The 143,702-nt window shown below is 46.4% G+C and overlaps 7 protein-coding genes across 23 annotated transcripts; 2 read left to right on the top strand and 5 right to left on the bottom strand.

Moving 5' to 3' along the window:
- Positions 1–1,163: 1,163 nt before the first annotated feature.
- LOC116957313 (lamprin 0.9-like) lies at positions 1,164–26,275 on the bottom strand. Of its 4 annotated transcripts, none has more exons than XM_032979391.2 (8): positions 26,168–26,275; positions 17,212–17,271; positions 12,613–12,696; positions 9,322–9,381; positions 7,520–7,594; positions 6,092–6,133; positions 5,550–5,603; positions 1,164–3,601 (listed from the first exon to the last, which is right to left on the bottom strand). In XM_032979391.2, exons 1-7 carry the CDS (start codon positions 26,226–26,228, stop codon positions 5,563–5,565), a joined length of 423 nt encoding a protein of 140 aa, XP_032835282.2. In that variant the 5' UTR covers positions 26,229–26,275; the 3' UTR covers positions 1,164–3,601; positions 5,550–5,562. The 4 variants fall into 4 exon arrangements, with proteins under 4 accessions (XP_032835282.2, XP_075911806.1, XP_075911807.1 ...); XM_076055691.1 differs by having other exon boundaries at positions 9,322–9,378; XM_076055692.1 differs by lacking the exon at positions 9,322–9,381.
- Positions 26,276–40,063: 13,788 nt separating this feature from the next.
- Positions 40,064–45,056, bottom strand: LOC116957349 (lamprin 0.9-like). 2 transcript variants are annotated; one of them, XM_076055699.1, is made up of 7 exons: positions 45,020–45,056; positions 44,683–44,826; positions 43,817–43,873; positions 43,646–43,720; positions 43,375–43,419; positions 42,709–42,751; positions 40,064–41,480 (listed from the first exon to the last, which is right to left on the bottom strand). In XM_076055699.1, the coding sequence occupies exons 1-5, from the start codon at positions 45,039–45,041 to the stop codon at positions 43,385–43,387; spliced, it is 333 nt and encodes a 110-aa protein (XP_075911814.1). In that variant the 5' UTR covers positions 45,042–45,056; the 3' UTR covers positions 40,064–41,480; positions 42,709–42,751; positions 43,375–43,384. The 2 variants fall into 2 exon arrangements, with proteins under 2 accessions (XP_075911814.1, XP_075911815.1); XM_076055700.1 differs by lacking the exon at positions 43,817–43,873.
- A 7,430-nt stretch (positions 45,057–52,486) lies between these two features.
- LOC142906926 (lamprin 0.9-like) lies at positions 52,487–59,730 on the top strand. 2 transcript variants are annotated; one of them, XM_076055696.1, is made up of 7 exons: positions 52,487–52,644; positions 54,141–54,200; positions 55,090–55,233; positions 55,918–55,974; positions 58,040–58,114; positions 58,689–58,733; positions 59,475–59,730. In XM_076055696.1, the coding sequence occupies exons 1-6, from the start codon at positions 52,584–52,586 to the stop codon at positions 58,721–58,723; spliced, it is 432 nt and encodes a 143-aa protein (XP_075911811.1). In that variant the 5' UTR covers positions 52,487–52,583; the 3' UTR covers positions 58,724–58,733; positions 59,475–59,730. The 2 variants fall into 2 exon arrangements, with proteins under 2 accessions (XP_075911811.1, XP_075911812.1); XM_076055697.1 differs by lacking the exon at positions 55,918–55,974.
- Positions 59,731–64,863: 5,133 nt separating this feature from the next.
- LOC116957351 (lamprin 0.9-like) lies at positions 64,864–72,388 on the top strand. 2 transcript variants are annotated; one of them, XM_032979452.2, is made up of 7 exons: positions 64,864–65,023; positions 66,520–66,579; positions 67,469–67,612; positions 68,299–68,355; positions 70,707–70,781; positions 71,351–71,395; positions 72,133–72,388. In XM_032979452.2, the coding sequence occupies exons 1-6, from the start codon at positions 64,963–64,965 to the stop codon at positions 71,383–71,385; spliced, it is 432 nt and encodes a 143-aa protein (XP_032835343.2). In that variant the 5' UTR covers positions 64,864–64,962; the 3' UTR covers positions 71,386–71,395; positions 72,133–72,388. The 2 variants fall into 2 exon arrangements, with proteins under 2 accessions (XP_032835343.2, XP_075911810.1); XM_076055695.1 differs by lacking the exon at positions 68,299–68,355.
- Positions 72,389–80,163: 7,775 nt separating this feature from the next.
- LOC103091777 (lamprin 0.9) lies at positions 80,164–88,304 on the bottom strand. 2 transcript variants are annotated; one of them, XM_032979457.2, is made up of 7 exons: positions 88,142–88,304; positions 86,250–86,309; positions 85,242–85,370; positions 84,502–84,558; positions 82,076–82,150; positions 81,804–81,848; positions 80,164–80,604 (listed from the first exon to the last, which is right to left on the bottom strand). In XM_032979457.2, exons 1-6 carry the CDS (start codon positions 88,200–88,202, stop codon positions 81,814–81,816), a joined length of 417 nt encoding a protein of 138 aa, XP_032835348.2. In that variant the 5' UTR covers positions 88,203–88,304; the 3' UTR covers positions 80,164–80,604; positions 81,804–81,813. The 2 variants fall into 2 exon arrangements, with proteins under 2 accessions (XP_032835348.2, XP_075911813.1); XM_076055698.1 differs by lacking the exon at positions 84,502–84,558.
- Positions 88,305–98,085: 9,781 nt separating this feature from the next.
- On the bottom strand, positions 98,086–108,212 carry L-1.8 (lamprin 1.8-10). The gene is made up of 7 exons (XM_032979459.2): positions 108,039–108,212; positions 105,630–105,689; positions 104,369–104,497; positions 101,482–101,556; positions 100,872–100,916; positions 100,170–100,211; positions 98,086–99,387 (listed from the first exon to the last, which is right to left on the bottom strand). Exons 1-5 carry the CDS (start codon positions 108,097–108,099, stop codon positions 100,882–100,884), a joined length of 360 nt encoding a protein of 119 aa, XP_032835350.1. The 5' UTR covers positions 108,100–108,212; the 3' UTR covers positions 98,086–99,387; positions 100,170–100,211; positions 100,872–100,881.
- Positions 108,213–118,274: 10,062 nt separating this feature from the next.
- On the bottom strand, positions 118,275–142,959 carry LOC116957290 (uncharacterized). Of its 10 annotated transcripts, none has more exons than XM_076055685.1 (11): positions 142,725–142,945; positions 139,522–139,581; positions 137,154–137,222; positions 136,498–136,554; positions 133,678–134,241; positions 131,711–131,752; positions 131,128–131,193; positions 130,224–130,279; positions 129,435–129,501; positions 120,803–120,844; positions 118,275–119,338 (listed from the first exon to the last, which is right to left on the bottom strand). In XM_076055685.1, the coding sequence occupies exons 1-11, from the start codon at positions 142,783–142,785 to the stop codon at positions 119,262–119,264; spliced, it is 1,161 nt and encodes a 386-aa protein (XP_075911800.1). In that variant the 5' UTR covers positions 142,786–142,945; the 3' UTR covers positions 118,275–119,261. The 10 variants fall into 10 exon arrangements, 7 of the variants coding, with proteins under 7 accessions (XP_075911800.1, XP_075911802.1, XP_075911801.1 ...); XR_012930562.1 differs by having other exon boundaries at positions 119,266–119,338; positions 129,400–129,501; positions 142,725–142,949; XR_012930563.1 differs by having other exon boundaries at positions 119,266–119,338; positions 129,400–129,472; positions 142,725–142,947.
- Positions 142,960–143,702: the final 743 nt, after the last annotated feature.

Raw genomic sequence — 143,702 nt, 5'->3', positions numbered from 1 at the left:
AAAGTGGGGGGCGTGGTTTGGGTTTTGACGGATCGCTTATTTATTGGAGACACTTTCAGCATACCTGCCAATCCCCTTGCCAGCGCCTACCTTATTACAGACCTTGTCACGCCTTATTGGTCAACCCGTGCCCTTGTAAATCTCAACGTTCATCCTACAAAGTCCCATCGCAAGGAAGAAAGACAAACAAATAGACACATTTCTGTTGCCCACACTGAAATAGCTGTACGCTTTATGGACCTAAAAACTCAATTTCTCCCGTTCAAGAAAATGGGGTAAACCGTGTGGTTTGACAGGCATGAGTGTGCAGTAGCGTACGGTATAGTGTAAAGTAGTGTATAGTGTAGTGTAGCGTATATCAGCGTAGTGTTTAGTAGCGTACAGTGCCGGCCTTCATAGGTGCTCGCTAACAGCACTTGCTCCCAGCAGTATGTCAAGGCTATCACGTGGGTAGGTAGTGCCGCTCTCTAACCACTACACTACCTGCTCACGTGCGCGCACGCACGCACACACACACACACACGCGCGCGCGCGAAGTCATAGATAGGCTCACAACATAGACAATGACAAACGTAATGGCGGTCAGTACAGATGTTTAATTTTAATCCAGAGTTGAGGAAAGTTTGTTGCACAGAGCACAACCCGACCCAGGGTCACGTTTGGATCTATCCAGGACCCAACAACCTTTGTCCATCAAACTCGCAACCGCCCGGTGCGTCCGTCGCCGTCCTCGTTCAACCAATCAGAGCCGCAGAGAGGCAATTGCGCAATCAGATGATTCTTTGCGGGGCACACAACCCACGGGAGTTCGTCATCGTCCGCCATTTTTTTTGTTCATGTTGTGGCAGCCATTTTATTGGGAGGGAGCCCCGCCCACCGCCCACCCCCCAACCCAAAGTCCCACCTGCCAAACAGGTCTTAATTGATTGTTCACGCTTACAGTGGCTTTCAGACAGCATACATTATAAAAATTTGGTCTCCCCTCTCCTCTTTTCAGAATATAGATGGACTAGTCCTAAATAAACTGCCAAATCGTTGCGCGTGGCGCTAACGTTTTTTTATAAATAAATAAATGTGCCGTTTAAAAATACATTTATGCAAACCAACACACCTGAAGACGACCGTTTGAGTTATGGTCGAAACGTCGTGAGAATTTTTAATTGTTTTATATATATTTTATTATTTTGTTGTTTCCCTTCAACGTGACTTTACCGAAAAAACTAAGAATAAGTAGGAGGGCTTTTCGATTTAAAGCTTTCGTGACTGCAATGATTCATCTTCTTTGGTTCTTTCGGATAAAGTCACGTGGAATGAGAATAAAATAATAAATTGATAAAATAAAATAACACAATAATATTCTCACGACGTTTCGGCCACAACACAAGCGGCCTTCATCAGGAGGCAGTCTCGTCCCTTCAGTCCCGTCCCTTCACCTGATGAAGGCCGCTTGTGTTGTGGCCGAAACGTCGTGAGAATATTATTGTGTTATTTTATCAATTTATTATTTTATTCTCATTCTACGTGGTGACTTTACCGAAAGAACCAAAGAAGTAAGGAGGGCTTTTGGAGGGCAGGGGGCTTGGTGTCAACGCACGGCAAAAGCCAACCGAAACGACAAAATCTCACGCCCGTCAAACCCTTGTCAGTGCCTGCCTCATTACAGACCAATTCTGACCTCGTTTTTAACCCTTGCCCTTATAAATCGCAACGTTCACCCTACAAATTCTAATCGCGAGGGACAAACACAAACAAAACAGAGACGAAGATAAAAAGAAATGTGCCCGGGTTGAAATGGCTGTACACGGTATATGAACCTGAAAACCTAAATTCACGTGCACAAGGCTACGGGTAAATCGTATGGTTTCACAGGAATCAGTTGATGCAACTGCCACCGTCGTGACTTCCGTGTACTGCTATCATCTGGATAAAAACTCTGTACTGACGGGAGAGCTAAATAACGATATACATACACTCGGTGCCGGGTCGGGGTGGGTAAGGGCACGCGTAAAACACACGCGGGGAGATGCCTTTGGGAGGGCTTCTCGCAGGCGAAGAGGAGGCCAAAATGGCTCCACTGCCCAGCTCTGAGGCTTCAAAGTGGCCTCCGTGTTAAAATAACACGCCAGTGATCACGTTAACGAAGGCAAAAAAAAGGGGTTAATGGACTCTCCGTAAAAATGTTGCGATGCCAGATGCGTTCGTATATATATATGCAAATATGTTCATCTATCCATAAACCAAACTCCTATCGGGGTGTTGCACCCATCCCAATCGGTTTCTTAAGTTTGTTCTTGGCGTCGAGTTTAGTTTAGTTGTCCTTCCCCCCCCCCCGATTAGCGTGCTTGGCTACGTACGGCACATAAGAAGTTCAACATACACACATACACGTACGCATGTTACAATCCCACCTGACTATTTGAATTGAGCCCGGCCGCCGCAGTTTTTGTTACTGACAGTCGATCCCTAAAGCGCCGTTACGATTTGCTGTTTCATTAACGCATCACACAGCGTTCATCACGGAGTCATATTTTTAGCAGACCGATCGCAGAAACCCCCCACCCCACCACCACCAACACCACCCGCGCTCCCACCAGCACCAGTTTTATGTTTCCTTTAAACCCAGGGTTCTTTTAAAATATCTTCATTATATATATTTGTTTCACTCATACTGATTTGTTAGTTTCCTTCTTCGTCTTCTCCTCCCCGGTCACGTGAATCCATCGTTGGTTTTTTTTTATTTTTCTTAAATGCTAAGAAGTTCGAAGACAAACTTTAAGGACCGCCGCCAGCAAGCTCGCTCGCTCGCTCACTCATTCGCACACTCGCGCAATCACTCACTCATTCACACGCACACTCACTCACACTCAAGGGTCTGATTCGCGTCTTTTGCAGGAAGTTGGCGTGGGATGATGGAGAGGAGGGGGGGGGGATTAGGAATTTCACGAATGGCTGAATGATACCATCTTGCCGACGATGAGAATTTCATAGTCAACACTTGGGTAGTTAGACTGGATGGATTTAGGCGGGTGAACTGAACTCACACTTTGCAATGCGCCAGATTGCAACGGCGAGTAACTTGAATTATATTTGGCGACACGTACACGCATACTCACGCACGCGCATGTCCACGTGCGCGCGTGGTGCATGATGCATCGCGACGCACCGTGGCGTCCAGAGTGCACCTAGCCTGGCGCAAGCTGCAATCTCATCGCCGTTAGATCGCGAACCGAAACATAAAAATTCAACGCTTCCGGCAGGAATGGGTCGACTCCCGAGGCTGAGCTGTGACTTTGCAAAGGCGACGGGGCTCGTGGATTTGAAAACGTTGATCTAATGAGGAGCGCTTGACGAGCTAGGGGGTAGGTGGGTGGGTGGGTGGGTGAGCGGGCGAGTGAGCGGGCGAGTGGGTCAGGAGCGGGGCTGCTCTGGGAGGCTGAGCGTGTGGTGAACCCACGCCCCCTTTCAGGGTGGCGGCGGTTGGCGGCGGCGGGTCTGCCATTCCGTGAGGTTCTTCGTCGAGCCCCCTCTTCGCCAGAGTCCTGAGTCACTTCCAGAGGTAGCACCTCCTGCCGAAGTGGCTGCAGACAGGATTGACGCAGGGCTGGGCACACATCGCAGAGCGTTAGCGGGTTGCACTCGACGGTGTCGGCGTCATTCGTTGTCGTCGTTAAGAATCAAACTCGTGGCCACGCGGAGATTGGACCTGAAATTTTCATGAAAACCAAACCGGCATAAACCGCCATCACGCAAACTCCAGTCGCCGTCGCAGCGCCGGCAGGCTTATTGGCTAGCCGTCAAACAAAGACGGCCACCGTATCCACGCGCTTTCATAGACTTTGCACAATACACTCTACGGTTCACTGTACGCCACGCTTTCGGCTAAACGTAGAACAAAGGTAGTCGCCGCATCACACACGCGCTTTCAAACGTGCTTCTGCGGCCGTTTGGGAAGCCCTTCCTTCCGAGTTTAGGAAGCCACTGGGAGTTATGCACCTTTAAATCTAAATTTAAAAAACCTCATCGTTTTAGCACTTATTTTTGTATTGGTCTCTGGGTGGGTGTATGGGTCTCTGGATAGGTGTATGGGTCTCTGGATAGGTGTATGGGTCGCTGGGTAAGTGTATGGGTCTCTGGGTAAGTGTATGGGTCTCTGAGAAGGTGTATGGGTCTCTGGGTAAGTGTATGGGTCTCTGGGAAGGTGTATGGGTCTCTGGGTAAGTGTATGGGTCTCTGGGAAGGTGTATGGGTCTCTGGGTAAGTGTATGGGTCTCTGGGTAGGTGTATGGGTCTCTGGGTAAGTGTATGGATCTCTGGATAGGTGTATGGGTCTCTGGATAGGTGTATGGGTCGCTGGGTAAGTGTATGGGTCTCTGGGTAAGTGTATGGGTCTCTGGGAAGGTGTATGGGTCTCTGGGTAAGTGTATGGGTCTCTGGGTAAGTGTATGGGTCTCTGGGTAAGTGTATGGGTATTTGGGAAGGTGTATGGGTCTCTGGGTAAGTGTATGGGTCTCTGGGAAGGTGTATGGGTCTCTGGGTAAGTGTATGGGTCTCTGGGAAGGTGTATGGGTCTCTGGGTAGGTGTATGGGTCTCTGGGTAAGTGTATGGGTCTCTGAGAAGGTGTATGGGTCTCTGGGTAAGTGTATGGGTCTCTGGGAAGGTGTATGGGTCTCTGGGTAAGTGTATGGGTCTCTGGGAAGGTGTATGGGTCTCTGGGTAAGTGTATGGGTCTTTGGGAAGGTGTATGGGTCTCTGGTAAGGTGTATGGGTCTCTGAGAAGGTGTTTGGGTTTCTGGGTAAGTGTATGGGTCTCTGGGAAGGTGTATGGGTCTCTGAGAAGGTGTTTGGGTGTCTGGGTAAGTGTATGGGTCTCTGAGAAGGTGTTTGGGTGTCTGGGTAAGTATATGGGTCTCTGGGAAGGTGTATGGGTTTCTGGGTAAGTATATGGGTCTCTGGGAAGGTGTATGGGTCTCTGGGTAAGTGTATGGGTCTCTGGGAAGGTGTATGGGTTTCTGGGTAAGTATATGGGTCTCTGGGAAGGTGTATGAGTCTCTGGGTAAGTGTATGGGTCTCTGGGTAAGTGTATGGGTCTCTGGGAAGGTGTATGGGTTTCTGGGTAAGTGTATGGGTTTCTGGGTAAGTGTATGGGTCTCTGGGTAAGTGTATGGGTCTCTGGGTAAGTGTATGGGTCTCTGGGAAGGCGTATGGGTTTCTGGGAAGGTGTATGGGTTTCTGGGTAAGTATATGGGTCTCTGGGAAGGTGTATGGGTCTCTGGGTAAGTGTATGGGTCTCTGGGAAGGTGTATGGGTTTCTGGGAAGGTGTATGGGTTTCTGGGTAAGTATATGGGTCTCTGGGAAGGTGTATGGTTCTCTGGGTAAGTGTATGGGTCTCTGGGAAGGTGTATGGGTCTCTGGGAAGGTGTATGGGTTTCTGGGAAGGTTTATGGGTCTCTGGATAAGTGTATGGGCCTCTGGGTAAGTGTTATGAGTCTCTAGGTTAGTGTATGGGTATCTGCGCGAGCCTATGGTGTCTCTGCAAGTGTCACTTACCGGCCACAACAACCTAGACAACGGGCGCGAATGGGGCACCTGCATACACGGCACCTGCACCCACCACCACCACAGGAAAAGGTGAAGATAACACAAAGATTCGCTCAATTGCGCGCGTAACAATTATTCACCACGACACACTGCCCTGAGACTGCCCGCTATTTTTGTATAGCCAGCCCCACCCACATCTGCCACTGGCCCCGCCTACCTCTGTCACTGGCCCCGCCTACCTCGGTCACTGGCCCCGCCTACCTCTGTCACTGGCCCCGCCCCACTTAGCCGCTAGACCCACCAACCGTGTGTAGAGACAGTGCGTGGACTAGCGGCCACGAGTGGTAATACAGTCAGTCAGCAAATATAGTCAGGAGTCGTTATGTCCTCAAAGTCGTAACTGTGAGATCGAGTCGATGCTGGGAAGAGATTGAGAATTAAAAAAAAAAAAACAGAAACCCTCTCCAGTCCGTGCCTCCAAAGTCATTCCACACGTAAGGAAGGAGTGGAACCTAACCCTGTGTGTGTGTGTGCACGCGCCCTATACTCACCGGGTAGGAAATTGGGGGTGGCCAGAGCAGCCACGGGGTGTGCTACACAGACAACAAGGGGAGACGGAACCCCATGACATCACAACTCAACGCAGACAAATATCCCCCCCGCCCCCGTATAGCCTCTTAACAGACTGTTGGGGCGAGCGCTGTTAGTAGCGGGTAATAGCAGCGCCTATGAAGGCAGGCACTGTGCCAGACGAGGTGGATGGCCAGCACCACGCCTGCCTGGCCGCCTGCCTGTTTCCCCAGAAGGTGATGTTTTACTACACATCTCACTGCACCAGGTCCTCACTTGAGGCTGAGTTGACCTATGGAAGGCCCAGTACTATTATTGGTCATGAGTGGGAATCGAATTCAGGTCACCGAACATAGCACCAACCGTAGCACTAACCGCAGCACTAACCTCTATGCCACCGCCACATATACACACACACACACACTCTCCACGGCAGGGCGTCTTAAACATAGACAATACTCGTAAGATTTGTCCTAATTTCTGGAAAGTTCCGACTGTAGCCAGATCGGAAATGTCCGAAGAGAAAAATGGATTGCAGGTAAGAGTAACGGGCTGACCTCGCCGAATGCCGGGTGGTTATGTTCCGAGGAAATGCCATGTTCGGCAAAAAACCTCGTTCGAACAAACATAGTGCGTTTTAACACGTAGCAGGCTTTCGCGACCAATATTATTCATAATAAAGGTTTTTGGGTTAGATCGCGTTTATTTACAAATGTGTCGTAACCCTCCACCACCCGACACGGCCAATCAGCAAAAAAAGTGTCATGTTGACAAAAGACAAATCATTCACTAGGGCTTTACCATTCTGGCGAATTGCCTGATGATGCTGGATGTATTTACCAGCGAAACGTCGTACTCAAACTGTAAATGTTGTGGATTCACTCTTCAACACACCGGTGGGCTAAAGTAGTGAATTATTTGTCTTTTGTCAACGTGATACTTTTTTTGCTGATTGGCCGTGTCGGGTGGTGGAGGGTTACGACACATTCATAAATAAACGCGATCTAACCCAAAAACCTCTATTATGAATAGTGCGTTTTCATAGCGCGTTTCGGATATGCAACGCGATGAATGTATTCGGGAACGCATCGATTCATAACTCGGATGCGAATTGGATGTAACGCGATCGAATCAATGGAACGACATCGTTGACTCGACCGTGTTTATTTACCTCACCTGAGGAAGGCAGCCTTGTGCTGTGGCCGAAACGTCGTGAGAATTTTATTGTCTTATTTTATTTCATTATATTATTCTCATTCTACGTGGTGACTTTAACCGAAAGAACCAAAGAAGATGAATCCTTGCAGTCACGAAAGCTTCAAATCGAAACACACTCCATAGCTCTGTGGACGCGGGAGCGCTTTTTTTATGCGGGCGGGCGTTTGCCGGGGGTAAAGAGAAGCCCTCACCCAGTTTGCTGTTGACCACGTGTGGAGCCACGACGCCGGCGCCGAGGCCCAGGGGGTAGCCGAGCCCGCCGAGGGCTACAAACAACACACAGCAGGGTGGAGGTTAAAGGTCAAAACAACTCACCTACGACCCACGCTCCCGCAAAACACAGTCACACACAGACACCCGCGCACGTGGGTTTACGATGGATAATCGATATGCCAAATGGCATTTGGTAATCAAAAGATTGCCCAGGGTCCTTTCGACCCTGTTGGGAGTGACCATCAGCTGAATACTGAAGGCTCCTCTGCCATCAGTATTCAGCAGGTCATCTAGGATCCCACCACGCTGTTGAAAGTGCCATCGGACTACTTCAGGCTCCTCTGCCTTCAGTAATCAACAGCTTGCCCAGGATTCCACTGCCATGTTGCAAACGCTATTGGCCAATTTGAGTTTCGTTTGTTTTCAGTGATCAACCTTCTACGCCCTTCACCCGCTCTCCTAACCTCTCCCCTCTTACCTCATTCTAGTCCCCCTCTATGTACTCCCGGCTCCATGAACCAAGGCTTGCCATCGAAGCCCACAAGTTAACCGTCACTCGGTGGGAAGTCGCCCATTTTGCGCTAATGCTCCTGCTGCCCGCAATCTCTGGAACTCCTTTAAAGTATTGATTTAAAGCTTTCGCGACTGCAGGGATTCATATTCTTGGTTCTTTCGGTAAAGTCACCACGTAGAAGGGAAACAATAAAATAATAAAAATTAAAATAATAATAACAATAAAAATGTTATTGTTTCCCTTCTACGTGACTTTACCGAAAGAACCAAGAATATGAATCCTTTCCTTTAGTTCAGTCATCCGTGCTGTTGACTTCCCTGTTCCCCATGAATTCAAGTCCAGGCCCAACACGTATAGTGCCACATAGCTTTGGCAGTTGTTGGTTGAACGCTGTGTTAACCAGTTCGCACCTGCTGGTTCTATCTTCGGGGGAATGCTATGGGTCTTCTTTCCCACACGTAAAAAAACAACAACTCGTGAATGGAATTGGCCAAGCACCCCCACCCACGGGAGCGCAGAGCTTGGGCAACCGTTGGCTGCAGGTTTGCAGCCGCCTTTCCGCTCGTCTTGTGACTTATACAAACTAGCAACAACATGACAGGTGCTCACAGCTAACAGTTGCAACGACGCGTTACAATTTGCTGCCGATCGAGCCGTGTTGTTACCGGTCAGGGTAATAGCGATAATGACAAGATCATTATCACTATTGTGGTCAACGCAAATCATCATCGACACCAGGTATCATTATTCGTGCGCGTGCCCCATTGCTGTTGCTGTAACCTTGGACAAAATACCGGTCACGTGCCATTGTAAAACAACAGCAGTGGTTGGGGAAAGTAATGATATCGATGATGATCGGAGATGGCCGTTAAGTACTTTGTTAAACGCCTCAGCTCCACCAACACTTCAGCCGTAACCAATTCAAACGGTGACTTGACATAATTGATGATGATTTAAAGCTTTCGTGACAGCAGTAATTCATATTCTTAGTTCTTTTGGTAAAGTCACGTTGCGTTACGGTCGAAACGTCGTGAGAATTTTTTTATTGTTTTATATATATTATTATTATTATTTTGTTGTTTCCCTTCAACGTGACTTTACCGAAAGAACTAAGAATATATAATTGATGATGTTGTTGTTGCTAGCGACTCGCGTTTGTCTTTGTCCTGTCGTCGTGGCGGTGGTGGTGGTGGTGGATTTAAATGTTGAATAAAAACATTTAGAAAGGGGAGCACATGCAAGCTCATGCACATGCAGCATACGCACCGTGGTGGTAGGGGGCCCCATAGTATCCGAGCCCGCCGTATGGGTGGACGAGTCCAGCTGCTAGGGAAAGACAGTTCATCTTCTTTGGTTCTTTCGGTAAAGTCACCACGTAGAATGATAATAAAATAATAAATTGATTTAAGATAAAATAACACAATAATATTCTCACGACGTTTCGGCCACAACACAAGCGGCCTTCATCAGGTGAAGGGGGCGAGACTGTCTGGTAGGACAGCGCTGGAGTGAAAGAGCCACGTTCAGATCACGGCCTTTAAGCTTAGAGTCGCGGCATCTCTTCAGAAAGGTGAGAGACTCGATTAGTTGAGCCTTCTTATCCCGAAGTCTGTTGAATTATCTTAAGGATGTGTGGAATCACTCCCCGTAGAGGCGGTTAAATTTCGATTTAAAGTTTTCGTGACTGCAATAATTCATCTTCTTTGGTTCTTTCGGTAAAGTCACGTAAAATGAGAATAAAATAATAAATTGATAAAATAAAATAACACAATAATATTCTCACGACGTTTCGGCCACAACACAAGCGGCCTTCATCAGGTGAACGTCGTGAGAATATTATTGTGTTATTTTATTTTATCAATTTATTATTTTATTCTCATTCTACATGGTGACTTTACCGAAAGAACCAAAGAAGATGAATCATTGCAGTCACGAAAGCTTTAAATCGAATGGAAAGACAGTTGTTCCGTGTTTAATGCGCGGGGAGAGAGAGGGGGGGGTGGAGGTTCGATGTGAGATTGCCGACGGATTTTTTTTAACACACAGCGTTGGTGGTTTACACGGTGGTGCTTTTTTCAGGAATATTTTTGCTGGTTTTATTTTTTCCCATGGATTTTCTGTTTGCACAGTCACACACACACACAGTAGTCACTTTAAGATGTTTTTTTTCTTTTGATTTAAAGCTTTCGTGACTGCAGTAATTCATATTCTTAGTTTTTTCGGTAAAGTCAAAAGAATAAAATATATATTTTATTATTTTGTTGTTTCCCTTCAACGTGACTTTACCGAAAAAACTAAGAATGTTTTTTCTTGTTTGTGTTTTTTTTTGGTGTGGTTGTACCTCGATTCAAGAGCCGAATGGCTCACAGGGCTCTAACCAAAATAAACTGAACTGAAACTGTTGCGGTGGCTAGGATAGGAAACGTTATAACTACCTCTCCTTGTATACAGAGGGGGTTTCGTGGGTTCAATTCCGTTGCTGACAATGCCTGCTGTTGTATATATTTGGAGTTTTTGTGCTTTTCCCGTGGTGATCACGTGGCACTCTTCACTGGGTCCTCCCGCCGTATTTTTTCCACCTCCACGTTTTAGAAATATGCGCTTAGAGTCGATTTGCCTGCTATAAATTTCAGCGTGATAAGCCGCTTCGTTGGCGTTATCATTTGCACATCGCCGCCAGGTTCCTCCTGAAAAAAATTGCTACATAGCTCAGTGGGCACCTTACCTGGCAAAAATAACAAAAATTTAATAATGACAAAGAGCTAATGGCTCCTATCAAACCGCTCTGCTTTGACTGGCACAGTCACAACGGTTATTCATGTTCCCATGAAATGTGGATTTTTGGCAAAAGGTAAAAAATATATATTATTCCCCTCGTGCTCAACTCCTCTTCTGGGCAGGGGAGGATCTACCTGAGCAGTGGGCGGAGCCGGAAGAGTAATGGGTGGGGCTTATCATCAGTGGGTGGTCGAGTGGGCGTGGCTACGTGAAGTGGGCAGGCGCTCACGTTCTTTAAGGGAGCAGCTTAACCTAACTGGCTCGGTGGTTTCGCACGTACGTGTGTGTGTGTGTACGTTGAACGTTTTTTTTGGCACCGTACGTAGTCAACCACGCTAATCAGAGGCGCGGGGGTGAGGTGGGGTGGGTGGGCAAGGACTTCGTCATAGAGCTGAGGAGCTCGCAGTAATCAGGTTCGAGAGGTCAAATCTTTGTAGAGTTGGGGGGGGGGGGTGGGGTCGGGCACGGTCGGTTAACTGAGCCCATCGTTCCTCTCCCTCCAGAACGGCTAACACAAGACCACCTAAAGAGCAGCGCCGGGTTATGCTAGAAGCAACAGTAGCAAATGCTACGGGCCCCGTACTTTCAAGGGCCCCCCGCGCTAAAACGCTTTCAAGCTATCAATTCCGGTTCGGTGATTCTGCCCTTGCTATATTTCCATAGTACTATACCGCCTTCAACTTTTACGAACGGCTGTGCGTTTAATGATTATAATGATAATAATAATGCAATTCATAGCGCGCGCAAATTAGCGGACGTAACGACCGCGACCCAGAGGCGTGGAGCCGAGCTCAGAGTCTCTCGAAAGCGCGGTTGTAGTGGTGCGTTCTTAAAGTGTCTCTTGAAGGAGACGATTGAGGCGATGCTGCCAATGTGCCAGAGGGATTGCGTTCCAGACTGTTGGGGCAGCCACCGAGAAGCGGCGCATAGGCGTGACCATCCCGGATTTTGGTAGCGATTTGTCATAATATCTGGCTGTACAGCAAATGAAAAAATACAATTACTTTACTATGCAAGTTAAACATTTGGGTTTTAATATTTACGTGGTTTTTTTTTTTACAAAAATTTAGGATCCCTTTACAACATACGCTAACAGGCCCCGCACTCGTTTAATCCGGCACAGCTAACGGTTGAAGATCAACAGTGGTTTGTGGTATGCATGGACTAGCCCATCCAGCCATAGGAACAGACGTGGAATTTCCAATGCTCATTTAATCACACTGGTTTTTTTTTTTGCGCGTGTGATTGGTTCAGTGTGCGGCCGAGTCGGGGAAAGCGCCGTTAGCGAGCGCTTGCGACGGCCGGCACGGCGCGTGAAGGGGGTGGGCGGACAGGAACGTGCCCCAACAGTCTGTTACAGGCCACACGGGGGATAGTTGAACCTGGTGGCGGTAGCCCGGGGGTCCCATAAGCCCCCCCCCCCCCCCGGGGCTCTCGAATCAACTGCGTTGCGACGTCATTTCATGCCTGTCGAAGGCGAACGACGCGGCGATCTGTTCCCCTTGACAATCTCTACACGATGCGCTAATCAAAAAAATTCAAAAGTTTTTGTATCCACTGGGCATTCGTCCTCGCTGCTGTGCTTTGGACGACACGGCGAACAGAGTGATCGCCGCGCCAGGCGGGTCGAGGCTTTTATGCGCGCGGTGGGACGGAGTCGCCAAAAGTAAATTTAAGAAAAAATCATCACGATTTTTGACTTCCGTTTATTCCGAGACCCCCCTGGGGTCCTGCCATTAAGGTTTATTTTTGCCTAGTGGACGGGGAAGGATCTCTCACCTGCACGGTGCTTGAAGGTCCCTGCAATTGCCACTCCGGGATACCCTAGACCACCATAGCCTAGACCACCGTAGCCCAGGCCTCCTGTGAGAGAGATAGAATAGAGAGTGTGCGGTGTCAGGTTCAATCCGCTGCTGGATGGGGTTCTCCCCACCCCCCCCACCCGCTACGTAGGCCTTGTTGCGGTGGCCTGGTTTAAGTGCTCGGCAAGTCCTCGCTTCAAGCGTGGTGTGCGCCGAACATAACGCCTCTTTTCAGCAGTCACTGACGAACTGCCTGACGCCTTCAAACAGGCGTCGATCCCGTATTTGAACAGCCTAACACCACCTGCATTATTGTCGGAAAAGAGTAAAGCCGATTCTTCATTCGTCATTTGGATACCGGAGAAAAGGGGTCCCGTAGACATGACAGGTGAGTATCGTCAGCCTTCCCACCCCCCCACCAATGGTACAGTTCACAGTACAGCAACAGTGTTAGCGGCTTTTGATCTAAAGCTTTCGTGACTGCAGGGATTCATATTCTTGGTTCTTTCGGTAAAGTCACCACCACGTAGAAGGGAAACAATGAACATAGATGGACTCGTCCATCTGAATAACTGCCAAATCGCTCTCCGTGGTGCTAACGTTAAAAAAAAACGCCACGTTTTTCAAATTTTCTTGCTGTGGTTTTCACACCTGACGATGATTGCTTGTGTCGCAGTCGAAACGCCGTGAGAATTTTATTGTTTTTTATATTTTTATTATTTCATTGTTTCCCTTCTACGTGAATTTACCGAAAGAACCAAGAATATACAGTGTTAGCGGCTGACAGCAACCGTACGTAGCCAACCGTAGCCCATCGGAGGTGCGGGGGGAAGGACAATAAACTAAATACGACGAACAGTTCTGAGAGATTAGTTTGTCAATCTAGATGATTATTTAAAAGTTGCGCAGCACCAGTGGCTTCCTAATATCGGAAGAACGTTCCAGACGGATGCTGAAGCGCATCTGAAAGCACCGCGCGGCGATGCAGCAACCGCTATCTTTCTGATTTAAAGCTTTCTTTGACTGCGTGGATTCGTCTTCTTGGTCCTTTCGGTAAAGTCACCACGTAGAAGGGAAATAATGAAACAATAAAAATAAAACGTAATAAGATAAAATTATCACGACGTTTCAGGAGCAGAAACAGAACTGTCGCGAAGGCGGTTCTCTTTCCCGACAGTTCTGCTTCTTCACCTGAAGACGGCTGCTTGTGTTGTGGCCGAAACAGTCGTGATAATTTTACTTCATTATGTTTTATTATTTTATTATTTCCCTTCTACGTGACTTTACCGAAAGAACCAAGAAGAAGAGCACTATCTTTCTTTGACGGTTAGCCAAAAGCCGCCGCTGCAAGAATGATCAGAGTTCGCGGAATGGTGGTGTTTTTTAGCTACTTGACGAGATCCGAAGCGAGGTATCGTGGTTCCCTTGGTGGCAAGCACTTTGTTGCGCAATGAGCACGACGTTACGAATGTATTTGTTCGTAAAAACCGGAAGCCAAGGCATCTCGGTGAGCACTGGACACTTGATTGGTCAGACCGATGTGAGTGAGATGTGCCGATGACTCACCCACTATAAGATGTCCACGGGTCATTGAAGAGACATGGGGAGGTAGGGAGACACATTGATGAGGAATGTGAGTGCGTGAGTGAGAATGCGAGCAAGGGGAACGTATGCGTGAGTATATGAGTGCGCGCGTGTGTGTGTGTGAGTTGTGGGGAGTGATAGTGTAGCGGTTAGCGCTACGCTGCGCTATGAACCCGGCGACCCGGGTTCGATTCCCGCTCACGGCCAACACCAGTGACGATTATCTGAACCGGTCCTGGGCCTCCCCTAGGTCGACTCAGCCTGAAATGAGTACCTGGCGCGGTGTGTAGTAAACATCGCCACTGGGGAAGACAAAGGCGGTCGGGCGTGGTGCTGACCACCCACCCCCCTCGTGTACCGTTCCAGCCTTCATAGGTGCTGCTCGCTAACAGCACTTGCCCCTACAGTCTGTTAAGGCTATACGGAGGGGGATCTTTGTGTGTTTGAGTTGTAGGGGTAGAGGGAAACACAGACATCGGGCAGTGGAGTAGGGAGGATAATTATTGAAGGGGCATCACATAGAACGTGCCATCACAGGAGCGGCAAAGAACAATGAATATCTCCCGTGCTGCGCTTATTAATGCATTGGACTTTCGATTATCCGCGTGCGGTTTATCCGATTTGCGGATTAACCGCTCACCTGAGGATTTGACGTAAATGAACAAATCGTGGATTGGTCCCATAAGCCCAAATTAATAACGTAAAAAAAGCTGTTTACAAATTGTTATTCTTGTAAATGTGGATTACAAGTGGCGTGCTTAAACCAAACAAATATGTTGCTCTGGTTAATCTGAAATCTACCCGATCGCCTTCCTCTGCAGTAAAGTAATTGCAAAATATATTCTTAGTTTTTTCGGTAAAGTCACGTTGAAGGGAAACAGCAACTCAAACCGTTTGAGTTATGGTCGAAACGTCGTGAGAAATTTTTTTATTGTTTTATATATATTTTATTATTTTGGTGTTTCCCTTCAACGTGGTGACTTTACCGAAAAAACTAAGAATATGAATTACTGCAGTCACGAAAGCTTTAAATCAAAATTTAATTGCAATATATTTACAGCAGTGAGGCGGAGTTTGATTGATGTTAATTGGCTGTGGCTCTGCTATCATCCAGTAAGTGGGCCGAGTCTTCTGCTGGGCGGGAGAAGCAAAGTTTGATTATCACTGAACACGCGGATCATTGATCGGTCGATCGTTAGTGTTCGTTCTGAAATCGAAAGAGTAGCAATCAAAATCGTCAGTTGTGCTTAATTTTGAGTGATTTGTCCGACCATTTCTTTCGTGAGTTTTAATTGATGCAACTGTGTGCGATGGCAGTGAAACGGAAGTGTGTTGATTTAACTTTAAATTAAAAAAAAAACTGGATATTATACGGAAATTACCACGCAATTTTTTTTTTAATCAACATTCAATTTTCTAAAAATGTTAATGTCATTTATACCGCTTTATATTCGTGGTTTTTGGCATAGAGATCCGCGAGAAATGGTCATTGATTTTGATTATCCGCAAATCTTTAATTATCCATGGCCACCCTCCTCGTCAATAGCGCGTGTACAATTGGCTCTCACGGGTACTATTTGGATCTTTGTTTTTTTAACAGATTTGGAAGCTGCCGCATTTGTACATAGGACAAAGGGTGGGAACTCACAGAATTAATGAACTAGTGGCATAGCATAGCGGGGGTGCCTTGCCCCCTGGTGGGCAAAGCTACGAGTTAGGGGCACCGCCTTGACGACCCACCACAACGAGATTTGTTTAAAGCAACGGTGTGTCAAAACAACAACCGACAAACTTATTTAATAATAATATAATAATGCAATGCATAATAGAGGTTTTTGAGTTAGATCGCGTATATAAATATTTAAATGTGCCGTTAAAACCCGCCATCCACCCGACACAGCCAACCGGTAATGGTTGTCACGTAAACAGAACGTGGCCAATTCGTCACTAGTACAGCACTAACCGGTGTGTTGGAGAGCCAAGCCACAACATTTGCAAACTGAGTACGACGTTCCGCCAGTAATTACAACCAGCTTCATCAGTCTTACTGTTTCGTTCCTTATATAGAGGCGTTGATGTGTGGGGCGGCGGGTGGGGGGGGGGTGGGAATCCCCCCACATTGTGCAGGAGCGCAGAAGGGTGGTCAACACATCTCGTACATGGCCCAGAGGGCCCACCGTTTTTACCCGGATACAACACGAGCCAATAATAACCGTTTTGAATGTAAACAATTGTGATTTTTGACTCGCTAAATGCAATTTAAGTGAGTGTGCGGTGGTGAGTGAGTTGAACGTGGTGGTGGTGGTGGTGAGTGAGTTGAACGTGGTGGTGGTGGAGGTGGTGGTGGTGGTGGAGGTGGTAGTGGTGAGTGAGTTGAACGTGGTGGTGGTGAGTGAGTTGAACGTGGTGGTGGTGGTGGTGGTGAGTGAGTTGAACGTGGTGGTGGTGGTGGTGAGTGAGTTGAACGTGGTGGTGGTGGTGAGTGAGTTGAACGTGGTGGTGGTGGTGGTGAGTGAGTTGAACGTGGTGGTGGTGGTGAGTGAGTTGAACGTGGTGGTGGTGGTGAGTGAGTTGAACGTGGTGGTGGTGGTGGTGAGTGAGTTGAACGTGGTGGTGGTGGTGAGTGAGTTGAACGTGGTGGTGGTGAGTGAGTGAGTTGAACGTGGTGGTGGTGGTGGTGGTGGTGAGTGAGTTGAACGTGGTGGTGGTGGTGGTGAGTGAGTTGAACGTGGTGGTGGTTGTGGTGGTGGTGGTGAGTGAGTTGAACGTGGTGGTGGTGGTGGTGAGTGAGTTGAACGTGGTGGTGGTGGTGGTGAGTGAGTTGAACGTGGTGGTGGTGGTGGTGGTGAGTGAGTTGAACGTGGTGGTGGTGGTGGTGGTGAGTGAGTTGAACGTGGTGGTGGTGGTGGTGAGTGAGTTGAACGTGGTGGTGGTGGTGGTGAGTGAGTTGAACGTGGTAGTGGTGGTGGTGAATGTAATGAACCTCACTCACCCAGAGGATGTCCCAGATATCCCGTATTGAAAGTGCTCACTTTCTGCTTACCAATGACAGCTGCAGTAAGGCAGAGTGACACAAACAGACACACGGAGGCAAAATCAATCAATCCCTTAATAGCCTGCGTAGCTTTTAAATTTCGATTTAAAGCTTTCGTGACTGCAAGGATTCATCTCCTTTGGTTCTTTCGGTAAAGTCACCACGTCGAATGAGAATATAATAATAATAATAAACATAAAACAATAAAATTCTCACGACGTTTCGGCCACAACACAAGTGGCCTTCTTCAGGTGAAAGGGACAGACCTGTTGGGACGACAGAGCTTCAATTAAAAAAAAAAGCCTACATAGCATTCTTGATTTGACGCTTTCGTCACTGCAGGAATCCATACTCTTTGGTTCTCTCGGTTAAAGTCACGTGGTAGGTATGAAATAAAACAAAACGAATCACGACTTTTTCGGGGCGAAACACAAGTGTCCATCAAATTCAAGGATAATCACGCCTGATGATGGACGCTTGCGTTGCGCCCGAAACGTCGGGATTTATTTTGTTTTATTTTATACCGATGTAGAGGCGTTAACTACGCGCTGTTGCGTAACCTGCGTTGCCACCAGGGCGGTGCAGCATTACCCCTGGGTACAACGGTTGGGGTCAGTCGAGGTGAAACGGATCGTGGCCAGGGTTTGGTACGAACCAATCAGACGGTTCCACGTGGGAATGTATGATTGGTTCTACCTGGCCACGAAGGGGTATAAGACGGGTGACCCAACGGACCTCGGGGTAGTTCTCTCCCTGCACGAAGACAGAAGACTGGGCCGAAGCCTAGCTAGGACCCTGGATCCAGCCTCCAAGCCCTTCTAAGGGCTAAGGCTCGGCATACCCAGTGGTCAGGACCCACCGGGGCCAGCGGTGGGTCAGATAGCCTCCCCTAGGTCCTAGCCGGAGGACTCTAGGATAGCGGTAGACGTGTGAGTCCCGCCAAGTCCGGAGGCTGTGTACCTCCTTAGGTATCAAGGAGGTTAGCGGTAGACGTGTGAGTCCCTCCAGGTCCGGAGGCTGTACCTCCCTAGGGTATCGGGTGAGGGAACCGAATATCCCTCTGTGTGGTGTGTTAAGCGTTGTATAAGGAAACAATACAATAAACAGAGTGTGCCTCCTAAAGAAGTCTGCTCGTCCTTACAACACTACACACTACATAGCATGTCAAGTCGAGTGCTGTTAGCAAGTAGCAGCGCCTATGAAGGCCGGCACAGCGCGCAGCCGCCTTTGTAAACCCACCGGCGATGTTTGTACACTGCACCATATGCGCATTTTGAAGGCCAGGTCAAAGAAAGGCCCAGGACTGGTTCAAATATTCGCCACCCGTTATTGGCCGTGAGCAGACATCGAACTCAGGCCACCAGGTTCATAGGGCAGTGCGCTACAAACACTTCACCATGCTGCTGCTCCAACATAGATTCCCCCGCATAGCCTTAAGAGACCGTTGGGGCAAGTGCTGCTAACGAGTAGCGCCTATGAAGGCCGGCACCGTGGCACACAAGGGAGTGGGTGGCAAGCGCCACGCCCGGCTGCCTTTGTCTCTCCCCATAACGGCGATGTTTGCTACACACCGCACCAGGTACTCATTTGAGGCTGAGTCGACCTAGGTGGAGGCCCGGGACCCGGTTCGGATAATCGTCACTGGTGTTGGCCATGAGCGGGAATCGAACCGCACAGATCGACGGACAAAGACTCACCCGGACACATATATATACTGAAACACACACACACACACGTGAAAATATTCCCTCTATGGTACTCTAAAGGTGTTGGGGCAAGTGCTTAAACACGCAAATAGACACTCACAGACTACACACAGACATCTAAAGACACGCGCGCACATGAAGTCAGACAGACTCGCACACTGGCTCACACAGACATGCATAGACACCACACAAAGACACAGACTCACACTCACAAAGATCCATTGACAGACAAAATCAAAGATCAAAGTCAAGGACAAAGACTCACACTCAGATTTGCACACACAAAGACAAAGTCAAGAACACTCACAGACACAACACTCAGTCACACACACACACATATATACACACAGACTCACACACAGACATACATAGATAGACACGCAAAGTGAAATACACTCAGAATCACACTGAGACTCACACACAGACTTGCATAGACACACAAAGACAGAGTCAAGGGCACCCACAGACTGACACTAAGACTCGCACACACAAAACAAAGACAATGATCCCCCAGTATAGCCTTCATAGACTGTTGGGGCAACTGCTGTTAGCGAGCATCTATGAAGGCCGGCACTTACAGACACACAGAGTTACAGAAACTGACAGACTCACACGCAGACATCCACTGAGACACAGAGTCACAGACACTCACAGAATCACACGTAGACATCCACAGAGTCACAGAAACTGACAGACTCACACGCAGACATCCACAGAGACACAGAGTCACAGACACTCACAGACTCACACGCAGACATCCACAGAGACACAGAGTCACAGACACTCACAGACTCACACGCAGACATCCATAGAGACACAGAGTCACAGACACTCACAGACTCACACGCAGACATCCATAGAGACACAAATTCACAGACACTCACAGACTCACACTCAGACATCCATAGAGACACAGAGTCACAGACACTCACAGACTCACACACAGACATCCACAGAGACACAGAGTCACAGACACTCACAGACTCACACGCAGACATCCGTATAGACACAAAGTTAGATACATTCACAGACTCACACGCAGACATCCATAGAGGACACAGAGTCACAGAAACTGACAGACTCACACGGAGACATCCACAGAGACACAGAGTCACAGACACTCACAGACTCACACGCAGACATCCATAGAGGACACAAAGTCACAGACACTCACAGACTCACACTCTGACATCCATAGACACACACAGTCACAGACACTCACAGACTCACACGCAGACATCCATAGAGACACAGAGTCACAGACACTCACAGACTCACACGCAGACATCCATAGAGACACAGAGTCACAGACACTCACAGACTCACACGCAGACATCCATAGAGACACAGAATCACAGACACTCACAGACTCACACGCAGACATCCATAGAGGACACAATGTCACAGACACTCACAGACTCACACGCAGACATCCATAGAGACACAAAGTCACAGACATTCACAGACTCACACGCAGACATCCACAGAGACACAGAGTCACAGACACTCACAGACTCACACGCAGACATCCATAGAGACACAGAGTCACAGACACTCACAGACTCACACGCAGACATCCATAGAGACACAGACACTCACAGACTCACACACAGACATCCACAGAGACACAGAGTCACAGACACTCACAGACTCACACGCAGACATCCACAGAGACGCAGAGTCACAGACACTCACAGACTCACACGCAGACATCCATAGAGACACAGAGTCACAGACACTCACAGACTCACACTCAGACATCCATAGAGACACAGAGTCACAGACACTCACAGACTCACACTCAGACATCCACAGAGACAGAGAGTCACAGACACTCACAGACTCACACGCAGACATCCGTAGAGAAAGAGTCACAGACACTCACAGACTCACAAGCAAACATCCACAGAGACACAGAGTCACAGACACAGACTCACACGCAGACATCCATAGAGACACAGAGTCACAGATGCTCACAGACTCACACGCAGAAATCCACAGAGACACAGAATCACAGACACTCACAGACTCACACGCAGACATCCACAGAGACACAGAGTCACAGACACTCACAGACTCACACGCAGAGATCCATAGAGACACAGACACTCAGAGACTCACACACAGACATCTACAGAGACACAGAGTCACAGACACTCACAGACTCACACGCAGACATCCACAGAGACACAGAGACACAGACACTCACAGACTCACACGCAGACATCCACAGAGACACAGAGTCACAGACACTCACAGACTCACACTCAGACATCCATCGAGACACAGAGTCACAGACACTCACAGACTCACACACAGACATCCACAGAGACACAGAGTCACAGACACTCACAGACTCACACGCAGACATCCACAGAGACACAGAGTCACAGACACTCACAGACTCACACACAGACATCCACAGAGACACAGAGTCACAGACACAGACTCACACGCAGACATCCATTGAGACACAGAGTCACAGATGCTCACAGACTCACACGCAGACATCCATAGAGACACAAATTCACAGACACTCACAGACTCACACACAGACATCCACAGAGACACAGAGTCACAGACACTCACAGACTCACACTCAGACATCCATAGAGACACAAAGTCACAGACACTCACAGACTCACAAGCAGACATCCATAGAGACACAGACACTCACAGACTCACACGCAGACATCCACAGAGACAGAGAGTCACAGACACTCACAGACTCACACGCAGACATCCATAGAGACACAGAGTCACAGACACTCACAGACTCACACGCAGACATCCATAGAGACACAGAGTCACAGACACTCACAGACTCACACGCAGACATCCATAGAGACACAGAATCACAGACACTCACAGACTCACAGGCAGACATCCATAGAGGACACAATGTCACAGACACTCACAGACTCACACGCAGACATCCATAGAGACACAAAGTCACAGACATTCACAGACTCACACGCAGACATCCACAGAGACACAGAGTCACAGACACTCACAGACTCACACGCAGACATCCATAGAGACACAGACACTCACAGACTCACACACAGACATCCACAGAGACACAGAGTCACAGACACTCACAGACTCACACGCAGACATCCACAGAGACGCAGAGTCACAGACACTCACAGACTCACACGCAGACATCCATAGAGACACAGAGTCACAGACACTCACAGACTCACACTCAGACATCCATAGAGACACAGAGTCACAGACACTCACAGACTCACACTCAGACATCCACAGAGACAGAGAGTCACAGACACTCACAGACTCACACGCAGACATCCGTAGAGAAACAGAGTCACAGACACTCACAGACTCACAAGCAAACATCCACAGAGACACAGAGTCACAGACACAGACTCACACGCAGACATCCATAGAGACACAGAGTCACAGATGCTCACAGACTCACACGCAGACATCCACAGAGACACAGAATCACAGACACTCACAGACTCACACGCAGACATCCACAGAGACACAGAGTCACAGACACTCACAGACTCACACGCAGAGATCCATAGAGACACAGACACTCAGAGACTCACACACAGACATCTACAGAGACACAGAGTCACAGACACTCACAGACTCACACGCAGACATCCACAGAGACACAGACACTCACAGACTCACACGCAGACATCCACAGAGACACAGAGTCACAGACACTCACAGACTCACACTCAGACATCCATCGAGACACAGAGTCACAGACACTCACAGACTCACACACAGACATCCACAGAGACACAGAGTCACAGACACTCACAGACTCACACGCAGACATCCACAGAGACACAGAGTCACAGACACTCACAGACTCACACACAGACATCCACAGAGACACAGAGTCACAGACACAGACTCACACGCAGACATCCATTGAGACACAGAGTCACAGATGCTCACAGACTCACACGCAGACATCCATAGAGACACAAATTCACAGACACTCACAGACTCACACACAGACATCCACAGAGACACAGAGTCACAGACACTCACAGACTCACATTCAGACATCCATAGAGACACAAAGTCACAGACACTCACAGACTCACACGCAGACATCCACAGAGACACAGAGACACAGACACTCACAGACTCACACGCAGACATCCACAGAGACACAGAGTCACAGACACTCACAGACTCACACTCAGACATCCATCGAGACACAGAGTCACAGACACTCACAGACTCACACACAGACATCCACAGAGACACAGAGTCACAGACACTCACAGACTCACACGCAGACATCCACAGAGACACAGAGTCACAGACACTCACAGACTCACACACAGACATCCACAGAGACACAGAGTCACAGACACAGACTCACACGCAGACATCCATTGAGACACAGAGTCACAGATGCTCACAGACTCACACGCAGACATCCATAGAGACACAAATTCACAGACACTCACAGACTCACACACAGACATCCACAGAGACACAGAGTCACAGACACTCACAGACTCACATTCAGACATCCATAGAGACACAAAGTCACAGACACTCACAGACTCACAAGCAGACATCCATAGAGACACAGACACTCACAGACTCACACGCAGACATCCACAGAGACAGAGAGTCACAGACACTCACAGACTCACACGCAGACATCCATAGAGGACACAGAGTCACAGACACTCACAGACTCACACTCTGACATCCATAGAGACACAGAGTCACAGACACTCACAGACTCACACACAGACATCCATAGAGACACAGACACTCACAGACTCACACACAGACATCCACAGAGACACAGAGTCACAGACACAGACTCACACGCAGACATCCATAGAGACACAGAGTCACAGATGCTCACAGACTCACACGCAGACATCCATAGAGACACAAATTCACAGACACTCACAGACTCACACGCAGACATCCATAGAGACACAGAATCACAGACACTCACAGACTCACACACAGACATCCACAGAGACACAGAGTCACAGACACTCACAGACTCACACTCAGACATCCATAGAGACACAAAGTCACAGACACTCACAGACTCACAAGCAGATATCCATAGAGACAGAGAGTCACAGACACTCACAGACTCACACTCAGACATCCATAGAGACACAGACACTCACAGACTCACACGCAGACATCCATAGAGACACAGAGTCACAGACACTCACAGACTCACACTCAGACATCCATAGAGACACAGAGTCACAGACACTAACAGACTCACACGCAGACATCCATAGAGACACAGAGTCACAGACACTCACAGACTCACACGCAGACATCCATAGAGACACAGAGTCACAGATGCTCACAGACTCACACTCAGACATCCATAGAGACAGAGAGTCACAGACTCTCACAGACTCACACACAGACATCCACAGAGACACAGAGTCACAGACACTCACAGACTCACACGCAGACATCCGTATAGACACAAAGTTACAGACACTCACAGACTCACACGCAGACATCCACAGAGACACAGAGTCACAGACACTCACAGACTCACACGCAGACATCCATAGACACACAAAGTCACAGAAACTCACAGACTCACACTCTGACATCCATAGACACACAAAGTCAAAGACACTCACAGACTCACACTGACATCCATAGACACACAAAGTCACAGACACTCACAGACTCACACTCTGACATGCACGGATATCAAATCTGTCGACCCCTTATCTGTGCCCTACCTTATTACAAAGCAGACCTTATTGGTCACCCCGTGCCCTTATAAATCTCAACGTTCATCCCACAAAGTCCCATCACAAGGGAGAAACACAAACAAATAACTACGTTTTCCCCGTATTTAAACGGCTGTACGCCTTCATGGACTTGAAAATGAAATGTCCCCAGTACAAGAATACGGGGATAACCGTATGGGTTGACACGGTATGAGACACACAAAAGTCACAGACACTCACAGGCTCACACACAGACATCCATAGACACACAAAAATAAAAAAAAATAAACTCCCAGACTTGCATTCAGACATGCACATAGACACACAAAGACACAGACTCGCCACACTCATTTGAACACGTAGGCCTTCGCGACCAATATCCATAATAGAGGTTTGTTTGGGTTAGATCGCGTAAATATATAAATGTGTCGTTAAAACCCGCCACCACCCGACACAGCCAACTTAGTAAGGGTCATCACGTAAACAGAACGTGGCCAATTCATCACTAGGACAACAACACCGGTGTGTGTTGGAGAGCCAAGCCCCAACATTTACAATCTGAGTGCTACGTTTTGCAAGTAATTACAGCTATATTCTTGGTTCTTTCGGTAAAGTCACCACGTAGAAGGGAAACAGTAAAATGATAAAAATATAAAACAATACAATTATCACGACGTTTCGACTGCAACACCAAGCAATCATCATCAGGTGTGAAAACCACTTGATGAAGCTAGTTGTAATTAAATTTAGATTTAAAGCTTTCGTGACTGCAGGGATTCATATTCTTGGTTCTTTCGGTAAAGTCACCACGTAGAAGGGAAACAATACAATAATGAATAAAAATATAAAACAATACAATTCTCACGACGTTTCACACCTGATGATGATTGCTTGGTGTTGCAGTCGAAACGAATCATCGTCACGTGGCTTTCACACCTGATGATGATTGCTTGTGTTGCAGTCGAAACGTCGCGAGAATCGTATTGTTTTATAATTTTCATTTATCATTGTATTGTTTCCCTTCTACGTGGTGGCTTTACCGAAAAAAAAAACAAGAATATGAATCCCTGCAGCCACGAAAGTTTTAGATAAAAAATTTTTTTATTACAACTAGCTTCATCATCATTCATAATAAAGGTTTTTGGGTTAGATCGCGTTTATTTATGAATGTGTCGTAACCCTCCACCACCCGACATGGCCAATCAGCAAAAAAAAAAGTGTCACGTTGACAAAAGACAAATAATTCACTACTTCAGCCCACCGGTGTGTTGAATAGTTAATCCACATTTACAGTTTGAGTACGACGTTTCGCTGGTAAATACATCCAGCATCATCAAGCAATTCGCCAGAATGGTAAAGCCCTCTTCACTTGCTCCCGGTTTTTATATAGAGCAGCAGGGTGACGTCATCACTTAACTCATATCAGGCGACAGCCAGATCGCCACACTCGCACAGCGATCCCGTCCAACTTACGGGTGGCGGTGGCGAGGTGAAGGAGGGCGAGAACGAGCAGAGCTTGCACGGCGGCGGCCATTTTTATTTTATGGGGTTTTTCTTCTTTTTTTTTAGCTTTCGCTGTCAACGACGAGAAAGATGGCGGCTTGAGATGTGGCTGATGAAGCTTCGCTTCGGAGTTGCGAGCCTGGGAGCTTTGAGCCCCGCTTTTAAAGGCAGCAACCGGGGGCTGGGGCCTGGCACTGACCCAGCCAGCGACAGGGCCCAGCCTCAATAGGTGCAGTGTCGCGGCCGGCAGCGGCCAAGAAGCAAAGCAAACGGCCCCGTCTATTTCCTGTCAAAATACGGGAGCTGTAACATTCTCTCTCTCTCTCTCTGTCCTCCTCCCACCGTGCTAACGTAAATAGCACAATTTTTTTTAATTAAACGTTGAACAAGGAGACGCTCAACTAAATAAGGGAACTGCTTGATTCATTCTGAAATTAAAATGTGAAAAAGCCAACATTTTGTGAACGGCTTCATGCTAAATAATAATAATATCATAGCAAACATCGAGGGTGACCTGAAGCACCCTTGCTACTGGCTGAACAAGAGGCATCCTCTTTGAGAGATGTTCCCAAGCAGAAACAGGACCTCCTTTCAGTTCCTGTTATGCCAAAGCCTGGGCAAAATGAAATATCAACGGGTGGCGTCTGAATGGGGCCCCATGTCTTTTTATTTCTTCCCCTCAACGCGTATAAGGAAGCGGGTGGCCTCGTTTGAAACACTGGGGGGTAAACATACAGCCAACAGAGAGGTGTTGAATCCTCTCTAAATGTTTTTGGGCTACGTTTTTTTTTTCATTGAGCGTCTGTACATTTCCACTCGACGCCGCTAAATGTCGCATTTGCCTCGATGTCAAGCGAAAACCGAACGCGTGTTTTGTTTAAATTTTGCCTAGTACTCAGCTAACGCGGCTCTTTTTTTCAGAAGCCACCTGGCCAGCACAAGTGGCAACTGAAAAAAAGTGGCGGCTTGCCATCACGTTGAGCAGCCAAATGCCCTCAAAGGCCGCGATGGTGCTTCCAGACGTGGATGGGAAAATCCCGGAGGACCCGGAGAAAAATCCACGCGACCACAGAGAGAACGTGCAAAACTCAAAGTACTCAGGAGTCAGGATTGCGATCGAAACCCATGACCTCCTGTACACCAGGCGAGGTAGCTAACACCTTTGCACCGTGGCGCCACTAAAAACTCCGAGCGAGCACTTCCGATGCCTTGATAGGCCGCCCAACTCACCAACTCCATCCGACCATCGTGAATTCCAATACTGCTCACAGTGAAGGTACCGCGTGTCTTCACTTTCATGCGCGTGTCGGTTAACAACAACAAAATGCCGGTGTTCAGTGACAACCACCAGCAGTGGTACTAAATGTTGTGCCGTGCATTTTTCTGAAATGTTATTTTTTTTTCCATTTGAATCGGTGTTTTTTTTTTATTTTGGCATTCACGGTTGTTGGTGTCTACATTTTTTTTTATCTTCTTTGGTTCTTTATTCTTAGTTTTTTCGGTAAAGTCACGTTGAAGAGAAACAACAAAATAATAAAATATATATAAATCAATAAAAAAATTCTCACGACGTTTATGGTCGAAACGTCGTGAGAATGTTTTATTGTTTTATATATATATTTTATTATTTTGTTGTTTCTCTTCAACGTGACTTTACCGAAAAAACTAAGAATATGAATTACTGCAGTCACGAAAGCTTTAAATCAAAATTCTTTGGTTCTTTCGGTAAAGTCACGCGGAATGTTTATCTTTCATTTTTTTTATCAATGTATTATTTTATTCTCATTCCACGTGGTGACTTTACCGAAAGAACCAAAGAAGATGAATCATTGCAGTCACGAAAGCTTTAAATCGAAATAGAATTTTTTTTTTAGTCGAATTCTTTCTCTTCAAATTTTATTACTTGTTTATCTTTTCGTTCGGGGGGGGGGGACCCCCTGTGGCCGGCTGGGCCCACGATGCGTGGCACAAGGCTGTCCCATAATCCAGCCCACCCACCCCCCATAGTTGCCCCCTGGGTGGAGGCGAAGGCTGAGAGGCGACGGATAAGGAGAAAGGACGGTGCTGTCAGCGGTGTAAGTGTGGGGTTGAGGTGACTCAAATCAGGCAGCGGTATTCATAAAGCAACGACTAATTTTGCAAAACGACCTTAAAGGGGGGAGAAATAAATCTGGGTGTTGCTGTTTTTTTAGTTTTGAGAGGTTTTTTGGGGTTTTTTATGGGTTTTTTCGGATTTTGGTGGGTTTTTTTGCCTTGTTATTTTGTTTTCGGAGGGTTTTGGGATTTTTTTCGGTTTTTAGTGGTGCTTGGGTTTTTAGGGGGATTTTTTTTGCTTTGGGATTTTTTTAAAAATAATTTTTAGTTTTTAGTGTTTTTTGGGTTGTTTTGGGTTTTTTCGGTTTTAAGTGGTTTTGGGGTTTTTTTCATTTTTCTTAGTTTTTTGGGGAGTTTTGGATTTTTGAATGCTTTTTAGTGGTTTGGGGGTTTTTGGAGGTTTTCGGAATATTTTTAGGTTTTGTTTTGTGTGTGTTTTTAGTAGGGTACTCATGTTTGGGGGGGGGGGGGGGGATTTAATGTTTTTCATGCTTTCTGGCGTTTTTTTTGTTTTTCGGGGGTTTTGGGATTTCCTTCAGTTTTTAGTGGTTTTCGGGTAATTTTAGGGTTTTTCAGTTTACAGTGTTTTTTTTAGTTTTTTTAGTGTTTTCGGGTTTTTTTGTGGTGTTTTGCGTTTAAACATTTTTTTTAGTTTTGGGGGGTTTTTGGAAAAAATTAGGTTTTTAGTGGGTTTTATTTATATATACGGGTATTTTAGTTTTTAGTGGTTTTTGAGTTGTTTGTGTGTTTTTTCGTGGGTTTTGGGATTTTTTTCGGTTCTTAGTGGTTTTGGGGATTTTCTGTTTAGGTTTTTGGGGTTTCTTTTATAGCTTTTAGTGTTTTTGGGCTATTTTGGGTTGTTTTCGGTTTTTAGTGTTTTTTTTTTAGTTTGATAGATTTTGGGGGTTTTGGGTTTTTTTTAGGTTTTTGGTTTTTTTTATTTTTTGGGGCAGGGGATGGACAACAAACTGCACTTTAAATCTAGATGATGATATAATTACCATAGGCTTCCTAATATCAGAAGAACATTCCAGACAGGCACAGAAGCAAAAAATGCCACTATTGCATTGCCTGTATTTGTTTGTATATATTATATATATTACACATTGTAGAAAATATATTGTCCTATTTGATGGATCTGAATCACTGTTTTGTGATTTTTGTTTTACTGCGTTTTTTTTTAAAAGAGTAAACTCACAAGCTGACTTGACCTTCTCTCACCCCCACTACACACACGCAGCCTGTTTTTCCTGGACACCGTTCATCATACATAAACACGTAAGTATATATATACACATACGTATATATGCTTATATTTATATGCACATACTACACTAAAAACTAATCTTTTTTTTAATTTCAGGTAAGACCCACTGAGCTATGTAGATTTTTCGGATGCGGCTTGGCTATCACAAATGATAGCTCAATGAAGTGGCTCATCGCATGGAAACTTATAGCAGCCAACTACACTAGACGCGTGTTTCTAAAGACTCATAGTGAAGCACACAGAGATCCATGGAAGTGATAAACCGGAGTGCCTGGAGGAAAAATCCATGCGACCACGAGGAGAGAGACATGCAAATACATATGATAGGCTAATGAAGTGGCTTATCACGTGGAAATTTATAGCAGCAGGCAGTGACTCTAAGCGCGTGGATGTTGAGTCTAAATGTGCAGTAAAAAGGATAAGGAGAAAGGACGGTGCTGTCAGCGGTGTAAGTGTGGGGTTGAGGTGACTCAAATCAGGCAGCGGTATTCATAAAGCAAGGAATAATTTTGCAAAACGACGTTAAAGGGGGGAGAAATAAATCTGGGTGTTGCTGTTTTTTTAGTTTTGAGAGGTTTTTGGGGTTTTTTATGGGGGGTTTTCGGATTTTAGTGGGTTTTTTTGCCTTTTTAATAAGTTATTTTGTTTTCGGAGGGTTTTTGGATTTTCCATCGGTTTTTAGTGGTGCTTGGGTTTTTAGGGGGATTTTTTTGTTTTGGGATTTTTTTTAATAATTTTTAGTTTTTAGTGTTTTTTGGGTTGTTTTGGTGGTTTTTTTCGGTTTTAAGTGGTTTTGGGGGGGGGGTTCATTTTTTTGTTTTTTGGGGAGTTTGGGATTTTTTATGCTTTTTAGTGGTTTGGGGGTTTTTGGAGGTTTTCAGAATTTTTTTAGGTTTTGTTTTGTGTCTTTTTAGTAGGGTACTCATGTTTTGGGGTGGGGGGGGATTTAATGGTTTTCAGGCTTTTTTGGCGTTTTTTAGTTTTTCGGGGGTTTTGGGATTTACTTCAGTTTTTAGTGGTTTTCGGGTAATTTTAGGGTTTTTCGGTTTTAAGTGTTTTTTTTAGTTTTTCGAGTGTTTTCGGGTTTTTTTGTGGTGTTTTGCGTTTAAACATTTTTTTTTAGTTTTGGGGGGTTTTTGGAAAAAATTAGGTTTTTAGTGGGTTTTATTTATATATATGGGTATTTTAGTTTTTAGTGGTTTTTGAGTTGTTTGTGTGTTTTTTCGGTTTTGTGTGTTTTTTCGTGGGTTTTGGGATTTTTTTAGGTTCTTAGTGGTTTTGGGGATTTTCTGTTTAGGTTTTTGGGGTTTCTTTTATAGCTTTTAGTGTTTTTTGGGCTATTTTGGGTTGTTTTCGTTTTTTTTTTTAGTTTGATAGATTTTGGGGGTTTTGGGTTTTTTTTAGGTTTTTGGTTTTTTTAATTTTTTGGGGCAGGGGATGGACAACAAACTGCACTTTAAATCTAGATGATGATATAATTACCATAGGCTTCCTAATATCGGAAGAACATTCCAGACAGGCACAGAAGCAAAAAATGCCACTATTGCATTGCCTGTATTTCTTTGTATATATTATATATATTACACATTGTAGAAAATATATTGTCCTATTTGATGGATCTGAATCACTGTTTTGTGATTTTTGTTTTACTGCGTTTTTTTTTTTAAGAGTAAACTCACAAGCTGACTTGACCTTCGCTCTCACCCCCACTACACACACGCAGCCTGTTTTTTCCTGGACACCGTTCATCATACATAAACGCGTAAGTATATATATACACATACGTATATATGCTTATATTTATATGCACATACTACACTAAAAACTAATCTTTTTTTTTATTTCAGGTAAGGCCCACTGAGCTATGTAGATTTTTCAGATGCGGCTTGGCTATCACAAATGATAGCTCAACGAAGTGGCTCATCGCATGGAAACTTATAGCAGCCAACTACACTAGACGCGTGTTTCTAAAGACTCATAGTGAAGCACACAGAGATCCATGGAAGTGATAAACCGGAGTGCCTGGAGGAAAAATCCATGCGACCACGAGGAGAGAGACATGCAAATACATATGATAGGCTAATGAAGTGGCCTATCACGTGGAAATTTATAGCAGCAGGCAATGACTCTAAGCGCGTGGATGTTGAGTCTAAATGTGCAATAAAAAAAAAAAACCGGAGGTCTCAGGAGGAAAATCCACGCGCCCACGGGGAGATCACGCAAACTCCAAATGTAAAGGCATCCGGGTTGGCATCGAAGTCACGACCTCCTGTATACCAGGCGAGGTAGTTAACATCTCCTGGCCACCGTGGTGTTCTGCAACGGTGGCCAAAAGACAGAAGCCCACAGGTCACAAAACGCTACCGCTGCTAAATCCCACCGGTCGCTCCCACTGATCTAGCACTGAATACACATTCACAAATGTATCTAAGACGTAGTTTGGAGGCCAATGGCTTCAGTGGGCAGGCTGACGTGAGCGGCAGGCGGCCAACATAAAGGGGCCGCCGGCGCCGCGGAAACAAAATAAAATGAGAAAGTAACAAATGAAAAAGAACAAAAACTTAATCTTAATTTGAAGCTTTCGCGACTGCAAGAATCCATACTCTTTGGTTCTTTCGGTAAAGTCATCACGTAGTAGGTAGAAAATCACGTAAATCACGGCGTTCGGAATCGCAACACCAAAAGCGATTGTCCTCAGGCGGAGAAAAATATAATCCAGCAGTGGAACTGCCGAACTGCAGTTTCACTGCTGGATTGCAGTTCCAACACAAGCAATCGCCTGAGGACGACCTGCTTGTGTTGCGATAGAAACGCGGTGATTTATTTTATCTTATACGTGACTTTACCGAAAGAACCAAAGAGTGACAATAACTTAATGGAAGGTGATGGAGGGGGCCCAGGAAGAGGGCAAACAAACAAAAAAAACAGAGACAGAGCGGGAGCGGGGAGACGCCGCCTTCACACGCGGCGCATATAAAGTACTCTAATATATTAGCGACTGCAAAGACATGCAGTCGCATTTTCCGAATCTATAGATATCGATATGCGCGTGACGGTGGTGAGATATTAACTACCTTGCCTGTTACAGAGGCGGTCGTGGTTAGTGTAGCGGTTAGCACGCTGCGCTACAAACTTGGCGACCCCAGTTCGATTCTCGCTCACGGCCAACACCGGGCGACGATTATCTGAACCGATCTTGGGCCTCTCCTAGGAAAAAGACTCAGCCTCAAATGAGTACCTGGTGCGATGTGTAAACATCGCCAATGGGGAGACAAAGGTAGCCGGGTGTGATATTGGCCACCCAATCCTTTGTGTGCCGTGACAGCCTTCAAAGCAGCACTTGCCCCAACATTCTGTTCACACTATAGGGGCAGTGGCGGAGCCAGTGGGGGGGTTGGGGTTGAACGTGCCCCCCCAATAATCTGATCGAAATCCCTAATTTCGATCGGATCATTAGGGTTTATTAGTAATAAATCAGCATTTTGTGACCCCCCCCCCACTGCCACTGTGTAGCATATTATTACGTGCCAGGAACTCTATGAGATGATAGGACAATAGTCTGAGTCCATAATTGCCAATAAGTAACGGCAAAGCGGTTATAAGTGACTCACAGAATTGTGCGCAGTTGCGTTTCCAGTACACGGCTTCCCTGAAGGCGGAATACCTTCAGCGAGCGCGATGCCGATCACACACGGTTCGAATTCGACCCTCGACCGATGGCTGCAGAAGTGCCCGGCGAGTCGTTCGCCAGAGCGTCCTCCAGCTCAGCGTCACCGTTTGCGATCTCCTGACCCTTCGTCTTCAATGGCGGCAGCTGATGAATCGGAAGCAGAAACGCTCGCCAACTCCCCGCCTCCAGCGCCATTGCGCTGGAGGCACAATGTCAACGAGATCCGTCGTTCGTACCTGATGCAGGGCCGGCTCGTTCCACGCCCCCGTTCGTCGGATGGCAGCATGTACCGCCGCCCGCAGCCATCGTGGTTTGAGACGTACGATTGGCTCGAATACTCGTTCCGCACCGAGTCAGTCTACTGCTTCCCGTGCTTCCCGCGATCGCTCGGACGCGTTAGTCTCGGACGGGTTCTCGGCCTGGAATAAGGTGGGCGGCCGCAATTGCTGCCTTCTCCAACATCAAGGCGGCGTGCAGTCGCTCCGCAACCAAGCGGTACAGAAGGCCAGAGACATGATGAATACGGAGATGCACATCGTCACGGGCAAGCACGGCCTGGAGAAGCAGACGGCCCAGGCGATCGCCGACAATCGGACTCGGTTGGAGTGATCAGTCGATGCGATTCGATTCCTGATGAAGCAGCGGCTGGCCTGCCAGGGCCACAATGAGTCCGCTCAACCGCGGAAACTTCCTCGAGCTGCTTCAGTTCCTGTGCAAACGCGACGTTCGAACTGGCCGGCGTCACGCTCGACAACGCCCCCGCAGAACGCCATCATGACTAGTCACCGACATCCAGAAGGACATCATCCACGCCCACGCCCAGATCCTCTGAAAGCCCCTCGATGATGAACAAGCCGACGCCTTCTACTGCATCGTGGGGGACGAGACTCGCGATGCGAGCAAGAAGGAGCAACTGGACGTCGTTAACCGCTTCGTCGAGATCAAGACCGGCGTGCTGCGCGAGCGTCTCTTCGACTGGAAGAACGTCACGGACACGTGCGCCCCCCACGCTCCGCAATTCCATTGTCGACATGCGGACCAATCGCGGTCGCCCGATCGCCAACTGCCGCGGGCCGGCCTACGATGGCGCGTCCAATACGAGCGGCGAGATCAACGACCCGCAAGCCCCCGATCAAGCAGCTGAACGATTTGGCCTATTGCTGGGGCACTGCTCGGCGCACAAGCTCCAACTCGCGCTGGTTGCTGCTTGAGAGGAATGGCGTCCCCAACATCAAGCCGGTTCTTCGCATCGGTCAATGACATCGTCAATGTGGCGACGAGCTCCTCCAAGCGCGACGACGACCTCATCAACACGCAGAGGGAGATCGTGTTGGAGATGATCAACGAGCGCGGCTGGTCGAGACGGGCCGTGGTCTGAACCAGGAGACGGCGTTGGTGCGTCCAGGCGACACGCGCTGGCCGTCGTTCTGGCGCACGCTGCGTCGCTTGATCGACGAAGATGCTGCTCATCACGCATGACCTGTCGCAGGCGCTGCATACGAAGGGCAAAGGACATCGTCGATGCACTGCGGTTGGTCGATGGCGTCCTCGAAGCGCTGGCAGAGATGCGCGTTACCGGCTACGATGGCCTGCTCCACAAGGTGCAGCGGTTCTGCGAGACCCGCAAGATCGAGGTGCCCGAATATGACCGCCAACTTCGTCCGACTTGGCCGGTCTCGTTGCAATGGGCACATGAAAACCAATGATCATGTTTTCCACGTCGACCTGTTCTACGCAGCGATCGACAAAATGCTGGCCGAGTTCACCTACAGATTCAGCGCCGAGTCGATAGAGATGCTCCGCCTAGCCACATGTATCTCCCCGCGCAAGCAGCTCGCCTCGTTCAATGCCGGCCCGCAAGTTCTACGTGATCGACTTTCCTGGCGTCGACCTAACGCTTCTCGATCAGCAGCTGGTCCACTTCGGCAGGGAGACAGAGAAGGACGAGCTATTGGACACGCTCCCTGAACTGTCGGTCATGCTGGCGAAGACCGGCTGGGCCACGGCCGGCTACCACCTTGTGTGCCGATTGCTGCGGCTGATACCGACGTTGTCGGTGGCGACAGCCACGGCCGAGCGCGTTTTCAGCGTCCTGAGAATCATCAAGACGCGTTTGCGCAACGCAATGGGCTCTGACTGCCTCAATGACGCCACGCTGCTGTATATCGAGAAGGACACTGCTGCGACTGTGACGAACGATCAAATCATGTCATACTACCGGGCCATGCGCTATCGCCGCACACACATCGAATAAAAAGCAAGGGACAAGTCCTTACTTACGAACATATCCTATCATTTTTCATTGCTGGAGGGGTTGTCTCCCCTACCTGAAAATCCTAGCTCCGTCTCTGTATAGAGAGGGGGGGTGGGGATCTTTTTTTGTATGTGGGTGTAAACGTGTGCGTGCGTGCGTGCTTTGCCTTCATAGGTGCTGCTCGCTAATAGCACTTTCCCCAACGGTGTGTCGAGGCTATACGGGTTATCATTGTCTTTGTGTGTGAAGTAGTAAAAAATGTGCACGTTTTGTTCACGTGACAAACCTTACTAATTGGTTCTGTCGTTTGGTGGTGGGTTAACAACACATTTACGCGATCTAACACCCCCCCCCCCACTCCCCCCACCAACACTAACTTTATTATTTAGCTTGAATGTTGAACCGAACATGGCAGGGGTTTTTTGCAGCCCATCGATTCCCAGTAGTTGCTGTCTTGCACTGCATCTTGCTGCCGTCACAGTGATTTTTTGAGAAGTAAATCCAGGGTAAAACTACGTCTTAGATACATTTGTGAATGTGTATTCAGGGCTAGATCAGTGGGAGCGACTGGGGAATTTCGCAGTGGCAGTGTTTTGTGACGTGTGGGCTTGTGTCTTTAGGCCACCGTTGCAGGACGCCACGGTGGCTAGGAGATGTTAACTACCTCGCCTGGTATACAGGAGGTCGTGACTTCGATACCAATCCTGATGCATTTACATTTGGAGTTTTTCGTGTGGATTTTCCTCTGAGACCTCCGGTTTTTAACACATTTAGACTCAACATCACGCGTTTAGAGTTATTGCCTGCTGCTATAAATTTCCAGATGATAAACCACTTCATTAGCCTATAATTTGCATGTCTCTCTCTCTTTCCCCGTGGTCACGTGGATTTTTCTCCAGGCCCTCAGATTTTTCCCCTTCTTCGGATCTCTGTGCCTCTCTCCATGAGTCTTTAGAAACATGCGTTTAGTGTATTTGGCTGCTATAACCTACGGGACTTTACCGAAAGAACCAAAGCGTATGGATTCCTGCAGTCACGAAAGCTTTAAATCAAGATTGGCTGCTTTAAGTGTACACGTGATTAGCCACTTCGTTGAGCTATCACTTGTGACGGCCAGACCGCTTCTGAAAAATAACTACATAGCTCAGAGGGGCCCTAACCTGCGAAACTAAAAATAAAAAAAATCATCGTTTTAGATAGCAAAGCGACCCAGAAGGGAACTTGATAATAAAGCGTTGCTGTCACATGATCCACTCATGTTCTCTCATCGAGACGCTGTCCAGTCATTTCTCGCTTAACAAGCGACTTTGTTTTCGAGAATTCGTAAAGAACGAAACATTTCATTTCAAGAATGTTGTACACCCTACTACCTGAATGGTTTATTTTGCCAGACGTCCCGTAGCGTAGTGAATTTGCAATAATCGAGCATTGCTAATACAATACTGTACTGAATTTCGATTTAAAGCTTTCGTGAACTGCAAGGATTCATCTTCTTTGGTTCTTTCGGTAAAGTCACCACGTGGAATGAGAATAAAATAATAAATTGATAAAATAAAATAGCACAATAAAATTCTCACGACGTTTCGGCCACACCACAAGCGGTCTGAGCTTGGCTGTGTTCGCTCCAGCGCTGTCCTACCAGACAGTCTCGTCCCTTCACCTGATGAAGGCCGCTTGTGTTGTGGCCGAAACGTCGTGAGAATTTCATCGTGTTATTTTATTTTATCAATTTATTATTTTATTCTCATTCCACGTGGTGACTTTACCGAAAGAGCCAAAGGAGATGAATACTGCACTGATTTGGTAAAGATAAGAAAATACATTTAAATACATGTAAAATGAATTAATGATCATTTTCACGTGGAAGATGACAGTGGGGTTTTTAAACAAATCATCCCCCAGCTTTGTTATGTTTTCATTGTGCGGTATAGATAGGATGGGTCTTGGCAGCAGCAGAGAACACAGTTGTCTTTCCCCCGCACCTCCTATTAGCATGGTGCTCAAGGTACTGTGCGAAGGAAGTTCAACATACATACAATGAGCAGTGTCTCATCCTCATCATCATCACAATACAATGGTCTGAATTGTGGGTTGCTGCGAACGTGGCAAAGAAAAACATCATCATCATCATCGAGGACTCGAACATGGAAGTAACGAGGATCCTCTCTCTCTCACGATGGCTGTGGACCCATGCAGAACTGCACTCAAACGCAAGCAAGTGAGACGTGCATCGTTCCGTGCGTGGAATATGTAGAAGAAAATCGCCAAACTGCGACCGTAGTGAAGCCCCAAACCATCAAACGGATCACCGATGAGTCTGCGGCATCCACGACACACACCCTGGCATTACCGCCGAAATCTCTACAGTGGCTACCTGCCGACTTGGAGTGGTTGAAGGACCTTAGCATTCAACTATGACATCATATAAACAAACTGTTGCTCTCCCCCCCTCCCCACCTCCTTGCCATATGAAAGAATCACGATCCATGGGAAGATCGTAGGTATCAACTGCACATTTCGTCATTTTGTTTCCAAACATTTCGTCATTTGTTTCCAAATGACGACATGTCTTGTGCCAATATGGTCAAGTCGTGCACGTCTATCTGTGGCACAAATCTCTAAGGTCATCGTGAAGCCATCCCCTCTTAGGCATTCCTCTCTTTCTGGTTGCTTAAATGTTTTCAAACACAGTCTTTATTTTCCTGTGTGTCCATCCTACATTTAGTGTCGAAATAGTGCCAGTTTCCTTTTCATTGCTATCTGCATCATCAGGTCGTCTTCGATGTTCAACCTTTGTTTTAATATGTTGGTCACTCTTTGGGTTCAGTTTAGATGCGGTATCCTACCGTAGCAATACATTTTTAATGCCAATATCAGAATCGGAATCTTTATTTAGACTGGAGGAATCCACAGGTGTCCAGTGGAGGCGGATCATCAAGTTACAGACAGCCAGCCTGAAACATCAGAGCTGGTCTCCCAGCATCTTGCCGAGATGTAAACTACCTCGTCTGGTACACAGGAAGTCTTGGGTTTGGTCCCGACTTTGACGGCCGTATATTTGGAGTTGCCTGGATTTTTTTCTCCAGGTCCTCTGGTATTTTGTCCCCCCTCCATATTTAGAAATATGGTTTTAGATTATTTGGCTGCCACTATAAATTCCCACATGATGAAAAACCACTTCATTGAACTATCACTTTTGGCCAGTCATCTTTGAAAATAAAAGAGCTATATAACTCAGTGGGCCTCACCTGGTAAAAAAAGAAAAGTTATTTTTTATAGAATGTTTGTGAAGCTAATGGTGCTGTGCGGCTATGCTGAAGCTTCTTCTTTGTTCTTTCGGTAAAGTCACGTAAAATGGAAATAAAATAATAAAAATAAAACATCATTAAAATAAAATATCTATTTTTTATTTTTATATATTATTTTTATTTTATACTGTTTTATTTTTATTATTTTATTATTTCCATTTTACGTGACTTTACCGAAAGAACCGAGGAGATGAATCCCTGCAGTCACGAAAGCTTTAAATCGACATTTATGCTGAAGCTGTGCGGGCTGTATCTGCAATGCAAGCCGTGACAACTTAACTGCACTTAAGAGTCTGGGTGGCTATGAGGCTGGCACGTTAATCTCTATTATACGTGAATTAACTGGAAGATAAACTGGTGAGAAATGTACGCTTCATGACCGTGTAAGAATAGGGTTTTTTTCCCATTTATTCTGGCAACAAAACTGCATAAACCACAATACCTGCGGTCAAAATGCAAACAAAAAAACATACTATGATAATATTTGATGCATTGTCCTTGAAACTGATTGGTCCACACCAAGGGACGGCTTTCTTTTGAGCCTTTTGGCGCCATCTGGTCGAGCACCAATTGGGTCGAGGCTCAAAAAGAAAGCCGTCCCTTGGTGTGGACCAATCAGTTTCAAGGACAATGCATCAAATATTATCATAGCATGTTTTTGTTGTTGTTTGCATTTTGACCGCAGGTATTGTGGTTAATGCAGACATGAATCCTTATAAGGCTTCAGTTTTGTTGCCAGAAAAAAAGGGGAAAACCCCTATTATTATTACATTTTGGTGCTGGCAAAGGAGGTCTAATGATGACCGTGTAAGATTTCTGTACTTTGGTCGCTTTGGTTGACTATTGGGTCACGTGACAGTTGGACGTGTGACAATGTACAGCAATGCACGCGTTCGCACAAAAAAAAGACAAAGATCCCCCATATAGCCTGTAACAGACTGTAGGGGCAAGTGCTGTTAGCGAGCACCTATGAAGGCCAGAACGGTACACGAGGGGGTGGGTGGCCAGCACCACGCCCGACCGCCTTTGTCTCCCTAGTGGCGATGTTTACACACCGCACCAGGTACTCATTTGAGGCTGAGTCGACCTAGGGGAGGCCCGGGACCGGTTCACATAATCGTCACTGGTGTTGGCCGTGAGCGGGAATCGAACCCGGGTCGCCAGGTTCATAGCGCAGCACGCTAACCGCTACACTATCGCTCCCCACGCGTTCGCACGTACACACACACACGCGGGGTCGTTTGTTTACGACACAATGGAATGCATAAGGGCGGCGAGTACAGATTTTTTTTATTTTAATCGGGAACACAGAAAAAAAGACGTTGCACAGAATATATCCACCCAAGTCGCGTCCGATCCATCCAGGACTTAACAACCTTTCACAAACTATCACACATACACCTGTCCTATCTCATCGGCCAAGTAATTCAATCGTGAAGCCACTCGTTACATAACAACATCCGTTATTGAGTTCCCCGGCCAATGAAATTGTAAGCGTGAGTGAACTCACTCCGGGAGCTGTTAGTGACACTTGGCGTTAGCAGACGCACAAAATTTCAACCAGACCACTATCAAACGTTTTTGGTGGCCAAAGTCGACCGGACCTTTGACCCGCAACAATCTCGAATTCTTGGGGTAGAATCTTTAATGTGTGCTCACTTTTAGACCCGATTAAAAGAAAACTCTGGAACTGACGAGAACTAAATAACGATAGGCATACACTCAGTGCGGGGAGAAGGGGGGCACACATGGAGATCGGGGGATTTGGGAAGCCGGGGCTTACAGCTGAGAGTAACTGCTGCGCTAAGGTGACCCCGTGTTAAACGGTGGTAACATCGTGAATTAGGCCTAAGGTTTTTCCACCGTGATGGTATCGACTTGCCGTAAAATGATGCCAGATATTGTTCGTGTATGAACATTTTTTTCTGTGAATCAAACGCCCGTCGGCATTGCACCCACCATTCCAATCCAGCTGAATTCTTGTTGGTTAATTACAAGTTCCATTATAATTATTTTTTTTTACAGATATATATATCTTTTCGTTAACGTTAACAGCTTTTATCAAAGTGTAATTTCAGCCGCCCGGTTGATTCACTCCCCCTGATTGAAGAATCAGAAGCAGTGTGCGTGCTCCCCTCAACACCAGATTTAGATTATTTTTTTAAAGATTAATGCCAGGGTTCGTTTTGAAATATATATATTAAATTTTTGGCTATTCGTGGTATATTTAGTTTTTTCCAGGTCGTGTTAATTCATCGTCGTTTGTGTTAATGCCGAGAAGATCAGAAAAACGTTACGGACAGACGCCGGCACACCCGCCTACTCATTAGCGTCGCACACTCACTCTGACACACGCTCGTATACTCACTCACGCGCTCAAGGGCTTGATTTTCACCAAGTTGGCATAGGATTAGGTGGAGTCAGGAACTTAACGAACGGCGAAAATAAACCATCACGCCGATGATAAGAATTTGTGTGAGAGTCAAGGACTTGGGTAGGATGGGTGGGTCAGTCGGTATGAATGGGCAGGTATGGGGAGGGGAGTAGGTGGTGAACCTATGCCCCTGTTTGTGGGTGGTGGTTGGCGGCGGTTGTCCATAACGTTCGTCAAGTCACTTCTTCACCGGAGCCTTGGGTCGCTTCCGCAGACACCACTTCTGGTTGAAGTGACTGCAGACGGGGATGCAGGGCTGGGCACGGACGAGCAAGCATCACGGATCGTTAAGTTGTACTCAGAAAACACAGTCAGCCTTTCTGGGCCAGCATTATCAATCATCCATTTGTGAGTTGAGCCCCACAAAAAAGATCGGACCAAACCTGTCCCTCTAAGAACGCTTTAAGGACCCTCCACCACTGGAGCTATACACTTTCAAATCATGTAGATTGACAACTAATTTCTCTAGAAGAGCTTTTGTGTTCAGTTGGTTGACCTTCCCCAGCACTTCCGTATGTTTCCAAAAAAGTTCAACATAAACATAGTACGTATCCCCTTTCCCTCAATTCCGCAACCCCGATCACTACCCCCCCTCACAATGTCTCACTGAAATCGACTCAGGTTTAGCCCGGAGTTTTTTGCTAATTCCTGCAGCCGGCAAAACACTAAATTGGCATTCTCTTAAACAAACAAACAAAAACGTCCATCCCCTGTGTTTGGTGGAATGGGTGGGGCCTAACGATAAAGGGGGTGGGGCCTGCAGAGGGGCGGGGCCCCCGGGGGGAGAAAAACAAAAAAGTAACTTCGCAATCAGAGGAGAAATGCGTCAACCACGCACCTCCCTGTTGATCTAAGAAAATGAAAGCATCGCGTCGGATGTTTTGCGGAAGGCAGCACGAATTTAACGCCTCAAGCACGGACCAACTCGTGCCTATAGAACAAATCAACGCAATGAGGCGGGATATCTTCTTTGGTTCTTTCGGTAAAGTCACCACCACGTAGAATGAGAATAAAATAATAAATTGATAAAATAAAGTAACACAATAATATTCTCACGACGTTTCGGCCACAACACAAGCGGCCTTCATCAGGTGAAGGGGGCGAGACTGTCTGGTAGGACAGCGCTGGAGTGAAAGAGCCACGTTCAGATCACGGCCTTTAAGCTTAGAGTCGCGGCATCTCTTCAGAAAGGTGAGAGACTCGATTAGTTGAGCCTTCTTATCCCGAAGTCTGTTGAATGATCTTAAGGATGTGTGGAATCCCTACCCCGTAGAGGCGGTTAAATTTCGATTTAAAGCTTTCGTGACTGCAATGATTCATCTTCTTTGGTTCTTTCGGTAAAGTCACTACGTAGAATGAGAATAAAATAATAAATTGATAAAATAAAATAACACAATAATATTCTCACGACGTTTCGGCCACAACACAAGCGGCCTTCATCAGGTGAAGGGGCGAGACTGTCTGGTAGGAGGCGGGATAGTTACCTGGGTGCGGCAGGCCAACGATCGCCTAGCAATTCTCCTGCCACTGTGCACGGACAGACAAACACGCACGCATGGCACATTTAGACAGCAACAACAACAACACCAGCAACAACAACAGCCCCTGTCGAATCACCACTCAAGTGATAGTGACGTCACAATGGGGCCTTTACCAGGCTGCGTGCACGTTGGCGGGGTCAGGTGATGTGTGGGAGGCACACTCGCTGCTGGCAGGTCATGGTCACAAACCGAGCTGCTATGCACTCGGCTGACTGAGATGACTTGCAGGTGTGCTCATCACTGTGTTAACTTTGCCACATTTTTTATCGATCCGATGGCTCTGCTCATTGTTGTGAGCGTTGGCCCTCTGTTGTTGTTGATGTTGTTGGGAGGGGAGACAATAACCTTCATGTGTTCTCTAATCCACTGTGTGTCACTCCACTGTGTCGAGACATGTGCACCTCCACCAATCCACCCAGGATCGGTAGAGTCTTGAGAAGGTTATACTCTATTCGGGATCTATTGGCAGTTATTTTGCCAAGTCTTAGGAACCTCCGCAGATGTTTGTGGGTTTCTCTAAGTGTATGGACGTCTGGGTACGTGTATGGGTCTCGATAAGTGTTATGGGTCTCTGCGTGAGCCTATGGTGTCTCTACGACCTTCACTCACCGGTGATGACCTAGATGGCACCAACAAAAGGCGCCAACGGGGCAGCTGCATACACATCACACATCGCAAGCAAAGATTAACGGATATTTACGTGCTTGTTACAGAATAATACTGAACACGGTGGACTTTGTTTCAAGGAAATGACGGCACCAACAGTCAGCCACCACAGTTATCAAAACACGCACTAAACACACACACACTCCGTAGCCGTGTAAATGAGGGAACATTAATGCACCGGGAATTTGCCGGTCGGGACAAAAGGAACCCTCACCGATTTTGCCCTTCACCACGTGGGGAGCCACAACACCGGCGCCAAGGCCCAGGGGGTAGCCGAGTCCGCCGAGGGCTGCAAACAACACACAGCAGGGATTTATAATTTGATTCAAACATTTAGGTAGGGGTGGCGGGCACATGCAAGCTCATGCACATGCAGCATACCCACCGCTGTGATAGGGGGCCGCATGGTATCCGAGCCCACCGTAAGGGTGAACGAGCCCAGCTGCCAGGGAAAGACAGTTCCTTGTACTGGTAGGAACGTAGTTGTAAACTGAGTGTACCAGCGTGCAATAGATTAATGTGTCCGTCCGTCCGTCCCCTTTCAATACTTTAACGAAATAAAATCTCGTGCTGTTGGGTGTAAAAAAAAATTCCAATGTTTCTACCAGCCCACCCTGCAGGGACCTGTTTTAATGCGCGGGGGGCAGTAGGTTCGACGTGGGATTGACGAGGGATAGATGTGAAACGGTAGTTGAGATGTTAACTACCTCGTCTGGTATACAAGGAGCGTGTGGGTTCGATCCCGACCCAGACGATGCCTGCTTGTGTATTTGGAGTTTGTGTGTTCTCTCCCGTGGTGGTCGCGTGGATTTTTACATGGTTTGTATTTCACCTCCACATTTAGAAACATGCGTTCAGAGTGTTTGCCTGATTTAATTGTCCACGTGGTAAGACACTTCGTTGGGCTATCATTTGTGGCCAGGTCGCTTCTGAAAAATAGCTGCATATCTTTGTGGGCCTACCAAACCGCTCTGCTTTGACTGGCACAGTCCAGACGGGTCGAATGGGCGTGGCTGTCTGAAGTGCTGAAGTTCGTTTAGGGAGCAGCTGAGCCTAACTGACCGGGTGGCTCCGCCATAGAGCTGAGCAGCTCGCAAGTACACATAGTAGGGAAGATCAACAGTGGCTTTGTCATGTGGATCAACTCGCCCCTTGCCATAGGAGTGTGGAATTTCCAATGCTAATTTGACCACGACTTTTTTGGTATGAGAGGTTGAGTGTGTGGCATAAGGGGGGGGGGGAATCTCTTACCTGCATGGTGCGTGTAGACTCCTCCAAGAGCCGCTCCGGGATAGCCTAGACCACCATAGCCTAGACCAGCAACGCCCAGACCAGCAACGCCCAGACCTCCATAGCCCAGGCCTCCATAGCCAAGGCCTCCATAGCCCAGGCCTCCTGTAATAGCGAAAGGGAATAGAATAGAAAATGTGGGTTCAGGCTCTGTCATGTGTTGCATATTGATATTCAAGAGCCGAATGGATCACAGGGCTATACCAAATAAATAAACTATGATGAACTATGAACTATGATAAATGTAGTACAGGATTATTCGTGAGACTGATGTGAGTGAGATGTGCCAACGACTTACCCACTATGAGTTGTCCATGCATGGGTTAACGAAGAGACATAGGGAGGTAGGGAGACATTGTTAAAACAAAAACACGTTCATATGCGCACACAAATGAGTGTTTATGTGCATCTAAGAATGTGTGAGTGATTGTGAGTGGGTGCATGAAAATGTGTGTGAGTGTTAGGATGTGAGCGAGTATGTATGCATGAGAAGTGTGCGTGTTGGTCTGTGGCAACATTTGAAGCATTAAGATTCTGCCGCCTACTGGATTATGCTGCCTTCTGGACTATGCTTTCATTTCTTTGAAGGGTTCCTCCTTTATATGGGTTGTGTTTGTGTTTTAAACATGTCGCCATTTATTTTAGAGTTACAGATTTGTCTTTTTTCTTTAATTGGAGGTGACTTATTTGGGCTTTCTGATCATGCCCCGTCGCCCACTTGTCTATGTAGACCATGCAACACGATACCTAAAATCGCCTTAGAGCAATATAATATACGATATGCCTCTGCCACTATGTTGAACATCTTTCGCACCCTACATAACCAACCGTGTTAATCGGAGGTTCGAGCCATCATAACAGCACTAATTGGGCACTCGATGGATTGACATTTTTACAATGCACTGGCAACAGCACTGTTTAGACCGTTTAGCGTTGTGATTCAGTGAGTGAGTGTAGTGGTTCTGAGTTGTGATGAACTTCACTCACCCACAGGGTGGCCCAGATATCCCGTAGACAAAGTGCTCACTGTCTGCTTGCCAATGACAGCTGTGGCAAGGCAGAGACACGCACGCAACACAAATAGACACAGAGACAAAAACAATCCCCTTCATAGCCTACATAGCATGTTGGGGCAAGTGATGTTAGATGGCATAGCGGCCAGCCGCCTTTGTCTCCCCACTGTTGATGTTTATACACTGACCCATACAATTATTTTTAATGCTGAGTCAAGGAAAGGCCCAGTACCAGTTCAAAAATTCGCCACCGTTATTAGATGTGGGCGGAAATCGAACTCAGGTAACCGTGTTCATAACACAGTGCGCTAAACACTACACCACACTGCTCCTACAAAGATTCTCCCTGTAGTCTTAACAAACTGTTGAGGCAAGTGTCGTTCTCGAGTAACAATTATTGAGGCAAGTAGTGACACACAAGCGGGTGGATGGCCAGCACCACAGATACAAAAAGATAAAGACAGCCATAGATGCGTGCACACGGACACACAAACAGATGCACAGACTTAATCTTTTTTTTTACCAGGTAAGGCCGACTGAGCTATGTAACTCTTTTTTAGAACCGCAGAACCGACCTGGTCACGAATGATAAGCTGAACAAAGTGGCTGATGTGGAAATGTATAGCAGCAGCCAAAGACTCTAAACACATGTTTCTGAATGCGGAGGGGGAAATTAGAGAAACTGAATAAAAATCATCGCCGCCACCACAGAGACTCGCACAGAGGCATACATTGACACACAAAGTCCGACGCAGACTCGCACTCACAGAGATCGTCAGATAGACAGACAAAGATGCACACGCAGAGATTCCATCCAGCTTACGCGTCGCAGTGGCGAGGTGAAGGAGGGCCAGGACGAGCAGAGCTTGGATAGCGGCGGCCATTTTTCTTTAAGGGTTTTCTACTTTCGCTGTCGACGACGAGGAGAGGAGGGCTTTGAGTTGAGGCTGATGAAGCTTCACTGCGGAGTGACGAGCCTGGGAGTTTGAGCCCCGGCTTTTAAAGGCAGCTACCAGGGACTGGCTTGGCTTTGACCCAGCCAAGACAAGGCATAGCCTCAATAGCTCCAGTGTCGCGCTGGCAAACGCCAAAATCAAAGCACCACGTCTATTTACTGTCAAAATACGGGAGGCATTGAAAATATTTCTCTAAATATTTTTGGGTTTTTTTTTTACTTGAATTTCAGTACATTTCCACTCGACACGGATAAATGTCGCATTTGCAACATTTTCATACAGTGCACCTCACTAATTAAAACATACACATGGACACACCAACGCATGTATACAGTACTGTCATTTATTTCCAATTGTGCACACGTAAAGTATATTCACACGACAAAGACTCTTCAGTCCTAATTTCTCTGAATCCACGACATTTACAACACCAGTCAGTGCTGAAATAGAAACCTAATATATGTTTCGTTTACGTGACAACCCCGTTTTCTTACTGTGTCGGCTGGTGGTGGGTTAACGATACATTTATATTCATGGGATCTAACCCCCCCCCAAAGCAAACTTTATTATTTAGCCTGAATGTTAAGCCGAACAAAGCTGGGGGTTTTGTTTCAGTCCATCGGTGCCCAGTAGTATTTGTCTTCGATTTAAAGCTTTCGTGACTGCAAGGATTCATCTTCTTTGGTTCTTTCGGTGAAGTCACCACCACCACGTAGAATGAGAATAAAATTAATACATTCATTCTACGTGACTTTAACGAAAGAACCAAAGAAGAGTGTTCGTCTTGTCCTGCATCTTGTTGCCGTTGCGTTCTCGGCGCGTAATTGACAGGCCTCGGGCGCGTGCTCCATCGCGTGACGCAAAAAACGGCGACTCGGGGATTGGCTCCTGAGCCACACGTGCACGTGTATAGGCCACGCCCAGGCAACACGCGCGTGTTCAGAGGCTTGGCCTCCCCGAAATGTCCGAAGTTAAATCATTGATATTTATTTTGATATCGCCAAATGAGAATTGTTCGATAAAAATCAACGCTGACCGTTGATTTAATTGAGCAATGATATTTATTGGATGTTCTTTTCGGCATTAATTGTCGGCTTTTACCCTTTCTGGCAATAATGTAAGGGAGGCATTCCGATATTCATAAAAAAACAAATGGACATATTTTGTAGGGCATAATGGATAATGAATAGATGCATAATTAAGGGTGTTGTTAAAGTCGCTTCTCATCATTTTAATGTGCAGCTGGTGAAATTTCAGCTAGCGGGGTCTCGACTGTGCAGGGTGAAAATAATTTGAACATTAAATCTTGACTTAAAGCTTTCGTGACTGCAGGAATTCAAATTCTTGGGTACTTTGGGTAAAGTCACCTATCTAAAAGACCCAAGAATATAATTTGAACACTGTATTATACTTTCACAAAGCACTCCTTTGGCTCGATTCGGTCTGCGGGAGGATTGAGCAGCCTGATGTTGCGTGGCGTTTGGGCTGATGTCGTGTCTCTTGGCAACTTTTACAGGGTACGAGATGTGAACTTTCGGTGTTGATTTTCGTGTAATTGGCCAGGCCGCGTTTTTTGGCCCCCAAAGTGTATCAAAACAAAATGGCGCCCGAGGTCCCACCCAATGGCCGCCTTTATTGAATTACCTTCACGAGCTTGAATCACTTCGCTGTTTTTGGTCCATGGGAGGTGAATTAAGGAGTATACAGTAATCGGAAGGTTATTAATACGTTTATTGAGTTATGTTCACGAGCTTGAATGACTTCACTGTTTTTGGTCCATGGGAGGTGAATCAAGGAGTATACAGTAATCGGAAGGTTATTAATACGTTATGGAAGGTGAACAAAAAAAATAGAGGCAATTATTCGGGTAGTTTGTTCAATCGAATGTTTATTAACTTTTTCAGAGTTTATGGTTAAAACAATGGCTGACGTGCAGCCTCGGATTTGGCATTGAGAGTAATGCTTTGATTGGTAGAGAACATTTTAATTGTTGCTTCAGAGAGAAACAAATATTGTATGCATTTATTCTATTTACAGTATTATAAGCCCCAATAGATGCGTTAAATGAAATATTACAAGTAAATGTTACATGTACAGTGAAAGAAAAAAGTATTTGATACCCTGCTGATTTTGTACGTTTGCCCACTGACAAAGAAATGATCAGTCTACGATTTTAATGGTAGGTTTATTTGAACAGTAAGAGATAAAATAACAACAACAAAAAAATCCTGAAGAACACATGTCAAAAATGTTATAAATTGATTTGCATTTTAATGAGGGAAATAAGTATTTAACCCCCTCTCAAGCAGAAAGATTTCTGGCTCCCAGGTGTCTTTTATACAGGTAACGAGCTGAGATTAGGAGCGCACTCTTAAAGGGAGTGCTCCTAATCTCAGCTTGTTACCTGTATAAAAGGCACCTGTCCACAGAAGCAATCAATCAATCAGATTCCAAACTCTCCACCATGGCCAAGGCCAAAGAGCTCTCCAAGGATGTCAGGGACAAGATTGTAGACCTACACAAGGCTGGAATGGGCTACAATACCATTTCCAAACAGCTTGGTGAGAAGGTGACAACAGTTGGTGCGATTTTTCGCAAATGGAAGAAACACAAAAGAACTGTCAATCTCCCTCGGCCTGGGGGCTCCATGCAAGATCTCACCTCGTGGAGTTGCAATGATCATGAGAACGGTGAGGAATCAGCCCAGAACTACACGGGAGGATCATGTCAATGATCTCAAGGCAGCTGGGACCATAGTCACCAAGAAAACAATTGGTAACACACTACGCCGTGAAGGACTGAAATCCTGCAGCGCTCGCAAGGTCCCCCTGCTCAAGAAAGCACATATACATGCCCATCTGACGTTTGCCAATGAACATCTGAACGATTCAGAGGACAACTGGGTGAAAGTGTTGTGGTCAGATGAGACCAAAATGGAGCTCTTTGGCATCAACTCAACTCGCCGTGTTTGGAGGAGGAGGAATGCTGCCTATGACCCCAAGAACACCATCCCCACCGTCAAACATGGAGGTGGAAACATTATGCTTTGGGGGTGTTTTTTCTGCTAAGGGGACATGACAACTTCACCGCATCAAAGAGACGATGGACGGGGCCATGTACCGTCAAATCTTGGGTGAGAACCTCCTTACCTCAGCCAGGGCATTGAAAATGGGTCGTGGATGGGTATTCCAGCATTACAATGACCCAAAACACACGGCCAAGGCAACAAAGGAGTGGCTCAAGAAGAAGCACATTAAGGTCCTGGAGTGGCCTAGCCAGTCTCCAGACCTTAATCACATAGAAAATATTTGGAGGGAGCTGAAGGTTCGAGTTTGCAAACGTCAGCCTCAATACCTTAATGACTTGGAGAAGATCTGCAAAGAGGAGTGGGACAAAATCCCACCTGAGATGTGTGCAAACCTGGTGGCCAACTACAAGAAACGTCTGACCTCTGTGATTGCCAACAAGGGTTTTGCCACCAAGTACTAAGTCATGTTTTGCAGAGGGGTCAAATACTTATTTCCCTCATTAAAATGCAAATCAATTTGTAACATTTTTTGACATGCGTTTTCTGGATTTTTGTGTTGTTATTCTGTCTCTCCCTGTTCAAATAAACCTACCATTAAAATTATAGACTGATCATGTCTTCGTCAGTGGGCAAACGTACAAAATCAGCATGGGATCAAATACTTTTTTCCCTCACTGTATGTATGATACTATTGTGGCTTTAGAAATGTAAATCAAAGATAAATATACAGTATACATTTGTTAATGCGTATTCAGTGCTGGGTTAGTGGGAGCGACTCGGGGATTGAACAGTGGTAGTGTTTGTGGCGTGTGGGCTTATGTCTCTTGGCCAATGTTCCAGAACGCCACGGTGGCTATGAGATACAAGCTTGTTTGCCCGTCCAAAGACGGGCGTATTGCAGTAAATCTGAAATATTAAAGAGAAAAATTGTTCAGCTCATGATTATTTATGGGGGGGGGGGGGTGTGGGGGGGGGTGTCGTGTGGAGTGACGTTACGCGTGGGACACATTCTTTGTTCGTTATATTAGTAACTAGCTTAACTACCCGGCTTCACCCGAGACTTGGATTCTTGTCTTGGATTAATACACGGCCTACGCGGAAGGTGGGGGGGGTGGGGATGCCTGACATCAGCAGGCACACTGCGTAACGCTTCCGCATGCGGGTGACATCACAGATCTGACGTCACCTTTCACTGGCCGCTCATTATTTCGCACCCCTCCCCCCCCCCCAAAATATATATAAAAATCTATTTTTATACTTTTTGCATTGTGTACAGTCTGGAAACTACCCACATGCCAAATTTCAAGTTTGTTACATGTCGGGAAGTACGCTAAACATTTTGAACAGACACACATATTCACAAGTTTCCCTTTTATATATAGATTAACCACCTCGCCTGGTATACAGAAGGTCGTAGCTTCGATACCGAATTTGGAGTTGCGTGTTCTCCTCGTGGTCGTGTAGCTATTTCCTTGGGTCCTCCAATTTTTCTCCTCTGCATTTAGAATCAATGTAACGGGTTTAGAGTATTTGGCTACTGCTATTAATTGCCACATAAGCCGCTTCATTAGCCAATCCTTTGCTTCTACACGTCTCTCCCAGTGTTTGCGCGGATTTTTTTTCCTATCCTCTGGTTATTCCCTCCACATTTATAATTGACATGCGTTCAGAGCATTTGACTGCTATACATTTTCACGTGATAAGGCACTTCGTTGAGCTATTATTTGTGGCCAGGTTGAGCATAGATCTCACTTGGTCTTCATGGGTCTCTATGGATTTCTGTGGGCCTCTATGGATCTCTCGGTTCGTGTCCACGTCCCCTGCTGGTCTCATTCCATGTGGATGAGTTCCTAAAACAATAACACCTCGATGCACATCTCGCCCGTTTGCATCATTTCGCAAAGACTTCATCACTTTATGAATACCGCTCCCCGCTTTGCGTCACCTCAACCCCATGCTTGCGTCGTCGACAGCACCGCTCATCCTTTCTCATTATCCGTCGCCTCTCAGCCTTTGCCTCCAACACCGTAACCCGGTGAACCGCGTCGATGGACGTTGTTTCCATAATCGTCGCAAATCTCAGGAAAGCATCCCCCATGTACACTGGGGTATTGCTGTTTTATAATGTCTATAATTCACAATGGTCGGATGGAATTATGGCATTAAGCAGCCTACCAAGGCATCGGAATTCCTAGGTCGTGGATTTTAACTGCGCCACTGTTGACGAGATGTTAACAACCTCGCCTGGTACACAGGCGGTTATGGGTTCGATCCCGACCCTTACCCCTGTACAATTGGAGTTTGCATATTCTCCACCGTGGTCGTATGGATTTTTTTCTCCGGGTCTTCTGTTTTTTGTCCTCCACATTTAGCATCAACATCACGACATTTAGAGTAATTGGCTGCTTGGCATTTCCACACAATGACATCAGCCACTTCGTTGTGCTATCATTTGTGATGGCCAGGGTGCTTCTGAAAAAGATCCATGTTAGCAGTGGACCTTACCTGGTAAAAAACAATAGTTTAGTTTAATATCGAGGCAAATGCGACATTTAGCGGTGTCGAGTGGAAATGTACATAAACTCAAATTAAAATATATATTTAGAGAGGCTTCAATGTGTAGCGTATTTTGACAGTAAATAGACGCGGTGCTTTGCTTTTGGTGTTTGCCAGCGCTACACTGGAGCTATTGAGGCTAGGTCTTGTCTTGGCTGGGTCAAAGCCAAGCCAGCCCCTGGATGCTGCCTTTAAAAGCCGGGGCTCAAACTCCAGGCTCGTCACTCCGCAGTGAAGCTTCATCAGCCTCAACTCAAAGCCCTCCTCTCCTCGTCGTCGACAGCGAAAGTAGAAAACCCTTAAAGAAAAATGGCCGCCGCTATCCAAGCCCTGCTCGTCCTGGCCCTCCTTCACCTCGCCACTGCGACGCGTAAGCTGGATGGAATCTCTGCGTGTGCATCTTTGTCTGTCTATCTGAGGATCTCTGTGAGTGCGAGTCTGCGTCGGACTTTGTGTGTTAATGGATGTCTCTGTGACAGTCTGTTTGGTAGCGAGTAATTTTTTTGTCCAGTTTCGCTAATTTCCCCCTCCACATTCAGAAACATGTGTTTAGAGTATTTGGCTGCTGCTATACATTTCCACATCAGCCACTTTGTTCAGCTTATCATTTGTGACCAGGTCGCTTCTCAAAAAGAGATACATAGCTCAGTCGGCCTTACCTGGTAAAATAAAAAAAAAGATTAAGTCTGTGCATCTGTTTGTGTGTCCGTGTGCACGCATCTATGGCTGTCTTTATCTTTTTGTATCTGTGGTGTTGGCCATCCACCCGCTTGTGTGCCGCTACTTGCCTCAATAATTGTTACTCGTGAACGAGACTTGCCCCAACAGTTTGTTAAGGCTACAGGGAGAATCTTTGTAGGAGCAGTGTGGTGTAGTGTTTAGAGCACTGTGCTATGAACACGGTTACCTGAGTTCGATTCCCGCTCACAGCTGATAACGGTGGCGAATATTTGAACTGGTCCTGGGCTTTTCTTTGACTGATAATTAAAAATAAGTGCATGACCTTGATTTTAAGCTTTCGTGACTGCAGGAATTAATACTCTTTGGTTCTTTCGGTAAAGTCATGTAGATAGAACAATAGCTAATAGATCACGTGTTTCGAAAGCAACACAAGCCATCGTCTTCAGGTGAAACAATATAACAGCAGGAGGACTGCTGAGGCCGAATGAAATGTAGTGATGGAATTTGCAAGTAAATGTAAAGCTAGCAAACGTAAGGCTAGTAAACGTTGACTAATTAAATTTACAGAGGGAACAAGGTGATAGAGAGAAAAAAAAGATAGCAAACCTTGCAAACTTAGAAATGTAATGCAACTCAGAAAGTCGGCCACCACAACAGTTAACACTTTACCTGGTTGATCAACGTCCTTTCAAAGATTGCTATATTTTGCATCTATGTTCTCGGCTGAAGTTATGTCTGAGTTGTGTGGAAATCCTCCTTGTAGAGGTGGTTCAATCTTGATTTGAAGCTTTCGTGACTGCAGGAATTAATACAGCGCCCTCTTACCCTTGGGTTGTACCAACCAAAAACGTATATAACCTCCGGTTGCAGTAGCTCCCTTGCTACATTTCCTCCGGCCTCAGCAGTCCACCTGCTGTATTGTTTCACCTGAAGATGATGGCTTGAGTTGCTATCGAAATGTCGTGATCTATTAGCTACTTTTTCTATCTACGTGACTTTTCCAAAAGAACCAATAAGTAATAATTGTATGGGTCAGTGGATAAACATAATCAGTGTGGAGACAAAGGCGGCTGGCCGCTATGCCATCAAACATCACTTGCCCCAACATGCTTTGTAGGCTCTGAAGGGGATTGTTTTTGTCTCTGTGTCTATTTGTGTTGCGTGTGTGTCTCTGCCTTGCCACAGCTGTCATTGGCAAGCAGACAGTGAGCACTTTGTCTACGGGATATCTGGGCCACCCTGTGGGTGAGTGAAGTTCATCACAACTCAGCACCACTACACTCACTCACTGAATCACAACGCTAAATGGTCTAAACAGTGCTGTTGCCAGTGCATTGTAAAAATGTCAATCAATCGAGTGCCCAATTAGTGCTGTTATGATGGCTCGAACCTCCGATTAACACGGTTGGCTATGTAGGGTGCGAAAGATGTTCAACATAGTGACAGAGGCATATCGTATATTAAATTGCTCTAAGGCGATTTTAGGTATCGTATTGCATGGTATAAATAGACAAGTGGGCGACGGGGCATGATCAGAAAGCCCAAATAAGTGACCTCCAGTTAAAGAAAAAACACAAATCTGTAACTCTGAAAAAAATGGCATGTTAAAAACACAAACACAGCCCATATAAAGGAGGAACCCTTCAAATAAATGAAAGCATAGTCCAGAAGGCAGCATAGTCCAGCAGGCGGCAGAATCTAAATGCTTCAAATATGGTCACAGGCCAACACGCACACTTCTCACGCATACATACTCGCTCACATCCTAACACTCACACCCATTTTCATGCACCCACTCACACACGCTCACAATCACTCACACATTCTTAGATGCACATAAACACTCATTTGTGTGCGCATATGAACGTGTTTTTGTTTTAACGATGTCTTCCTACCTCCCTATGTCTCTTCCTTAACCCATGCATGGACAACTCATAGTGGGTAAGTCGTTGGCACATCTCACTCACATCAGTCTCACGAATAATCCTGTACTACATTTATCATAGTTCATAGTTCATCATAGTTCATTTATTTGGTATAGTCCTGTGAGCCATTCGGCTCTTGAATATCAATATGCAACACATGACAGAGCCTGAACCCACGTTCTCTATACTATTCCCTCTCGCTATTACAGGAGGCCTGGGCTATGGAGGCCTTGGCTATGGAGGCCTGGGCTATGGAGGTCTGGGCGTTGCTGGTCTGGGCGTTGCTGGTCTAGGCTATGGTGGTCTAGGCTATCCCGGAGCGGCTCTTGGAGGAGTCTACACGCACCATGCAGGTAAGAGATACCCCCGCTTATGACACACACTCAACCTCTTATACCAAAAAAGTCGTGGTCAAATTAGCATTGGAAATTCCACACTCCTATGGCAAGGGGCGAGTTGATTCACACGACAAGCCACTATTGATCTTCTCTACGAAGTTTATTTGTTTTAGCCATCAACCAAGATTTTAACTCTCAACTTGCTGATTGCGAGCTGCTCAGCTCTACGGGGGAGCCACCCGTTCAGTTAGGCTCAGCTGCTCCCTAAACGAACTTCAGCACTTCAGACAGCCACGCCCACTCGACCCGTCTGGACTGTGCCAGTCAAAGCGGAGCGGTTTGGTAGGCCCACTAAGATATGCAGCTAATTTTCAGAAGCGACCTGGTTACAAATGATAGTCCAACGAAGTGTCTTACAACGTGGACAATTAAATCAGGCAAACAATCTGAACGCACGTTTCTAAATGTGGTGGTGAAATAAAAACCCCATCAAAATCCACGCGACCAACCACGGGGGAGAACACACAAACTCCAAATATACAACAGGCGTCGTCTGGGTCGGGATCGAACCCTCGTCTTCCTGTATAGCAGGCGAGGTAGGTAACATCTCAGCCACCGTTCCACACCAATCCCTCTTCAACCTCACGTCGAATCTCCTCCCCCCAGCGCATTAAACAAGGAACTGTCTTTCCCTGGCAGCTGGGCTCGTTCACCCTTACGGTGGACTCGGATACCATGCGGCCCCCTATCACAGCGGTGGGTATGCTGCATGTGCATGAGCTTGCATGTGCCCCCCCCACGCCTACCTAAATGTTTGAATTAAATCTTAAAATCCCCTCCCCTACTAACACCGTCACCACGACACCCAAAGATGAACGTGAGTCACGAGCAAAATTGGTTTGCCATAATTGCAGTCAACATTTAATCGATTACGGTAGAAGGGGCGTGGAAGAATGTATGTATAGCAATAAGGGTAAATCATATTCTTAAGAATAGGGTTTCCCATTTTTTTCTGGCAACAAAACAGGTGTTTAGATATAAAAAAACACCAAACTGAAGCCTTTTGCAAGGATTGATGTCTGCATTAACCACATTTACGTGTGGCGAAAATACAACCAAAAAACATGTTTTCACAGTATATGCATTGTCTTTGAAACTGATTGGTCCACACCAGAGACAGCTTTCTTTAGAGCCGAGTCTCAAATAGTGTCAGACCAGAGGAAGCCAAATCCTATTCTTATTCTCATCACGGATGAAGGTGCAGCATTACAACTGCCACTGGTGGCAGAATGTGCCTCAACGAGAGGCGAGCTCTACAGGATATTTTATTTATCCGGTCTAATTTTCCATGCCGGCACGGAGGAGTTGACGGAGGTGGGAGTCACTCCACACGGTTCCCCCTCCAACGCACGCAATCTGCCGATCGGCAAAAAAAACTGTGCCGAGCCCATTTCATATTTTGCGGGTGAAGAGATGCGGAACCGCATTTCCCCAATGTCACATCTCAGAAGTTAAGAAGATGTTGAGCCTGGATTTGGCTTTGATTTGGGTGACAAGCCGCCATGCATGGACCGGATGTCAAGGAATGTTAAATTTGGTTCGGTTTAGTTATTGCCACGTGAATTCAGTGGCGACTGCTTTATTTTGTGCGGAGCATGTTAGCATCGAAACGCAAAGTCTCAAACGTTCGGGAATGTCGGGTTGATGGTGGTTGGATTGGGGGGGGGGGGATTTTAACAAAATAGTCTAATCTTTAACTATCATCATCGATGTAATTAATTTCCACAATCACTGCTGTTGTTTTATAATGGGACCTAACCGATATTTTGTCCGCAGTTATAGCAACAGCAGTGGGGTATGCGCACGAATGATGATACCTGGCGTCGATGATGATTTGTGTTGATCGCAATAGTGATAATGATCTTGTCATTATTACTATTACCCTGAACAGTAACAACACAGCTCGGCTCAATCAGTAGAGATCGTCTTTGCAGTGTTAGCTGTGAGCACCACTAATGTTGTTGCGAGTTTATACTCACGAGACGAGCAGAAAGGCACCTGCCAAAACCTGCAGTGATTGATGGTGAGAGGGGACAGGTAGGAGTGTGGATGGAGAGAATAGAGCATTGATTATTTAAAGAGTCTAATCTTTAACGATCATCATCGATATCTATAATTTCCACAACCACTGCTGTTGCTGTGTTTTTTTAATGGGACCTAACCGTTATTTTGTTTGAGGTTAAAGCAACAGCAGCCAAAGACAAGACGGTAGTCGGACCATTTTGTATTTTAACTGAATAAAAATTCCGACGTTTCGATCACAACACAAGCGATGACTATCGCTTGTGTTGTTGATCAAATCAAGAATATGAATTCCTGCAGTCACGAAAGTTAAAAAAATAACACACGCATGCGTGATGAACTTCCTTCACATCGTACATAGCCAACTGTGCTCATCGGAGGTGTGGAGGAGCGACAACTTAACACGAGAAGCAGCTCGCTAGAAATCAGTTTTCGATCTCGATGATGTTAAAAGTACCGCAGCTTCAGTGTCTTCCTGATATCGCAAGAGCGTTCCAGACGGCCGCAGAAGCGCATCTGAAAGGGCCGCGCGATGATGCGGTGACGTTCTTTGTTCGACGGACAGCCAAAAGCCGCTGCGAGTGTGTGTATCTATGTTGGAACATCTATCACACCGTACGTTAAAAAAACGTGCTCATATGGACGTGTATAGGGAGTGTAGCTGAGCGAGGTTTTAATTTTTAACCACCATTTTTAACCCCCCACCCTCCCTCTCCACCCTGCTGTTTGTTGTTTGCAGCCCTCGGCGGACTCGGCTACCCCCTGGGTATTGGCGCCGGTGTCGTGGCTCCCCACGTGGTGAAGGGCAAAGTCGGTGAGGGTTCCTTCGCTTTGTACGGCTATGGAGTGTGTGTGTGTGTGTGTTTAGTGAGTGTTTTGATAACTGTGGTGGCTGACTGTTGGAGCCCTCATTTCCTACTTGATTTGAAGCTTTCGTGACTGCAGGAATTACTCTTTGTTTTTTTTCTTTCGGTAAAGTCACGTGTAAATAGGAAATAATAAAGTGACATAATAGCGTGCGACGTTTCGGTTGCAACACAAGCAGCCGTCATCAGGTAAAGAAAAAGCTAAATTTACGAGAGAGGGGAAACACATAACCCCAGATGTATTTACAGACACCCAAGTAGGGGGGGAACTAACACAGATACAACAGGGGACACAACAGAGAGAGAAGCATACCAGACAAACAGGGTTTAAGCAAAATTTTGGAAACCATATAAAGCAACACAGACGGTCGGTCAAAACACAATCAACGCATGGTCCGGTTGATCACGCTATTTCAAAAGATTGCTAATCCTCTCAACAACGTCTGCCGCGGTCAATATTACGTTGCAACACGCGCCTGAGTCTCCGCTAACCTTTGCCTGTGACGTGCGCCGTGTCTGCAGCTGCCCCGTTGGCGCCTGTTGTTGCTGCCATCTAAATCGTCACCGGTGAGCGAAGCGCGCAGAGACACCAAAGACTCACGCAGAGGAGGCCCGTACACTAACACAGAGGCCCATTGCCCTACCCGAAAAACCCCATAATACCCAGAGACCCATAACTGTTCCCAGACATCCGTACACTTACAGAAACCCTCAAACTCATGCAGAGATCTTCAAACTATGACAAAAAATAATTTGAGAAAACCTCCCGTTCCAAGTAAAACCTCATCAAGCAGATTATTGAAGCTCCTGGGTGGATTTGTGGCACAGCGGTTGAAAGTTGTGGAGATGCACATTTTTAGACACAGTGGAGTGACACGTGGATTAGAGAACACATGAAGGTTATTGTCTCCCCCCCAACGGCAACAACAGAGGGCCAACGCTCACAACAATGAGCGGAACAACCAGATGGATGCTAAAATGTGGCAAGTTAACACAGTGATGAGGACACCTGCAAGTCATCTCAGTCAGCCAAGTGCATAGCAGCTCGGTTCGTATCCATGACCTGCCAGCATCAAGTGCCTCCCACACATCACCTGACGGCCTCAGCGTGGTCCTAACCTGGCAAAAGCACCATTGTGACGTCACTATCACTTAATGGATTCATAGAGACGCAGGTTTTGGTCCGATCTTCGTGTGGGCCTAACCCACAAATCGATCATTTATAACGCTGGCCGCGAAGGCCGACCAACGTTTTATTGAGTGCAACTTTTTAATTGATCTGTGATGTGTGTGTGCGTCCGTGCCCAGCCCTGCGTCCCCGTCTGCAGATGACTCAAGACTCCGGTGAAGAAGTGACTTGACGAACGTTATGGACAGCCGCCTCCAACCACCACCCGCAAAAAAAGGGGGCATAGGTTCACCACCTACTCCCCCTCCCATACCTGCCCATTCATACCCATTGACCCAACCCATCCGACCCAAGCTCTTGACTCTTACACAAATTCTCATCATCTGTGCGATGTCCTTCTTGTGTTCCGGATTCAAATTAAAAAAATTAACTGTACTCACTGCACTTGTGCTTGCTATTTGTGACGTAAACAAACGACCTCGCGCGTGTGTGTGTGCGTGTGTGTGTGCAAACGCGTGCGCCGCAGTGCATTGTCACACGTCCAACTGTCACGTGACCCAATAGTTAACCAAAGCGTCCAAAAGCAGGGAAATCGTACACGGTCACGAAGCGTACATTTCTCACCAGTTTACCTTCCATTCTATTTACGTATAACAGAGATTAACCTAAATTTTGACTTAAAGCTTTCGTGACTGCAGTAATTCATATTCTTAGCTATTTCGGTAAAGTCACGTTGAAGGGAAACAATAAAATAATAAAATAAAATATATAAAACAATAAAAAATCTCACGACGTTTCGACCATAACACAAACGGTCATCATCAGGTGTGAAAACCAACGGCAAGAAACTTTTTTTTGCCGTTGGTTTTCACACCTGATGATGACCTGATGATGACCGTTCGTGTTATGGTCGAAACGTCGTGAGAATTTTTTTTATTGTTTAATATATATTTTATTATTTTATTGTTTCCCTTCAACGTGACTTTTCCGAAAGAGCTAAGAATATGAACAAGAGATTAACCTGCCAGACACCTGGTTGCCGAGAGTATGAAGCGCACTTAAGCTGTCACGGCTCGCTTTTGCACGTACAGCCTGCACAGATTCAGCGTAGCCATACACAGCACGTTAACTTCACAATGATCCTATGAAGTGGAGAAAAAAAAAACAGAGAACCCGGACAAAAATCTACGTAACCATGGGGAGAAAATGCTCATTTCAATTATAACAGGAGTCAGGGTCAGGATCGAACCCACGGCCTCCTGTACATCAGGCAAGAGAGTTAACATCTCGCTACCGCAGGGAGATCTTGGGAGACCGGCTCTGAGGTTTGAGGCTGGCAGTCTGTAACTTGATGCTGGCAGTCGGTAAACATGCTTACTCGCCCCTAACTGGGCATCTGTGAAAAAGAGAGCTTCATAGCTGATCGCATTACTCCAATCTTAAAAAAAAAACATGATTCTATTGGCATTCGAAATATGTTGCTACAGAAGGATACTGCAGATAAAACCGGAGCCAAAGAGTGACCAACGCATAAGGAGAAGAAGATGACCTGATGATGCAGGCAGAGACGAGAAGGAAATTGGCACTATTTGGACACATTTGTAGGATGGACAATATAACAATTTGGAATAGATTTCGATTCAAAGATTTCGTGACTGCAGGGATTCATCTTCTTGGTTATTTCGGTAAAGTCACCATGTAGAAGGGAAATAATAAAATATAAAATAAAACAAATATTTTATTTCATTTTGTTTTTATATTTTTTATTATTTCCCTTCTACGTGAATTAACCGAAAGTACCAAGAAGATGAATTTGGAATCAATCGAATGTTTATTAACTTTTTCAGAGTTTATGGTTAAAACAATGGCTGACGTGCAGCCTCGGATTTGGCATTGAGAGTAATGCTTTGATTGGTAGAGAACATTTTAATTGTTGCTTCAGAGAGAAACAAATATTTAATGCATTTATTCTATTTACAGTATTATATGCCCCAATAGATGCGTTAAATGAGATATTACAAGTAAATGTTACATGTACAGTGAAAGAAAAAAGTATTTGATCCCCTGCTGATTTTGTACGTTTGCCCACTGACAAAGAAATGATCAGTCTACAATTTTAATGGTAGGTTTATTTGAACAGTGAGAGACAGAATAACAACAACAAAATCCAGAAAAACGCATGTCAAAAATGTTATAAATTGATTTGCATTTTAATGAGGGAAATAAGTATTTGACCCCCTCTCAATAAGAAAGATTTCTGGCTCCCAGGTGTCTTTTATACAGGTAACGAGCTGAGATTAGGAGCGCACTCTTAAAGGGAGTGCTCCTAATCTCAGCTTGTTACCTGTATAAAAGGCACCTGTCCACAGAAGCAATCAATCAATCAGATTCCAAACTCTCCACCATGGCCAAGACCAAAGAGCTCTCCAAAGATGTCAGGGACAAGATTGTAGGCCTACACAAGGCTGGAATGGGCTGCAAGACCATTTCCAAGCAGCTTGGTGAGAAGGTGACAACAGTTGGTGCGATTATTCGCAAATGGAAGGAACACAAAAGAACTGTAAATCTCCCTCGGCCTGGGGCTCCATGCAAGATCTCACCTCGTGGAGTTGCAATGATCATGAGAACGGTGAAGAATCAGCCCAGAACTACACGGGAGGATCTTGAGAATGATCTCAAGGCAGCTGGGACCATAGTCACCAAGAAAACAATTGGTAACACACTACGCCGTGAAGGACCGAAATCCTGCAGGAATGCTGCCTATTACCCCAAGAACACCATCCCCACCGTCAAACATCGAGGTGGAAACATTATGCTTTGGGGGTGTTTTTCTGCTAAGGGGACAGGACAACTTCACCGCATCAAAGGGACGATAGACGGGGCCATGTACCATCAAATCTTGGGTGAGAACCTCCTTCCCTCAGCCAGGGCATTTAAAATGGGTCCTGGATGGGTATTCCAGCATGACAATGACCCAAAACACACGGCCAAGGCAACAAAGGAGTGGCTCAAGAAGAAGCACATTAAGGTCCTGGAGTGGCCTAGCCAGTCTCCAGACCTTAATCCCATAGAAAATCTTTGGAGGGAGCTGAAGGTTCGAGTTTGCAAACGTCAGCCTCAATACCTTAATGACTTGGAGAAGATCTGCAAAGAGGAGTGGGACAAAATCCCACCTGAGATGTGTGCAAACCTGGTGGCCAACTACAAGAAACGTCTGACCTCTGTGATTGCCAACAAGGGTTTTGTCACTAAGTACTAAGTCATGTTTTGCAGAGGGGTCAAATACTTATTTCCCTCAATAAAATGCAAATCAATTTGTAACATTTTTGACATGCGTTTTCTGGATTTTTGTGTTGTTAATCTGTCTCTCCCTGTTCAAATAAACCTACCATTAAAATTATAGACTGATCATTTCTTCGTCAGTGGGCAAACGTACAAAATCAGCATGGGATCAAATACTTTTTTTCCCTCACTGTATGTATGATACTATTGTGGCTTTAGAAATGTAAATCAAAGATAAATATACAGTATACATTTGTTAATGCGTATTCAGTGCTGGGTTAGTGGGAGCGACTCGGGGATTGAACAGTGGTAGTGTTTGTGGCGTGTTGGCTTATGTCTCTTGGCCAATGTTCCAGAACGCCACGGTGGCTATGAGATACAAGCTTGTTTGCCCGTCCAAAGACGGGCGTATTGCAGTAAATCTGAAATATTAAAGAGAAAAATTGTTCAGCTCATGATTATTTATGGGGGGGGGGGTGTGGGGGGGGGGTTGGTGTCGTGTGGAGTGACGTTACGCGTGGGACACATTCTTTGTTCGTTATATTAGTAACTAGCTTAACTACCCGGCTTCGCCCGAGACTTGGATTCTTGTCTTGGATTAATACACGGCCTACGCGGAAGGTGGGTGGGTGGGGATGCCTGACATCAGCAGGCACACTGCGTAACGCTTCCGCATGCGGGTGACATCACAGATCTGACGTCACCTTTCACTGGCCGCTCATTATTTCGCACCCCTCCCCCCCCCAAAAAAAATATATAAAAATCAATGTTTATACTTTTTGCATTGTGTACAGTCTGGAAACTACCCACATGCCAAATTTAAAGTTTGTTACATGTCGGGAAGTACGCTAAACATTTTGAACAGACACACATATTCACGAGTTTCCCTTTTATATATATAGATTAACCACCTCGCCTGGTATACAGAAGGTCGTAGCTTCGATACCGAATTTGGAGTTGCGTGTTCTCCTCGTGGTCGTGTAGCTATTTCCTTGGGTCCTCCAATTTTTTTCCTCTGCATTTAGAATCAACGTAACGGGTTTAGAGTATTTGGCTGCTGCTATTAATTACCACATAAGCCGCTTCATTAGCCAATCCTTTGCTTCTACACGTCTCTCCCAGTGTTTGCGCGGATTTTTTTTCCTATCCTCTGGTTATTCCCTCCACATTTATAATTGACATGCGTTCAGAGCATTTGACTGCTATACATTTTCACGTGATAAGGCACTTCGTTGAGCTATTATTTGTGGCCAGGTTGAGCATAGATCTCACTTGGTCTTCATGGGTCTCTATGGATTTCTGTGGGCCTCTATGGATCTCTCGGTTCGTGTCCACGTCCCCTGCTGGTCTCATTCCATGTGGATGAGTTCCTAAAACAATAACACCTCGATGCACATCTCGCCCGTTTGCATCATTTCGCAAAGACTTCATCACTTTATGAATACCGCTCCCCGCTTTGCGTCACCTCAACCCCATGCTTGCGTCGTCGACAGCACCGCTCATCCTTTCTCATTATCCGTCGCCTCTCAGCCTTTGCCTCCAACACCGTAACCCGGTGAACCGCGTCGATGGACGTTGTTTCCATAATCGTCGCAAATCTCAGGAAAGCATCCCCCATGTACACTGGGGTATTGCTGTTTTATAATGTCTATAATTCACAATGGTCGGATGGAATTATGGCATTAAGCAGCCTACCAAGGCATCGGAATTCCTAGGTCGTGGATTTTAACTGCGCCACTGTTGACGAGATGTTAACAACCTCGCCTGGTACACAGGCGGTTATGGGTTCGATCCCGACCCTTACCCCTGTACAATTGGAGTTTGCATATTCTCCACCGTGGTCGTATGGATTTTTTTCTCCGGGTCTTCTGTTTTTTGTCCTCCACATTTAGCATCAACATCACGACATTTAGAGTAATTGGCTGCTTGGCATTTCCACACAATGACATCAGCCACTTCGTTGTGCTATCATTTGTGATGGCCAGGGTGCTTCTGAAAAAGATCCATGTTAGCAGTGGACCTTACCTGGTAAAAAACAATAGTTTAGTTTAATATCGAGGCAAATGCGACATTTAGCGGTGTCGAGTGGAAATGTACATAAACTCAAATTAAAATATATATTTAGAGAGGCTTCAATGTGTAGCGTATTTTGACAGTAAATAGACGCGGTGCTTTGCTTTTGGCGTTTGCCAGCGCTACACTGGAGCTATTGAGGCTAGGTCTTGTCTTGGCTGGGTCAAAGCCAAGCCAGCCCCTGGATGCTGCCTTTAAAAGCCGGGGCTCAAACTCCAGGCTCGTCACTCCGCAGTGAAGCTTCATCAGCCTCAACTCAAAGCCCTCCTCTCCTCGTCGTCGACAGCGAAAGTAGAAAACCCTTAAAGAAAAATGGCCGCCGCTATCCAAGCCCTGCTCGTCCTGGCCCTCCTTCACCTCGCCACTGCGACGCGTAAGCTGGATGGAATCTCTGCGTGTGCATCTTTGTCTGTCTATCTGACGATCTCTGTGAGTGCGAGTCTGCGTCGGACTTTGTGTGTTAATGGATGTCTCTGTGACAGTCTGTTTGGTAGCGAGTAATTTTTTTGTCCAGTTTCGCTAATTTCCCCCTCCACATTCAGAAACATGTGTTTAGAGTATTTGGCTGCTGCTATACATTTCCACATCAGCCACTTTGTTCAGCTTATCATTTGTGACCAGGTCACTTCTCAAAAAGAGATACATAGCTCAGTCGGCCTTACCTGGTAAAATAAAAAAAAAGATTAAGTCTGTGCATCTGTTTGTGTGTCCGTGTGCACGCATCTATGGCTGTCTTTATCTTTTTGTATCTGTGGTGTTGGCCATCCACCCGCTTGTGTGCCGCTACTTGCCTCAATAATTGTTACTCGTGAACGAGACTTGCCCCAACAGTTTGTTAAGGCTACAGGGAGAATCTTTGTAGGAGCAGTGTGGTGTAGTGTTTAGAGCACTGTGCTATGAACACGGTTACCTGAGTTCGATTCCCGCTCACAGCTGATAACGGTGGCGAATATTTGAACTGGTCCTGGGCTTTTCTTTGACTGAGAATTAAAAATAAGTGCATGACCTTGATTTTAAGCTTTCGTGACTGCAGGAATTAATACTCTTTGGTTCTTTCGGTAAAGTCATGTAGATAGAACAATAGCTAATAGATCACGTGTTTCGAAAGCAACACAAGCCATCGTCTTCAGGTGAAATAATATAACAGCAGGAGGACTGCTGAGGCCGAATGAAATGTAGTGATGGAATTTGCAAGTAAATGTAAAGCTAGCAAACGTAAGGCTAGTAAACGTTGACTAATTAAATTTACAGAGGGAACAAGGTGATAGAGAGAAAAAAAAGATAGCAAACCTTGCAAACTTAGAAATGTAATGCAACTCAGAAAGTCGGCCACCACAACAGTTAACACTTTACCTGGTTGATCAACGTCCTTTCAAAGATTGCTATATTTTGCATCTATGTTCTCGGCTGAAGTTATGTCTGAGTTGTGTGGAAATCCTCCTTGTAGAGGTGGTTCAATCTTGATTTGAAGCTTTCGTGACTGCAGGAATTAATACAGCGCCCTCTTACCCTTGGGTTGTACCAACCAAAAACGTATATAACCTCCGGTTGCAGTAGCTCCCTTGCTACATTTCCTCCGGCCTCAGCAGTCCACCTGCTGTATTGTTTCACCTGAAGATGATGGCTTGAGTTGCTATCGAAATGTCGTGATCTATTAGCTACTTTTTCTATCTACGTGACTTTTCCAAAAGAACCAATAAGTAATAATTGTATGGGTCAGTGGATAAACATAATCAGTGTGGAGACAAAGGCGGCTGGCCGCTATGCCATCAAACATCACTTGCCCCAACATGCTTTGTAGGCTCTGAAGGGGATTGTTTTTGTCTCTGTGTCTATTTGTGTTGCGTGCGTGTCTCTGCCTTGCCACAGCTGTCATTGGCAAGCAGACAGTGAGCACTTTGTCTACGGGATATCTGGGCCACCCTGTGGGTGAGTGAAGTTCATCACAACTCAGCACCACTACACTCACTCACTGAATCACAACGCTAAATGGTCTAAACAGTGCTGTTGCCAGTGCATTGTAAAAATGTCAATCAATCGAGTGCCCAATTAGTGCTGTTATGATGGCTCGAACCTCCGATTAACACGGTTGGCTATGTAGGGTGCGAAAGATGTTCAACATAGTGACAGAGGCATATCGTATATTAAATTGCTCTAAGGCGATTTTAGGTATCGTATTGCATGGTATAAATAGACAAGTGGGCGACGGGGCATGATCAGAAAGCCCAAATAAGTGACCTCCAGTTAAAGAAAAAACACAAATCTGTAACTCTGAAAAAAATGGCATGTTAAAAACACAAACACAGCCCATATAAAGGAGGAACCCTTCAAATAAATGAAAGCATAGTCCAGAAGGCAGCATAGTCCAGCAGGCGGCAGAATCTAAATGCTTCAAATATGGTCACAGGCCAACACGCACACTTCTCACGCATACATACTCGCTCACATCCTAACACTCACACCCATTTTCATGCACCCACTCACACACGCTCACAATCACTCACACATTCTTAGATGCACATAAACACTCATTTGTGTGCGCATATGAACGTGTTTTTGTTTTAACGATGTCTTCCTACCTCCCTATGTCTCTTCCTTAACCCATGCATGGACAACTCATAGTGGGTAAGTCGTTGGCACATCTCACTCACATCAGTCTCACGAATAATCCTGTACTACATTTATCATAGTTCATAGTTCATCATAGTTCATTTATTTGGTATAGTCCTGTGAGCCATTCGGCTCTTGAATATCAATATGCAACACATGACAGAGCCTGAACCCACGTTCTCTATACTATTCCCTCTCGCTATTACAGGAGGCCTGGGCTATGGAGGCCTTGGCTATGGAGGCCTGGGCTATGGAGGTCTGGGCGTTGCTGGTCTGGGCGTTGCTGGTCTAGGCTATGGTGGTCTAGGCTATCCCGGAGCGGCTCTTGGAGGAGTCTACACGCACCATGCAGGTAAGAGATACCCCCGCTTATGACACACACTCAACCTCTTATACCAAAAAAGTCGTGGTCAAATTAGCATTGGAAATTCCACACTCCTATGGCAAGGGGCGAGTTGATTCACACGACAAGCCACTATTGATCTTCTCTACGAAGTTTATTTGTTTTAGCCATCAACCAAGATTTTAACTCTCAACTTGCTGATTGCGAGCTGCTCACCTCTACGGCGGAGCCACCCGGTCAGTTAGGCTCAGCTGCTCCCTAAACGAACTTCAGCACTTCAGACAGCCACGCCCACTCGACCCGTCTGGACTGTGCCAGTCAAAGCGGAGCGGTTTGGTAGGCCCACTAAGATATGCAGCTAATTTTCAGAAGCGACCTGGTTACAAATGATAGTCCAACGAAGTGTCTTACAACGTGGACAATTAAATCAGGCAAACAATCTGAACGCACGGTTCTAAATGTGGTGGTGAAATAAAAAAAACCCCATCAAAATCCACGCGACCAACCACGGGGGAGAACACACAAACTCCAAATACACAACAGGCGTCGTCTGGGTCGGGATCGAACCCTCGTCTTCCTGTCTAGCAGGCGAGGTAGTTAACATCTCAGCCACCGTTCCACACCAATCCCTCTTAAACCCCACGTCGAATCTCCTCCCCCCGCGCATTAAACAAGGAACTGTCTTTCCCTGGCAGCTGGGCTCGTTCACCCTTACGGTGGACTTGGATACCATGCGGCCCCCTATCACAGCGGTGGGTATGCTGCATGTGCATGAGCTTGCATGTGCCCCCCCCCACGCCTACCTAAATGTTTGAATTAAATCTTAAAATTCCCCTCCCCTACTAACACCGTCACCACGACACCCAAAGATGAACGTGAGTCACGAGCAAAATTGGTTTGCCATAATTGCAGTCAACATTTAATCGATTACGGTAGAAGGGGCGTGGAAGAATGTATGTATAGCAATAAGGGTGAATCATATTCTTAAGAATAGGGTTTCCCATTTTTTTCTGGCAACAAAACAGGTGTTTAGATATAAAAAAACACCAAACTGAAGCCTTTTGCAAGGATTGATGTCTGCATTAACCACATTTACGTGTGGCGAAAATACAACCAAAAAACATGTTTTCACAGTATATGCATTGTCTTTGAAACTGATTGGTCCACACCAGAGACAGCTTTCTTTAGAGCCGAGTCTCAAACAGTGTCAGACCAGAGGAAGCCAAATCCTATTCTTATTCTCATCATGGATGAAGGTGCAGCATTACAACTGCCACTGGTGGCAGAATGTGCCTCAACGAGAGGCGAGCTCTACAGGATATTTTATTTATCCGGTCTAATTTTCCATGCCGGCACGGAGGAGTTGACGGAGGTGGGAGTCACTCCACACGGTTCCCCTCCAACGCACGCAATCTGCCGATCGGCAAAAAAAACTGTGCCGAGCCCATTTCATATTTTGCGGGTGAAGAGATGCGGAACCGCATTTCCCCAATGTCACATCTCAGAAGTTAAGAAGATGTTGAGTCGGGATAGCGCTTTGATTTGGGTGACAAGCCGCCATGCATGGACCGGATGTCCAGGGCTGTTAAATTTGGTTCTGTAAAGTTATTGCCACGTGAATTCAGTGGCGACTGCTTTATTTTGTGCGGAGCATGTTAGCATCGAAACGCAAAGTCTCAAACGTTCGGGAATGTCGGGTTGATGGTGGTTGGATGGGGGGGGGGGGGGATTTAAACAAAATAATCTAATCTTTAACTATCATCATCGATATAATTAATTTCCACAACCACTGCTGTTGTTTTATAATGGGACCTAACCGATATTTTGTCCGCAGTTATAGCAACAGCAGTGGGGTATGCGCACGAATGATGATACCTGGCGTCGATGATGATTTGTGTTGATCGCAATAGTGATAATGATCTTGTCATTATTACTATTACCCTGACCAGTAACAACACAGCTCGGCTCAATCAGTAGAGATCGTCTTTGCAGTGTTAGCTGTGAGCACCACTAATGTTGTTGCGAGTTTATACTCACGAGACGAGCAGAAAGGCACCTGCCAAAACCTGCAGTGATTGATGGTGAGAGGGGACAGGTAGGAGTGTGGATGGAGAGAATAGAGCATTGATTATTTAAAGAGTCTAATCTTTAACGATCATCATCGATATCTATAATTTCCACAACTACTGTTGTGTTTTTTTAATGGGACCTAACCGTTATTTTGTCTGAGGTTAAAGCAACAGCAGCCAACGACAAGACGGTAGTCGGACCATTTTGTATTTTACTGAATAAAAATTACGACGTTTCGATCACAACACAAGCGAAGACTATCGCTTGTGTTGTTGATCAAATCAAGAATATGAATTCCTGCAGTCACGAAAGTTAAAAAAATAACACACGCACGCGTGATGAACTTCCTTCACATCGTACTTAGCCAACTGTGCTCATCGGAGGTGTGGAGGAGCGACAACTTAACACGAGAAGCAGTTCGCTAGAAATCAGTTTTCGATCTCGATGATGTTAAAAGTACCGCAGCTTCAGTGTCTTCCTGATATCGCAAGAGCGTTCCAGACGGCCGCAGAAGCGCATCTGAAAGGGCCGCGCGATGATGCGGTGACGTTCTTTGTTCGATGGACTGCCAAAAGCCGCTGCAAGTGTATCTCTCTTCTTTGGTTCTTTCGGTAAAGTCACCACCACGTAGAATGAGAATAAAATAATACATTGATAAAATAAAATAACACAATAATATTCTCACGACGTTTCGGCCACAACACAAGCGGCCTTCATCAGGTGAAGGGACGAGACTATCTGGTAGGACAGCGCTGTCCGTGAGAATATTATTGGGTTATTTTATTTTATCAATTTATTATTTTATTCTCATTCTACGTGACTTTACCGAAAGAACCAAAGAAGATGAATCATTGCAGTCACGAAAGCTTTAAATCGAAGTGTATCTATGTTGGAACATCTATCACACCGTACGTTAAAAAAACCGTGCTCATATGGACGTGCGTAGAGAGTGTAGCTGGGCGAGGTTTTAATTTTTAACCACCATTTTTAACCCCCCACCCTCCCTCTCCACCCTGCTGTTTGTTGTTTGCAGCCCTCGGAGGACTCGGCTACCCCCTGGGCATTGGCGCCGGTGTCGTGGCTCCTCACGTGGTGAAGGGCAAAGTCGGTGAGGGTTCCTTCGCTTTGTACGGCTATGGAGTGTGTGTGTGTGTGTTTAGTGCGTGTTTCGATAACTGTGGTGGCTGACTGTTGGAGCCCTCATTTCCTACTTGATTTGAAGCTTTCGTGACTGCAAGAATTACTCTTTGTTTTTTTTTTCTTTCGGTAAAGTCACGTGTAAATAGGAAATAATAAAGTGACATAATAGCGTGCGACGTTTCGGTTGCAACACAAGCAGCCGTCATCAGGTAAAGAAAGAGCTAAATTTACGAGAGAGGGGAAACACATAACCTCAGATGTATATACAGACACCCAAGTAGGGAGAACTAACACAGATACAACAGGGTACAACAGAGAGAGAAGCATACCAGACAAACAGGGTTTAAGCAAAATTTTGGAAACCATATAAAGCAACACAGACGGTCGGTCAAAACACAATCAACGCATGGTCCGGTTGATCACGCTATTTCAAAGATTGCTAATCCTCTCAACAACGTCTGCCGTGGTCAATATCACGTTGCAACACGCGCCTGAGTCTCCGTTAACCTTTGCCTGTGACGTGCGCCCTGTCTGCAGCTGCCCCGTTGGCGCCTGTTGTTGCTGCCATCTAAATCGTCACCGGTGAGCGAAGCGCGCAGAGACACCAAAGACTCACGCAGAGACCCGTACACTAACACAGAGGCGCATTGCCCTACCCGAAAAACCCCATAATATCCAGAGACCCATAGCTGTTCCCAGACATCCGTACACTTACAGAAACCCGCAAACTCATGCAGAGATCTTCAAACTATGACAAAAAAATAACTTGAGAAAACCTCCCGTTCCAAGTAAAACCTCATCAAGCGGATTATTGAAGCTCCTGGATGGATTGGTGGCACAGCGGTTGAAAGTTGTGGAGATGCATATTTTTGACACAGTGCAGGGACACGTGGATTAGGGAACACATGAAGGTTATTGTCTCCCCCCCAACGACAGCAATAGATGGCCAAAGCTCACAACAAAGAGCGGAACAACCAGTTGGATGCTAAAATGTGGCAAGTTAACACAGTGATGAGGACACCTGCAAGTCATCTCAGTCAGCCAAGTGCATAGCAGCTCGGTTCGTATCCATGACCTGCCAGCATCAAGTGCCTCCCACACATCACCTGACGGCCTCAGCGTGGTCCTAACCTGGCAAAAGCACCATTGTGACGTCACTATCACTTAATGGTTTCATAGAGACGCAGGTTTTGGTCCGATCTTCGTGTGGGCCTAACCCACAAATCGATCATTTATAACGCTGGCCGCGAAGGCCGACCAACGTTTTTTTGAGTGCAACTTTTAATTGATCTGTGATGTGTGTGTGCGTCCGTGCACAGTCCTGCGTCCCCGTCTGCAGATGACTCAAGACTCCGGTGAAGAAGTGACTTGACGAACGTTATGGACAGCCGCCTCCAACCACCACCCGCAAAAAAAGGGGGCATAGGTTCACCACCTACTCCCCTTCCCATACCTGCCCATTCATACCCATTGACCCAACCCATCCGACCCAAGCCCTTGACTCTTACACAAATTCTCATCATCTGTGCGATGTCCTTCTTGTGTTCCGGATTCAAATAAAAAAAATTAACTGTACTCACTGCACTTGTGCTTGCTATTTGTGACGTAAACAAACGACCTCGCGCGTGTGTGTGTGCGTGTGTGCGTGTGTGCAAACGCGTGCGCCGCAGTGCATTGTCACACGTCCAACTGTCACGTGACCCAATAGTTAACCAAAGCGTCCAAAAGCAGGGAATTCGTACACGGTCACAAAGCGTACATTTCTCACCAGTTTACCTTCCATTCTATTTACGTATAACAGAGATTAACCTAAATTTTGACTTAAAGCTTTCGTGACTGCAGTAATTCATATTCTTAGCTATTTCGGTAAAGTCACGTTGAAGGGAAACAATAAAATAATAAAATAAAATATATAAAACAATAACAATTCTCACGACGTTTCGACCATAACACAAACGGTCATCATCAGGTGTGAAAACCAACGGCAAGAAACTTTTTTTTTGCCGTTGGTTTTCACACCTGATGATGACCTGATGATGACCGTTCGTGTTATGGTCGAAACGTCGTGAGAATTTTTTTATTGTTTTATATATATTTTATTATTTTATTGTTTCCCTTCAACGTGACTTTACCAAAAGAGCTAAGAATATGAATCCCTGCAGTCACGAAAGCTTTAAATCAATACTTTAAAGGAGTTCCAGAGATTGCGGGCAGCAGGAGCATTAGCGCAAAATGGGCGACTTCCCACCGAGTGACGGTTAACTTGTGGGCTTCGATTGCAAGCCTTGGTTCATGGAGCCGGGAGTACATAGAGGGGGACTAGAATGAGGTAAGAGGGGAGAGGATAGGAGAGCGGGTGAAGGGCGTAGAAGGTTGATCACTGAAAACAAACGAAACTCAAATTGGCCAATAGCGTTTGTAACATGGCAGTGGAATCCTGGGCAAGCTGTTGATTACTGAAGGCAGAGGAGCCTGAAGTAGTCCGATGGCACTTTCAACAGCGTGGTGGGATCCTAGATGACCTGCTGAATACTGATGGCAGAGGAGCCTTCAGTATTCAGCTGATGGTCACTCCCAACAGGGTTGAAAGGACCCTGGGCAATCTTTTGATTACCAAATGCCATTTGGTCGCCGAGAGTATGAAGCGCAGTTAAGCTGTCACGGGCTCGCTTTTGCACGTACAGCCTGCACAGATTCAGCGTAGCCATACACAGCACGTTAACTTCACAATAATCCTATGAAGTGGAAGAAAAAAGCAGAGGACCCGGAGAAAAATCTACGTAACCATGGGGAGAAAATGCTCATTTCAATTATAGCAGGAGTCAGGGTCAGGATCGAACCCACGGCCTCCTGTACATCGGGCAAGAGAGTTAACATCTCACTACCGCAGGGAGATCCTGGGAGACCGGCTCTGAGGTTTGAGGCTTGCAGTCTGTAACTTGAGGCTGGCAGTCGGTAAACATGCTTACTCGCCCCTAACTGGGCATCTGTGAAAAAGAGCTTCATAGCTGATCGCATTACTCCAATATAAAAAAAAAACATTATGATTCTATTGGCATTCGAAATATATTGCTACAGAAGGATACTGCAGATAAAACCGGAGCCAAAGAGTGACCAACGTATAAGGAGTAGAAGATGACCTGATGATGCAGGCAGAGACAAGAAGGAAATTGGCACTATTTGGACACATTTGTAGGATGGACAATATAACAATTTGGAATAGATTTCGATTTACAGCTTTCGTGACTGCAGGGATTCATCTTCTTGGTTCTTTCGGTAAAGTCACCACGTAGAAGGGAAATAGAAAATAATAAAAATAAAAAAATGAAAATTATTTTGTTCACTTTTTATTTTATTTTATTATTTCATTTCTACGTGAATTAACCGAAAGAACCAAGAAGATGAATTTGAAATAGTTTCAGTGTTTATGCTGAGTGTGATTTCTTGGGGAGTGTCGTAACACACCAAACGGGGATTGTCCTTTTGCCACACTTACAGCCAGAATCCCACAAGTATTGTCTGACTTGTGTGCTCTGTATGGAACTTAATGACTAAAGGGAAGCCCCGTTTGTACATGCAATGCAACCGGATGGCTCGATCCCTGGCAAAAAAAAAAATATCCAAGCTGCAGCATGTTCAAAACTCATTGGCACGTATCGTTGCCACGTGACTATATTATAAGGTCACATTCATTAGCTCAAAGTACCTGCCACAAATGAACCACAATACCTTGCTGAGCTTGTCAAGGAGCATAAACCGTCATGCAAATTCTGGTCATCCTCGCAGTGGCTTTAGGGCAGCCGTTGAACAAAGAAGGTTATTGCATTGCGTGCTTTCAGAAGCGTTTCCGCGGTCGTCTGGAACGCGCGTCTTTTCACGATATTAGGAATTCACTGGAGCTACTATGCACTTTTTCAATCTTCTCGATGGAAAACTAATTTCTTTAGAACTGCATTGTGTTTAGTTTTGCTGTCCTTAAATTAGGATGGTTGGCGACGTACGGTACGAAAGAAGTTCAGCAGAAACATTGCGGCCAGATCTTTATTATAATTTTTATTCAGACTGGAGGAATTCAATGAGATATGAAGCTGTTTTTCGCAGATGCCAAGGATGGGCGAGTCGGCAAGTGACAACAAACAATACAAAAACAATCGGAGTGCAAAACAGAGAAAATTGTAAGCAATTCGCTAAATACAAATGAATTTTTTTGTTAATTCATAATATAAGTCCGATTTATCAAGATTGGGCAAGGCAGGAAAAACAACAACAAACCAATCCCAGACCACACCAGGACAACACAGCAGGATAAGTCCCTCAATGAAATGGCACATTAGCATTGAACTGTCGATATACTACACAGGTAATGATCAAAGTTACGAATCACATTTGGGAATGTGGCTGTTGCATATTCAGCACGAATGTTCCTGCTTCAGATCTTCAGCTGCAGACTCAAATCAGGCATCAATAATAATAATAGGGGTTTTTCTACTTTTTTCTGCCAACACAACTGAAACCATTTTTTAGAAGGATTCATTTTAACACGTAGGGTTACGACACATTTTTAAATAACGCGATCTAACCCAAACACCTTTATTATGAAGAAGGATTCATGTCTGCATTTTTTTGTTTGCATTTTGACTGCAAGTATTGTGGTTAATGCAGTAATATGAATCCTCGTAAAAATAAAGGTTTCAGTTTTGTTGGCATAAAAAAGGGGAAAAACCCTAAAATGATATTTTAGTACTGGCAAAGGGGGTCCAATGATGCAGGCGTCAATAGTTGGTGCAATGAACGAGTAAGAATTATTTCAGTGTCAGAGAACTCCCTCCCCCCCCCCAGAAACTCACAGAGAGAGAGAGAGTGTGCACGGTCCTTCATTTCATCACAACGGCGAAGGTTAAGCTGACACCCGTGAATCACAGTCTCCAAGCGGTTATTCCACGCACAAGTGTTGGCATACCAGAGAAGGTGGCAAATCTTTAGTAAGACAGATTAATTTACACGGCCAAAACACGCGAATCAATTGTGAACCACAATTAATTTCAAATGGTTGAACCATTAAACCCTTCAGGTAATGCCACCTTATAGAGTTCCGACGAGTGACACCTGGCCTGGGCTCATATTATACGTGTGTATGCATGTTGAACTTAATCCTCATCGTACGTAGCCATCCGTGATAATCGGAGTTGCTGGGTACGGACAACAAGCTAAACACTAATAGGACTTCTACTCTTTGCTTCTTTAGGTACAATCACGTAGGTAAAAAAAGAATGATAATAATAAATGAATAAATAAATATATAAAAACCTAATCACGACGTTCTGGAGGCAACACAAGCTTCCTTCATCGGGTGTAAAAAAAAAAGGCACAGCAAAATAACAAAATAACCCTACAGTTATATTCTTAGTTTTTTCGGTAAAGAATATGAATTACTGCAGTCACGAAAGCTTTAAATCAAAACCCTACAGTTATTTTACTGTGCCTTTTGTCACGCCTGATGAAGGAAGCTTGTGTAGCCTCCAAAACGTCGTGATTTTTTATTATTTATTTATTTTTCACCTACGTGGCTTTACCCAAAGAACCAAAGAGTATGGATCAGTGCAGTCACGAAAACTCTAAATCTAGAACTAAAAGCACTTATAAATAAAAATAAAAAAACTGTTCAATCCAGATCATGTTAAAGTGCATAGCTCCATCTTCTTTGGTTCTTTCGGTAAATTCTACGTGGTGACTTTACCGGAAGAACCAAAGAAGATGAATCATTGCAGTCACGAAAGCTTTAAATCGAAGTGCATAGCTCCAGCGGCTGCCTAAACTCGGATGGAAGAGCCGTGCATGTGACCGCAGAAGCGCATCTGAAAGATCGATGCGAATCGCAAACAGCTGCAGGCCCCCATGCACACCCCCCACTGCTGCAGCAGGAGGCATTTGATTCATCTCCCCCCACAATGAGAACATTTTTGCTACAGTGGTCACTGCTGCCTTGGATTTGTTGAATGACCTAAGCATTCAACTATGCACATCATCTATGCAAACGGTTGCTGCTATCCCCCCTCCCATGACATACGAAAGATGAATCACGATCAATGGGCGCATAAGCCTAGTGTGGGTGTCCTCCTTTGCTTTTCGGCTCCTTCGATTTTTCATAATAAAGGTTTTTTTGGGTTAGATCGCGTTTATTTATAAATGTGTCGTGACCCTCCACCACCCGACATGGCCAATCAGCAAAAAAAAAAGTGTCACGTTGACAAAAGACAAATAGTTCACTGCTTCAGCCCACCGGTGTGTTGAAGAGTGAATCCACAACATTTACAGTTTGAGTAGTACGACGTTTCGCTGGTAAATACATCCAGCATCATCAAGCAATTCGCCAAAATTTTTCACGAGCACATATTTTTTTTTTACGTTTCTGTTGTTCTCCGTGACGAGGGACAAGTCGAGGGTCACACCACGTGGCTTGTCTCTGGTGTCAGTTATAGCTGTTGGGACCGTTATTAGGTTGCATGGCTGTGTGGAATCCCTCTTATGCTAAATTTACCGGCTTTTAAAGGGGCGACAAAGGAGAGGTTGGTGAGGGGAGGGGAGAGGGGGTACACGACGCGAGTAGAAGGATAAAGGACGGCAAGCACAGCACCAGCTTGAAGGCCTGATCCACTACCGGAGTGCGGAGGAGTCACGCCAAGTGGAGCAAGAGGTCCTGGGGTCCACTTGCCGGAGTGGAGAAAGCACACCCAGGGCTGCGATAGTCTGAAGCAGTGCTGCCCCAGAAGTTGTGAGTGCTGTGCCTGGGGCTGAGTGTGTTCTGTACTGAGAGGTGTTTTTTGCAGTCTCTACTCCTGAAGTGGTGGTGGTGGGGGTGGGCGGAGTGGGGGGGGGTCATGCCACACCTAGGTCCAGGAGGAGAGATTTATCAACTGTTGGAGTGCGGAGAGACCACTTCAAGAGCTGGGTGAGCGGTGTCGACTCTTCGGAGTGCGGGGACTCGCCAATTCCAAGAACAACAACGACATGGGTAGCCGTGAGGGCCTCGTCATCAACGTGTCATGCGTAGGGCAACATCAAGAATTTTTTAGTTTTGCATCCACCATCCTAAAAGGTAGCCACCTGCTCTACCTACCGCTGGAGTGTTGGATACACCACACCAAGTGAGACATAAGTGCTCTACTTACTACTGGAAGGCTGGCACGCCACACGGAGGGAGCCACCATTGCTCTACCTACTGCTAGACTTGAGACACTACAGCAAAGGAGGCACTAATGCTCTGAGTATTGCTAGCGGGCTGACGACTAAGAACCTCGACACGCAGGACCGTGGGTCCCTGTAAACGAGAGCGACGGTGGGTGCTTATTGGGGATTGAGTCATTCGCTTGCATTGCATGTGCCAACGGGGTTTCCCTGTCTTCATTAAGTTCCATACAGAGAACACAAGTCAGACAATTTAGATGTAAAGCTTTCGTGACTGCAGGTAATTCATATTGTTGGTTCTTTCGGTAAAGTCACGTATAAGGGAAACAATAAAATGATTTAAAAATATTTTTTATTTAAAGCTTTCGTGACTGCAGTAATTCATTATCTTAGTTCTTTCGGTAAAGTCACCACGTTGAAGGGAAACAACAAAATAATAAAATATATATAAAACAATTAAAAAATTCTCACGACGTTTCGACCATAACACAAACGGTCGTCTTCAGGTGTGTTGGTTTGTGTTATGGTCGAAACGTCGTGAGAATTTTTTTATTGTTTTATATATATTTTATTATTTTGTTGTTTCCCTTCAACGTGACTTTACCGAAAGAACTAAGATATATAAAAAATATTGTTTTATACTTTTATTATTTCGTTGTTTCCCTTCTACGTGACTTTACCGAAAGAACCAAGAATGAGTCAGACAACACTGATGGGAGTCTGTCTATAAGTCTCCATGAAGGTAGCACCGATAACAGTGTGTTACGTCACTCCCCAAGAAATCAAACTGCGCATAAACCCTGAAACTATTCCAAATTCATCTTCTTGGTTCTTTCGGTAAAGTCACGTAAAAGGGAAATAATAAAATAAGAAACAGAAAACATAATAAAATATATTTTTATTTTATTATAAATAAATATAATTATTTTTATTTTATAATGTTGTATTTTTATTATTTTATTATTTCCCTTCCACGTAGCGGTGACTTTACCGAAAGAACCAAGAAGATGAATCCCTGAAGTCACGAAAGCTTTGAATCAAAATCTATTCCAAATTGTTATATTGTCCATCCTACAAATGTGTCCAAATAGTGCCAATTTCCTTCTCGTCTCTGCCTGCATCATCAGGTCATCTTCTTCTCCTTATACGTTGGCCACTCTTTGGCTCCGGTTTATTTTAATATTGGAGTAATGCGATCAGCTATGAAGCTCTTTTTCACAGATGCCCAGTTAGGGGCGAGTAAGCATGTTTACTGACTGCCAGCCTCAAGTTACAGACTGCCAGCCTCAAACCTCAGAGCCGGTCTCCCAGGATCTCCCTGCGGTAGTGAAATGTTAACTCTCTTGCGTGATGTACAGGAGGCCGTGGGTGCGACCCTGACCCTGACTCCTGCTATAATTGAAATGAGCATTTTCTCCCCATGGTTACGTAGATTTTTGTCCGGGTTCTCTGGTTTTTTTCTTCCACTTCATAGGATCATTGTGAAGTTAACGTGCTGTGTATGGCTACGCTGAATCTGTGCAGGCTGTACGTGCAAAAGCGAGCCGTGACAGCTTAAGTGCGCTTCATACTCTCGGCAACCAGGTGTCCGGGAGGTTAATCTCTTGTTCATATTCTTAGCTCTTTCGGTAAAGTCACGTTGACGGGAAACAATAAAATAATAAAATATATATTAAACAATAAAAAAAATTCTCACGACGTTTCGACGATAACACAAACGGTCATCATCAGGTGTGAAAACCAACGGCAAAAAAAAAGTTTCTTGCCGTTGGTTTTCACACCTGATGATGACCGTTTGTGTTATGGTCGAAACGTCGTGAGAATTTTTATTGTTTCATATATATTTTATTATTGTTTTATTGTTACCCTTCAACGTGACTTTACCGAAATAGCTAAGAATATGAATTACCGCAGTCACGAAAGCTTTAAATCAAAATTTAGGTTAATCTCTGTTATACGTAAACAGAATGGAAGGTAAACTGGTGAGAAATGTACGCTTCGTGACCGTGCACGATTTCCCTGCTTTTGGACGCTTTGGTTAACTATTGGGTCACGTGACAGTCGGACGTGTGACAATGCACTGCGGCGCACGCGTTTGCACACACACACGCGCACGCGCGAGGTCGTTTGTTTACGTCACAAATAGCAAGCATAAGTGCAGTGAGTACAGTTAATTTTTTTATTTGAATCCGGAACACAAGAAGGACATTGCACAGATGATAGGGAAAAAAACGTTACGGACAGACGCCGGCACACCCGCCCATCCACTTGCGTCACGAAATTCACACAACTCACTCGCTCACTCAAGGGTCCGAATGGCGTTTTTGTTGCAGGAAATTGGCATGGGATTAGGGGGTTCAGGAACTGAACGAACGGCGAAAATAAACCATGACCGCCGATGATAAGAGTTTGTGTGAGAGTCAATGGACTTGGGTAGGATGGGTTGGGGTCAGTCGGTATGAATGGGCAGGTATGGGAAGGGGAGTAGGTGGTGAACCTATGCCCCCTTTTTTTTTGCGGGTGGTGGTTGGCGGCGGCTGTCCATAACGTTCGTCAAGTCACTTCTTCACCGGAGTCTTGAGTCGACTGGAGACGGGGACGCAGGGCTGGGCACGGACACGCACACACACATCACAGATCGATTAAAAAGTTGCACTCAAAAAAACGTTGGTCGGCCTTCGCGGCCGGCGTTGTAAATGATCGATTTGTGGGTTAGGCCCACACGAAGATCGGACCAAAACCTGTGCCTCTTAAGAATCCATTAAGTGATAGTGACGTCACAATGGTGATTTTGCCAGGTTAGGATCACGTTGAGGGCGTCAGGTGATGTGTGGGAGGCACTTGATGCTGGGAGATCATGGATGCAAACCGAGCTGCTATGCACTGGCTGACTGAGATGACTTGCAGGTGTCCTCATCACTGTGTTAATTTACCACGTTTTATTATCCAGCTGGCTGTTCCACTCATTGTTGTGAGCGTTGGCCCTCTATTGTTGCCGTTGGGGGGGGGAGACAATAGCCTTCATGTGTTCTCTAATCCACTGTGTCTAAAAATGTGCATCTCCACAACTTTCAACCGCTGTGCCACAAATCCACCCAGGAGCTTCAATACTCTGTTTGATGAGGTTTTTTTCTCGGCTCGGGAAGTTTTTGGCAATTATTTTTGTCGTAGTTTGAAGATCTCTGCATGAACATTATGAGACCTCCTTTTGCCAGAAACAAGATATAGGAATAGGTTTTACCCTTTTAACTGGTGGTTATTGCAAACATGATGCCTTGAATAAAGGTGTCAGTTTTTTGTGCCAGTTAAAAGGGTAAAACCTATTCCTATATCTTGTTTACTGGCAAAGGAGGTCTCATAATGTAAATGCTCACCCCGAGCCCTCAATACTCTGATAGTGCACTGTTTTTGAGGTGTACGCCTTTTGGCGTCTTCTGGTCCAACACCAGTGGAGACTAAAGGGGCTCTAAGAAAAGCCGTCTCGGGTGTGGACCAATCAAATTCAAGGACAGTGCCAATATTATTATCAGAGTTGTCTCTTTTGTTTGCATTTTGACTGCTTGTGTTGTGGTTATTGCAGACACGATGCCTTGAATAAAGGTGTCAGTTTTTGTGCCAGTTAAAAGGGTTAAAACCTATTCCTATTTCTGCATGAGTTTGTGGGTTTCTGTAAGTGTACGGATGTCTGGGAACAGTTATGGGTCTCTGGATATTATGGGGTTTTTCGGGTAGGGCAATGGGCCTCTGTGTTAGTGCACGGGTCTCCTCTGCGTGTGTCTTTGGTGTCTCTGCGCGCTTCGCTCACCGGTGACGATTTAGATGGCAGCAACAACAGGCGCCAACGGGGCAGCTGCAGACAGGGCGCACGAAGCAGGCAAAGGTTAGCGGAGACTCAGGCGCGAGTTGCAACGTGATATTGACCGCGGCAGACGTTGTTGAGAGGAAATGACGGCTCCAACAGAGACAACCAGCACAGTCCTTAATGCACGCACTAACCAACGCTCCGTAGCCGCGCAAACGAGGGAACATTTTTTTTTTGTGCCGGGAATTTGCCGGAGGGAAAAGAGAAAGCCTCACCGATTTTGCCCTTCACCACGTGGGGAGCCACGACACCAGCGCCAATGCCCAGGGGGTAGCCGAGTCCTCCGAGGGCTGCAAACAACAAACAGCAGGGTGGAGAGGGAGGGTGGGGGGTTAAAAATGGTGGTTAAAAATTAAAACCTCGCCCAGCTACACTCCCTACGCACGTCCATATGAGCACGGTTTTTTAACGTACGGTGTGATAGATGTTCCAACATAGATACACTTCGATTTAAAGCTTTCGTGACTGCAATGATTCATCTTCTTTGGTTCTTTCGGTAAAGTCACGTAGAATGAGAATAAAATAATAAATTGATAAAATAAAATAACGCAATAATATTCTCACGGACAGCGCTGTCCTACCAGACAGTCTCGTCCCTTCACCTGATGAAGGCCGCTTGTGTTGTGGCCGAAACGTCGTGAGAATATTATTGTGTTATTTTATTTTATCAATTTATTATTTTATTCTCATTCTACGTGGTGGTTACTTTACCGAAAGAAACAAAGAAGATAGATACACTCGCAGCGGCTTTTGGCTGTCCATCGAACAAAGAACGTCACCGCATCACCGCGCGGCCCTTTCAGATGCGCTTCTGTGGCCGTCTGGAACGCTTTTCCGATATCAGGAAGACACTGAAGCTGCGGTACTTGAACATCATCGAGATCGAAAACTGATTTCTAGCGAACTGCTTCTCGTGTTAAGTTGTCGCTCCTCCACACCTCCGATGAGCACAGTTGGCTAAGTACGATGTGAAGGAAGTTCATCAATACGTGCGTGTGTTATTCTTTTAACTTTCGTGACTGCAGGAATTCATATTCTTGATTTGATCAACAACACAAGCGATCGTCATCGCTTGTGTTGTGATCGAAACGTCGTAATTTTTATTCAGTTAAATACAAAATGGTCCGACTACCGTCTTGTCTTTGGCTGCTGTTGCTTTAACCTCAGACAAAATAACGGTTAGGTCCCATTAAAAAACACAGCAACAGCAGTAGTTGTGGAAATTATAGATATCGATGATGATCGTTAAAGATTAGACTCTTTAAATAATCAATGCTCTATTCTCTCCATCCACACTCCTACCTGTCCCCTCTCACCATCAATCACTGCAGGTTTTGCAGCTGCCTTTCTGCTCGTCTCGTGAGTATAAACTCGCAACAACATTAGTGGTGCTCACAGCTAACACTGCAAAGACGATTTCTACTGATTGAGCCGAGCTGTGTTGTTACTGGTCAGGGTAATAGTAATAATGACAAGATCATTATCACTTATTGCGATCAACACAAATCATCATCGACGCCAGGTATCATCATCCGTGCGCATACCCCACTGCTGTTGCTATAACTGCGGACAAAATATCGGTTAGGTCCCATTATAAAACAACAGCAGTGATTGTGGAAATTAATTATATCGATGATGATAGTTAAAGATTAGATTATTTTGTTTAAATCCCCCCCCCCCCCCCATCCATCCACCATCAACCCGACATTCCCGAAAGTTTGAGCCTTTGCGTTTCGAAGCTAAAATGCTCCGCGCAAAATAAAGCAGTCGCCACTGAATTCACGTGGCAATAACTTTACAGAACCAAATTTAACATTCCTTGACATCCGGTCCATGCTTGGCGGCTTGTCACCCAAATCAAAGCCAAATCCAGGCTCAACATCTTCTTAACTTCTGAGATGTGACATTGGGGAAATGCGGTTCCGCATCTCTTCACCCGGAAATATTTAATGGGCTCGGCACAGTTTTTTACCAATCGGCAGATTGCGTGCTTTGGAGGGGAACTGTGGGGAGTGACTCCCACCTCCGTCAACTCCTCCGTGCCGGCATGGAAAATTAGACCGGATAAATAAAATATCCTGTAGAGCTCGCCTCTCGTTGAGGCACATTCTGCCACCAGTGGCAGTTGTAATGCTGCACCATCATCCGTGATGAGAATAGGAATAGGATTTGGCGTCCTCTGGTCTGACACTGTTTGAGACTCGGCTCTAAAGAAAGCTGTCTCTGGTGTGGACCAATCAGTTTCAAAGACAATGCATATACTGTCAGAGCATGTTTTTTGTTGGTATTTTCACCACACGTAAATGTGGTTAATGCAGACATCAATCCTTGCAAAAGGCTTCAGTTTGGTGTTTTTTTATATCTAAACACCTGTTTTGTTGCCAGAAAAAAGGGGAAACCGTATTCTTAAGAATATGATTCACCCTTATTGCTATACGTACATTCTTCCACGCCCCTTCTACCGTAATCGATTAAATGTTGACTGCAATTATGGCAAACCAATTGTGCTCGTGACTCACGTTCATCTTTGGGTGTCGTGGTGACGGTGTTAGTAGGGGAGGGGGATTTTAAGATTTAATTCAAACATTTAGGTAGGCGTGGGGGGGGCACATGCAAGCTCATGCACATGCAGCATACCCACCATGGTGATAGGGGGCCGCATGGTATCCGAGTCCACCGTAAGGGTGAACGAGCCCAGCTGCCAGGGAAAGACAGTTCCTTGTTTAATGCGCGGGGGGAGGAGATTCGACGTGGGGTTGACGAGGGATTGGTGTGGAACGGTGGCTGAGATGTTAACTACCTCGTCTGCTATAATGGAAGTCGAGGGTTCGATCCCGACCCAGACGATGCCTGTTGTGTATTTGGAGTTTGTGTGTTCTCCCCCGTGGTTGGTCGCGTGGATTTTGATGGGGTTTTTATTTCACCACCACATTTAGAACCGTGCGTTCAGATTGTTTGCCTGATTTAATTGTCCACGTGGTAAGACACTTCGTTGGACTATCATTTGTAACCAGGTCGCTTCTGAAAATTAGCTGCATATCTTAGTGGGCCTACCAAACCGCTCTGCTTTGACTGGCACAGTCCAGACGGGTCGAGTGGGCGTGGCTGTCTGAAGTGCTGAAGTTCGTTAAGGGAGCAGCTGAGCCTAACTGACCGGGTGGCTCCGCCGTAGAGCTGAGCAGCTCGCAATCAGCAAGTTGAGAATTAAAATCTTGGTTGATGGCTAAAACAAATAAACTTCGTAGAGAAGATCAATAGTGGTTTGTCGTGTGGATCAACTCGCCCCTTGCCATAGCAGTGTGGAACTTCTAATGCTAATTTGACCACGACTTTTTTGGTATGAGAGTTTGAGTGTGTGTCATAAGGGGGAGTATCTCTTACCTGCATGGTGCGTGTAGACTCCTCCAAGAGCCGCTCCGGGATAGCCTAGACCACCATAGCCTAGACCAGCAACGCCCAGACCAGCAACGCCCAGACCTCCATAGCCCAGGCCTCCATAGCCAAGGCCTCCTGTAATAGCGAGAGGGAATAGTATAGAGAATGTGGGTTCAGGCTCTGTCATGTTTTGCATATTGATATTCAAGAGCCGAATGGCTCACAGGGCTGTACCAAATAATTGAACTATGATGAACTATGAACTATGATATATATAGAACAGGATTATTCGTGAGACTGATGTGAGTGAGATGTGCCAACGACTTACCCACTATGAGTTGTCCATGCATGGGTTAACGAAGAGACATAGGGAGGTAGGGAGACATTGTTAAAACAAAAACACGTTCATATGCGCACACAAATGAGTGTTTATGTGCATCTAAGAATGTGTGAGTGATTGTGAGTGGGTGTAAGAAAATGGGTGTGAGTGTTAGGATGTGAGCGAGTATGTATGCGTGAGAAGTGTGCGTGTTGGCCTGTGACCATATTTGAAGCATTTAGATTCTGCTGTCTGCTGGACTATGCTGCCTTCTGGACTATGCTTTCATTTCTTTGAAGGGTTCCTCCTTTATATGGGTTGTGTTTGTGTTTTTAACATGTCGCCATTTATTTTAGAGTTACAGATTTTTTTTTATTTAACTGGAGGTCACTTATTTGGGCTTTCTGATCATGCCCCGTCGCCCACTTGTCTATTTAGACCATGCAATACGATACCTAAAATCGTCTTAGAGCAATGTAATATACGATATGCCTCTGCCACTAAGTTGAACATCTTTCGCACCCTACATAACCAACCGTGTTAATCGGAGGTTCGAGCCATCATAACAGCACTAATTGGGCACTCGATTGATTGACATTTTTACAATGCACTGGCAACAGCACTGTTTAGACCGTTTAGCGTTGTGATTCAGTGAGTGAGTGTAGTGGTGCTGAGTTGTGATGAACTTCACTCACCCACAGGGTGGCCCAGATATCCCGTAGACAAAGTGCTCACTGTCTGCTTGCCAATGACAGCTGTGGCAAGGCAGAGACACGCACGCAACACAAATAGACACAGAGACAAAAACAATCAACTTCAGAGCCTACATAGCATGTTGGGGCAAGTGATGTTAGAAGGCATAGCGGCCAGCCGCCATTGTCTCCACACTGGTGATGTTTATACACTGACCCATACAATTATTACTCTTTGGTTCTTTCGGTAAAGTCACGTAGATAGAAAAAGTAGCTAATAGATCACGACATTTCGATAGCAACTCAAGCCATCATCTTCAGGTGAAACAATACAGCAGGCGGACTGCCGAGGCCGGAGGAAATGTAGCAAAGGAGCTACTGCAACCAGAGGTTATATACGTTTTTGGTTGGTACAACCCAAGGGTAAGAGGGCGCTGTATTAATTCCTGCGGTCACGAAAGCTTCAAATCAAGATTGAACCACCTCTACGGGGAGGATTTCCACATAACTCAGACATATCTTCAGCCGAGAAGATAGATGCAAAATATAGCAATCTTTGGAAGGACGTTGATCAACCAGGTAAAGTGTTAACTGTTGTGTTGGCCGACTCTCTGAGTTGCATTACATTTCTAAGTTTGTTAGGTTTGATATCTTTTTTCCTCTCTATCACCTTGTTCCCACTGTAAATTTAATCAGCCGACGTTTACTAGCCTTAAAATTTACTTGCAAATTCCATCCCTAGCCCCGCCTACTTACCCTTGGGTTGTACCCATCACAAACTTTTATAACCTCTGGTTGCAGTAGCTCTCTTGCTACATTTCCTCCTGCCTCAGCAGTCTGCCTGTTATATTGTTTCACCTGAAGACGATGGCTTGTGTTGCTATCGAAACGTCGTGATCTATTAGCTATTTTTCTATCTACGTGACTTTACCGAAAGAACCAAAGATAATTCATTCCTGCAGTCACGACAGCTTCAAATCAAGGTGATGCACTTGCATTTAATTCTGAGTCAAAGAAAAGCCCAGGACCAGTTCAATTATTCGCCACCGTTATTAGCTGTGAGCGGGAATCGAACTCAGGTATCCATGTTCATAGCACAGTGCGCTAAACACCACACCACACTGCTCCTACAAAAATTCTCCCTGTAGCCTTAACAAACTGTTGGAGCAAGTCTCGTTCACGAGTAACAATTATTGAGGCAAGTAGCGGCACACAAGCGGGTGGATGGCCAGCACCACAGATACAAAAAGATAAAGACAGCCATAGATGCGTGCACACGGACACACAAACAGATGCACAGACTTAATCTTTTTTTATTTTACCAGGTAAGGCCGACTGAGCTATGTAACTCTTTTTCAGAGGCGACCTGGTCACGAATGATAGCTGAACAAAGTGGCTGATGTGGAAATGTATAGCATCAGCCAAACACTCTAAACACGTCTTCTTTGGTTCTTTCGGTAAAGTCACGTAGAATGAGAATAAAATAATAAAATAAACAATGAAATTCTCACGACGTTTCGGCCACAACACAAGTAGCCGTCCTCAGGTGAAGAAACAGGACTGTCCAGAAGACACCTGAGGAGGCTACTTGTGTTGTGGCCGAAACGTCGTGAGAATTTCATTGTTTTATTTTATTATTTTATTCTCATTCTACGTGACTTTACCGAAAGAACCAAAAAAGATGAATCCTTGCGGTCACGAAAGCTTTAAATCGAAATTGAACTCTAAACACGTGTTTCTGAATGCGGAGGGGGAAATTAGAGAAACTGGATAAAAATCATCGCCGCCACCACAGAGGCATACATTGACACACAAAGTCAGACGCAGACTCGCACTCACAGAGATCCTCAGATAGACAGATAAAGATGCACACGCAGAGATTCCATCCAGCTTACGCGTCGCAGTGGCGAGGTGAAGGAGGGCCAGGACGAGCAGAGCTTGGATAGCGGCGGCCATTTTTCTTTAAGGGTTTTCTACTTTCGCTGTCGACGACGAGGAGAGGAGGGCTTTGAGTTGAGGCTGATGAAGCTTCACTGCGGAGTGACGAGCCTGGGAGTTTGAGCCCCGGCTTTTAAAGGCAGCTACCAGGGGCTGGCTTGGCTTTGACCCAGCCAAGACAAGGCCTAGCCTCAATAGCTCCAGTGTAGCGCTGGCAAACGCCAAAAGCAAAGCACCGCGTCTATTTACTGTCAAAATATGGGAGGTATTGAAAATATTTCTCTAAATATTTTTGGGGTTTTGGGTTTTTTTTTACTTGAGTTTCAGTACATTTCCACTCGACACAGCTAAATGTCGCATTTGCCTCGATATTGAACTAAACTCTTGTTTTTTACCAGGTAAGGTCCACTGCTAACATGGATCTTTTTCAGAAGCAACCTGGCCATCACTAATGATAGCACAACGAAGTGGCTGATGTCATTGTGTGGAAATGCAAAGCAGCCACATACTCTACATGCCTTGATGTTGATGCTAAATGTGGAGGACAAAAAACAGAAGACCCGGAGGAAAAATCCATACGACCACGGTGGAGAATATGCAAACCCATAACCGCCTGTGTACCAGGCGAGGTTGTTAACATCTCGCCAACAGTGGCGCAGTTAAAACCCCCGACCTAGGACTTCCGATGCCTTGGTAGGCTTCTTAATGCCATAATTCCATCCGACCATTGTGAATTATAGACATTATAAAACAGCAATACCCTAAATTTTGATTTAAAGCTTTCGTGACTGCAAGGATTCATCTTCTTTGGTTCTATCGGTAAAGTCATTTTTTTATTTTATTAATTTTATTCTCATTCTACGTGACTTTACCGAAAGAACCAAAGAAGATCAATACCCTTGTGTACGTGGGGGATGCTTTCCTGAGATTTGCGACGATTATGGAAACAACGTCCATCGACGCGGTTTACTGGGGTTGAGGTGACGCAAATCGTGGAGCGGTATTCATAAAGTGATGAAGTCTTTGCGAAATGATGCAAACGGGGGAGATGTGAATCGAGGTGTTATTGTTTTAGGAACTCATCCACATGGAATGAGACCAGCAGGGGCCGTGGACTAGAATATGTGTATGTATGTCGAACCTCTTCTGCGCCGTACGTAGCCAAACGTGCTAATTGGAGGTGCGAGGGAAGGACAATAAACTAAACACTAAAAGCGGTTATATTCTTGGTTCTTTCGGTAAAGTCACGTAGAAGGGAAACAATAAAATAATAAAAAATATAAAACAATAAAATACTGGAGGCAAGTGACAATTGCATTGTTTTATATTTTTATTATTTTATTGTTTCCCTTCTACGTGACTTTGCCGAAAGAACCAAGAATATGAATCCCTGCAGTCACGAAAGCTTTAAATTATAACTAAAAGCAGTTCTCAAGAAATGAGTTTGCAATCTAGATTTTAAAGCGCATAGCTCCCAGTAGTTTCCTAGTTTTGGAAAAGTGTTCCAGACGTCTGCCGAAACAAGCATGCCACTCTTGCCCGCTTGTATTTATTTTGGATGATTTTTTACCCTTATGGTTAATCAATTTCATTTCATTGAAGTTAATCTTTTTTTTTTGCACTGGTTTTAATGGGGGAGGTTTTTTTTTGCTTTAAACGATTCAACTCACAACCTGACTTGGCCTTCTCTCAACCCCACCACGCACAACCTGTTCTTCTTGGCCACCGTTCATCACACATAAACACACATTCTGTGTATATGTAAACATACTTTTATAAGCTTATATTTATTTTCACACATTAAAACTAAAAACAATGTTTTTTTTTCCAGGTAAGACTCACTGAGCGAGGTAGCACTTTTTCACACGTGACCTGCCCACAAATTATTGCCTAATGAAGTGGCTTAACACGTGTAAAATTATAGCAGCAGTCAAACACTCTAAACGCATGTTTCTTTATGGGGAGGGAAAATCTAGAGGACCCGGATAAAAATCCACACGACCACGGGGAGAACATGCAAACTCCAAATACACAGGCATCAGGGTCGAGATCGAACCCACGATTTCCTGTGTACTAGGCGAGGTAGTTAACAGCTTGACACATACATACACCGATTCAGATTAATTCTGTCATACACACGCACACAACGTGCATGCACATACATATATACATGCAAATGTATAATCGCATGAGCTTTGTATATTAATTAGACAAAGCTCCCCCGTATAGCCTGAACAGACTGTTGGGGCAAGTGCTGTTAACGAGCGCTTATGTCGGCCCGCACCATACACGAGGGAGTTTGTGCCAACACTCCCTACCGCCTTTGTCTCCCCAGTGGCAAGGTTATTTTACAGTGCGCCTCACTAATTAAAACATACACATGGACACACCAACGCATGTATATATTTATTGGACAGTACTGTCATTTCTTTCCAAATGTGCACACCTAAAGTATATTCACAGGACAAAGACTCTTCAGTCCTATTTTCTCTGAATCCACGACATTTACAACACCAGTCAGTGCTGAAATAGAAACCTAATATATATTTCGTTTACGTGACAACCCCGTTTGTTTACTGTGTCCGCTGGTGGTGGGTTAACGATACATTTATATTCATGGGATCTAACAGCCCCCCCCCCAAGCAAACTTTATTATTTAAACTGAATGTTAAGCCGAACAAAGCTGGGGGTTTTGTTTCAGTCCATCGGTGCCCATCAGTATTCGTCTTCGATTTAAAGCTTTCGTGACTGCAAGGATTCATCTTCTTTGGTTCTTTCGGTAAAGTCACCACCACCACGTAGAATGAGAATAAAATTAATAAATTCATTCTACGCGACTTTACCGAAAGAACCAGAGAAGAGTGTTCGTCTTGTCGTGCATCTTGTTGCCGTTGCGTTCTCGGCGCGTAATTGACAGGACTCGGGCGCGTGCTCCATCGCGTGACGCAATAAACGGCGACTCGGGGATTGGCTCCTGAGCCGCTAGTGCACGTGTATAGGCCACGCCCAGACCGGCACCTTGCAACGGATCCGTGCTCAAGAGGTTGTGGCTCCAACGACCCGTCCAAAGTTTTGCTGGACATCATTGGCGCTCGTTGATATCGTCAAATGAGAATAGCTCAATGAAAAGCGATGCTGACTGTCGATTTTTTTTGAGTTGTGACATCTGCCGGGTCGTCCTTGTGTGCCGGCATTAATCGGATTTCACCCTTTCTCCCTATGATGCGAGGGAGGCTTGCGAGGCCTAATGGATCATTAACGTGTGTACAGTTGACTTCGTCAAAGTCGATTCTGGGCATTTTTTAATGCGCAGCTGTGGCGATTCCGTGCTCAAAACGTTTGGCTCCACGTTCGGTGCAAAATCATTTCAGCATACTGGTCGTACACAAAGCACCTCTTTGCTCGATTCCAATCTACTGATTGAGCAGCGTGATGTTACGTGGCGTTTGGGCAGATGTCGTGTCTCTTGGGCAACTTTTACAGAGTACGAGATGTGAACTTTCGGTGTTGATTTTCGAGTAATTGGCCAGGCCGCGTTTTTTTGGCCCCCCCCACCAAAGTGTATCAAAACAAAATGGCGCCCGAGGTCCCACCCAATGGCCGCCTTTGTTGAATTACGTTCACGAGCTTGAATGACTTCGCTGTTTTTGGTCCATGGGAGGTGGATTAAGGCGTATACACAGGAATGGGAAGGTGATTATTACGTTGTGGATGGTGAACATAAAACAAAAATAGAGGCCATTAATCGGGTAGTTAAATTTCTTGTTACTTTTTCAGTTTGCATTGTCAAAAGCGCACAGAATGGCTATCCCTGCATCCTCGGACCTGCAATTTCAGATGAATGCGTTGATTGGTAGAGAATATTGATTTAAAGCTTTCGTGACTGCAGGGATTTATACTCTTGGTTCTTTCGGTAAAGTCACCACGTAGAAGGGAAACAATAAAATAATAAAAAAATAAAAAAATTCTCACGACGTTTCGACTGTAACACAAGCAATCATCATCAGGTGTGAAAACCAAATTTTCTTGCTGTGGTTTCCACACCTGATGATGATTGCTTGTGTTGCAGTCGAAACGTCGTGATAATTTGATTTTTTAAATTTTTATTATTTTATTGTTTCCCTTCTACGTGACTTTACCGAAAGAACCAAGAATATGGTGGAGAATACTTTAATTGTTGATTCCGATAGGGAAAAAAGGTATTTATTTTATGTATTTATTATCAGTACACTATTATTTGTCTCATTTATAGATGTATGAAATGATATATTAAAAGTAAATGTTTTATTTACGTATAATTCTAGTGTTTTTGAAGAGTAAATCGAGGCTAAACCAACATACAATGTCTGAGATATACGTGTTATCATACATTCAGTGCTGGATCAGTAGGAGCGACTGGGGGAATGAACAGTAGTATTATATTCTTGGTTATATTCTTAGCTCTTTCGGTAAAGTCACGTAGAAGGCAAAAATAAAAGAATAAAAAACGCCACTTTTAAAAAAAATTCTTTGCTGTGGTTTTCACACCTGATGATGATTGCTGCTTGGTGTTGCAGTCGAAACGTCGTGAGAATTGTATCATTTTATATTTTTATTATTTTATTGTTTCCCTATCTACGTGGTGGTGACTTTACCGACAGAACCAAGAATATGAATCCCTGCAGTCACGAAAGCTTCAAATCAAAATTTAACAGTGGTAGTGTTTGTGGCGTGTCGGCTTATATCTCTTGGCCACCGTTCCAGAACGCCACGTTGGCTATGATATGTTAACTACTTTGCCTGGTATACAGAAGGTCGTGGCTTCGATACCGACCGACCCTTATGCCTGCTGCATATTTGGAGTTGCAAGTTCTCCCCGTGGTCGTGCGGATTTTTCTCTGGTTCCTCCAGATGTTGAATCAACATAACGGGTTTTGAGTATTTAGCTGCTGCTCTAAATTTCCACATAAACCACTTCATTAGCCTATCATTTGTTTCTAAATGTCTCTCTCTCTACCTGTCCGGTATATCCCTCCACATTCATAATCGGTGTGTGTTTAAGAATATTTTGGCCGCTATAAATTTCCACGTCACAAGGGCACTTTGTTGAACGATTATATTGTGGCCAGGTCGCTTCTGAAAAATAACTACTTCTCCCAGTGGATGGCATTGCCTGGTAGAGATTAATAAGTAATATATTTTTTTACTTTTTTTTTAAAACACGCTTTTATGAAATGTACCGTACTAGTAATGGCAGAGCTCCACGACTCCAGGAAGTGGCCCCGAAGCTTGCCCATAACGTAAGGGAGACCGTGGTGATTTACAGCCAACGTCTGTTGAGCGTGGGACAATTAGACCCAAGCCGAAACATAACATATAAAAAATAATGTTTTAAAATATTTATTTGTATTTTTTATGATAGAATATAGCATTGTCATCAGTATGACATACGTATACCGAGTTTGCAGTCGATACCACATTGGTAAGTGGGTTAAAATTGAGTTCGAAGATTTGAGGATACAACAACGACTACAACAACAGAGTGAGTTAAAAGAAAGCGTGTAAAAATTGATTTTTTTTGTCTTGAGTCTCGATGAGCATGGGTCTCATATGGTCTTCATGGGTCTCTGGATCTCCGTGGGTCTCTGGGTCTCTGAGTTTGTAGAAACATGCATTTAAAGTATTTTGCCACAATATATATGTCCATGTGATGAGTCATTGCCTTGAGCTATCGTCTGTGATAGCCAGGGTTGCTCAGTCGGTCTTACTTGGTGATGTAAAAATTGTTTAATGTTTTAGATACAAATGTGACTCAGGAGAGCGCTTTTGTATAAAGTGTTGCATGACCCACTCATGTTCTTTCATTGTGAGGCTGTCCTGTTAGCTCGAGCAGCCGCGTGGCGCTGGCTGCACGAGTACCGGCGCACCTCGCGTGGCAAGCGTTTTTGTTTACGGTAATTCGTTAAAATGAGCAATTGGAATTTAGCCCCGATTTGTTTCGCAAAATGCGCAAAATATTCGCTTAGCGAGCGGTTTAACGATGGATCAAATGCCTCCCGTGGCGGTAGGGGGCGCACCGCGGCCCGCGGCTGTCTGTTTTTGGCATTGCCCGCTTTCAGATGCGCTTCTGCGGCCGCATGCAACGCTCTTCCGTCCAATATTAGGAAAGGCACTGGAGCTATGCACCTTTAAATAATCTAGATTGAAAACTAACGTCTTTAGAATTGCTTTTGGTGTTTGGTTTGTTGTCAGTGCCCCCGCACCTCGGATTAGCGCGGTTGGCTATGTACGATGAAAAAAAAGAAGTTCAACATGCGCAACGTGAGTAGCCTTCTTCAGGTGAAGGAACAGAACCGTCGGGACGACAGAGCTTCAATGAGCGCTGCTAAGATTCGTAGCGTCTTTTAAGCTGGGTGAGATAAGTGAGGCACCTTGACGCTACGAATCTTAGCAGCGTTCATTGAAGCTCTGTCGCCCCGACAGTTCTGTTCCTTCACCTGAAGAAGGCTACTTGTGTTGTGGCCGAAACGTCGTGATTTTTGTTGTTTTAGTTTTTACCTATGTGACTTTACCGAATAGAACCAAAAAGTATGGATCCTTGCAGTCACAAAAGCTTCAAATCTAGAAATGCACAACGTGCATATGAGCCCAGACCAAATATTTCACTCGTCGGAACAATATAAGGTCGAATTACTTTAATGGTTCAAATGTATGTGGCCAACAACTGCCTTAATGTGATAACCATTTGAATCTATTTTGGTTCGTAGTTGATTAACTTGTTTCGGACACAGCGAAAGCCTACGTGTTATACAGATTATCGGTCGCGAAAACCTACGTGTTAAACTAACCAAAGTTTTGCCACATTCCGTGGTACTGATGTCTACACTGGTGCATGGACTAACCGCTTGTCGGCAGTGATTCATGGGCGCAATTTATTCTTCGCCGTTGTGGTGAAATGAAGGACCGTGTACTCTCTCACTCGCTGTGAGTTTGTGGGGCGGGGGAGTTATCTGACACTTGAGATCATTCCTGCTCGATTGGTTCGTTGAGCCAACTGTTGACGCCGGACTGAGGCTGCAGCTGGACGATCCGAAGCAGGAAGATTAGTGCTGGATACAGCACAGCCACGTTTGCAAATGTGATTCGTTACTTTGATCATTACCCGTGTAGTATATCGATGGTTCGATGTGAACGTGCCATTTTATTGAGGGACTCCTGCTGCTGTGTTGTCTTGGTGTGGTCTGGGACTGGCTTGTTGATGCTTTTGCTGCCTTGCCCAATCTTGATAAATCAGACTTATCTTATGAATTAACAAAAACAAAACATTCGTATTTAGTGACTTGCATACAATTTTCTCTATTTTGCACTGCTATCGTGTTTTTGTATTATTTGTTGTCACTTGCTGACTCACCCACTCTGGACGTCTGTGAAAAGAGATTCACAGCTCATCGGATTCCTCCAGTGTAAATACAGATTTTGATAAGGATCTGGCCAGAATGTATGTATGTATGTATGTTGAACTTCTTTGGCACCATACGCAGCCAACCCTGCTGATTTCTAAGTGCTGATGAAGAACGACAAACTAGACACGAAGTTTCCAATCTCGAAGATTTAAAACTGCATAGCTCCAGTGGCTTCCTAATATCGGATGGAAGAGCGTTCCAGACGGCCGCGAAAGCGCTTGTGAATCCGCGCGATGCAGTGACCGTATTTGTTCGATGGCTAGCCAAAAGCAGCGGCGAGGATGACCGGAGTTCTCACGACGGTTTTAGGCTCCTTGACCAAATCGGCAAGATATTGCGGTGCATTTGTGGAAAGCACTTTGTGTATGCCCCCCGAGTGCGACCTTATAACATATTCCCCTTGGCAACTGGAAGGCAATGCAGCTAAGCGAGCACTGGACGGTCTTTGTCGGATCTTTAGGTACCCATCACGAAACGTGCCAAAGAGTTTTGTATGTGCGGCAGCTTGATACATTTTTTTTGGCCAGACTCCCGGTAGAGTAGCGAGTTGCAATAATAGAGCATTGTCGAAACTATGCTACAACGCCTTGTTTTTTTTTTTCAAAGGTTTTACTTAACTTGATACCTCTGTTTGTCGTGGTCAACTCTTGTAATCAAAATTCCGTCCACTTCCCGTTGTCCAATAAATTCCACATTTTGCACACGTACTCAGATCCGGTGACAATGCACGCCTGTATGAAAATCGGCATCAATTGATAAATTAAGTCGCTACTCTAAAGCAATTTACGTTTCGTATGGACGCCTTATTATTCGTATATATTTGTGTAGGTCAAAAAACGCCGCGGTCCCTAACCTGTGGAATCGGCTCGCACAAAAAGCAGGTGCCGCGTGCCTCAGGCGCCACTGACGCACTTGTCAAAGACCGTGAGTTAATCGAACCGTTGAAAAAAACCGATGTTTAAAAACAACTTTTTTAAAGAAGTTTATTTCTACCCCACGCCGGCATATCCTCCCCCACACCTCCCATGATGTACGAAATAATATCTTGACTTAAAACTTTCGTGACTGCAGGAATTCATATTCTTTGCGTTTTTCGGTAAAGTCACATAGGTTCAAATTAATTAAAATCAAATTAGGACGTTTCGATCGAAACACAAGCGGTCGTCATCAGGTTCAAATTGATAAAAATAAAATAGTCTCTTTTTATATTCTTGGTTCTTTCGGTAAAGTCACGTAGAAGGGAAACAATAAAATAATCAATAAAAATATAAAACGATAAAATTCTCACGACGTTTCGACTGCATCATCATCATCAGGTGTGGTTTTTACACCTGATGATGATTGCTTGTGTTGCAGTCGAAACGTCGTGATAATTTTTTTTATATTTTTATTTATTATTTTATTGTTTCCCTTCTACGTGACTTTACCGAAAGAACCAAGAATATGAATCCCTGTAGTCACGAAAGCTTTAAATCAAAATGTTGGCTCTTTTTGCTTATTTTATTTTTTATTAATTTTAACCTATCTACGTGACTTTACCGAAAGACCCAAAGAATATACGAAAGACGAATCGTGATCCATGGGCAGATAGCCCGTAGTGGGTGTCTTCCTCTCTTGCTGGTTCCTTCAATTTTGCCGAACATAATTTGAATTTTCCTTTTGCCCATCCTCATATGTGTCCCGATAGTGCCAGATTCCTTCTCATTACCGCCTGCATCATCAATTCGTCTTCCTTTATGCGCGACCTTTTTCTTACTTCGACATTGGTCACTCTTTGGCTCCAGTTTAGACGCAGTATCCTGTAGCAATGCATTTCAAATGCCAATAGAATCAGAATCTTTATTTGGACTGGAGGAATGCGATCAGCTATGAAGCTCTTTTTTCACTGAAGTCCAATAGGGGCGGATCAGCATGTTACTGACTGCCAACCTGAAGTTACAGACTGCCAGCACTGAAGCCTCAGTGCTGGTCTCCCAGCATCTCGCCACGATGGCGGGATGTTAACTACCTTGCCAGGTATGCAGGAGGATGTGGGTTCGATCCCGACTCTTAACGACTGTATATTTGAAGTTTGCATGTTCTCTTCCCGTGCTCGCGTGGATTTTTCTCCGGGTCCTCTGGTTTTTTTTTTTCCCCCCTTTCATAGAATCATTGTGAAGCTAATGTGCCGTGTAGCTACGCTGAATCTGCGCGAGCTGTATCTGTGTAGTGCAAACCGTGACAGTTTAACTGCACTTAAGAGTCTGGGTCACCAGGTGTCTGGCAGGTTAATCTCTCTTATACGTGAATGGACCAGAAGGCAAACGGTTTACTACCGTGTACGATTTCCATACTTTGGTTGCTTTGGTTAACTATTGGGTCACGTGAGAGTTGGATGTGTAACAACGTACTACACGCACGCGTTTGCATGCACACACACACACACGGTAGTTGATTTATGACGCAATGGAACGCGTAAGGGCAGTGAGTACAGATTTTTATTTTAATCCGGCACACAAGAAGGACGTTTCCCAGAACACACCCACCCAAGTCGCGTCGAGTCAATCCAGAACTTAACAACCTTTATCATACTATCCAACAGACGCCTGTGCCATCTCATCGGCCGAGTAATTCAATCGTTAAGCCGCTCGTAACTCAACATCCGTTATCCACGGTGCAACTGAATTTCCAGCCGATGAAATCGTAATCGCGAATGACAAAACCACGACAGCTGTTAATGACCCTTGGCGTTAGCAGACGCACACAATCCGTTGTCGAAAATTTTCGACCGACCACTATCAAACGTTTTGGAGCCAAAGTCAACCAGATCTTTGATCCACAATGATCTCGAATTCTTGGAGGATGATTTGGAGGTGTCCTCACTTCACGACCGGTTAAAACAAAACTCTGGAGCTGACAAGAGCTAAATAACGATAGGTGTATACTCGGTGTAGGGGGAAGGGGGCACACACAGATATGGGGGAGGGGGCGTTTGGAACCCAGATATCATTCGTGTATATATTCACCTGTGAACCAAACTCCCATCGGAGTAGCACCCATCATCCCAATCCAGCTGATTTATTTTTGGTTACTGTCCAGTCGAACAGTCGATTCCTAAGTCCCATTATGATTTAAATGTTCATATATTTTCCTTAACGTTAACAGCTTTCATCACAGACTAATTTCACCCGCCCGATTGATTTACTCCCCCAGATTGCAGAATCGGAATCCGTGTGCGTGCTTCCCTCGCCACCATACTTTTTTGTTTTTTTAACGATAAATGTCAGGGTTTTAAAATATATATATAAATTTTATACTATTCGTGGTAGATTTTGTTTTCCAGGTCGTGTTCATTCATCGTCATTTGTGTTAATGCCGAGAAGTTCAGAAAACGTTATGGAGAGACGCCGGCACACCCGCCCACCCACTTTCGTCACGCACTCACTCTGTCACACGATTACACACTCACGCACTTAAGGGTCCGAATGGCGTAATTTGCAGGAAATTGGCATGGGATTAGGGGTCACAAACTTAACAAATGGCGAGAAGATACCATTGCGCCGATGATGATGAGAATTTGTGTAAGAGTCAAGGGCTTGGGGAGGATGGGTATGAATGGGCAGGTATGGGAGGGGAGTAGGTGGTGAACCTATGCTCCCTTTGGTGGGTGGTAGTTGGCGGAGGCTGTGCATAACCTTCATCAAGTCACTTCTTCACCGGAGCCTTGAGTCACTTCCGCAGGCAACACTTCTGTTTGAAGTGACTGCAGAGGGGACGCAGGGCTGGGCACGGACGCGCGCACGCATCACAGATCAATTAAAAAGTTGCACTCAAAAAAACGTTGGTCGGCCTTCATGGCCAGCGTTATAAATCATCAATTTGTGGGTTAGGCCCACACAAAGATAGGTCCAAACCTGTTTCTCTAAAGAATCCTTTAAGAACCCTTCACCACTGGAGCTATACACTTTTAAGTAATCTAGATCGATAACTCATTTCCTTAGACCAGCTTTTTGTGTGTTCAGTTGGTTGTCCTTCCACCGCGCTTCCGATGAGCGCGGTTGGCTAAGTACGGCGCCAAAGAAGTTCAACATATACATAGTACGTATCCCCTCCCCTCCTTCCACAACCCCGATCACTACCCCTCTCACAATTCCTCACTGAAATCGACTCGGGTTTAGCCGAGTCGATTTCCACATGGGGTGAAAACTAATTGGGCACTTCCTTTAAAAACAACAAGACATGCCTGCGTCTGGGGGGGGGGGGGGAGGGAATGGGTGGAGCCTAATGATAAAGGGGTGGAGCCTCCAGAGGGGCGGGGCCTGGGGAATAAAACTTCCACATACAGAGGAGGAATTCGTGAACCACGAACTTCCCTGTTCATCTAAGGGAATGAAAGCATCGCGTCAAATCAGTGCAGAAGGCAGCACGAATTTAGCGCCGCAAAATGCGGGAATGGGCCAACTAGTGTCAAGAATAATGGAACAAAATGAGATGGAATAATTCTAGATAGAAGCTTTCGTGACTGCAAGGATTCATACCAAAGGGTATGAGGCTGAATAGTTACCTGGTGCGGCAAGTCAACGATCGCCTAGCAATTCTCCAGTCACTGTGCACGGACATACAAACAAACACGCATGGCACATTTAGAAAGCAACAACAACAGCCCCTGTCGAATCACCACTCAAGTGATAGTGACGTCACAATGGGGCCTTTACCAGGCTAGGTGCACGCTGACGGGGTCAGGTGATGTGTGGGAGGCACTTGCTGCTGGCAGGTCATGATCACAAACCGAGCTGCTATGCACTCGGCTGACTGAGATGACTTGCAGGTGTGCTCATCACTGTGTTAACTTGCCACATTTTAGCATCCATCTGGTTGTTCCGCTCATTGTTGTGAGCGTTGGCCATCTATTGTTGCCGTTGGGGGGGAGACAATAACTTTCATGTGTTCTCTAATCCACGTGTCCCTGCACTGTGTCGAGACATGTGCACCTCCACACTTTTAATCGCTGTGCCACCAATCCACCCAGAAGCTTCAATACTCTATTTGGGAAGGTTCTACTCGGTTGCGGGAGGTTTTGGCAATTCTCTTGTCGAGTTTGAGGATATCTGCATAAGTCTTTTGGTTTTCTGTCAGTGTACGGATGTCTGGGAACAGTTATGTGTCTCTGTATAACTGTTTTGGGTGTCTGGCTAGGTGTATGGGTCTCTGTGTTAGTGTACGGGCCTCTGTGTGAGTCTTTGGTGTCTCTGCGAGCTTCACTTACCGGTGACGATTTAGATGGCAGCAACAACAGGCGCCAACGGGGCAGCTGCAGACATGGCGCACGTCACAGGCAAAGGTTAACAGAGACTCAGGCGCGTGTTGCAACGTAATATTGACCACGGCAGACGTTGTTGAGAGGATTAGCAATCTTTGAAATAGCGTGATCAACCGGACCATGCGTTAATTGTGTTTTGACCGACCGTCTGTGTTGCTTTATATGGTTTCCAAAATTTTGCTAAACCCTGTTTGTCTGGTATGCTTCTCTCTCTGTGTCCCCTGTTGTATCTGTGTTAGTTCCCCCCCTACTTGGGTGTCTGTAAATACATCTGATGTTATGTCTTTCCCCTCTCTCGTAAATTTAGCTCTTTCTTTACCTGATGATGGCTGCTTGTGTTGCAACCGAAACGTCGCACGCTATTATGTCACTTTATTATTTCTTATTTACACGTGACTTTACCGAAAAAAAACAAAGAGTAATTCCTGCAGTCACGAAAGCTTCAAATCAAGTAGGAAATGAGGGCTCCAACAGTCAGCCACCACAGTTATCAAAACACGCACTAAACACACACACACACACACTCCATAGCCGTACAAAGCGAAGGAACCCTCACCGATTTTGCTGTTCACCACGTGGGGAGCCACGACACCGGCGCCAATGCCCAGGGGGTAGCCGAGTCCGCCGAGGGCTGCAAACAACAAACAGCAGGGTGGAGAGGGAGGGGGTTAAAAATGGTGGTTAAAAATTTAACCTCGCCCAGCTACACTCCCTACGCACGTCCGATTTAGCACGTTTTGAAAAAGTACGGTGTGATAGATGTTCCAACATAGATACACTTGCAGCGGCTTTTGGGTGGCCATCGAACAAAGACCGTCGCCGCATCATCGCGTGGCCCTTTCACATGCGCTTCTGCGGCCGTCTGGAACGCTCTTCCGATATTCGGAAGCCATTGGAGCTGCGGTACTTTTACATTATCTAGATCGAAAACTAATTTCTAGCGAACTGCTTCTTTTTGTTTAGCTGTCCTTCCTCCACACCTCCGATTAGCACAGTTGGCTAGGTACGATGCGAAGGAATTTCAACGTACTTGTGTTATGCTAGAGATCAAGATGGCATTCACTTTTAGGAATCAACAGATTATCCCTAATCCCGATGGCATATGTAAGGTTCCTCTGCCTTCGGTGATCAACAAAATTACTCATGGTTCGACTACCGTCTTGTCATCGGCCTTCTTGAGGCTCCTCTGCGTTTAGTAACAAACAGGTTAGCCAGGGTTAAACTACCATATTGTGAGTGCCATCGGCCTTCTTGAGGTTCATTTGATTTAAATAATCAATGCTCTATTCTCTCCATCCACACTCCTACCTGTCCCCTCTCACCATCAATCACTGCATGTTTTGCAGCTGCCTTTCTGCTCGTCTCGTGAGTATAAACTCGCAACAACATTAGTGGTGCTCACAGCTAACACTGCAAAGACGATTTCTACTGATTGAGCCGAGCTGTGTTGTTACTGGTCAGGGTAATAGTAATAATGACAAGATCATTATCACTTATTGCGATCAACACAAATCATCATCGACGCCAGGTATCATCATTCGTGCGCATACCCCACTGCTGTTGCTGTAACTGCGGACAAAATATCGGTTAGGTCCCATTATAAAACAACAGCAGTGATTGTGGAAATTAATTATATCGATGATGATAGTTAAAGATTAGACTATTTTGTTAAAATCCCCCCCATCCACCACCAACCCGACATCCCCAAATGTTTTAACCTTTGCGTTTCGAAGCTAAAATGCTCCACGTAAATAGAAGCGGTCACCGCTTAATTAAAGTGGCAATAACTTTACAGAACCAAATTTAACATTCCTTGACATCCGGTCCATGCATGGCGGCTTGTCACCCAAATCAAAGCACTATCCCGACTCAACATCTTCTTAACTTCTGAGATGTGACATTGGGGAAATGCGGTTCCGCATCTCTTCACCCGCAAAATATGAAATGGGCTCGGCACAGTTTTTTTTTCCGATCGGCAGATTGCGTGCGGTGGAAGGGGAACCGTGGGGAGTGACTCCCACCTCCGTCAACTCCTCCGTGCCGGCATGGAAAATTAGGACGGCTAAAAAGATCCTCTAGAGCTGACCTCTGACCTTCTGCCACCGGTGCCAGTGGTTTGGCTGCACCGTCACGATGAGAATAAGAATTGGATTTACCCCTATTCCCATACATACCTTTATCATTCCAAACCTTTTACACCCTTCTACCATAATTAAATGTTGACTGAAATAATCACGACGAATTTTTGTCGTGACTCACAGTTCATCTTTGGGTGTCGTGATGGTGTTAGTGGGGGAGGGGGATGTGGATTTTTCATAATCATAGTTTAAACATTGAGGTCGCGGGCACATGCAAGCTCATGCACATGCAGCATACCCACCATGGTGATAGGGGGCCGCATGGTATCCGAGTCCACCGTAAGGGTGAACGAGCCCAGCTGCCAGGGAAAGACAGTTCCTTGTTTAATGCGCGGGGGGAGGAGATTCGACGTGAGGTTGAAGAGGGATTGGTGTGGAACGGTGGCTGAGATGTTAACTACCTCGCCTGCTGTACAGGAAGTCGTGGGTTCGATCCCAACCCAGACGACGCCTGTTGTGTATTTGGAGTTTGTGTGTTCTCCCCCGTGGTGGCCGCATGGATTTTGATGGGGTTTTTATTTCACCTCCACATTTAGAAACGTGCGTTCAGATTGTTTGCATGATTTAATTGTCCACGTGGTAAGACACTTCGTTGGGCTATCATTTGTGGCCAGGTCGCTTCTGAAAATTAGCTGCATATCTTAGTGGGCCTACCAAACCGCTCTGCTTTGACTGGCACAGTCCAAACGGGTCGAGTGGGCGTGGCTGTCTGAAGTGCTGAAGTTCGTTTAGGGAGCAGCTGAGCCTAACTGACCGGGTGGCTCCGCCATAGAGCTGAGCAGCTCGCAATCATCAAGTTCAGAGTTAAACTTTTGGTTGATGGCTAAAACGAGTACACTTAGTAGAGAAGATCAATAGTAAAATTTTGATTTAAAGCTTTCGTGACTGCAGATATTCATATTCTTGGTTCTTTCGGTAAAGTCACCACGTAGAAGGGAAACAATCAAATAATAAAACAATAAAATTCTCACGACGTTTCGACTGCAACACAAGCAATCATCATCAGATGTGAAAACCTTTTTTCAAATTTTTCTTGCTGTGGTTTTCACACCTGATGATGATTGCTTGTGTTGCAGTCGAAACGTCGTGATAATTTTATTTTTTATATTTTTATTATTTTATTGTTTCCCTTCTACGTGGTGGTGACTTTACCGAAAGAACCAAAAATATAAAGATCAACAGTGGTTTGTCGTGTGGATCAACTCGCCCCTTGCCATAGGAGTGTGGAATTTCCAATGCTATTTTGACCACGACTTTTTTGGTATGAGAGGTTGAGTGTGTGGAATAAGGGGGGGTATCTCTTACCTGCATGGTGCGTGTAGGCTCCTCCAAGAGCCGCTCCGGGATAGCCTAGACCACCATAGCCTAGACCAGCAACTCCCAGACCTCCATAGCCCAGGCCTCCATAGCCAAGGCCTCCATAGCCCAGGCCTCCTGCAAGAGCGAGAGGGGATAGTTTGTGGAATGTGGATTCAGCCTCATTCCGCTGCTAGATGAGGTTCTCCCCCCACATTTCGGGGTCGTTGCAAGTGGCCTGTGACACCTGTGTTGTGCACGACGGCGGTCACCCATCCACTCCCTATCCAGGCTTCAAACCTTGGTCAGCTTCCGAAATACGACGAGATCAGGCACGTCGCGTGCGTTTTGGTCACAGTTGCTGTATAGGTGCGGTTCGTGATGTGTGTGAATATGGGTGTGTGAATGGAGGTTTAGCAGTTACCGTGCTGCGCTATGAACCCAGCAACCCAATTTCAATTCCCGCTCACGGCCACCACTGGTCATGATTATCTGATCCTGTCCTAGGCCTCGCCTAGGTCGACTCAGTCTCAATTGAATATCTGGTGCTGTGTGTACAACAGCGCTACTAGGGAGACAAAGGCCGCAAAGACATGGTGCTGGTCACTCATCCCCTCGTGTGCCATGCCAGCCTTCATATGTGTTAGTGAACAGCACTTTCCCCAACAGTCTGTTAAGACTATACATGGGGATCTTTGTGTATTTGTGTGTGTGAGTGTGGGTGCGTGAGACTGCAAGTAAGTTAGGATGTTTGTGTGAGAATGAGTGAGCGTTTTGGCCTTTGGCCACATTTGAAGCATTAAGATTCTGCTGCCTGCTGGACTTATTGGATGCTCTACTTTCATATATTTGAGGGGTTCCTCTTCTATATGGGTTGTCTGTGTGTCTCTTTAACAAGTCGCCATTTTTTTGTGAGTCGCGGATTTGTGCTTTTTAAATGTAATTGGAGGTCACTTATTTTGGCATCCTGATCATGCCCCGTCTATTTAGATTTTAGACCATGCTCTACGATAACTCATAAATCCCCTTAGAGCAATATAATATACGATATGCATCCGCCACTATGTACGTTGAACTTCTTTCGCACCGTTGATCGCCAACCATGCTACTCGGACATGCGAGCATCTTAACCACACGAATTGGGCACTCGAGTGATTGATATTTTTTCCAATGCCCCGGCAACAACAGCGTTTAAACCTTTTAGCATCGTGATTCAGTGAGCGTGGTGGTGGCGGTGGTGGTGGTGTTGAGTGTGATGAACCTCACTCACCCACAGGGTGTCCCAGAAATCCCGTACTGAAAGTGCTCACTTTATGCTTGGTAACGACAGCTGTGGCAAGATAGAGACACGCGTGCAACGCAAATAGACACAGACAAAACAAAAACAATCCTCTTCATGGCCTACATAGTATGTTGGGGCAAGCGCTGTTAGCAAGTAGCATGAAAGCCGGTACAGCACACGAAGGGGTGGGTGGCCAGCACCACATGCACACACACACAGACTAACACAAAGACAGATTCGCAGATGCGTGCACAGATGCACACAAAAATAGACAAAGATATATTTTCACGCAATTTTTTCAACAATATAAGGTTCACTGACCTATGTAGCTTTTTTTTCAGAAGCTACCTGACTATCACAAATGATAGCTCAACAAACTGGCTTATCACGTGGAAATTTATAGTAGTAGCTAAATACTCTAAATGCATGTTTATGAATGTGAAGGGAAAAACCGGAGGACACGAATAAAAATCCACACAACCACCAGGAGAGAGAGAAAGATGCATGCTCAAAATATACAGGCGTCAGGGACGTGATTGAACTCACGATCTCATACAAATCAGGCGAGCATGTTAATATCTCCCGACTGCTTCGCCCCCACAATAAACAAACAGTCCCTGTATAGCCTTATAGACCTGTTTGGTAAAGTGCATAGACTCACAAACCCACTCAGATACGTACACAGACATCAATAGACACATGCACATACATCAATAGACACATGCACATAAAAAGACGCAAACACACACATGCATAGACATATAAAGTCGGAGACACACAGACATGCATAGACGCAAAGATAAAGTCAAGGCAACTCACATGCTCAGACTCGCACAAAGTGAAAGATCAAAGACACAGACTCACACTCAAACATCCATAGAGACATACAGTCAAAGATAGATTCACACACAGACATCCATAGACACAGGCTGACTCATACAGAAATCCACAGATAGACACGCAAAGACAGACTCACACTCAAACATCCATAGAGACACAACAGTCAAAGATAGATTCACACACAGACATCCATAGACACAGGCTCATACAGAGATCCACAGATAGACACACAAAGACACAGGCTCACACTCAAACATCCATAGAGACATACAGTCAAAGATATATTCACACACAGACATCCATAGACACAGGCTGACTCATACAGAAATCCACAGATAGACACGCAAAGACACAGACTCACACTCAAACATCCATAGAGACACAACAGTCAAAGATAGATTCACACACAGACATCCATAGACACAGGCTCATACTGAGATGCACGGATAGACACGCAAAGACACAGACTCACACTCAAACATCCATAGAGACACAACAGTCAAAGATAGATTCACACACAGACATCCATAGACACAGGCTCATACTGAGATGCACGGATAGACACGCAAAGACACAGTCTCACACTCAAACATCCATAGAGACACAACAGTCAAAGATAGATTCACACACAGACATCCATAGACACAGACTCATACAGAGATCCACAGATAGACACACAAAGACACAGACTCACACTCAAACATCCATAGAGACACAACAGTCAAAGATAGATTCACACACAGACATCCATAGACACAGGCTCATACTGAGATGCACGGATAGACACGCAAAGACACAGTCTCACACTCAAACATCCATAGAGACACAACAGTCAAAGATAGATTCACACACAGACATCCATAGACACAGACTCATACAGAGATCCACAGAGAAACACACAAGGACACAGACTCATACAGAGATCCACAGAGAGACACACAAGGACACAGACTCATACAGAGATCCACAGATAGACACACAAAGACACAGACTCACACTCAAACATCCATAGAGACACAACAGTCAAAGATAGATTCACACACAGACATCCATAGACACAGACTCATACAGAGATCCACAGAGAGACACACAAGGACACAGACTCATACAGAGATCCACAGAGAGACACACAAGGACACAGACTCATACAGAGATCCACAGATAGACACACAAAGACACAGACTCACACTCAAACATCCATAGAGACACAACAGTCAAAGATAGATTCAAACACAGACATCCATAGACACAGACTCATACAGAGATCCACAGAGAGACACACAAGGACACAGACTCATACAGAGATCCACAGAGAGACACACAAGGACACAGACTCATACAGAGATCCACAGATAGACACACAAAGACACAGACTCACACTCAAACATCCATAGAGACACAACAGTCAAAGATAGATTCAAACACAGACATCCATAGACACAGACTCATACAGAGATCCACAGAGAGACACACAAGGACACAGACTCATACAGAGATCCACAGAGAGACACACAAGGACACAGACTCACACTCGCACAGAGATCCCGTCCAACTTACGCGTCGCGGTGGCGAGGTGAAGGAGGGCGATCACGAGCAGAGCTTGCATGGCGGCGGCCATTTTTATTTTAGGGATTTTTTGTTTGCTTTCGCTGTCGACGACGAGGAGAGGAGGGCTTTGAGTTGAGGCTGATGAAGCTTCACTGCGGACTGACGAGCCTGGGAGTTTGAGGCCCCGGCTTTTAAAGGCAGCTACCAGGGGCTGGCTTGGCTTTGACCCAGCCAGCGACAGGGCCTAGCCTCAATAGGTGCAGTGTAGCGCTGGCTGAGGCCAAAAGCAAGGCAACAAAAAAAAAGCAGACTCGCTCTTATTTGCTGTCAAAATATGAGCGCTGGAACGTTCTCTCTCACCTTCCCCCCTGAACATAAATAACGTGTTCAAAATAATATTGAGGAGACGATTGAAATAAGGGATCCAGTTGATTCATTCAGAATTCAAATGCGGAAGAGCCAACATTTTGTGAAAAGCTTAATACAAAAAATAATACCATAACAAACATGGAGGGCGGCCTCAGACTACTGCCATTGGCCGATAAAGAGGCGTCCTCTTTGAGAGATGTTCCCAAACAGAAACAGGGACCTTTCAATTCCTGTTTTCCCATAGGCTGGGTAGATGAAATGTGAACGGGTGGCGTCTGAATGGGGCACCATGTATTTTTTTTTCTCAACGCATATAAGGGACTTCATTTGGACACTGGGCGGATAAACACAGCCAACAGGGAGGCGTTGAAGTCTCTCTAAATGTTGTTGGGCTTATTTTTTTTTTTTAAAAATTTAAGAATCGAGCTTCTGTACATTTCCACTCGACACCTCCGAATGTCACATTTCGCCTCGATATTAAAACCGCCGACTGAGGACTTCCGACGCCTCGGTAGGCTGCTTATTAACTTGGCAACTTCGTACGACCTTCGTGAATTCCAGCACAGCGTATGATATTAACAACTTATGGCACATGTAATTAGGCCAGCGGGAGAATGCCGGGCAATGGTGCAGGTTTTTTTTAAAATATATATATCTACGTATCAATAAAATAAGAATAGGTTTCACCAGACAGTCTCGTCCCTTCACCTGATGAAGGCCGCTTGTGTTGTGGCCGAAACGTCGTGAGAATATTATTGTGTTATTTTATTTTATCAATTTATTATTTTATTCTCATTCTACGTGACTTTACCGAAAGAACCAAAGAAGAAGAAGATATATATTCTAGATTTAAAGCTTTCGTGGCTGCAAGGATCCATACTCTTTGGTTCTGACTTTACCCAATACAACCAAAGAGTAAAGATATATATATTCTTGGTTCTTTCGGTAAAGTCACGTAGAAGGGAAATAATAAAGTAATAAAAAATAAAACAATAAAATCCTCACGAATTTTCGATTACAACACAAGCAATCATCATCATCAGGCGTGAACACCACAGCAAGAAAATGTGAAAAAAGCAGAGAGAAAAAATTGTATTAAGATGTTCAAACACCAAACAGATACATTTTTCAATGATTCTGGTCTGCCTTAATCACACGTATCTTCCTTTGCATGCGATAAAGCATGCAAAGGAAGATACTCTGAGAATCATAATAATAACAATAATAATAAATGCGCTGTCTTTGTAACCGATTGGCCTACAACCAGAGACGGCCTTCTGTGTAGCCTTGTCTCACCAATGTCAGACCAGAGAACGCCAAAAAGTCAAGCAATGCAAAGACAATGCAAGTATCAGAGCATTTATAGCTGGGGTTGATTAGCGGTATCTATGGGATACCTTTTTTTTGCCAGTATCAAAATATACTTTTTATACATCTATGGAACCGTTGATACCGGAACAAAAAGGTCCCATCGATATATTGTATAAACACTTTTTTACACCCACGTTGTTTCCATAAAGAATGAATCTTAATTCATAGTGTGTGATTGTTTTCATTCGTTTTTATGCTTTATTGCTTCTATTAAAGTTTAGACTCACGAGCTGGTTTTTGGCCTTCACTCATCGCGTCTACACGCTACGTGTTTTTTTTTTTCTGGCCACCGGTCACCACACATAAACACACATACTCTGTATGCACAGACACACACAAACTCACGTATGTACGCTTATACGTATTTACTTTCACTTATGCACACACATTCACAAGGACTCGATACACACACACACACATTAATATTCTACATACATACAAAGACATACACACAAACGTAAACATTCGCAGACGGACAACAACAACTGCCGTTAAAATACATTCTGGTGATCTCTCCCAGCACTTTCACTATGCTAGGTGCACTTTGAGGCCACGTGAAGTGTCAAATGCTCCTCTGCAGGAGATCACAAAAAGGACCCACCTGCAATGGGTTGACTGACTGAGATGACGGTCAGATGTACCAACTGTGCTCTACTGCATTGTATTCGCCCGACGCTCTGCTTGTTGTTGTCAGCATCGCTTCTCCGCCCTTCGTTGTTACTGGTCGGTGACTGCTTCTAACTCCCCAGCAACATCCTTAACGAGCCGTCTTGACACCGCTGGGTTACTGGTATCGGCAAGTCCAATCAGCTGCACATCCTTCCCTGCCGCATTAGTCCATGTCTTCTTTAGCCCGTGCAGCGCCCGTTTAGCCGCCTCTCTCCAACCGAACACAAGCTGGCTTGGGTATGCGGTAGCTGGACATGCGGGCTACATGATCCAGCCAACGCACCCTCGATTGCCAGAGGAGCTCACTGATGGGACTTTGTCCAGATATTTCAAGGATCTCTTAGCTCCTCACACTGTGATCAAGTCTGGATAAACCGAGGATGGTTGATAGGCAGGCTCGCCTGAATGTTTCAAACCAGCGCAGATGTTCCCTTATTAGAAGGCTCCTGTGGTCTAGAAGAACCGGAGCTTTGCATGGAGTTATAGGTATTCAGGTGATAAAAAAGACAATGCCATTCAATTGATTCGGAGCGAGACCTCGGCTGCCATACCGGAGCTGGTCATACGCACAGGGCCCAGGTACAGATACTTCTCCACTCTCTGCCTCATCATTCATGGAAAGTAAAGAGAGGGGAGCAGGTGCTTTGTTTTCGGGGGGGGCTGATGGCAAGGCCCAATCTCTTAGTCGCATGCTCCAGGTTCAGCAGCAGTGCCTCCAACTCCTCCTCTGAATGAGCAGCAATTACGAGATCATCGGCATAGGTAAGATGGTTGACCAATCCCTATTGGGCATCGATCTCATTGGATACAGTATATGACAGATGGGAAATTTACACCGGTACATCCATGGAAAGATTCTCGAATGCAAAGTTACTCTTGACTCCTGGCCACGCAACTTTACCCGGGCCTGCCCATCATCATGAAGGTTATTAATTAGTGTGAACAGTCAGGGAGCCCGAAAGCACGAAGAACAACCCAGAGCCATGGCCTATTGATGGTATCATAGACCTTGACCAGGTCAAAAAAGCAGAGATGAAGGTCCTGTTGGAATTCCCTACACCTCTGCTGTAGCAGACGGACAGAAAATATGGTATCTGTGCAGGACCGCCCTGGCTTTAAACCACATTGGGGCTCCACAAGCCTCTCTGCTTAGCGTGCCTGGCAAAGCGATGTTGAATAATCCTTGCCGGGACCTTTACCGACACACTGAGGGGGGGACATTCCTCGGTAGTTGTTGCAATCAGTGCAGTGCCCCTTGTCAAAAATGGGGACCACCAGGGCATTCTTCCAATTCTGTGGAACCCGTCCTGTGGGACCAGGCAGTTACAATGATATCACACGGCAGTCTGCACACAGACGCCACCCTCAGCAATTTGTTTGAGAGTTCACCTCTAACGCCGGGCACTCTGCTTCGTCTCAAGCTCCGGTGCGGACCTTCGAACCTCAACAACAACTGGCACCTCAGCCAAACCACTCGCAGTGAGCAGCAAATTCCTCTAATATTTGAGACGCAAAAACACCAAGAGGAATCAAACCCCACCTTGCCCTATGAGTTTGCATTGCTTCCCCTCCCCCAAATACCTTACAGATTAGATTACCGTTGTTTTTCCCCCTCAAGGATAGTGATAGGTGTGGCGCTGTCGGTTACAATTTTTTATGGAGTTAAAAAGTGATTTGTTATCGCGTGCTACTGAGGGAGTTTGCATTTCCTCAGCAACCTGCGACCACCACTCATCTTTGCAGTGCCGAACAGCTTTCTGAACAACCGAGCGAAGTGCTGTGGTAAGCCTCCTCATTCTCGGATGTGGGATGTTGTAAACGGTGGGAGTGGGCCTGCTGCTTACTTTCAATTAACCGGAACACCTCCTCCATTAGCCAGAGTTTCTGGGGAAGTCTGGACCGCGTGCCCAATGCAGCCAGAGTAGCTGCAATAGTCACTGTCCTGAAATTCACCCAAACCCATTTGCAAGAGATGACGATATTTTCACAATCTTAAATCAGCTAGCCAAGATCAGGCTATTGTGGGTTTGAATGGGGTCTTAGATGGATAATTTCCACCACGGTGAAAGTATGGTTGGAACATATTACAGATGACACGCTGATTGTCAGTGGCAAGATCAGCTCTACGGTAGGTGCTGGTGTCAAGGACATGTGCCCGCATTCGCTCTTCTGTCACGATGTAGTTCATAAGTTCTGGACAGATCTGCTCGAACAGAATGCTGGTAATTACAAGCCTATGGGGTGCGTGTAAGTCTAGCAGCCTCCTACCCTTGTTATTGAGCTAATCTGGCCCATGTCTCCCAATCACGCTGGCCCAGGTGTTTGCATCTTGACCAACTCGGGCATTGCAGTCACCCAACAGGATGACTATCTGGAGAAGCCGCTTTAGATAGCACCTGTGACAGGAGGACATAGAAGGCATCCGACTCTGCCTGCATCCCTCCGCTGACGTTCATCTTAGGTGTGGGTAGAAGCAACCACCACCATTCCTCACCTCCTGTTGATGAGGCAAGCTCACAGTGGCCTGGGACTGACATTTTCCCACACCTCGCCCACAAGCACCCCACCCATTTAATTATTTTGTTTAAATGCAATGTCGCTCCCTGTTGTTTGTCAGTTTCCCGCCACGATTGGAGAACTCTCCACCCCTTGTGGTGACTGGAGCTAGAACCAGTCCACCAGACCTGTATTTCAGAGGTCCAGGCAGTACCGGTCCAAAACTCAACAGAGGGAGGAGTGGCAGCCTCTCCTCCGCACTAAGAGTGCGAATATTCCACGTGGCCAACCAAAGTGGTTTCCTGTTTTTAGAGGAACCCCAAGGCGGGGGGGGGGGGGTGGGGAGAGGTTCAGTCTGGCTCAACCAAATGGGCTTTGGCCTCCTGTCCCTCCCCCCCCCCCCCCCCCCCCCCGGGGCCTCCATCACAAAGCTTAATTGGCTGTTTCCATCGTGGTGTGTGGTAAAAAAAAGTGTCCAGTTGGAGGGGTTACTAGACACTCATATCAGGGCTCTTCGATGTCCGGAATGCTCTTCATTCCGATGTTAGGAACCCACTGGAACTATGCCCTTTAATATCATCTACGTTGAAAAATAATTTATTTGTAACGGCTTTTTGTGTTTGATGTTATTGTCCTTGCCCCGCATAGCCACGTACGGTGTCGAGGAAGTTCAACATGCATACACTAAACTAACGACACACACTAATATACTTTCACACCCCCTCCTCACTCTCACCTCAGCCTCACCACACCCACACTCATCAGGCCAACCCCACCACTCTCAACACCACACCGCAATAACAACCGCCATTTGCCACTGAGCGGTGGTGATATCACCACGGCGATTGTGTCAGGCTAGGTGCACTTTAAGGCCACGTGAAGTGTCAAACGCCCGCTGGCCGGAGGTCACGGGACAGACCCAGGTCCTATGGGTTGCTGACTGAGACGACTGACAGATGTACCACTGGTGCTTCCCACTGTGCCAATTTGTTTTGTTTTAGCCACCCAGTACGCCGCTCTTTGTTGTGAGCATCTTTCCTGTGCCTCCTACTGCCCTAGAGCGTGCTCCACGAGCCTCCTCCTCCTCCACAGAGGCCAATCTTAACACCGCTGGTACCAGTCATTGGCATGTCCAACTCAGCTCCATATCCTCTTTTACAGTATCAATCCATTTCTTCGATAGACAATGCCATGCCCGTTTAGCCATCTTTATTCTAGCAGGAATTATTGTAGACGGATCCAGCCTGAATCTTTCATACTGGAGCAGATGTTCCTTTAAATGGCTCCAACGGTGATTATTGAGCAGAGGGGCAGGGACTCTGAAAGCATCAAGAATAACCCAGTACTCATGTATGTATGTTTAACTTCTTTTGCACCGTACGTAGCCAACCGTACTATTCGGAGGTTGCTGTTGACCAGGTCAATGAAGCATAAATGTAGGTCCCGCTCGGACTGCAGACGGACGGAAAATATGGAGTGCGTGTGGGACCTCTCCAATGTGAAACCACCTGGGGCTTGGCAAGCCTCTCATCATAGCCAACACGGTCGCGTCTGGCATAGTAATCTGCAAGGCTCAATTATTGTGGTGATGGGGTAACTGCAATATCCGACCGTGTCCATCCGGGGCTCACCGAAGGAGTACGCACACAGTGCTTGTCACAAGCGAACCGCAATACCTCGCTGATCTCGTCAAAACCATCATCACGCGAACTCCGCTCATCCTCGCAATGGCTATTAGCTAACCGTCGGGCAAAGATGCTCACCGCATCGCGCGCTTTCGGATGTGCTCCTGCGGCCGATTGGAATGCTCTTCCGATGTTAGTAAAGCACTGGGAGCTTTGCCACTTTTAAATCTAGATTTCAAACTAATTTCTTTCGAACTACTTCCTGTGTTCATTTTGTTGTCCTTCCCCCACACCTCAGGTTAGCACGGTTGGCTATGTAAAGTGCAGAATAAGTTCTACGTACACACGTGCGCGCACACACACACACATGCAATCATAGGTTCACGACACAGGCAATGGCACGCGTAAGGTCAGTGAGTACATATTTTTTTTATTTTAATCCAGAACACAAGAAAGACATTGCACAGAAAACACCAACCCCAGTCACGTAAGATCAATCGAGAACTTAATAACCTTTTCTCAAACTATCACACGGACACCCGTCCAATCTCAAATGGCAACTCGTTCAACCCACAGAAACGAGGAGGTACACAGAAAATACCCAAGCGTAGTTTTGGCGAAAGTTGGAACAAAAATAATTTTGAAGCAAAATTTTTGCTCTCTCGTTTGCTATTCCAAGAGCCAGTCGCTTACCGGTTCTCTCACCTCTGCGAATCGCGGCAAGGAAGCCACTTGTAACGTAAGCGACGTCCATCGTCAGCAGTGTGTGAATGATGTTCATAGCCAACGGCATCGTAATCGCGAGTGGCTAACCCTTAGGGTTAGCAGACACGCACACACAAAATCTGGTGTCGCCAAATTTCGACCGACCACTATCAAACGTTTTCAAGGGCAAAAGTCGACCGGACCTTTGACCCGCAACGTTTTTAGAATTCCTAGGGGAGGATTTGTAGGTGTCCTCACTTTTAGACCCGTAAAAACAAAACTCTGGAGCGGACGGGAGCTAAATAATAAAAGACATATACTCAGTGCGGGCGGGGGTGGGAGAGGGGGGCCCACACGGAGATGGGGTGGTGGCCTTAGGAAGCCAGGGCGTACGGACGGCTGAGAGTAACTGGTGCACTTTGGCGGTGGCAAGATGTGGATGACACCTGATGTACGAATGGAAGATGAAGAAATGATCCTTCAGTGTGCCACTGTGGGTCACCCAGGACAGAGACCGTGCAACGTATAACGATGCAATGCCCCGATCCACAAGTACAGAAAAAGAAGACATCGCAGCGGCCATGATACAATGCTCCGCTGCTCCTGACGCGATTGTTTGGCTTGACCACCTGAATGTGAAATTGAAGTTGTCTCTGTATCTAAATCAGCAGACGTACGGACGAGGAAGAAATTCTTAGATACCCATCGAGATCCAGACTCGTAGAGACGCTCAGAGACCCATAGAGACTCGCAGAGATTCACAGAGACTCGCAGAGACCCATAGAGACTCATAGAGACTCGCAGAGACTGGCAGAGACTCAAAGAGACTCGCACAGACTCATAGAGACTCATAGAGACCCATAGAGACTCGCAGAGACCCATAGAGACTCAAAGAGACTCGCACAGACTCATAGAGACGCATAGAGACTCGCAGAGACTCACAGTGACTCGCAGAGACCCATAAAGACTCGCAGAGACCCATGGAGACTCATAAAGATTCATAGAGACTCGCAGAGACTCACAGTGACTCGCAGAGACCCATAGAGACTCATAGAGATTCATAGAGACTCTCATAGACCCATAGAGACTCGCAGAGACCCATAGCGACTTATAGAGACCCATAGAGACCCATAGAGACTCGCAGAGACCCATAGAGACTCATAGAGACTCGCAGAGACTCATAGAGACTCATAGAGACCCATAGAGACCCATAGAGACTCGCAGAGACGCATAGAGACTCACAGAGACCCATAGAGACTCGCAGAGACCCATAGAGACTCATAGAGACTCATAGAGACTCGCAGAGACTCGCAGAGACGCATAGAGACTCGCAGAGACTCATAGAGACTCATAGAGACTCACAGAGACTCATAAAGACTCATAGAGACCCACAGAGACTCACAGAGACTCACAGTGACTCGCAGAGACCCATAGAGACTCGCAGAGACTCACAGTGACTCGCAGAGACCCATAGAGACTCACAGAGACCCATAGAGACTCGCAGAGACCCATAGAGACTCGCAGAGACTCACAGTGACTCGCAGAGACCCATAGAGACTCACAGAGACTCATAGAGACTCGCAGAGACCCATAGAGACTCACAGAGACTCATAGAGACTCGCAGAGACCCATAGAGACTCACAGAGATTCACAGTGACTCGCAGAGACCCATAGAGACTCACAGAGACTCATAGAGATTCACAGAGACCCATAGAGACTCGCAGAGACCCATAGAGACTCGCAGAGACCCATAGAGACTCACAGAGACCCATAGAGACTCGCAGAGACCCATAGAGACTCGCAGAGACCCATAGAGACTCGCAGAGACTCACAGTGACTCGCAGAGACCCATAGAGACGCACAGAGACTCATAGAGACTTGCAGAGACCCATAGAGACTCGCAGAGACCCATAGAGACTCGCAGAGACTCATAGAGACTTGCAGAGACTCGCAGAGACCCTTAGAGACTCATAGAGACTCACAGAGACCCATAGAGACTCGCAGAGACCCTTAGAGACCCATCGAGACTCACAGAGACCCATAGAGACTCGCAGAGTCTCATAGAGACTCGCAGAGACTAATAGAGACTCACAGAGACCCATAGATACTCAGAGACTCATAGAAACGCATAGACTCATAGAGACCCTTAGAGACTCGCAGAGACTCATAGTGACTCGCAGGGACTCAAAGTGACTCGCAGAGACCCATAGAGACTCAGACCCAGAGACTCTTTTAGATTCAGGCTCAGAGAGTCCCATAGACTGATAGAGACATCACAGTGATGATACACTCCACTGCTTCTGACGTGGTTCTCTGCCGGCTTGCCCACCTGAATGTGAAATTGTATTCGTCGCCGTCTCTGCATGTGCCCAGCAGCGGTACAAAAGTAAGAAATTAAAAAGGCAGCCGAGGAGGCTGAGGTGACTGCGTTAAACGCTGGTGATGAGTCTCGTTTCGTTTCGTTTCGAGCAAATAGCTTTAATAACGGAGTTAATTTCGAGCGCCCAATCGATTCAGTTCCCCCGATGGCTGAATCGGAAATCTGTGGACATGCAGCCCCCCCCACCCACCCCACCACTATCACGAGGTTTTTAGTTTATTCTTGGTTCTTTCGGTAAAGTCACCACGTAGAAGGGAAACAATAAAATAATAAAAATATAAAACAATTGTTTCATATTTATAAAACAATTGGTTCATATTGTTTTATAGTTTTATTATTTTATTGTTTCCCTTCTACCCACAGACAATTGTTTTATATTTTTATTATTTTATTGTTTCCCTTCTACGTGGTGACTTTACCGAAAGAACCAAGAATATGAATCCCTGCAGTCACGAAAGCTTTAAATCAAAAGTACACATGTTGAGTGTGTTGCCCTTTCCCCCACGCCTCCTATTAGCAACGATTGCCTACATTACGGTGCGAAAGAAGTTCGACATCCACACGCTCGCTCGCTCGCTCAAACTTCAAGGGTCCGACCCGCACGAAATTGGCATAGAATTGGTCAGAGACTTTTTTCGTTCTGTTATTTTAAACGTTTTTATTGCAACTCAACGCGAGCCCCGGTACAATACGCCGATCGCGAAGTGGATGGGAAGAAACGGAAACTCCGCGAACGGCAGATCCGATATTTGCGCGGAAGGATATTTACGGAGGGGGAGGGAGGGAGGGAGGGAGGCAGGGAGGGGGGTGGATGGAAATTTAGACTCGCTGCCCAACATTGCAGGGTTGGTCAGGGGACTTAACGAACGGTGAAGCTATATCGTCGCGCGCCCCACGGTGAGAATTTGTGCGAGGTGTCAAGGCTGGCGTCCGCGGGTGGGTGGGTGAACTATGACTTGGTAATGCACCGACACACACACACACACACAGACCAATACCAATAACCCCCATTGGCCGCGGCACCTGCGTCTGGCCAGGTACACTATTCAGGCTATCACGTGAAGTGTCGAAGGCTCGTTGCCGACAGGAGAAAATCGTGGGACAGACCCAGGAGGTGCAACGGGTTTGACTGACTGCGACGAACCAACATGGACACACGCAGACTAGTCTAATGTCAGCTGCATCAACTCGAATGGAATTATTGATATCAGGGGTGGCGGCAGCAGCAGCAGCAACAGCAGCAACAGCGTCTGAGCCGTGCGCACGTGAACCTGCGCACCTGCCCTGTCCGTGCGCGTCTGTGATGCATCGCAACGCACCACGGCCCCGGGAATGTGCACCTAGCCTGGCGCAGAGCCGTGACCTCAGATCGCGAACCATGTCAATGCAACACTCCGGCAGGAATGGGGCCGGTTCCTGAGGCTGAGCCGTGACTTTGCAGAGGCGGTGGGGCTCGTGGATTTGGACGTCGATCTAATTAGAAGCGCTTGATGGGATGGGGGTGAGGGTGAGGTTGAGGGTGTGAGCGAGCGGGCGAGCGAGCGAGCGAGCGAACGGGCGGGCAGCTGTGGGGAAGACCGTAGAGGCGGCATCTGTCCGGAACGTGTCGTTGACCAGTTACTTCTTCGCCAGAGCCTTGGGCCCCTTCGACAGGCAGCACTTCTGCCCGAAGTAACTGCAGAGGGGACGCAGGGCTGGGCACACGCGCGCACACGTCGCACATTGTTGTTAGGTTGGGCACGTTCAACAACAAATGCTTCTCGCCGTTCCGACGATGTCACCGTTGGCAGTCAGATTCGCCGGTGCGAGGTCCACGCGAGGGTGTTGAATTGTAAATTCACGTCGGAAAAACAAAACAACAACAACAACAACAAAAAGGTGCAATGGACGTGATTCATTTCCGGGTCGAGCTGCATTTGCATCACAGCCACCGCGGGGTCCCCACCCGGAGGGACCTTCGCAGGCCACTCTTGGTGGCCGGGATGGCACTTTTTTGAGGAGCACTGATTTAAGGAAATGTAAACGCGGCACCGAAATAAGCACAAGCGTAACGCCGCCGATTGTGCGGCCACAGGGCCAACTAGCGCCGAGTCTCATGATCGTCATCACGGGCCCGCGGGCAGAGGGCCCCCCAGTCGGCGCGTTGTTTCCACTGTCCTCCGTCTTGTGCAAATCTGCTCAAAATAGTGGCCAAATCTTTCCGGCACCAACGTCGCACTCAAAATTTTAAATGATGTTGAGTCACTCTTCCACACACCGGTGGGCTAAAGTAGTGAACTATTTGTCCTTTTTCGATTTAAAGCTTTCGTGACTGCAAGGATTCATCTTCTTTTCACTCCAGCGCTGTCCTACCAGACAGTCTCGTCCCCTTCACCTGATGAAGGCCGCTTGTGTTGTGGCCGAAACGTCGTGAGAATATTATTGTGTTGTTTTATTTTATCAATGTATTATTTTATTCTCATTCTACGTGACTTTACCGAAAGAACCAAAGAAGATATTTGTCCTTTGTCAACGTGGCACATTTTTACTGTTTGGCCGTGTCGGGTGGTGGAGGGTTACGACACATTTATAAATAACGCGATCTAACCCAAAAACGTTTATTATGAATAATATTGGTCGCGGAAGCCTACGTGTTAAACCAATTTCTTATCTCATTCTCAGTTCGGTCTTCCTCTGTGAGTCTCAGCATATAGCTATGGGTCTGAGTGTCAGTGGGTATCTACGAGTCTCAGTGGGTCTCTGTAAGTCTCTATGGTTCTTGATGGATCTCTGAGTCTCTGGATCTCTACGATGCTCAATGGATATAAATGGGTCTCCACGAGTCTCTATGGGTCTCTATGACTTCATACATATCTGAATCGGTGAGCTTATGTGGATCTTTTGAGTTTCCTGGTCTCTTGGGTTGTCGTCAAGCCATTCTCTGTTAGGTGTTTCTCTCTTTGTTTTTGTTATAAAATAAAATACTTTTAATGGCCCTGTGTTTCCAAATAGTGCCAGTTTCCATTTCACCTCTGCCTGCAGCTCCTCTTCTTCTATGTGCAACCTTTTGATTCGAAGTCGGTCACTCTTTGGGTGCACGTGTAGATGCCGTATCCTGCAGCAATACATTTCGAATGCATGTTGACTGTGAATTCAACGCAATTAGACAGAATATTTACCTGGTGCGGCGAGGCAAGGATTACCCAGAAATCCTGGTGCCACTGTACACGGACAGACACAGACAACAGATTTACACAACAGCTGCCAATCGCCACTAAGTGGCAGTGGATGTCACCACAGCGGTTAATTTTTTTTTGCCAGGCTAGGTGTGGAAGGCTCTTGCCGCTGGCATGAGGTCATGGGACAGACCCCAGGACTGTTCAGCACCTCCAATTAGCACGGTGGGCTTTGTACGGTGCGATAGAGGTTTAACATGCATACGTACATACATAGGTGCTGTGGGTTGACCGACAGAAAAGACTGGCAGATGTACCACCTGTGCTCCCCGCTGTGCCAACTCGTTGCGTTTTAGATGACCGGTGCTCCGCTCGTTGTTGTGAGCGTCGCTCCTCCGCCCTCCGTTGTGGGTGGAGGGCGACTGCCTCCAACTGTCCAGCAGCGTCCTTCACGAGGCTCCTCCACAGAGGCGGATCTGAATCGGCCCATCTCTTCTCTCAACCCGTGCCACCTTTATTGTTAAGAGGGGGACATGCTTGGGCATACAGCGGCCAAGCATGCGGGCTACATGACAGAGGAGCTCACTGATGGGACTTTTGTCCAGTTATTTGAAGGATCCGTGAGCTCCTCACACTGTGATCCAGTCTGGTTAAACCCAGGATGGATCATAGGCAGGCTCGCCTGAATGTTTCAAACCAGCGCAGATGTCCCCTTATTAGAAGGCTCCCGTGGTCTAGAAGAACCGGAGCTGTGCATGGAGCTATAGGCCAGGCAGCTTCCACACAACGTTACTCAGGTGACAAAAAAAGACAATGCCACTCAACTGATTCGGAGCGAGACCTCGGCTGCCATACCGGAGCTGGTCATACGCACAGGGCCCAGGTACAGAAACTTCTCCACTCTCTCTGCCTCATCATTCACGGCAAGTAACGAGAGGGGAGCAGGTGCTTTGTTTTCGGGGGGGGGGGGGGGCTGGCTGATGGCAAGGCCCAATCTCTTAGTCGAATGCTCCAGGCTCAGCGGCAGCGCCTCCCAACTCCTCCTTTTGAATGAGCAGCGATTACTAGATCATCGGCACGCGTCGGATGGTATGACCAATCCCTATCGGGCATCGATTTCATTGGATATATGGCAGATGGGGAAAATTTACACGGGTACATCCATGGAAAGAATTCTCCAACGCAACAAATACCCAGGCGGGTAACTTTGTTTTTGTTGGGGCCAGGCTTCATGGCGCATCACCATCTCTTCGCAGCATGCTCCAAGATTGGGCGACTGAGTCTCCCAACCCCTGCCTGAGAGTGGAGCTAGCAGCCACCAGGTCATTCTCAGCATACGTAACGTGGTTGAGCAATGGGGAGCCATCCCCTTGCCCACACCCGGGGCACCTCATCAGACACGCACTCATGGGCAGGAGACGCAGACCTCCGTGTAGACAACTGGGCTCGTTGCCGTTAGGAGCTACACCGCTGTGTTTGGCCAGCCTGCCGCCGAAGACGACATCATATATATATAAATATATTTAAAAAAAATCTATCGGTTCTCCTATAACGCGGAAGTAGTTGCGTACCCCGGAAGAACACTGCATTATGTAAAAAAAAAAATTGCTTCATCGTGGGAATATATAAAATGGGGGGAATTTTGATTTAAAGCTTTCGTGACTGCAGTAATTCATATCCTTAGTTCTTTCGGTAAAGTCACGTTGAAGGGAAACAACAAAATAATAATATATATATAAAACAATAAAAAAATTCTCACGACGTTTCGACCGTAACACCTGAAGACGACCGGTTTGTGTTATGGTCGAAACGTCGTGAGAAATTTTTTATTGTTATATATATTTTATTATTTTGTTGTTTCCCTTCAACGTGACTTTACCGAAAGAACTAAGATTATATGGGGGGGGGCAAAGTCTGTGTTTCGGAGCCCGAACGAAGACTCGAGGATAGCACGTGCAACAATCCAGCAGCATCCCCCGATGCCTTGAGCAAATCGCGTTTGTTCCAATTCGCATCTACGTCGTAGTAGGGAAAAAAAAATATAACAAACGCATTCATTGCGTTCCTATTGCTTTCGGAGGCATGCATTTTGAATGTAAAACCTAAAAAAAAAATTAAATCCCATTCTGGCCTTCTACGGGCAAATGTCTCGAATGAGAACAAATGAATGTCGCGTATCCTTGATTCTTTCGGTAAAGTCACGTAGATAGAAAACAATAAAATTATTATTTTTTTGAAGACCGCTTGTTGTTGCAGGGGGGTGGGTGGGGGTTGTGGTTGCATATTTTAATTTATTATTTTATTTTAATTTATTATTTTATTTTAATTTCCCATCTACGTGACTTTACCGATTGAACCAGGACTATGAATTCCTGCTGTCACGAAAAGTTCCAAGTCCGAATTTAACGTAGTATACTGTACACGTACCCACGTACAGTATCCGCATGCCGTACAGTGTACTGTACGTACAGTGTAATGTGCGTACAGTGTACTGTGCGCACAGTGTACTGTACGTACAGTGTCCGTGTACAGTGCTCTGAACGACAGGAAAGTCGCCGCCTCGCTGGAGGCTGGGGGACACCGCGTGGTCTGGGACCGGCGAAGGGGCCACTTAGGAGGCAAGATGGAAGACAAGACGGAGACAGCATGGAGACAAGATGGAGACAGGATGGAGATAAGATGGAGACAAGATGGAGACAGGGACAGGATGGAGACAAGATGGAGATGAGATGGAGATGAGATGGAGATAAGATGGAGACAAGATGGAGATAAGATGGAGACAGGGACAGGATGGAGACAAGATGGAGATGAGGTGGAGATAAGATGGAGACAGGGACAGGATGGAGACAAGATGGAGATGAGACAGGGACAGGATGGAGACAGCATGGAGATAAGATGGAGACAGGATGGAGACAAGATGGAGATAAGATGGAGACAGGGACAGGATGGAGACAAGATGGAGATGAGATGGAGATAAGATGGAGACAGGGACAGGATGGAGACAAGATGGAGATGAGACAGGGACAGGATGGAGACAGCATGGAGATAAGATGGAGACAGGATGGAGACAAGATGGAGATAAGATGGAGACAGGGACAGGATGGAGACAGGATGGAGACAATATGGAGACAGGGACAGGATGGAGACTAACAGAGACAAGATGGAGATAAGATGGAGACAAGATGGAGATAAGATGGAGACAGGGACAGGATGGAGACTAACAGAGATAAGATGGAGACTAACAGAGACAAGATGGAGATAAGATGGAGACAGGGACAGGATGGAGACGAGAGAGACAAGACAGAGACAAGATGGAGACAGGGACAGGATGGAGACGAGAGAGACAAGACAGAGACAAGATGGAGACAGGGACAGGATAGAGACTAACAGAGACAAGATAGAGACAAGATGGAGACTAACAGAGACAAGACGGAGATAAGACGGAGACAGGGACAGGATGGAGACGAGAGAGACAAGACAGAGACAAGATGGAGACAAGATGGAGACAGGGACAGGATGGAGACGAGAGAGACAAGATGGAGAGAAGACAGAGACAGGGACAGGATGGAGACAAGATGGAGATGAGATAGGGACAGGGTGGAGACAAGATGGAGATGAGACGGAGACAGGGACAGGATGGAGACTAACAGAGACAGCATGGAGATAAGACGGAGACAGGGACAGGATGGAGACAAGATGGAGATGAGACAGGGACAGGATGGAGACGAGAGAGACAAGATGGAAGACAAGACGGAGACAGCATGGAGATAAGATGGAGACAGGGACAAGATGGAGACGAGACAGATACAGGATGGAGACAGGGTGGAGACAAGACAGGGACAAGATGGAGACGAGACAGATACAGGATGGAGACAAGATGGAGACGAGATGGAGACAAGATGGAGACTACAGAGACAAGATGGAGACGAGATGGAGACAAGATGGAGACTACAGAGACAAGATGGAGACGAGATGGAGACAGGGACGGAATGGAGACGAGAGAGACAAGATGGAAAACAAGATGGAAACAAGATGGAGACAAGACAGATACAGGATGGAGACAAGACGGAGACAGGATGGAGACAAGATGGGAAACAGGATGGAGACGAGACAGGGACAAGATGGGAGACGGAGACAGGGGGGCAGACAGGATGGAGACGAGATGGGAAACAGGATGGAGACGAGACAGGGACAAGACGGGAGACGGAGACAGAGGGGGCAGACAGGGTGGAGACGAGACGTGAGACGAGACGGGAGACACGAAGTCGCTGCGTGTCTTCTTCCGTAGCAGCATCATCATCAGCATCATCATCGCGAGCAGTGCAGTTACGAGACGTGCAGGAATCTCTCGCTCTCAGCCTCGAATGGTAGAGCCACAGGGGAGGCGTGATCGGGTGAATGTTGCCTCAATGGATTTGACGCAAAAACATCGCGATTCTCTCTCTCTCTATACCTGCGAGAGGGAAGGGTTTTTTGCTGCATTCTGAACAAGTTGATTAAAAACCACATCATTGGAGCTGATACAACAACAACATCAACAACAACATCAACAACAACAACAAAAAAAACACAATGCATTCTCTCTGGCCCATCGGGATGATTCAACAACTGTATTTGCATTATTATTAAAAAAAAATTTGGAAGAAAAAATAATGTCTAATTTGGTTCTTTCGGTAAAGTCACCACCGCGTAGAATGAGGGTAAAATTATAAATTGATACATTGATAAAATAACACGAGAGAATATTGTCGCGTTATTTTATTTAATAAATTTATTACTTTTATTCCCATTCCACGCGGCGGTGAACTTTACCGAAAGAGCCAAAGAAGACGAATCCTTTGCAGTCGCGAAACGCTTTTTAATCGTAAAATAAATAAATAATATAGCTCGAGAGTTTTTCTCTGTGCTTTAATATGCGAGGCTTTCAGAAAAAAAAACAACGTGATGTTATAATTGATTTCTTTTTTTGGATTAGATCGTCGTGTAAGGTTATCATGTCACTTGTTTGCTGTAACGATGACCTTCCCAGCGCCCAATGACAGAGCGAACAAAATCTCAGTTTTCACCAATTTTGGTTACGTACCCTTAGGTAAAGTCACGGGAGTTAGAAACCAAATTAAATTAAACGAATAACGAGGTTCATATTCTTGGTTCTTTCGGTGAAGTCGCCACCGCGTAGATAGGGAAACAATAAAATTATATAAAAATTATAAAGCAATAAAATTCTCACGACGTTTCGACCGCGACACAAAGCAGCAATCATCATCAGGTGTGAAAACCACAGCAACAATGAAATAATAAAAATATAATCGTCAGGTGTGGTTTTATTGTTTTATATTTTACTGTTTTATATTTTAATTATTTAATTCTTGATGTGGTTTTCACACCTGATGATGATTGCTGCTTTGTGTTGCAGTAGAAACGTGAGAATTTTATTGTTTTATATTTTTATTAATGTATTGTTTTATATTTTTATTATTTTATTGTTTTATATTTTTATTATGTTATTCCTGATGATTGCTGCTTTGTGTTACAGTAGGAACGTCGTGAGAATTTTATTGTTTTATATTTTTATTATTTTATTGTTTTATATTTTTATTATTTCATTGGTTTATATTTTTATTATTTTATTGTTTTATATTTTTATTATTTTATATTTTTATTATTTTATTGTTTTATATTTATATTATTTTGTTCTTGCTGTGGTTTTCACACCTGATGATGATTGCTTCTTTGTGTCGCAGTCGAAACGTCGTGAGAATTTTATTGTTTAATTTTTTTATTTTATTTTATTGTTTCCCTATCTACGTGGTGGTGACTTTACCGAAAGAAGCAAGAATTATGAGGTGACACCTTTAAATGTTTATTTATTTGCTCTGTCATCAGGTTGGTTGGTGGAGGGGGTGGGGTGGGGGGTTACAGCATCGAGGATCGAGCAACAGCGATAGAGAGGGGTACTTAGGATATAGGGGTGAGTAGGGGATAGGGAAGGGTAGGGGAGGGGATAGGGGAAGGTGGTCACAATAGAGGGGACAGGGAAGGGTAGGGGAGGTGGTCACGGGAGATGGATTTGTAGGGGTTAGGGAGGGTTTAGGGGAGGGATGGGAAAGAGTGGAGGGGGCGAGGTGAGGGAAGGGAAAGATAATGGGGTGATAGAGGATAAATTAGGCATTGAGAGAGGAACGGAAGTTGAGGAGGAGGTGGGGGGAGTTGTTTCATGTACAGGAGCAGTGTTGAGTCTGTGGGTCACAGTGTTGAGTCTGTGGGTCACGGTGTTGAGTCTGTGGGTCACAGTGCTGAGTCTATGGGTCACAGTGTGGAGTCTATGGGTCACAGTGTTGAGTCTATAGGTCACAGTGCTGAGTCTGTGGGTCACAGTGTTGAGTCTATGGGTCACGGTGTTGAGTCTATGGGTCACAGTGTTGAGTCTATGGGTCACAGTGTTGAGTCTGTGGGTCACAGTGTGGAGTCTATGGGTCACAGTGTTGAGTCTGTGGCTCACAGTGTTGAGTCTATGGGTCACAGTGCTGAGTCTGTGGGTCACAGTGCTGAGTCTATGGGTCACATTGTTAAGTCTATGGGTCACAGTGTTGAGTCTATGGGTTACAGTGTTGAATCTACGGGTCACAGTGCTGAGTCTGTGGGTCACGGTGCTGAGTTTATGGGTCACGGTGCTGAGTCTATGGGTCACAGTGTTGAGTCTATGGGTCACAGTGTTGAGTCTGTGGGTCACAGTGTTGAATCTACGGGTCACAGTACTGAGTCTATGGGTCACAGTGTTGAGTCTACGGGTCACAGTGTTGAGTCTATGGGTCACAGTGCTGAGTCTATGGGTCACAGTGCTGAGTCTATGGGTCACAGTGTTGAATCTACGGGTCACAGTACTGAGTCTATGGGTCACAGTACTGAGTCTATGGGTCACAGTGTTGAGTCTATGGGTCACAGTGCTGAGTCTGTGGGTCACAGTGTTGAGTCTGTGGGTCACAGTGTTGAGTCTGTGGGTCACGGTGCTGAGTCTATGGGTCACAGTGCTGAGTCTATGGGTCACAGTGCTGAGTCTATGGGTCACAGTGTTGAGTCTATGGGTCACAGTGTTGAGTCTATGGGTCACAGTGTCTAGTCTGTGGGTCACGGTGCTGAGTCTATAGGTCACAGTGTTGAGTCTGTGGGTCACAGTGTTGAGTCTGTGGGTCACAGTGTTGAGTCTATGGGTCACAGTGCTGAGTCTATGGGTCACAGTGCTGACTCTATGGGTCACAGTGCTGAGTCTATGGGTCACAGTGTTGAGTCTATGGGTCACAGTGCTGAGTCTGTGGGTCACAGTGCTGAGTCTATCGGTCACAGTGTTGACTCTATGGGTCACAGTGCTGAGTCTATGGGTGGCAGTGCTGAGTCTATGGGTCACAGTGCTGAGTCTGTGGGTCACAGTGCTGAGTCTATCGGTCACAGTGTTGACTCTATGGGTCACAGTGCTGAGTCTGTGGGTCACAGTGCTGAGTCTATGGGTCACAGTGCTGAGTCTATGGGTCACAGTGCTGAGTCTGTGGGTCACAGTGTTGAGTCTATGGGTGACAGTGCTGAGTCTGTGGGTCACAGTGCTGAGTCTATGGGTCACAGTGTTGACTCTATGGGTCACAGTGCTGAGTCTATGGGTCACAGTGTTGAGTCTATAGGTCACAATGTTGAGTCTATGGGTCACAGTGTTGAGTCTATGGGTCACAGTGTTGAGTCTATGGGTCACAGTGTTGAGTCTGTGGGTCACGGTGCTGAGTCTATAGGTCACAGTGTTGAGTCTGTGGGTCACAGTGTTGAGTCTGTGGGTCACAGTGTTGAGTCTATGGGTCACAGTGCTGAGTCTATGGGTCACAGTGCTGACTCTATGGGTCACAGTGCTGAGTCTATGGGTCACAGTGTTGAGTCTATGGGTCACAGTGCTGAGTCTATGGGTCACAGTGCTGAGTCTATGGGTCACAGTGCTGAGTCTGTGGGTCACAGTGCTGAGTCTGTGGGTCACAGTGCTGAGTCTATCGGTCACAGTGTTGACTCTATGGGTCACAGTGCTGAGTCTGTGGGTCACAGTGTTGAGTCTATGGGTGACAGTGCTGAGTCTGTGGGTCACAGTGCTGAGTCTATGGGTCACAGTGTTGAGTCTATGGGTCACAGTGCTGAGTCTATGGGTCACAGTGCTGAGTCTGTGGGTCACAGTGTTGAGTCTATGGGTGACAGTGCTGAGTCTGTGGGTCACAGTGCTGAGTCTATGGGTCACAGTGTTGAGTCTATGGGTCACAGTGCTGAGTCTATGGGTCACAGTGCTGAGTCTATGGGTCACATTGTTAAGTCTGTGGGTCACAGTGTTGAGTCTATGGGTCACAGTGCTGAGTCTGTGCGTCACAGTGTTGAGCCTACGACTCAAGAGTGTTAAGTCTATGGGGCAGCGCCGCGTAACGTACAGGGCAAGTTGGCTCCAGTGGAGGGGTGCAAGTAGGGGGAGCGAGAGAGAAGGGGGTTCGAAGGACGATCTAACGTGAAAGAAACTAATTATGAATCGCAGGTGAGTGCTTTGTGTATATAAACTAAGTACGCGCGAGCAGTTAGGTCACCGCGGTGATGACGACGTCCGTTTACAAGCACACACCGTCAGTAGCGGTCTTTGTCGAGCACCGAAGCGGAACCAATTGTTCCCGACCATGCAGCGTCACATCAGCAGAGCCGAGACAGAGCACATGCAAGGAACAAAGACACACAACGATAAAGATCCCCCGTATAGTCTTCAACAGAATGCTGGGGGTGGGGAGGTGAATGCCATTAGCGAGCGAGCAGCAGCAGCAGCAGCGCCTATTATGACCAGCACTGGCGCCCACGAGGTGGTGGACCAATCAGTAGGTGGCTGCATGGTTGGGTGGGTGGGTGGGTTGATTGCGTGGGCGGGCGATTACGTGAGTGTTGGTTTTTAGCCTTGTCTAGACCACCAACTCGAAAGAGAGCTCAAAGTGTGGCCGGCTTATTAATTATCATTGTCATCGCCTCGACCAACAAGTTGCAAGGGCAGATCTGAAGGGGAGACGCCATTCCATGACGCGCGGGAGGAAACAGACGGACGACTGTTGAACGGTTACACTCAAATCGGACTCACCAGGGCAGTGCAGTGATGGGCGATAATCAGTTTGGCTTTGTGTACAAGTCAGCGTGTGTGCGTCTCTCTGTGTGAGTCGCTTGGTTCTTAATCGCAGGAAAACTGAATTCCATCATTGCTCCACAAAACTGCGCACTCGCTCACTCACTCGCACCTCCGATTAGCAATGGTTGGTTACGTGCAGTGTGACAGGCTATTCAACATACTACACTACACTAATATACACTACACTATTATACACATACTCTCAAGTCATCCGTTCTCTAGAGGAGTAGTGAATAGAGACTGACCTTCAGGGATGACGGGGAGAGGAGCCTCTTCCTCGACCTCCACATCAATGCCTTCCTCTGCAACGAGATAGATCAAACGTTGGCCAGGGTCAGTCCACGGCTGGATGAAGGCCTCCGCTTCTTTGTCTCTCCACACAAGCCACTACGCCAACCCTCACGATTCCTTGCGATGTGATGTTTGTGACTTTGATCCTTACCACCCCCGTGTATCATCGACAGTTCAACGTGCCATGGCGGTTATGAGATGTTAACTTCCTCGCCTGGTATGCAGGAGGTCGTCGGTTCAATCCCGACCATGATCATGCCTGTTGTATATTTTGAGTTCTCCCCGTGGTCGTGTGAATGTTTCTCCAGGGCCTCCGGTTTTTCCATCCACATTTAGAAACATGCGACTAGGTTATTTTTTCTGCTATAAATTTCCCCGTGATGAGCCACTTCGTTGAGCTATAATTTGTGATAGCCAGGTCGCTTCTGAAAAAGAGCTATGTAGCTCAGGGGCCTTATCTGGTAAATTATAAATATATATTCTTGGTTCTTTCGGTAAAGTCACGTAGAAGGGAAACAACAAAATAATAAAAATATAAAACAATAAAATGCCCAGGACGTTTCGACTGCAACACAAGCAATCATCATCAGGTGTCGAAACCCGATGATGATTGTTTTATATTTTTATTATTTTATTGTTTCCCTTCTACGTGGTGGTGACTTTACCGAAAGAGCCGAGAATATGAATCCCTGCAGTCACGAAAGCTTCTAATCGAAATTATTAATAGTCTAGTATGGGGCTCTGGATAGGTGTATGTATCTCGGGGTAAGTGTTTGAGTCTCTGTATAAGTGCTTGGGTCCCTGGATAAGTTACGGGTCTCCGCGGAGAACCTATTGTGTCTCTGCGAGCGTCACTTACCAGCGACGACCTCGGGGCCGGGGTCAGCAACAGCGGGTGCGAAGGGGGCAGCTGCATACGCGGCACCTACACCCACCACCACCACCGCGGCCGCCGCCGCCACAGGCAAAGTTGAACGGGTCACGAAAGATTCACGCACGCCTATTGCATGCATGTATTTTGAAACTTCTTTTGCGCCGTACACAGGCAACTTGTGCTAATCGGAGGCGCGAGGGAAATGCAAACTTAAACGCAAGAAGCAGTTCTGAAAAAAATGGCGTTTGTCAGTCCCAATCCATTAAAGTTGCATTTCCCACAGTGGCTTCCTGATATCGGAAGGAGGAGCATCCCAAGGCAGACCCAGGAGCCCGTCTGATGCAGTGGCCGCCTGTGTTCGATACAGTATTCACCACGTCACACTTTGTAACCGGTTATCTCGGTAGATGAAGACTCCTGCCCAGAAGCCCCCCCCCGTCCCCCCACTCACTACGGGGGTAGCCTCACCCTCTCTACCAATAGCCCGCCCACTTAGCCACCAGTCCCCGACCATGTAAATGAGTGGATCCTGGGGGTGTGTGTGTGTGTGCACGCGCCCCGTACTCACCGGGCAGGAGGTGGGGAGCGGCCACAGCGGCCACGGGTTGTGCTACAAACAAGGGGGAGAGAGAATCCCATGGCATCACATCTCCATACAGACAACAATTCCACCCCCACGTGTAGCCTTATCAAACTCATAATAAAGGTTTTTGGGTTAGATCGCGTTTATTTATGAAATGTGTCGTAACCCTCCACCACCCGACACGGCCAATCAGCAAAAAAAAAGTGTCACGTTTACAAAAGACAAATAGTTCACTACTTTAGCCCACCGGTGGTGTTGAAGAGTGAATCCACAACATTTAGAGTTTTAATAGTACGACGTTTTGCTGGTAATTACATCCAGCATCATCGGGCAATTCGCCAGAATGGTAAAGCCCTCTCCACTTGCTCCTAGTCTTAAATAGAGCAGCAGCAGCAGGGTGACGTCATCATTTAACTCATTCAGGTGCAGTAATTATATAATCGATTGGTAATCAGCCAATGATTATGATTAGTAATGCGTTGTAATGTGTGTTATCAAACTGTTGGGGCAATTTTTTTCTGTCGGCAAGCACCTATAAAGGCCGGCATAGCACACGAGGGAATGGGTGACCAGGGCCTTTGATTCCCCAGTGGCAATGTTTACACACTGCACCAAGCACTCATTTGAGGCTCAGTCAGCCTAGGGAAGGCCCAGGACCGGTACAAGTATTCGTCCGTGTTATTCATCGCGAGCGGGAACCAAATTCTGGACGCCGCGTTTATAGCACATCGTGCTCACCACCGCTCCACCAGCCCTGTATGTACCCACACAAACACTCCACAGCGGGGGGGTCTTAAATACGGAAAATGCTCGTAAGATTTGTTGAGTTCTGGAAGGCTATGATTATAGCAAAAATCTGGAATGTAAGTTAAAACGGATCGAGATGGCAGTGCTGTAGGGATGTTTGCAACACTGTGGTTTATTCTAAATTTGAAGCTTTCGTGACTGCAAGGATCCATACTCTTTGGTTCTATTCGGTAAAGTCACGTAGTAGGTAAAAAAAATAAAATGACAAAAATCACGACGTTTATTTAAACTTTCATGGACGTCCATGAAACTTTCATGACGTTTATTTAAACTTTCATGGAGTTTCATGGACGTCCATGAAAGTTTAAATGAACGTCGTGATTTTTGTTATTTTATTTTTTACCCACGTGACTTTACCGAATAGAACCAAAGAGTACTGTGGTTTATGTCATCACTCGACCAATCAGGTACCAGGAACATAAACCTCCAATGCAACATCGCTGTCATAAAGTCACCCGTGCAAAATGGCCGCCATGATGTCACCCGTGCAAAATGGCCGCCATGATGTCACCCGTGCAAAATGGCCGACATTTAATCCATGCGCTTTTAGCAAGTCTGTTAATAAACTAAATGTTATTAATATTGATTTTTTTTTCGCAAGTAATGTTCTTGAGATGTTGATGCATTTGCACGGTTGGCTATGTACGGTGCAAAATAAGTTAAACGTACAACACACGTACTTATTAAACATGCGTTCATGAGTTATTTGCTTCATTAAATTCAATGACGGTATTAATTATCGGTAAACTTTATTTTTTTACTTACGACTAAAAATTATACGAGAACGCATTGGGAAATTCCCGTGCATTTCAAGACCCCCCGTTGGTTGATAAGTAGTCCAGTGTATAGTAGTGTCGTAATTACAACTAGCTTAATTAGGCGACAGACAGATTTGTGGCGGTTGCCTGCTGAAGGTGAAAATCACTGGCAAAAACGTCGCACTCAGATTGTCAACGTGCCTTTTTACTCCCCGATGCACAACCGGCGTGGCTGCTGTAGCGGTAACAAATTGGCCACGTTCTCTGTACGTGACGCTAACCCTCACTAATTGGCGGTGGTGGGTTTTGACGGCACAACATTTATACGTTTACGCGATCGATCAAAAGGCGGAAACAAAATCTGTATTGCGAAGAGAAACCCCTCACCGACTTTGCCGCTGACCACGTGGGGAGCAGCCGCGACGACACCGCCGGCGCCGACGGCCCCCAGCGGGTAGCCGAGTTTGCCGGTGACCACTCGGGGATCCGCGACGACACCGCCGGCGCCGACGACGCCCAGCGGGTAGCCGAGTTTGCCGGCGACCACTCGGGGATCCGCGACGACACCGCCGGCGCCGACGACGCCCAGCGGGTAGCCGAGTTTGCCGGCGACCACTCGCGGAGCAGCCGCGACGACACCGCCGACGACGCCCAGGGGGTAGCCGAGTTTGCCGGCGACCACTCGCGGAGCAGCCGCTACGACGCCGGTGCCGACGACGCCCAGCGGGTAGCCGAGTTTGCCGGCGACCACTCGCGGAGCAGCCGCCACGACACCGCCGACGACGCCCAGCGGGTAGCCGAGTTTGCCGGCGACCACTCGGGGATCCGCGACGAGGCCGGCGGCGCCGACGGCCCCCAGCGGGTAGCCGAGTTTGCCGGCGACCACGTGGGGAGCCGCTACGACGCCGCCGGCGCCGACGACGCCCAGCGGGTAGCCGAGTCCGCCGATGCCTACGACGTGCAGAGACGAGACGGGTTCGGGGTGGGGCGAGGGTCGGGGCGAGGGGATCAAGGAAGCGTAACGTGGGTCAGAGGTCAAAGCTCCTCGACCAGCCGCACTTCTGCGGCGCCCCGTGCCAGGCTCTGTGCGTTTTTTTTTTAAGGCCACGCGAAGCATCGAAGGTCCGCTGTTGGCCTGAAGTGACGATCACAGACCCTGTAGGTGCCATGGGTTGGCTGTCTGAGATGACCGACAGACGCACCAGCTGTGCCCCCCTACTGCGTCGACTTGCTGCAGTTGTAACCGACCGGCGCTCCGCTCGCTGTTGTGAGCGTCGCTCCTCTGCCCTTCCGTTGTTAATTTGGGGGTTGTTTCCTTACAACTGCCCAGTAGCAGCGTCCTTCACGAGCCTCCTCCACAGCGGCCGATCCTGGCACCGCTGGTACCAGGTAATTGCAAAATCCACTCAACTCCATATCCTCTTGCACCACATCATTCCATCTCTTCTCCAGCCCGTGCCGCACCCATTTAGCCCCCTCTATCCGGCCGAGCAAAAGCTGTTTGGCCATGCGATGGCTGGGCACGCGGGCTACATGACCCAGCCAACGCCGTAGGAGCTCACCAATGGGACAGCTCGCACTAACAACAAAGACATGTCCTGTAGTAATCAACAGATTACCGAAAATCCTATCGGGCCTACTTGAGGTTCCTCTGCCTTCAGTAATCAACAGCCTCCTCCCTTCCAAGTTAATAGCAATAATGACAAGGCCATTATCATCATGATTGTGATCAAGGCAAATCATCGACACTGGTTATCATTATTTGTTGAGCGTGCCCCATTGCTGTTGCTATAACCTCAGACAAAATACCGGTCACGTCACGTTATAAAACAACAGCAGTGGTTGGGGAAAGTAATGATATCGATGATGATCAGAGATGATGACAAAGGTTAGAAAGGTTTATTTTAATCCCCCCTCCCCCCCCCATCCACCAACAACCCAACATTCCCGAATGATTGAGTCTTTGCCTTTCAAAAATAAAACGCTCTGTGCGAAGGGAATCAGTCGGTCAACATTTAATTGCCACCGAAATAACTAAACAGACCCAATTCCAGAAGCCTATAAAACCGGGTCCACGCATGGCATTTGGTGACCCAATCAAGGCGCTGCCCAGGCTCTTAAAATCCTGCCTAGCTTCCAATATCAAACGACATCTGCGAGTGCGTTCTGGATTGACAGAGGCGGCGGGCAGGTGGGTCGGTTGGAAGTGGGTGGAGGGATTTAACCCATTTCCCGTTCTGAGATGTCTGCAAATTGCATGGTGGGTGGGTGTCCCGTTCGCTGCCGAATATCACAATGTGCAAGCAAGCCCAGCCTTCATTTTATATAGAGAGGCATAGCAGTCATAGCAGTACCGCTGTTTTTTTTATAAACCATAGCGACATGACCGCTGCCGACTCTACAATAGCTGGCGCCAAAAGTGTTCCACGCGCCCTTCCCGCGCATGGCCTTTTCCAATTCCGTTCCGATGATGCATTTGTAACGTCATCGGAACAGAATCTGAAGGAAAAGGGCATGCCGTACACGTATTGTACGCATGCCATCTGTATTTGGAAAGGGTTTTTCGCACGCTCTCGTTTCAACTGCCGCGTCGGAAAATCGAATATCGGAAGTGCCGTCCTCCGCATTGCAACTCTAGTTTTCACTAACCGTTACGTTTGAATCAATGCGACCAGTTTCTCAATGCCCACCGCTGCCCCTGTTCACCCGGCAAAAATATAGAATGGTTGCAGCGCGACTTTTTTTTTTTAGGACGGGCAGACAAAAGGCATTCTGATTCTGACTCCCACCGCTGTCGATGTCGCAATGCCGGCATGGAAAATGAAGTCGGGCAAAAAGCGAATATCCTCTCAAGAGTTCACCTCCGGTGAACCAGTGGCAGTTGTCGAGCTGCACCCTTCATCCATGACGAGAATAAGCGGGGGACTTACACCTCAGCTCCCATAGACACCTTTCTTACAGCAGTCAATGACACGTTGACCGAACTCATCGCGGCAAAATTTTCCCCCGCGGCTCACGTTCACCTTTTTTTGGGTCTCATCGTCGTCTACATCGTCGTCGTCATCGTAGCGGTAGTGGGGGGTGGTGGTGGTGGTGGTGGTGGTGGGGGGGGAGGAGGAGGAGGGATTAAAAATATTAATTAGGAAGGGGTAGGGGCGAGGTAGGGGGAGCACATGCAAGCTCATGCACATGCGGCAGCATACCCACCATGGTGGTAGGGGCCCCCAAGGTATCCGAGCCCACCGTAAGACTGGACGAGTCCAGCTGCCGGAGAGACACAGTTGTTCCGTGTTTTAATGCACGGGGTGGGGGTGGGTGGGGGGTGGTTGGAGGAGGAGGAGGAGGAGGAGGAGGAGGTCAGTGGTGAGATTGGTGAGGGATGGATTTGATGGGGTTTGGCCGTGGGTCTTGGCTCATGGCAACCGGCTAAAGGCCGCCTGATGACCTGCCGCCCTGCTGCCGCTTGGGACCGTCCCCCGATGGGCCCATAAGCGACCGTGACCCCGTGAAAATGTTTCTTTTGGTGCCGGACTACTAAACGAAAATGATCTGAGCCTCGTAATGAACCCCTTATATGGGCATGGGAGGGGGCCTACCTTAGCAGTGCCGTGGCCATGGTACTTGAGCAGTGGGCGGGGCTGGAGGATGAGTAGGTGGTGGTCTACCAAGGGGGGGAGGGTGCTAGCTGTGGAGTGGGCATGGCCATGCGACGTGGCCGGAGTTTCGACGTTCAGTTGTCGGGAGCAGCTGAGCCTAAAATTGGCCGGACGTAATTTCAGGCGCTCATGGTTGAGAGCGTGGGCTAGTTGGGGGTGGTGGTGGTGGTGGGTGGGGTGGGGGTGTGGTTTGGGGAGATTTCTTACTTGTGTGATGCTTGTAGCCTCTTGCAATGGCCACTCCAGGATAGCCTAGACCGCCATAGCCCAGACCTCCTGTGAGAGTGTCTGGTGTCAGGTTCAAGTAAGTGCCCACTGGGCCGTTGTAGCTATCTTTCAGAAGCGGCCTGGCCATCGCAGGTGGCAGCCCAACGGAGTAGCTCGTCACGTGCCTACAGTGCATTGCGTTTCTAGGGTTAACTTTTTTGGTTTTCTCTCTCGTTCAATTCTTACCTGACGACGGTTTGACTGTGTTGCAATCGAAACGTTGCAGTCTATGACGACTTTTTTTTTGTATTTCTTTCGACGTCACTTTTAGCGAATGGACCGAAGAGTAATTCCTGAAGTCACGAAAGCCTCGGACCTAGTTTCATATCGTCCATCAATCGCTGCAAAAGCTTCGCAGCCACACTCGTCAGGCAACAGAGGCGGGTAACGTTTCTCGCAGCAAATGAAGCAAATGCGATTGGGGGTGCGTTTGGTGGTGAGTGTTGTGGTGGCGGTGGTGGTGAGTATAGTGGTGAATGGTGTAGTGGTGGTGAGTGTTATAGTGAGTGTGGTGGTGAGTTTGGTGAGGGTGGTGGTGGTGGTGGTGAGTGTGGTGGTGAGTGTAGTGGTGGTGAGTGTAGTGGTGGTGAGTGTTGTGCTGAGTGTTGTGGTGAGTGTGGTAGTGGTGAGTGTGGTGGTGGTGGTGGTGAGTGTGGTGAGTGTTGTGGTGGTGGTGAGTATAGTGGTGAATGTTGTAGTGGTGGTGAGTGTTATGGTGAGTGGGGTGGTGAGTTTGGTGAGGGTGGTGGTGGTGAGTGTGGTGGTGAGTGTGGTGGTGAGTGTAGTGGTGGTGAGTGTAGTGGTGGTGAGTGTTGTGCTGAGTGTTGTGCTGAGTGTGGTAGTGATGAGTGTGGTAGTGGTGAGTGTGGTGAGTGTGGTGGTGGTGAGTGTGGTGAGTGTGGTGTTGGTGAGTGTGGTGAGTGTGGTGGTGAGTGTGGTGAATGTTGTGGTGAGTGTGGCACAAGCGTCGTGGTGACGTCACCGCCACTTAGTGACGAATGGCGGTTGTTGTTGTGGTGAGTGTGGTGGTGGTGGTGAGTGTAGTGAGTGTTGCGGTGAGTGTGGTGAGTGTTGTGGTGGTTGTGGTAGTGAAAAGTGTGGTGGTCAATGTGGTGAGTGTTGTGAGTATGGTGAGTGTTGTGGTGAGTGTGGTGAGTGTGGTGAGTGTGGCGAGTGTGGTGAGTGTTGTGGTGAGTGTGGCGAGTGTGGTGAGTGTTGTGGAGAGTGTGGTGAGTGTTGTGGTGAGTGTGGTGGTGGTGAGTGTAGTGAGAAGTGTTGTGGTGAGTGTGGTGAGTGTGTTGAGTGTGGCGAGTGTGGTGAGTGTTGTGGAGAGTGTGGTGAGTGTTGTGGTGAGTGTGGTGGTGGTGAGTGTAGTGAGAAGTGTTGTGGTGAGTGTGGTGAGTGTGTTGAGTGTGGTGTCGTGGTGGTGGTGAGTGTGGTGGTGAGTGTGGTGAGTGTGGTGGTGTCGTGGTGGTGGTGAGTATGGTGGTGAGTGTGGTGGTGAGTGTGGTGTCGTGGTGGTGGTGAGTGTGGTGGTGAGTGTGGTGGTGAGTGTGGTGGTGAGTATGGTGGTGAGTGTGGTGGTGAGTGTGGTGTCGTGGTGGTGGTGGTGAGTGTGGTGTCGTGGTGGTGGTGGTGGTGGTGAGTGTGGTGGTGAGTGTGGTGGTGAGTATGGTGGTGAGTGTGGTGGTGAGTGTGGTGTCGTGGTGGTGGTGAGTGTGGTGGTGAGTGTGGTGGTGAGTGTGGTGGTGTCGTGGTGGTGGTGAGTGTAGTGGTGAGTGTGGTGGTGAGTGTGGTGGTGAGTGTGGTGTCGTGGTGGTGGTGAGTGTGGTGGTGAGTGTGGTGGTGAGTGTGGTGGTGAGTATGGTGAGTGTGGTGGTGAGTGTGGTGGTGAGTGTGGTGGTGAGTGTGGTGGTGTCGTGGTGGTGGTGAGTGTAGTGGTGAGTGTGGTGGTGAGTGTGGTGGTGAGTGTGGTGTCGTGGTGGTGGTGAGTGTGGTGGTGAGTGTGGTGGTGAGTGTGGTGTTGGTGAGCGTGGTGGTGAGTGTGGTGGTGAGTGTGGTGTCGTGGTGGTGGTGAGTGTGGTGGTGAGTGTGGTGGTAAGTGTGGTGGTGAGTGTGGTGGTGAGTGTGGTGGTGAGTGTGGTGGTGAGTGTGGTGTCGTGGTGGTAAGTGTGGTGGTGAGTGTGGTGGTGAGTGTGGTGGTGAGTGTGGTGGTGAGTGTGATGGTGAGTATGGTGGTAAGTGTGGTGGTGAGTGTGGTGGTGAGTGTGGTGGTGAGTGTGGTGGTGAGTGTAAAGTTCTCACTCACCGACTGGGTGGCCCAGAAATCTGCTCCTGAATGTGCTCACCTTCGACTTGGCACTAACAGCTGTGGTAAGACAAAGCCAAAGATCCCCCAGTTAGCCTTGGCATACTTCTGGGGCAAGTGCTGTGAAGGCTACCGGCACTGTGGCACACGAGGGGGGTGGGTGGCCAGGACCACGCCCGGCCGCCTTTGTCTCTCCACCCAGCGGCAATGTTCACTACACCACCACCAACACTGCACCATTTGAGGCTGAGTCGACCTAGGGGCGACCCAGGACCGGTTCAGATAATCGTCACTGATGCTGGCCGTGAACGGGAATCGAACTTCAGGTATCTGCCGGGTTACTTACGTATAGACACCCATAGAGACCCATACTCATTGAGATCCGCAGAGATCCAGAGACTCACGTAGAATCATAGAGACCCATACTCATTGAGATCCGCAGAGATCCAGAGACTCACGTAGAATCATAGAGACCCATACTCATTGAGATCCGCAGAGATCCAGAGACTCACGTAGAATCATAGAGACCCATACTCATTGAGATCCGCAGAGATCCAGAGACTCACATAGAAGCATAGACACCCATACTCATTGAGATCCGCAGAGATCCAGAGAATCACGTAGAATCCTAGAGACCCATACTCATTGAGATCCGCAGAGATCCAGAGAATCACGTAGAATCCTAGAGACCCATACTCATTGAGATCCGCAGAGATCCAGAGACTCACATAGAAGCATAGACACCCATACTCATTGAGATCCGCAGAGATCCAGAGACTCACGTAGAATCATAGAGACCCATACTCATTGAGATCCGCAGAGATCCAGAGACTCACGTAGAATCATAGAGACCCACAGAGACCCTTACTCATAGACAGCCACAGAGATACAGAGACTCACATAGACCCATAGAGACCCATGCTCATAGAGACTCATACTCATTGAGATCCACAGAGATCCAGAGACTAACATAGACCCATAGAGACCCACAGAGACCCTTACTCATAGACACCCACGGAGATCCATAGACTCACATAGACCCATAGAGACCCATAGAACCCCACAAAGACCCATAGAGACCCATACTCAAAGAGACTCATACTCATTGAGATCCACAGAGATCCAGAGACTAACATAGACCCATAGAGACCCACAGAGACCCACAAAGACCTAAAGAGACCCTTACTCATAGACTCCCACAGAGATACAGAGACTCACAAAGACCCATAGAGACCCATGCTCATAGAGACTCATACTCATTGAGATCCACAGAGATCTAGAGACTCACATAGAACCGTAGAGACCCATAGAGACCCTTACTCATAGACACCCACGGAGATCCATAGACTCACATAGACCCATAGAGACCCATATAACCCCACAAAGACCCATAGAGACCCTTACTCATAGACACCCATAGAGATCCAGAGACTCACATAGACCCATAGAGACCCATATAACCCCACAAAGACCCATAGAGACCCTTACTCATAGACACCCACAGAGATACAGAGACTCACAAAGACCCATAGAGACCAATACTCATAAAGACCCATTACGAAACTAAACTGCTTATTTTACCAGCTGTAAGGCACCCACTGCTTCGTTGATGTTGTTGTCTACCATCGCAAATTGATAGCAACTCAAACCAAGCGGCTGATGTCGTCGACATCAAGTGGAAATGTATCACAGCCAAATACTTTAAACGCGCAATGTGGAGGTCACGGGATCGAACCCACGGACCTCCTGCATACCGGGCGAGGTAGTCAACATTTCCTAGGCACCGTGGCTCCACCACCATACACACACAGCAGACTACACACACACACCGCAGACTACACACACACACTACACACACACAGCAGACTACACACACACAGCACACTACACACACAGCACACTACACACAGCAGACTACACACACAGCACACTACACACACACAGAGCACACTACACACACACAGCACACTACACACACACACAGCACACTACACACAGCAGACTACACACACAGCAGACTACACACACACAGCAGACTACACACACAGCAGGCTACACACACACAGCAGACACACACACACACAGCACACTACACACACAGCAGGCTACACACACACAGCAGACACACACACACACACAGCACACTACACACACACACAACACACTACACACACAGCAGACTACACACACAGCACACTCCACACACACACAGCACACTACACACAGCAGACTACACACACACAGCACACTACACACACACACAGCACACTACACACAGCAGACTACACACACACAGCACACTACACACACACACAGCACACTACACACACACAGCAGACTACACACACACAGCACACTACACTACACACACACAGCACACTACACACACACAGCACACTACACACACACAGAACACTACACTACACACACACCACACACACAGCACACTACACACACACACAGCACACTACACACACACACAGCACACTACACACACACACAGCACACTACACACACAGCAAACTACACACACACACACAGCACACTACACACACACACTACACACACACACTACACACACACACAGCACACCACACACAGCACACTACACACACACAGCACACTACACACACACACAGCACACTACACACACAGCACACTACACACACACACAGCACACTACACACACACAGAACACTACACACACAGCACACTACACACACACTACACACACACACTACACACACACTACACACATAACAGACTACACACACACAGCACACCACACACACACACTACACACAGCACACTACACACACACACAGCACACACACAGCACACTACACACACACAGCACACTACACACACACACAGCACACTACACACACAGCACAGCACACTACACACACACACAGCACACCACACACACAGCACACTACACACACACAGCAGACTACACACACAGCAAACTACACACACTACACACACACACAGCACACTACACACACAGCACACTACACACACACACACAGCACACCACACACACACACACAGCACAGCACACTACACACACTACACACTACACACAGCACACTACACACACACACAGCACACTACACACACACTACACACACACTACACACACAGCACAGCACACTACACACACTACACACACACAGGCAGAAATCACCAACCAAACTCACGCGTCTGGGTGGCGAGGTGAAGGAGTGCCAGCAGTAAGAGTGTTTGCAGAGCTCCAGACATGTCTCTAGCTTGGTGCGGTCCGTCTGCCTTGTGCTGAGGAGGAGGAGGAGGATGATGATGATGAGGACCCCTTGAGTCGTTGAGGGTACTGAGAAGCTGCAACTTCGGAGCGACTGGGTGCCGACGTTGGCGGCTCCTGCCTTTTTAAAGGGGGCCGATCAGAGAGCGTTGGTGTACTGCCGACGAACTTGGCACCCAGAATCAGTGAAGTCAGAGGCCCCCACAGCCAGCCGGGCAAAAGCTGAGGGTTGTGGGGAGCCCAAAGGGTTCCTCAATAGTTGCCAGTGTGTGTGTGGGGTGAGGTGGGTTGGGAGGGAGGGATGGATGGAGGCTGGCAAATGGCCCCGTCAAGTGAAAAGCGAGGTGTCCACACGCACGCGCACAGACATCAACGCACGCGCAAAAAAAATAATGAATGAATGCCGAATTGTATTTGCTGTCCAAATATATGGGGGCTGAAACGTCCCCTCGTCCGTCCACCCAGCCACTCACCCCATACTCTTAAAATAAATAAGCGAATACATTTAATCTCGATAATAACCCCCTGTTTCATAACGGGGCTTTCATGTCCGTAAGTGTATCTCAAAAGCGACTACGTTAGAAAAAAAATACATTTCGTGCGTGTAACTACACTCAGGTAGAGAGAGAGGGAGAGAGATATACACACAAAAAATACATCTTTAGCGAGCTATAAAGTCCCCGATGGTGACAAAGTCAACGGAACTGATACTGTCGTATCGATGAATCTGTGATATTAGCGAATCATCATCATCATCGTCATCATCATGTATAGTCACGATTGCAGAGTAATGCAATCGAACAACAGAATTGGAGATCTTCTTTGGTTCTTTCGGTAAAGTCACCACCACGTAGAATGAGAATAAAATAATAAATTGATAAAATAAAATAACACAATA

The sequence above is a fragment of the Petromyzon marinus genome, chromosome 72 (assembly GCF_048934315.1).
Source record: "Petromyzon marinus isolate PM22_M1 ecotype Great Lakes invasive population chromosome 72, UKy_Petmar_22M1.pri1.0, whole genome shotgun sequence".
In the NCBI taxonomy this organism is placed as follows: Eukaryota; Metazoa; Chordata; class Hyperoartia; order Petromyzontiformes; family Petromyzontidae; genus Petromyzon; species Petromyzon marinus.
The sequence above is the reverse complement of the archived record's forward strand: the minus strand, read 5'-3'. Positions and strand labels throughout refer to the sequence as shown.

Coding starts and splice junctions, on each gene's coding strand:
- LOC116957313 (XM_032979391.2), bottom strand. CDS start 26,228: ATGGCCGCCGCCGTGCAAGCTCTGCTCGTTCTCGCCCTCCTTCACCTC. Junction 9,382..12,612: donor GACCTTCAAGCACCGTGCAG/GTGAGAGATCCT, acceptor GTCTTTCCCTAG/CAGCTGGACTCGTCCACCCA. Junction 6,134..7,519: donor CGTGGTCAACAGCAAACTGG/GTGAGGGCTTCT, acceptor TTGTCTGTGTAG/CACACCCCGTGGCTGCTCTG.
- LOC116957349 (XM_076055699.1), bottom strand. CDS start 45,041: ATGCATGGACAACTCATAGTGG. Junction 44,827..45,019: donor GCATGGACAACTCATAGTGG/GTAAGTCGTTGG, acceptor TCGCTATTACAG/GAGGCCTGGGCTATGGAGGC. Junction 43,874..44,682: donor AGTCTACACGCACCATGCAG/GTAAGAGATTCC, acceptor TTTCCCTGGCAG/CTGGGCTCGTTCACCCTTAC.
- LOC142906926 (XM_076055696.1), top strand. CDS start 52,584: ATGGCCGCCGCTATCCAAGCCCTGCTCGTCCTGGCCCTCCTTCACCTC. Junction 55,234..55,917: donor AGTCTACACGCACCATGCAG/GTAAGAGATACC, acceptor TTTCCCTGGCAG/CTGGGCTCGTTCACCCTTAC. Junction 55,975..58,039: donor TGCGGCCCCCTATCACAGCG/GTGGGTATGCTG, acceptor TGTTGTTTGCAG/CCCTCGGCGGACTCGGCTAC.
- LOC116957351 (XM_032979452.2), top strand. CDS start 64,963: ATGGCCGCCGCTATCCAAGCCCTGCTCGTCCTGGCCCTCCTTCACCTC. Junction 66,580..67,468: donor ATATCTGGGCCACCCTGTGG/GTGAGTGAAGTT, acceptor TCGCTATTACAG/GAGGCCTGGGCTATGGAGGC. Junction 67,613..68,298: donor AGTCTACACGCACCATGCAG/GTAAGAGATACC, acceptor TTTCCCTGGCAG/CTGGGCTCGTTCACCCTTAC.
- LOC103091777 (XM_032979457.2), bottom strand. CDS start 88,202: ATGGCCGCCGCTATCCAAGCTCTGCTCGTCCTGGCCCTCCTTCACCTC. Junction 84,559..85,241: donor AGTCTACACGCACCATGCAG/GTAAGAGATACT, acceptor TTTCCCTGGCAG/CTGGGCTCGTTCACCCTTAC. Junction 82,151..84,501: donor TGCGGCCCCCTATCACCATG/GTGGGTATGCTG, acceptor TGTTGTTTGCAG/CCCTCGGAGGACTCGGCTAC.
- L-1.8 (XM_032979459.2), bottom strand. CDS start 108,099: ATGGCCGCCGCCATGCAAGCTCTGCTCGTGATCGCCCTCCTTCACCTC. Junction 101,557..104,368: donor AGCCTACACGCACCATGCAG/GTAAGAGATACC, acceptor TGTTGTTTGCAG/CCCTCGGCGGACTCGGCTAC. Junction 100,917..101,481: donor CGTGGTGAACAGCAAAATCG/GTGAGGGTTCCT, acceptor CCATGTCTGCAG/CTGCCCCGTTGGCGCCTGTT.
- LOC116957290 (XM_076055685.1), bottom strand. CDS start 142,785: ATGTCTGGAGCTCTGCAAACACTCTTACTGCTGGCACTCCTTCACCTC. Junction 139,582..142,724: donor TCACCTCGCCACCCAGACGC/GTGAGTTTGGTT, acceptor GTCTTACCACAG/CTGTTAGTGCCAAGTCGAAG. Junction 137,223..139,521: donor ATTTCTGGGCCACCCAGTCG/GTGAGTGAGAAC, acceptor ACACTCTCACAG/GAGGTCTGGGCTATGGCGGT.